At 38.0% G+C, this 144,179-nt stretch overlaps 3 protein-coding genes across 7 annotated transcripts in view; 1 reads left to right on the top strand and 2 right to left on the bottom strand.

The window, feature by feature from the left end:
- The window catches only part of FGL2 (fibrinogen like 2), a gene marked incomplete at both ends in the record, with an annotated part of 3,493 nt that extends 705 nt beyond the window's left edge, over positions 1 to 2,788 (bottom strand). The window contains 2 exons of the mRNA XM_084229446.1: positions 1 to 2; positions 2,173 to 2,788. The exon at positions 1 to 2 is cut by the window's left edge and continues 705 nt beyond it. Coding sequence (XP_084085572.1) covers positions 1 to 2; positions 2,173 to 2,788 — 618 coding nt within the window. The remainder of the gene's footprint in view (positions 3 to 2,172) is intronic.
- The window catches only part of CCDC146 (coiled-coil domain containing 146), a gene marked incomplete at both ends in the record, with an annotated part of 76,380 nt that extends 17,996 nt beyond the window's left edge, over positions 1 to 58,384 (top strand). The window contains 17 exons of the mRNA XM_084229440.1: positions 29,501 to 29,583; positions 31,830 to 32,039; positions 35,439 to 35,496; positions 37,677 to 37,853; positions 38,941 to 39,014; positions 40,160 to 40,387; positions 41,051 to 41,237; positions 45,963 to 46,058; positions 46,626 to 46,796; positions 49,355 to 49,443; positions 49,539 to 49,703; positions 51,251 to 51,475; positions 52,918 to 53,146; positions 54,721 to 54,849; positions 55,635 to 55,772; positions 56,975 to 57,223; positions 58,181 to 58,384. Coding sequence (XP_084085566.1) covers positions 29,501 to 29,583; positions 31,830 to 32,039; positions 35,439 to 35,496; positions 37,677 to 37,853; positions 38,941 to 39,014; positions 40,160 to 40,387; positions 41,051 to 41,237; positions 45,963 to 46,058; positions 46,626 to 46,796; positions 49,355 to 49,443; positions 49,539 to 49,703; positions 51,251 to 51,475; positions 52,918 to 53,146; positions 54,721 to 54,849; positions 55,635 to 55,772; positions 56,975 to 57,223; positions 58,181 to 58,384 — 2,712 coding nt within the window. The remainder of the gene's footprint in view (positions 1 to 29,500; positions 29,584 to 31,829; positions 32,040 to 35,438; positions 35,497 to 37,676; positions 37,854 to 38,940; positions 39,015 to 40,159; positions 40,388 to 41,050; positions 41,238 to 45,962; positions 46,059 to 46,625; positions 46,797 to 49,354; positions 49,444 to 49,538; positions 49,704 to 51,250; positions 51,476 to 52,917; positions 53,147 to 54,720; positions 54,850 to 55,634; positions 55,773 to 56,974; positions 57,224 to 58,180) is intronic.
- Positions 58,385 to 61,090: 2,706 nt separating this feature from the next.
- GSAP (gamma-secretase activating protein) lies at positions 61,091 to 135,759 on the bottom strand (the record flags this gene model as incomplete). Of its 5 annotated transcripts, none has more annotated exons than XM_084229441.1 (31): positions 61,091 to 61,182; positions 61,550 to 61,652; positions 61,807 to 61,908; positions 63,458 to 63,519; positions 64,471 to 64,590; positions 68,907 to 69,001; positions 69,445 to 69,515; positions 72,097 to 72,192; positions 74,232 to 74,293; positions 76,635 to 76,666; positions 77,328 to 77,386; positions 78,212 to 78,340; positions 86,160 to 86,213; positions 90,149 to 90,231; positions 90,776 to 90,845; positions 92,570 to 92,787; positions 92,877 to 92,969; positions 96,160 to 96,237; positions 98,866 to 98,943; positions 103,410 to 103,495; positions 105,599 to 105,642; positions 106,662 to 106,721; positions 107,263 to 107,367; positions 110,293 to 110,342; positions 111,516 to 111,585; positions 116,831 to 116,919; positions 121,515 to 121,568; positions 121,877 to 121,946; positions 125,434 to 125,490; positions 126,377 to 126,444; positions 135,636 to 135,759. In XM_084229441.1, 31 exons carry the CDS (start codon positions 135,757 to 135,759, stop codon positions 61,091 to 61,093), a joined length of 2,574 nt encoding a protein of 857 aa, XP_084085567.1. The 5 variants fall into 5 exon arrangements, with proteins under 5 accessions (XP_084085567.1, XP_084085568.1, XP_084085569.1 ...); XM_084229442.1 differs by having other exon boundaries at positions 126,377 to 126,453; positions 135,660 to 135,759; XM_084229443.1 differs by lacking the exon at positions 86,160 to 86,213.
- Positions 135,760 to 144,179: the final 8,420 nt, after the last annotated feature.

Below are 144,179 nucleotides of genomic sequence, written 5' to 3'. Positions count from 1 at the left end.
AACTGAAGTGGGGAAAAAAGAAAGGCATTGGATTTTGTTAATAAAATATACACATCTGATGAATTCTATTATACATACAAAAGCAGTTTGATAATTCAATCAATGGTGATCATGAAATGTTACTTGGACCTGCTTAGCAATGCTTGTTATGGTCTCAAAAGTAGAGTATAGTGTTATAAAGCAGACAAGACTCTCCAACATACTCTTGGTTGATAATACTATTGACAACAAACAAGAAGAAGAAATAAACAAAAGCAATAGTTGTAATAATATTTGGTGGGGCTACTAAGCATTCTGCCAAAGATTTAATGTTTTCACCCTAAATCTGCACATGAACCTTATGATGTGGATATTATTGCCAATCTACAGGTGAGAATATTAAGCTCAAAGAGGATGAGGGGCTTGCCCACATTCACAAAAGCAGTAAGTGCCAAAGCCAGGGCATAAACTCAAGTCTGGCTAGCTGCAAAACCTGTTTTTATAACCGCTGTATTCCTTGATCCTAAAAGTCAGATGATCCCAACTCTCTAAGAACTGCATTTCTCGCATAAAAAAGCACAGGCTATTATTTCCTTTCACCTAAAGGGGCTGGTAGCTTCCACTATCAGCAGTTTTATAGAATATGTTCCAAGTGATGCACTAAAATTCTAACATCCAACATTGTTCTTACTTCACATTCATTTCACTAACTTGACAAATAAAGAAGCTCAAGTAAAAGAGAAAGGTTTTTCCATAATTTAACAATATTCTTTTTCTGAATGTATTATTTAAGAAAACATTTAGTCAAAGTTTCACGTGTAGGTTTTCTAAAAAGGAACTACAGGTTCCTTTTAGTTTATGTTCAGGATAAATATAATAATCAATGAACATGGCTCTGTAGGAATGCAGATATTTACTACAAGATAATTTTTATTAAAATTAGTCCCAGATAGGTAAATTTATCATAAGCTACTCTGCACCCCTCAAATCTATTTATGTATATTTAGAACTCAAAATATTCAGCTATTTCCCCAAAACTTTTAGTAGAAAAGTAGACAATACAATCTTGTACATGTTATTACAAGTTGCCATAGAGTGTCAAATCTCATGTATGCTCAGAGACGTCAGCCAAGACATGACCCTCTAGAGGCCTTGCAGTATGAAGGGTGCAGTACAGTGTGCCCCAAGTATTAGGGACAGTGGTCCCTCAGCCTCCACTTACTCTCACTGGTAGATGCCCTGGGGGTAGAGCATATATGAAGAAGTGCTTGTTCTGAATGAGTGTGATCCCTGCCTTAGGCACCATGTCCCTTCAGCCTCACTGATGTAAGCAGAGGTAATGCAGAGATGGCCTTCCAAGGTGCAACAAGACAGCAGTGACCCAGGAACTCAGGTAGAAAGCCAGGACTAAAGGGAGCCAGCACCATGGGTAACAGTATATTTATTAAAGTTTATTTCATGTTCATTCAATTCATTTGTATGGTGGGTATGGGTTATATTTCCATATGCATGAATTTCTAGCATAAGGTCAAAGAGAGCAAGAAATAAGGTCTTTCTTCTCTTAGTATCACACTAAAGCTCTTAAAATGTTTTTGTGCTATGAGGACTTACAGAGAAAAACCCTCACACACACTTGAAGCCATTTATAGCTGCTTCCATTCTATCTACAAAAATCGCCCATTTTCACTAGATATTTGGGATTATGAACTGCATGCAGATTACATGGTAAAATCTTTCCAAGCTCTCTTGTTGCTACATGAGAAGGGGCAGTCAGCCAAACATGAGAAATGAATTTCCAGTGAACACAGCACAACTGCAAACACTGCCTTATCTCCATTGTTCCAACACTTCAGTGAACAGATAGGTGAGTTAAGTGCACTAGGAACATTAAAAAAATTCTGTCTCTGCTTCTGTTTGTGTGTAATTCTACCATCAGCAAATAACATCTCTGAAATTTGAAAGTGCCATCTCAGGGACACAAAACTAATTATGATTTCTGTAATTAGAAACTAAATGATTTCTGTGGCCATATTTGCAAAGATAATAGATTTCCTGCACCACCTTGATAAATAAAAAGGCTCACGTATTTCAGCTGTCATCTATTTAACTTCTTTGCTCAGGTAAATATTTATAGATACTGTCTAGCTGTAGAACATTCATGAACAAATGATAAGAAAACAGTATTATCCATACCTGGACGTGATAGTATTTTTTCTTGATTGGGGCACTTAGTTGAACATTTGCCATCCAAATTATTGACAACAAATGTTAGATTGGCCACTTTGTTATCAACATAATTTTCTATATTGTTCATATTTACAAGATTCAGCTTCTCCAGGCGACCCTGAAGCCCGTCGATCTCCGCCTTTGCACTCTTGAGGTCAGAGGACAACTTGTTAACCTCACTCTCTAATTCTCTGACTCTGTTGTCTCCAGCCTCTCCCAGGGCTTCTGTGTTGGGTAAGAGCAGCCCGTGTCTGCCGGGCTCACGGTTGTCGTCCGCCTGCAGTTTGCAGTCTTGGCAAGATTTCTTCAGGCTATTTACGATTTCTTTGAGGTACTGGACTTCTTTGAACACCTCCTCGAGCCTGCTGAACTGCTTCGGGAGCTGAATAGTCAGCGGGGGCAGGTTCACCTGATAGGCGCATTCACCTTCCTGCTCGCATTTCCCTCTGCTTTCTAGTCTCACCGGGCACACATCGTTGGCTGTTTGATCTTTAATCTCCTCCGTTTCATTGTTTGCCGCAACCAAGAAGCCATAAGCAGCAAAGACAGCTGAGCCCAGCCAGCACCAGCTCGCGAGCTTCATGTTGGCGGTGGCTCTCACGCCGGCGGGGAAGTGTGCAGGGCTGGAGCGTTTAATACCGGCGGCTGCCGGCCTGCCTGAGTCAGACGGTCTGTGTTCTCAGAAGGGCGGGAGCGCTTGCATCACCCGTTTCGGAAACGCAGAGGAAGAGGAGATTGTCCTCTTCAAGTTTGGCAAAAACTGTTATTTACTCTCAAACATGCATGCTTTGGAATTACTGCCGCTGGTTAGATGCACGTGTTTACCAAGTTTCCCTTTCATTTGTTTTAGAGGGCACCAGAAAAATCTTGGATTTCAAAATCATTGCCCTTGAAGTAAATCTTTTAATTACCCTTAACTCCCTACAGAGGTTTTTGGATTTTCAAGATAAAGTTTAATGTGCTCGTTATCCAGACTGTTGGCAGAACAGAGATCTTACAAAAATGGAAAGGGGCCTTTTCCTTCTTCAAATAGGGCACTGAGGATCCTGTGTTTTCCTCAAAATGTTAGATTTTGAGGTGACATCTTAAACACTTGAAAAATTAAAAATAGTGAAGATTTCAAAATAACTCCTGGTGTGCAATTTTATCTCATTTATTCGAAAAAGGGAAGAAAACTGGTCGAGAAAAGGGGGCCACTTTCTGTTCCTGTGACCATAGCAGAGTCCCCCAGAAATGTCTCCATGACTGAAACGCAGTTAAAGGACATCCTTGTCTTTCACCAAAACCAGCAGCCTCCTCCTTTGGCCTTTACCATTTTGTGATTGTTGTGTCATCCGCCACAGCTGCCCAAATGTGCCTCTGAACTGTTCCAGTCTCTGTTCTGGGTCCTCTCCAGCCTCCAGCATCCTCACCTCCTTCCCACTGTCACCCCGAGGGCTCCGCCTGTAGCAGGTCCCTCCACCTGGTATCTATGCACGTGCTAGAGCACTGCTTTTGCCCCAAAACAGTCAACATTCATGACTTTTCAAACTTTTCTTGGTTTCAAACTTTTTTTCATGGTTTCCAAACTTTTCTCCTGAGAGGCTTAGAACAGGAAAGCTTCAAATGGAGAAACCCTTCACTATGTTTTTTATGTTGGAATCTCATATAAGGTTTCTTATTAAAAAGGAATTGTATTGCTTTAAAAATAATTTCAAGATGACTGATAGAAATCCAAATTCTTAATTATAATGCTTGAAGTGCTCTGAATTTTGCCTCATTTATTTCTTTAACCTCTGACTTTTCTATGTACCCCCTTCATTCCACCCAAACCACCCTATTCCTGTTCTCTAAATGTGCCAGACTCACCTTACATTTCCACCATAATATTCACTGCTGAATATTACTCATGTGATCCGCTTCTGCCCCTGAATCAAATATGTAGGTTATTAACTTTGCTGAGCCTTGGCTTATAGGACTTTAAAGGAGGAACTTGGCAATTCTTCCCTCACACAGGAATGATACCTATAAAACTTTGAGTGAAGTGCTTAAGGGGGAAAATGTAGGTTTATTTATTTTTTAACATTACACAAATTGTGTATTGCTACACAACAGATCATATTAGTATCCCAGAGACAAGAAACAACTATGAGGGTTTACTTTAAAAAATCTACCTGAGAGGTTTATGGTATAAAACCAGTTCCCCCTGTCTTGTAACTTTTAAAATAACATAAGAAAACTGGGGGGGGGGGAGGAGCGGAGGAGAGAGATAGTCTCTAAAGAAATTCTTTCTAAAGTGACGGAACTTCACAGTTAAAAATGACTGAATCATAAAGATGTGTGTGTGTGTGTGTGTGTGTGTGTGTGTACTAACTTGGCACACTTAACATGTATACATATGTGGGAAAAATATATCTGTAAAGAAAAGGAGTAAGGATACAAAAATATATCTTAGAATCATTATCTGAAGCTTCTTGTTTTCTATACACATATTTTATGAAAAGGAAATTTTAGATTTTCTTTCCTTTTTAGAGATTAATACATAAATTTTTAATAATAATTTTAAGTAAAAAAGTGAAAGTATTGCATAAAAACATTAAAGCTGGAAAAACAAACGAAAATAGGGCAAAGTATCCCCTCATTCAATCCCTTCCTACAGGCAAGTAAAAACGCAGTGTTTAAATGTATCATACTTTCCAAGCAAATTTGTCAAACATGTTCTGCACACTTTATGCCTCATTTTCTTCTATCTTATTCCAACCTTTTTAAAGATTAGTTTTGTTTACCCCTCATTCCATTAAATGTGTTCAAACTGATTGAAAATAAAAATTTTTTAATTTTTGACTAAAAATATCTATTTAATCTCCCCATTTCTTATTTCCTTGCTTTCAAACTGATACTATCCTATTGTAAATAGAGAAATAAATGAATGATTAGATAATTTTAAAAAGAAAATGATAATCTATAAAATATTTTATAAAGTAGAAATATAGAGGAATGTTTTTTAATTTGTGATACATTATTAAATGCCCTTGACTGACTAGAGTCTAAATCCTTATATTTAGCCAGTCAAGTACTTACTAAGGATCTTCTATATACTCTGCACTATGCTAGAGCTTATAGATGACATGACCTCTTTCATTCTTTCTGAAATTCGCTCATTTATTTGTTCCTTTTGTTTATTCATTTATCATACATCAACTGAGCATGCTCTGCATGCAAGACACTCTTCCAGACACTTAGACTGCACTGAGGAACAAGTCAAACAAAAATCCTTTTTCCTTCGTAGGAAGGAGTTTTGAGGACCTTGTGTTTTCTTCATTTTGAACTTCCAAGTGAAATCATAAGCACTTTTAGAAGTTTCTAAATCTAACAAAAGTGCATCTCTCTAACTCTTACAGTGGCCTTTTGTTTCATCTGCTTGAATCAGGGATTTGCTTTCCAAGTACTGCTGTTAATTGTTGGGCCCTACACACTCTACTTAGCCAAGGACCAATGGCTTAGTTGTACCTAAAAAGCCTCAATGTGCTGTGAGAACTACTTCTGTTCCTTTAGGATCCATAAAAATATCCCCCAAATAAGGCAGAGAACTTCTTTATTAGCCAGTCTTCATTTACACTGATAGGTGATCCTCTAGATTCTCAATTTAAAATGTTGGTCTTGTGTCTTACAACAAGGCAGACCCTAAGTCTCTACCATGTGAAAGAGCCTCAACCCATCTAATGAGCTTTTAACCCATGGGCCATAGACTGTTGTGTCACAATCATGCAGGACACTTTCACAAATACTATTGTACTACGTCTTCCCATCTCTATAATTACTACCTACACTTGAGGATGAGCAAAGAAAGGCATCAATGCGATAAATGACTGCCTATGGCAATACACTTTTTAAGAGACTGTTGGAATTTGAACCTGAATATAATTCCAAAGGTCATGCCTTTTCTCCTGTTCCACACTGCCACTTAGGAGAAAGGTGATACTGGAAATACATTGGTACTGTGTTGTGTAGAGCCTGATACTTAAATCACTGCTTAAATTAGTGGGGAACTACTGAAGTCTTTTAAGCAAGAGAATAATATAATCAGTTAGGTACTTCAGAGAAATTAATCTATAAGTGAATGCTAGATACATTGAAAGGGAAAGGTTAGAGACAGGGAAGAGAAGTGTAGAGGCTATCTTAATAGCCAACACATGTGTTCCCAATATATGTGTTCTGGAACATGAGTGACTAGATGTTGATGAATGTTACATGAAAACAGAGTTCTGCAACAAGTGGCTCAGAAAAATCAGTCATATGCTAATGTGTATTATGACTGACCAAAAGGAAAATAAGGTATGCTGTATTTTTTTCAAACTTGAGTTGATAGTGGAAGCCTTTTCTTCCCCCAGGGCCATTTAGTGGGAATGAATCTTATGCTAGAAATCAGCAGAAAACAGTATTCTGGGTAAGTGGTATCAGTGTTGCGGCAAGCAATCGTTCAATGGTGAACCAGTGTGATAGTCAAGGAGGGTCACACACACAGTTGACAAGGAGTGCTAGAAACCTTTAGATCTGATAAGTGATGAGAAATGGGAGAGGGCTAAGGGAGAACATGAAACATAACTCTAAATGAAGTAATGTTGTGGCAATGAGAGTAGACAGGGAGCAGTAGGTTGGGGAGACGGTTGAAATATTACTCTGTTTTGAATACGTTGACAAGCCATCAAGTAGAAATAGCTAACGAACAAGTGGACATCTAAGTATGGAATAGCAGAGAAAGAACATGGACGCCAATTTGTAAACACAGGAACTAAAAGAATTCTTAAGATATAAGACAAGAACCAGAAGGGCACAGTCATGAAGAGTTTCAAGTTTAGAGTTTCAAGGAGGTGACCATTAAATAATCAAAAACTTGAAGAGCTGACTTCTTGTTTTCAACTCTTAAGGAATTTCCGTCCTCTGACTTTGGCGTCTGCCTTCTTTTGCCTGCTAGGAAGTTTTTCTGGATTTTCTCACGCCCAGCCTGGCCTGGTGTCGGCTAGCCTAGTGTAAGCTACTGATTCCTCGGGGCCAACTCAGAATATATCCAAGTACTCTACCACTGCCCTCAACCCAAAGCTGCAACATTATTCCCATTTATAATTTTGTTCTTCAAATCTAAGCAAATTATTTAATACAAGTACATGATGGGATTTTAAAGTAGCAAGATTTGTTTCTATAAGCCACATATGGAAATTAGTTTCATCAATCTATATTTAGAAAATTTTTAGACTTTTTTTTTCTTATACAAATTATATCCAAGAGAGGATCTGCATTTATTATATTGGGATCAAATTTCAAAAGTAAATTTTCATTTTCCCTAATAAAATTTTTAAAGGAAATTCCTTATGTTTCTACTTGTACCAAAGGAAGTAAGTTTAATGAAAAGCATTACTTACAGTACCAAAATCCTTTCACTTATATACTTATTAATGTAACAAATTTATAGTCTCCAACTTAATAAATTCAAGAGCTTTTGATAGTTAAGGAGTGTGTGCTTTTGCCATTAAAAAAGTTTAAAGCACTTTTCAAAATACTCGAAAGATCTATTATGTGAATTCTTGATCGAAAGAAGTAGAGGGCAGAAACAGTCAAAGGTCTATCTTTATGAGACTGCAGAACATATACTATCTGGTGTGCTAATGCTAATACCTAAGTCTTATAAGATTAGAATTTTATGAATCTGGAATATTCCATTACACTTTGGAATATTCATTAGTTAATATCTACCAATAAAATCTCTTCTTGCTATGTAACTCACACCAAGCCAGGGATCATGGAGGATTCAAGAGATTCATGCAGCCTGCCTTCAAAATTGCTATCATCTCTCTAACTTCCCAGAGACTTAAGAAACTTTGTATAATAAATGTTGAGGAAACAAAACATTTTTATTTCTTGTATTAGATATTAATCTTAAGTTTGCCTTTATATTTCTAGACATTAAACAAAATCATAGTAAAGAAATCATGAAAATCAAATTGTAGCTTCTGCATCTTCTCTTTGTTTCTCATTAATTATGGCTGTCATGTTCTATAAAGTCACCACAAATATTAAATTAGCGAATACTGAACCATTACTCCTAGGGGAAATAGAGGGTTAGGTCTCTGCAAGTCTCTGGTTAAAATATTTTTGTGAATCAACCAATATAAATTCTTATTTTGAATGTCTCTGTTTAAGTGTGTCTTGTTGATTCACTGACATGGAAATCATGACCAACAGAACTATAATTCACACTTGAAGGAAGTTTATCTAACATGTGTTTTCTCCATAAAGCATATCACAACTTTCTTGTACTTAAGAACACTAGACAGAACCTCACCACTAAGATCAGAGGTCAACTTAAGCAGTAAAATCACCAAGAAAAAGCACAGAAAATGTGAAAAACATGGAAGTTGACTGCAAAAATGCCATTTGTTTACAGAATGAGAGCTGAAATAAGACAAACCATGTTGCCTTCTTTGAACTCACCTGGGAATATGCATGTTGAACAACTGAAAATTTTTGCCACTGTGTGTGTCTTTTCAAGTAGTCCCAAAAATCCACAAGTACTGTTCTTATGGGATGCAAATAAATTTTAATGCATAGGTGAATTTGAAAAGATGGAATCCATGAATAATGAGGATTAACCATATATTGTTAGACAATGTAAGACACTGCATTCTTGGAAATGTCTATACATTCATTCTTTTTTTTTTTAAGATTTATTTATGCATACAAGAGCTGGGGTACAGGCCAGAGGTGTGGGGGGGATGAGAGGATTCACCAGAGACACATAGGGAACACAACAGGCAGACTGACTGAAATACACTGCTGAGGGGAGCAGTGGGCGAGAACAGGAGAGGTCTGCTGTGCCATGAGGGTTGTTCCCTGGCTAGCCAGGGATTGAACTCATGCTGCAGAGGCTGCGGTTTGCTTCATAGTGTGGTGCTTAACCTCTTGCGTCACCAGGGAGGCCCCTATACATTCTTTTTTTTTTTTTAAATAATAAATTTTATTTTTGCATTCCCCATACAATTGCAACCCCCCCATTCTGACCCCAATCCCTCCCCTCCTGCCCCCCCCCCCCAAAAAAAGTGTCTCTGGTTCATAGTTTTTTGTTGATTTTGATTTTCACTTTCTTATGGTTATTCATTTTCCTGGTCCCTTATTTAAGTTTTCTAGATTCCTGCTATGAGTGAGACATTCATTCTTAGTAAGCTGAGATGGTTAATTTTTCCTTGTTCATAACTTGCACTACTTGGGGTATTTTTTTGGTCTGCATTTATTTGACATTTAATAATATGTAAATATGAACTTATATATATATTACATGTATATGCATTACATTACACAGTATCATATACTATCACACAATATCATGTGTCACATCATCTGTAAATAAAAATTAAATCTAAAATTTCTCTTAGGGATTAATTTTAATATTTAAATTCATAAGACTAATATACATATTAACAATTAAAGTTTATGGAATAGTGAAAATATTAAATTAATTCCATGCTAATTGAATAATTTCATGCTGAATGCATGACTTTTAGATGCTTGTCCTTGCTCTAAAACTTGTTTTTAAAACATTCAGATTTATATTATGAAATATAGATGTCAGAATGTGAATTTGCTGGTAACTAAAGAAGATTTGTGAAATTTTCTTTAAATATTATAGTAAATGTAGTAGCTTTAACATTGAAGTGTACAGGTAACGTGCCATCCAAGTTCTTCTAGGGAAATCTCTTTAAACAGAATTTAAAGAATATAATCTGAGCACAGCAGTATCTTATCTTTCTTTTTGTTTCTAGATTGTTATTATCTATGATTTGAATCATTTCCTATTATTTGCAGTGAAAACTTTCCAGGGAGACGAAACCACTTCATCCTTATCAGCAGACATAAAATTGTTTGGCCCTTATTTTGCTTATTTATTGCAGTTTTCCTCTACTTAAGTATTTAGTACATTGTTCTGATTACGTTTACAGATACAGATGATATGGAATGTGTTTTGACGATACAAACTTAAGTTGCAAAAATTGCTGTTATACAAAAAGATGACAGAGTAGACACCCAAGTTGTATAAGTCACATATAAATATAGGTTCAAAATAATCTACATTCATTGCCACAATCATAGCATGACAACATAGAGTAAAAAGAGACCAAAGATAGTAGTCATGGCACTTAGTGAGAACTTAGCACTTGCCTGCTAACTAGGCCTTAGTTTTCTATAATAAAGGTCAGATTAGAGATGTCTACAGCCCTGTTTAGGTGTAATATTTTATGACTATTTGTTATTAATTAGAAACCATATGATAGGAAAGCAAATCAATATAAACAAGTGTTCTTAATATAAACAAGTGTAATCGCAAATATAAACAAGAGTATAGCAATATAAACAAGCGTAACAGCAAAGCAAATCAATATAAACAACTATTCTCTACGTCATTGGTTTCAGTGGGAAATTATAAAGATCTGTTTTGTTTTAGCTATTCATTCATTCATTCATTCAATGTTATTTACTTTACATTTATGTCACCATGCTCTTTACTGACCCTGGGGATAACAGGGTGGAAAAAACAGACACATTCCTCACATTGTGCAGCTTGAACTTGCAGAGCAAAGTGTTTCAGCCAGAACCACCCTGGGGCAGATAGTGTGTTTTTGACCTTAACAGTGGGGTTCAGTAAGCATACCATGGCCTTTGCTGAACCCCTCATTCCCTCCTGCTATGTAATAGCATTGGCCTCTCCTTTTGCTAACCCTGAAAAAGGCAAATTTTAGAGTCATTTTTTTCCAAATTAGGTCAAAAAGGTTGTACAGCCTCTGTAAATAACAACTGTTACATTGGATATATGTTGTTTGGGCAGAAAAAAAAAGAGCTTCCGTTTCTCTTCTTATTCAGCCTATTTCTTTGCTTTCTAACCTACCTCCCTAACTTCTGCCCCTTGAAAATTTCCCATTTACAAGCAGAAATAGAAGTGTTTAGAATGAAAGAGATTTTTATTTATTTATTTATTTATTTTTAGAGGCATGTTTATTTATTTATTTATTATTTATTTGTTTGTTTTTGTTTATACATGCACTGGGTACAGTCAGAAGCGCGGGAGGGTGAGAGAATTCACCAGAGCCAGAGCGGGGAGCAGAGCAGGCAGAAGGACCGAAGTACACTGCTGAGGGGAGCAGCGGGCGGCAGGAGAGGTCTGCGCGCCATGTGGGACCCTCCTCCGGTGGCCGGGGAGCAGCCGGGGATCGAACCAGCGCCACAGAGGCCGCGGGCAGCCTCGCAACCCAGCGCTCAACCGCTGCGCCACCGGGGAGGCCCTGAAAGAGATTTTTAAAAGAAAACCTATTCCATATAAATGGTATGTTTAAGCTTCCCTATACCTAGGGAAGTGTGCTTAGTGAGTGTACGATTTATTAATTCAATAAATTATAGATTCTGCAGAATGCACAGAATAAAGATATAACTGTGGCATTGATAATATGAGAACATTTATATATGTAAATATTTTAAAACTTTTAATTTTTGTATTTGATGTTTTCCATATTTTCTTTTTTCCTCCCTTTTTAATCTTTGTTTCTGAAGTGAGACATGGTAGAAGTAAGGAAGAAAAATGTGCTGTTTAGCATTTAAAAAACACATGGATTGGAGGATTTGACTTTCCTCCTTTCTAAGACAAGTGCCTGCAAAAGAGTCTGGGATAGCCGGGGAATCTAGGCCAAGCCTAAGTTGCTCTTTCTCACTGCGCCACAAATAGCTAGCATCTGATACTTATTATGTGGCTCATCTTCTCTAATTTTTTCCCCCCTCTGATTCCCACCCAAAGTAGACAGAAATATAGTGGAATGGAATGAAGTGGAGCCCACAGAGATGAAGGTGGTGGGGTAAGGATGATAAAGAAACACAGAAAACAGACTCTAGGGAAAAGGAGGGAGAGAAATTAAATGGAGGGAGCTGCACAACAATCTTTTCATAAATGAAGATACTAAGTCCATATGGAAAGTTAATGTTATGGAATTCTCCCCCCAGAATGCGGGGAAATGTTTAGAGGGCACGGTTGGAATCAAGGCATTAGAGAATCAAAGATAAGTGCCTTCGGCACCATTTTGGCAATGGTCAGTCAAGTTAATTGCCATTATACTCAATTTCCAAATGTTTGAAGAACTTTTGCTGTGGAATTATTCACTTTGGTAAGAATTGAATTCACTGTAATTTCTAGAGTTTAAAAATTTTTTTCCAGCACCAGTAATAGAAAAATAGCGAAATAGCATAATCAAGTGCAAGTTGGATATACTAGATATATATTCCAGGAACTAATATAAAATAGAGCAATAGCTTTTAGAGTTTACCAAAATAACTTTAAAATTAAACAACTATTTCTAGTTGTTGTTTTTATTTTTTCATGACGCTATGAAACTTCAGGAAATGGTGTTACATGTTATCAAGATTAGCCCCCTCATTTTACCAATGAGGAAACAGGTCTAGGAAAAACCTAAATGACCTAGGGCCTCCCTGGTGGCCCTCCCTGGTGGCACAAGCTATCCGCAGCCACTGCAGCATGAGTTCGATCCCTGGCCAGGGAGCTAACCACATGGCGCAGCAGACCTCTCCCGTCTCCCCTGCTGCTCCCCTCAGCAGTGTATTTCATCATTCTGCCTGTTCTGTTCCCCACTGTGTCTCTGGTGAATCCTCTCACCCCCCCACACCTCTGGCCTGTACCCCAGTTCTGGTATACATAAATAAATAAATGAATCTTTAAAAAAAAAGAAATCTAAATGACCTATCCAAGGGCTGCTCAGGTCTCCCAATTTTCAGAACATCTATTCTAGATCAAACTCTATAGTATCCTTAATTTGTAGCTAGACTATAGAAAACTGCTACAAAAATACAGTTTACCTGTTTTAAAACTCGTTTATGCTTTTGGGATTTTAGTAATACATTTTTCTTCATGTCTTTTAAAGTACTGAGGCGTTCACACATGTGCTATTCACATGCCTTGCTGTACATTAAAATGATTCAGATAATTTTTCATCACATTCTAATCTGTATAATTTTTTTGCTCATTTGTCTTTCTGTGGTTGTATTTATATGTTTGGCTCAGAGTATAAACTCCTAGAATATTTTTTATAAACATCTTGTGCCCCACCCTGCCCAAAGCTACAATTAGAAGTCATGCAATAAAATTTTTAAAATCTTTTTTCTCAGGAAAAAGAATTTCTTGCTATAAATTAATTACTCATTGTGCAGAAAATACTTAAATGCATATGGCAACTGTAATCCTACTACTTTTTTGTTGTAGTAAAATATCCATAACATAAAATCACCATTTGAACCATTTTCAAGTGTACACTTCTGTGGCATTAAGTATATTCATGTTGTTGTGCAACCATCACCATTCTCTATCTCCAGAACTTTTTCTGATTAGTAATGTTGAGCATCTTTTATTTTTAATCTTTTGAGGTATAGTACATATGCATTAAAGTGTCCAAATGTAAAATGTACAGTTCAAGCCAAATACTAACCACCATCTAGATCAAAGAAGAAAATACTACCAGCTCTCAGAAATCCCCTTCATGTCACATCCCTCACTCTGTAGTTGCTACTATTCTGACTTTATGATAATCTTTTTCTTGTTGCATCTATCCCTAAATAATACTTTTGTTGCCTACTTCTAAAAATTTGATGTAGACAGAAATATAGAAAATATGTTCTACATGGAGGTGCTAATTGCTGCTAGATTGATCTTTGTGTCTCTACCTCTTTAGTGGACAGAACTAGGAAATATATATCATATGCTATAAATCATATCTTAAATATAAATGTCAAATACTATTTCCAAAATGATGTAAGGCAGGAAGTACCTGCCTTATATATATATATATATATATATATTATATATATAAAATACATAATATATCTTAAAGACAACTCTTTTGTCCACGCCAAAATCCTGGTTTTCAATAGCACTAAGATAATTACTCATTTATTTTATACATCAATACACATAAGAGTTTTTTTTAAATCCTTTAAACTTTTAAATTTATCAAAAGAATCTTTTTGGATTTGGGAAGAATTTTCCTTCAAAATTTCACTATTGAACATATATTGAAAGGAAAATACAAGGAAAATAAGTTGGTTGAAATATTCCCAAAATACATTCACATTCAGAATTTGGTGTTTTGGATATTTTACTCAGAATCATCATTGTTTAAACCTTTCCACACATCATCCTTTGTGTTTATGATACATTTTTTTGAAGTAACATTGGTTTACAAAACTTGTGTAATTCAGCGGCATAGGATCACACCTCCTCAGATGCACACACATTACAGTTTTACTGTAACACTACCTACAATAATGTGATCGCAAAAAAAAAAAAAAATGATTATGGGCCTCGCTGGTGGCACAAGGGGTTAAGATGCAACCTATGACGCTGTCTGCAGCCTCTCTAGCATGAGTCCAATCCCCAGCCAGGGAGATACCCACAAGGCACAGCAGACCTCTCCTGTCTTGCCTGCTGCTCCCCTCAGCAGTGTATTTCAGTCAATCTGCCTGTTCTGTTCCCCACTCTGTCTCTGGTGGGTTCTCTCACCCTCCACATCTCTAGCCTGTACCCCAGTTCTTGTATGCATAAATAAATAAATCTTTAAAAAATGGTTATGGGGTCTTTTGTGCTTAAAAAATATGTTAAGATTTATAGTCAAATTGAAATGGTTTCTCACATTCAGTTCATTAAGTAATACACCAACTTGATACATAATTATGCTCAATTGTTGGCAATTACTCAACTTACTCAATTTTTGGCAATTACTTTTAAATTTAATTTTATAATTAAAGTATCATACTGTCCTAGAGCATCCCTACCAAACAGTCTATTTAAAGATCTCTAACTTCTACCCCGAGTCTCTCTATCCTGTTCCCTCTCTTCCTACAGTATAACTCTATTTTAAGACCTAGCTTTCCTTTGTATATGTCTTTATCTATTCATATTATAGCTTCTGGAGTTTAGGAAGATTTGAGCTTTTGTTTTAATGGTTATATTTATGTCCTTACTATTATATAATACCGTTCCTTCTTTTTTAATAATTAATTTTGACTATTGTTTTTTGTTTCATACTATAAGTGATATTGAAATTAGCTAATATATTTCTCCCCCACCCTTCCTAACACCATCAATTTGATATCTATTCATGTTACCACCCTCCCCCCCATATATGGTCTTTTATGTCTGACAGCCTGTACTACGTTAAGTTCTATAAATGAGTTTCACCCTAACCCCAGGTTATTAGCAAGACTACATTCATTTCTGAATTCCTCTAAGTCACTTAAAAATAATGACAGAATAGAACTGTGGTCAAATCCCTGCAAGGCCTCTTACCAACTGTGTGCCCCTGCCTAAGTTTCTTAACTAATTTGAACTCTGTTTTCTTTTCAAAATGTTTGGATTGTAATATTTATTGTGAGAACTTACATAAAGCACTTAATATAATCCATAGTAATCTCTCAATAAATAAATGTTAATTATTTAATAAGATATAAGAGAATGATTAATTTGTACTTTTCATGTATTCATTTAGTATTTATTGAAGAAATTTATTTCATGAATTACTTGTCTTATTTATTTAATAAGCTTGTACTCATGATCACTATTTAGTAAGCATTTACATGTAATCTTTCTTTTACTTAAGTATTTGTGAGAGGAGATAATGAACTACACCTTGGTTACAAAGTGATGGAAAAAGTGACATAGTCTTTACTTACATGAACTTCCAGATATGCATCTTACCAGAAGGCAAAATTCATGCAATTTCTAAATAAGTTATTTTTGTCCCAATAATTCCCTTGAGTCTCCCTAGAGTGCTGGTACTTCACTTGCTGGAAATAATTTTCTAATTTGACAAAATTACTGGATGTTGACTTCCTATTTGACATAAATCTTTACAAAAATAAAACAAACCTGCTGGGCCAAGTTGTTCAAAATTTAACTGCACTTCCCTTACAAATTACAATTTGCTACTTTGTCCAAGCTTATGAAATACAAAGCCAAAGGGATCATTAGCTGCAAGGATAATGTATGCTTGTAGAGAAAAAGTCCTTTATATTAACTGAATGTTTCTTGTTTTGCAGTCACAACAAAATTTAGCTGACTTTTTCCCCCACAGTATTTTCATAATCTTTTTAGCATATTCTGTGCCATAGTGTATGGTTTTTTCATTAAGAATACATATCAATATCCAGATAACAAAAAAATTTAAATAATTTTTAAATATTTCAATTAATAAAAAAGTATCAAACTCATATTTCCATGAGTTTTCATGAAATTATCAGAAGTTAAAAATAAAAGAGTAGAAGGGGGCCTCCCCTGGGGCGCTCCCCAGGTGAGTGCAGTGCTGTGAAGCTGTCCACAGCCTCTGCAGCGCTGGTTCGATCCTGGCTGGCAGGCGAGAGTTCCACATGGAACGGCAGACCTCTCCTGTCGCGCCCACTGCTCCCTTTAGGAGTGTGTTTCGTCCGTCTGCCTGTTCTGTTCCCTGCTCTGTCTCTGGTGGATCCTTTCACCCTCCTGCACATCTGGCCTGTACCCCGGTTCTTGTATAAATAAATAAATAAATAAATAAATCTTTAAAAAATAATAAAATAAAAGACTAGGGATATGTAACCACTTCTATACATTTCTATATCAGGAAAAGAAGTGAAGACACTACCTAAATCTCAGTCATTTTAAAGCCTATTAAATACTAAACCTGATGAGATGCAGTTGAACACCCATTGATGCTCAGGTAGGTACAATAGATAATCAAGAGATCTGTACATACACAACCTCAAGGAATACAACATTCCAAAAGTTTATGCAAGAGTTTTATAAATGGAACCATTATCTTGTCATTGAACATTTTTGCCTTTATATATATTAAACATAAAATAAGTCAAAGCATGATCCCAATCTCAAATACCAACAAGTTCCATAAAAGTAATACAAATGAGTGTAAGAGCTAGGTGTTAGTAGAGTGTGCATACATTGAATGGGTGGGGCCCACTGTACTCCTTTTAAAAGGGGGCAGCCTCTTTTAGTACCTTGGAAAGTCAGTCTGTGCTGAATGCCAGTTGATTATAGTAATGTTGGAATACAAATCCATTATCATCAAATTTGATAAATTTTCAAGAGAGATTAAAAATTCAGTTTATGCCAAAATCTATTTTAAAATGTTGCCACTAGTTTGGTCAATTTTTTAAAAATCACACATATAAAAGATATCTGTAGAGTATATTTATACTATTGACTCCTATTTTATAATCTCTGGCATGGAATATACTGTTATGACTTGGATTAAGGTCTATTTTACATAGTCTAAGATATTTAGGTAGTATCTTACCTTCTTTTCCTGATATAAAAATCTGTGGACATGGTTACATAAACTGTTACAACCTATCAGGGTAAATGGGAATTTAGTATTTCCATGAAATGAGGCTACTTATGTTTTCCAGAAAGCACATGAAAATATTTTGTAATAGTCAACTCAGTGAACTAGAAACAGCTGTGTTTGGTGTAATGTTTGTTAGGCTCTATTTTTTAAACTTTTTTCATTTCTTTTTACTTTGTTAGGATTTAATAGTTGGTATCAAATACAAAAATATTAAAATAATATTTGGTAATATTACATGCTTTTTCTAAAACTAGGGCAAGCTAAAGAAATATGTCTCCAAATATCATAAAAAACAGATTTCTTGGAAAATTGTCCACCCTCTTCTGAGGGAATTCCAGAATTGCAATGGGTAATAGCTATCCATCAATTACATTCAATTACAGTGTTTCAAAAAATTTAAAAGGTGACTAAATTATAATAGTACATAAACTAAAGGATTCTGAGTCCCTAACTTTAGATATAAAAGTAATTTTTATAATACCCATTTAGTTATTTTTCTTAATTCTATTAACTTGCTCTTTAAAATGTTTTTATTAGGATTCAAATATTCAAGTATTAGACTTCCTGCTTTATTCACAGATTTAAATGTCTTTGTTTATGTCCTCCCACCTTTACACCCACAGACACACACACACACGTGCACACACACACACACCCCTCCTGGACACTGGTGTTCCTTCTACACTGCCATTTTATAGTCTTTTGGTGATGTCCTTAATGATTATTCAGACCCAATTTGCATGTGTTCGTGGACAAGGAAACTATACAGTGAGATTTCCTTCTGTGATTTTTCCTTCTATCAACACTTCTTGCAAAACCCCTCTCTACATGATAATGAAGATTTCCTTTATGTATCATGAAGATACATAATAATGAAAATGATGAAGATTCCTACATGTGTGAGCACCAGTTGTATACCCTGTACCACGCAAGGTTATTGGGATGCTAGAATGATCTCTGCCTTCAGAGAGCTTCCCCTCTGGAAGACAGGAATGTGAGCATGACTTCAACACGATGACTTTATTCATTAAGTATTTTTGAGGACCTTCATGCCAGGCAATGTTCTATATGCTCAGGATATATCAAGTGAACAGATGATTCGAAGTTATTCTGTCCTAACTGCAACATTTTGAGCATCTAGTAAGACTTGCTACAGGATTATGAGGATTGGCCTCAATCTTCATGATTAATCCATTTAGTGAACAAAATTGAATGGCTCCTACAACACTAGCAATAAACAATCCAAATGAAATTATGAAAACAACTCTATTTACAACAGAATCAAAAAGAATAAAATACTTAAGAATAAATTTAGCCAAAATTAAATGACTTCTCAAAACATGCTGCTAGGATTTAAAACTTCCCTACTAGTGAATTACCAGCAAGAGTGAAACTCAAACATCCCCATATTCTGCTCCTCAGTTTCCATTTTATGTATCAGTGGGGAAGTTCAAACTACAACTTTGGAGTTTTGTTCTATTTTAAGGAGCACTTCTGTGATTTGGAGGCAAAGTCCTCATTGTCCATGATGATTTGCCTGCTGGAAGGGGAAGTGGAGAGCACTGCTGCAGCACAACACTGCTGGTACTAGTGGTTTCCCAGAGGCCTCTATGCTAAATAAAACGTATCCTCAGAGGTCCCTGAGGATAAGCACCAGAAGTCCCAAGTGTCTTTGTTGTGGGAAGTGGCTGTGTCCTTTCCTTGAAATCTGATGGCCTAGAGTTGGGGTATGGGTTGAGAAGTGGGTGCTGTCAACATACAATAGGAGGCCCAAAAGGTGAGCATCTCAGCAGCATAGAAAGCAGCCAGGCCCTAGGATCTGGCCTATTGCTCTCGGGGCTCATCCGCTTTTACAATGATAGCCCCCTAAGGAAGGGGCCAGTGCAGGGTTTTCAGTCTGTGATCTGCAGTGCGATGAACAGTTGACTAGCTGTGGACATCTTCACACACTTGTAATCCCTGTATGAGAGACTCTGGTCTTGAAGGGCCCTTGCCCCTTCTCACTGCCTAAATCTACTCAAGGCATTTAAAAGGTGCACTAGAGGTGAGGTCTCTGCATATGAAGGACTGAAAGCTGATTGGTCAGTCAGGTGGCAATAGAATTCTTTCTGGACTCTGGTCACATCTATGCTATTTCCTGTTTCATGATTCTTTAGTCATTCACTGATTCTAACCTGGCCCCACTTCCTGACTATGTTTTGACACTTATGTGAAATCTCGTCACGTCTTTGACCCTTCTAGGTTGTTTGTTCTTAACTGCTGGTCAGAGTCAACTGTCAACAGAATTCTTTCTGGACCTGGTCACATCTATCCTGGTTCCTGTTTTGTGGCTCTTTCGTCATTCACTGGTTCTAACCTGGCTCTATTTCCTAACTATGTTTTGATACTAATGTGAAAGCCCCTCACATCTTTGACACTTTCAGGTTGTTTGCTCTTAACCATTGGTTCATCCTTTGAAATTCTTAAAGAGGCATCTGAATTTATTCTGGTTCATTTCCTGACCTCTCCCCCCAGGATCAAAGCCCCTCCAATCTGCTACCATTTCTCCCTAGAATCTTTGGAAGCCAGAGGGAAATAATTTTAAACAAGAGTTAAACAATTGTTAAAGTTCTAAGCACTTGCCGTTTCATTGGGACAAATGTGAATGTTTTAAAGGAGTGTTACTCATTATTAGTATGTATGTGCTTAGGCATGATTTGTATTTGACTATACACGTTATTGTACAATTATTACAACTTCGAAGACTTACATATAGCTAAACATCTGCATTAATCATCCAAAATGTCCTTTGCATTTGATCCCTTAATTCTTGGGAGGCTGTTTGCCACTTGTGGCCTCCCCCACACATTCCTGTGGTGGGCCACCAAGGGAGGGGAAAGACAGCTGTGGGAGAGCAGTCCAGGTCTCTGTGCTCATCCTGTGAGCACTGACAATCACCCAGAGGGAGAAGAGAAACTGGGGGGTGAGGCAGCCAGTTTTGGATGGCATATTCCCTGCTCTTTCCAGTCTAAGTTTATGCTGAGTTACCTTGCTCTATTTTTTTCTTTTATATTTACCTTCTGTAACAGGCAAGTTAGAATGGAAGTTGATGAATGACGAAGTAGTCTTCCAACATTTACAACATAGGTTTTTTAAAATTAGCATAAGGAGTAAATTCAGAGCCCTAGAGAATGTGAAATATTTAAAAAGAAAAAAATACTGACTTTTTAAGGGAGAATCAAAGGAGAAAATGGAAGCGTTAGGGCAAACTATGAGAACACATATCACAGGAACCAGAGAAGGAGAGAGTTCTAGGAATGATGAACTGTAGTAAGCCAGTAGTGACAAATGGCATAAACTTTCAAGTAAAGTAAGGATGGAGAAATGTCATTTGAATTTAATAGTAAGAGGTCCACTTACAGCCAAGATGGAGTAATAGAAAACAGCTTTACACTCCTACCTTAAACACCTAAAAAGCAGATCAAATTCGGTGAAACACTGGTTTTTAGACTGCACAAAAGACAGCCCAACATAGTGATCCCTAGGAATAGGGGAATAAATGAGGCCTATGGTTGCCCCAGATTACTGTATTAAGAGCATTTCCAAGTGATAGCATAGGGAGAAGAACCCAAAAAGAGCTAGGTGGTCTTGCTGATTTGAGGAGACAGAATTTGTGGTTTGTGGAGGTAAGGGTGCTTAAAGTACATAAGAGATAAGAAGGAAAAGTACATGGAGAAATTGCTAAAAATCTGCAAAATAATACTGATCAGTGCATACATGTGAGAATACTACTGAAGCTGGGGAAAGAACACCTAGAAAAGATTGGGTGGAACAGTAAATGGCACTCATACAGGTCGAAGACTAGATTGTGTTGCCATCATCCAGAATAGAAAGATATCCTACCACATGGCCATGGAGTAGCAGGGTATTAACTCAGTGGTGGGACCAAATAGCCCCATACAAAATATTATTCTGTTCTTTTTTAACAAAGTTAAAAGCAAGCCTGGAAAGGATCAAGCTGTTTCCAAGTAATTTCACTGTGAAAAAAACACAAAAATATTTAAAGGGGTACCCGAAAAAATTCATCTCTCAACAGTGTAAAATCACAGTGTCTGGCATCCAATCAAAAATCAGTAAGTATTCAAAGAAGTAGGAAAATATGACTTAATATGAGGAGAAAAAGCAATCAATGGAGTAAACATGGAATAAAATTAGACAAGGACATTAGAACAGCTATTATAAATATATTTTTGTTTTTATAATTATAAAAGAGACATAAAATATATGTATTTAAAAATATTAACATATTTCATATGTTGGAGAAAGGTGGAGGAATACATGAACATAATAGTAGAAGTTATAAAAATACCCAAATCAAACTTCTAATGATGAATATATAATATCGTCAATGAGAAAGTCACTGCATTAATGAAACAAAGAAAGAGGGCTGGAAGAAAAAAATGAACAGAACATCAGTGATCTGTGGACAGCAAGTGGCCAAACATATGGATAATTAGAATCACAGAAGGAGAAGATAGAAAATAATATTTGAAAAAATAACACCTAAATTTTTTCAAATTTGATGAAAACCATAAATCCACAGATCCCAAACTTTGAACAAACCTCAAGCTAGAGAAAACCACACCAAGACATAAACTACTGAAAAACGTATTAAAGAGAGAAATACTCAGATTAGAGTCTCAAGGACGTCATTGGTCAGCTTATCAATTTGGTAATGGCCAGGCAGTCAGCTGGTCATGGACTAGAGCATGACTAGAAGGTAACAGAGTAGAGACAAAGAGCTGAGACTACTCTTGAGAAAAACTGAACTGAAGAGAAAAGCAGAGGAAAAAAGGGTAATTAGGTGGGAACATAGCATCCAATTTCGGCTTGTTTTTTAAATGAGAAAAACTTGAGCAAGTTTTTAGATTGAAGATAATGTCAATAATATTAATAAAATAATTGGCATTAAGCTCTTATATGTTCACTTGATATTATAATAAATATTTTACATATATTCATTTAGTCTTCACTTTAGTCTTATGAATCAGAGATTATTTTTGTCTCTTTTCAACTGAAAAACTGAGCCATAGATTATTGAAATATTATTTCAAGTTACATAGTTAAAAAGTAGTAGAGTTAGAATTCAAGCCAAAATCTGTTTGTGATTTACTCACTGAGACAGCAAAAAGAATGGCGTAGAGACTTTATTTTTTTTAAAGATTTATTTATTTATGCATAAAAGTTGGGGTACAAGCCAGAGGTGCGGGGGGCTGAGAGGATTCACCAGAGACAGAGTGGGGAACAGAACAGGCAGACTGACTGAAGTGCACTGCTGAGGGGAGCAGTGGGCGAGATAGGAGAGGTCTGCTGTGCCATGTGGGTTTCTCCCTGGCCGGCTGGGGATCGAACTCATGCCACAGAGTTTGCCTCATAGGGCAGTGCTTAACCCCTTGTGCCACCAGGGAGGCCCTGAAGCAGAGACTTTAGAGGAGAGAAGGTATAGAAGGTGATTTCTTGCCTAGAAAGAGGAAGGAGCCTACAGATTTAAGAGCAAAGGTGAATGCATGGTCTTAACTCAGAGGAAAGGAAGATATTTTCAAGGTTTGGGGAAAGAAGTTAAGGGTTGGGGTGGCTGTAGATAAATGACACATTGATGGGGGTAGGATGAGTTTAGGTGGTCTAATTTTGGTTAGGTGTATGGAAACACAAAAGGAATGATGGATCAGTGTTGAGAACTCAATTGCATTTGGAACCTACTTCAAATGGCTATGTTTACTTCTCACAGTGAAAAAGAGAGGGTGAGAGGAAGATAAGGATGGTAAGGAATTATGCTTTCAAGTTTAAGCTACCTCCCAAAGTATGCCAACTATTTCTCAGGATGAAACTAAACCAGGGGATGATATCAAAGAGGCAATAAAAAGAGTAAGTCAATAATCACCACCACCTTGGTTGCCCCGCAGACACCCACACAAACATTTAATTGTTTCCTCATGCTGACTCCCTTCCACATAAGTTCACTTGGTAAAAACTCTTACTGAACTACTGCTTTCCTTGGAATGTCCTAGAATTTCAATTTTTGAAATGTTTTCCATTTTATTACATGTCATCTATGAATCATGAGCTCTTGTTAAACTTTTAGCTCCAGAGTAAATGTTTCTTTCCAGCCTCAGTTACCAATAAGGCAATTCAGCAACACAATTATCTATTGTGAAATTGTTACAGGGAACTCCCCATATAAAACGGGTAGCCTGGCTGCGGGTCCACTAAACCTGTATGGAATTAGCTCAGGACATCCTTTCCCCCTAACAAAATCATATTTATGAACTGCTGACATTATATCTAACCTTTTATAGTGTATACTTTTTAACAATTTAAGCCTGTGCCTTATGCTCTGCTTCTTAAATTCTGCATTTTAAAACCATGACCAACTTTGTTTCTTTACCTATTTGTATCATGCAGAGTGAAAATGCAATGATTTTCCCCTTATTTATGTTCGTGAGTGAAGCATTTCATCTACTAGAATTGAGTCTGAAGTTGCTAACCAGAGATAGGCCTGTTTTAAAGACAGCTTACAGAAAAGCCACCTTTTAATGGATATTCATAATATCCAAAATATGATTTTTATTTTTAAGTAGGCTAAATAAACTTCATTGTTTACAGTTTGATCTTTTTCTTTATAAAAGATTTGCTTTTAGCAAAGTAGACCAAATAAAAGATAACTATCAATTCTTGTTCTGAACATCCATGATTCAATGTTTTCCAATTTATGCAGAAACTACAAAGACGTATCTGACACTTTGACCAATCTGCTTTCTTCACATATTCTTAGGCACCAAAGGTGGTGTGGCTAGTGGAGTGATGAAAACAGTAAGTAGAAAAGGAAACCTCTTCAGCCTTCCTGCTTTTTCTGTGGTCATAAAAACCTGCCATCATGTATCCTTGGCCCATCTGCCATCAGGCTTCAATCCACTGCTTTTCAGATTATGCTCGATTTAGGGAGAATACAGCTGAGTTTTCATCACATCGGAGCTAGAATCTGCCTGTTTCTGCCACTAGGATCTCATCACACTACTCTGAATTGCTATTGTTTCCAGCAGTCATTTTCAAGCATGTTTTAAGTCTTTTATGCATATGCATTGGAAAAATAGTCTCCAAGACACATGCACTGGAGAAAATTAGAAAATACAGATAAGCAAAAAATAAAATATAAAACCCATAGTCATAGATTCTGTCTGTTTGATCAGTTTTTCTACTCTCTCTTTTTATTCTTCATATGGTTTCCTTTCATTCTTTGATTGCATTTATAATACCTGCTTTGAAGTCTTTATTAAGCTGAACATCTGTACCAAAATAGCAGTTTCTGCCTTGTCCCCCCCCCCTATTTTGTGAGTTTCATAATTTTGTGTTCACAATTGGACATATAACAGAGCAGCTCTGGATTCTGATGCTCTGGATTCTGATTCCCCGGGATTCTCATGCTCCCTGGGCTTCTTATTGTTGCTGTTTTGTTGTTGTTGTTATTGTTTCTCGTATGTTTATGTGTTTAGTGACTTAATTGGACTGATTCTGTGAAGTGTATTTCTCCCTTAGTGTATAGACTCTGATATCTCTGCTTAGATATCCTTTCCTTGTTTTTTATTTTTAAGCTTGGCTTCCTGCTGTTTGCCCCTGCACCAACATAGGTTAGAATCAGATACTGCTTAATCAGTGAATGTGCTTATTTGGTTTGGTTTGGTTTTTTATTGAGCTAACAGTGGTTTACATCATTGTGATTTAGAGATATAGGATCTCCCTCTTCAGGTGTTGTTACCACACCACACCCACCAGCAAAGCACCCACAGTCCATGGCCATAGTCTACTGCACTCACGCCTCTCCTTTGCCCTCCAGGCTGGTAGTGTCAGCTTTCAAGGGATTGTTGTTAGTTTGGCTTTATCTGATACTTTGTTTGGTTTCTCTGTGTTGCTTATGTAAGTGAGTCCATCTGATATTTGTTTTTCTCCTGACTTAATTTTGCTTAGCATAATCCCCTCCAGCTCTATACATGCTCCTGCAAATGACAAGCGTTTCTATCTTCTTTTGCTAGCTGAGTAGTATTCTATAATGTATACATTATCACATCTTCCTGACCACTTATCTGTATTTGGCACTTAGGTTGTTTCCATAGCTTGGCTATTGTAAACCTTGCTGCAATTGTTAGGCGGAAAGGATGTCCTGAGCTAATTCCATGCAGGCTGTGGGGACTCCACCCCTACTCCAGACCAAAGCCATCAAGGCACAAATCCCATCATCATCAAAGGGAGGGTTTCTGGGAACTGAGTGCGAGTTAAACTGACAGGTTTGGTATACAACCAGACAAGTGGGCCTTGGGGCTCTCTCTTGGCTTCATGGCTCTTGGCTCTCCGCCAGCTCTCAGCGTGCCATTGGGATTCCAGGTGGGCGGGATGGTTAGGACTCATTTAAAACTTTATCTGCCTCTTTTTCTCCCTGAATTGTACATTTCCTCATTTCCCCTTCCCTTTAAATAAACCTTTTATTAACCTTTCGTGTGTGCCTGCAATTGAGCATTAATAAGTCCCTTTTTAAGCATGTGGATAAGGACCCACAGTCAGGCAACCCATTTTATTTCGGGGTTTCCCTGTAACACAATGAACATAGAAGTGCAGGTTTCCCTTCAAAATAGTGTTTTGTTTCCTTTGGGTAGATAACCTAGTGGAATTGGAATGGAATTGCTGGGTCACATGGTAGATCCCTTTTTAATATTTTGGGAAACCTTCAAAATGAGCCAATAACATTTTTATCCTTTTTTATTGAGTCAGTATGTGGCTTAGGAACCACTTTCAAAATTCAGGGAGTTGGCCTTTAACTCATGGATAGGTAGTTTAGAAGATCCCCTCTTGCTCACTCCTGAGTGGTTACAGCCTAGTGCTTTTCCATAGCCTTCAGGGCCACAGTCAGAGTGAATTTACAGGGCCCTCTGATGGTTTCTACATTTAGCTCCTAGCTCTGATTTCTCTGTCAAACTTTTGGAGGTCTGCCTCTACCGCTATCACTAAGCATTTAGTCTCCTCTTATTGGCCACCCTTGCAATAGCTATTGTTTTTGACAATGCTCTGGGGCAGGGACATTCTATACTGTTTCAAATAAAGTGAGCACCCTCAGGCAGAGTTGCAGCTCTCCACAGCTTACTTGCCCCACCCTGACCTGCAGGAACTGGAGAGGCAGGACTCATATTCAAGGTTGCCTTGTCAGATTCTCCCTATATAGCAGGCTCTTGGGCAATGCGGATGGCACTGATGAACTGCTGCAACTGCCTGTCCAGCAAAGAGCTTCTACCACGCAGAGCTGGGGGTGAGGGCACGGAGGGTGAGTGCAGCACTTTCTGGAGCTACCCCACCCACCTGAGTACATCTTCAGTAAGAAGGTGGTAGAGATGGGCGCGTAGTGGGCTGCCTAGGTGCACAGAGCAATTCTTCACAACATGAAGTTAGGGATGTGGATGTAGCTAGTGGTTCAGATGTCATAGCTTCCCATGAGTTTCAGCAGAACTTTTTGAGTAAGTATTTCTCAATGGCTTGCATGCCTTTAGGTCCATTTCCAGAGAATTTAAATGATTGTCTTATATAATTTTAACCAGTGTAATTAATATTTCTTTGAGGGAGAGAATTCATGAGCTCTTCACACCACCATTCTAATAGTTCCACCTCCTGGAAGTGGTGTGTAATTTGTAATTATACTTTTTTGCTTTAATGTAAAACAAAGAAAATAATTTCAAAATACCAAATTTAGTTATTTACCAACAACTGAGTGTAGCTCAGTGATTTCTTTGTTTTAATCTTCTCAAATTGTGAGTCCACCTTAGGGTAGAGCCTTTTTCACCTTCACTTTTGTTTGCATAATTCAGTGCCCTAGGTGGAAGGTAATGGTCTTTTCAGCATAAAAACAAGTTAAATACTATTATGTATTTTTGTACCTATGAGTCCATAGTTACCTTATCCAATGGCTTACCTCCAATAACTACATTGTTGGCTAGTTACAAGACTGGCCCCCACAAGGTTTTTATATTATACAAATACATGTGCACACACCCATCTTTCATTGTAGGTTTTCTCTTTTAAGAGTGCCTATTATGAAAGGCTTTTTTTTTAAGCCTGTTATACATTAAAGCACAATGCCTGTGGTCTACACCCTTTTGTGGAACCAATTAAAATGTTTGAGACCTGAAATAATTACCTATTAGCTCAAAAATGCAAAAGAAAACAGTAGAACCAAAATAATTGTGTTTAGTTAAATATCTAAAATGTAACATTTGGTCAGCCTAGTAACAACTCAAAACTTAGAAAATTGCATATAAATTATATTTAAAGTAGCATATAAACACATTTAACATATTTGATGTAAGACTTCAAAGGTCTTAAAAATCCTATGCACCATATTTTACCCATACATTAAAAAAATGAGCATTTTGGGGTTGGAACCATCGTGTGTGGACCTTGTAAAAGATCTCAAAAACTTTCATAAAGAAGTGATTTCTTGGTGCACTGAACAATATTTTTCTACCTTGATTTGGGTAGATAGACTATGAAACCCTACTGTGTAGACTCAGGCCTGTGCATCTCTCAGTCACTCAACAAAGATTTACCAAATATCTACATGTGCCTGAGATTTTACTGGCTGAGAATACAGTGAAGAACAAGATAAACCTTTCTTCATGGTGCTTACATACTGGTTGAGGAAAAGCATTTCCCTAAAATAATATAAACTTATTACTGCAGATTTTAATATGTTATGAAGTATAGAGTTCTTTGGGGATACATGGTGTGTGAGGGTATCTCTTAAATATAGAAGTCAGAGAAGGTGTTCTTATGAAATGAAGTTATAAAGAAAGCTAGAATGAAGTGATGAGAAGAGGGACAAATTAGAGATTTTACAGTAGTCCAGCTGACAGATGACGTGACTTGGACTAGGATGATCAGGGAGGGAAGAGGAAAGTGGACAAATTCAAGAAGTACTGTGGAAGAACAGGGCATTGAAAAACACAAATCCTCTCTTGAGTTTTATTTTTGATACTGTGTCATTAACAGTTCAGTCAGCCAAACCTTACACAGATGCTCATTGTATTATGGTAAAACATCAGTGTTTGATGTTGTCTTATGAAGTCTATTAGCTACTTACAACCTAAGTCAATAAATCAAAAATTCTTTTGGTAGCAATGAAAAAGCAACAAATAATAGCTTCCTTGCTTCTTTAATGGTAGAGGCAGAAGCATCAAGGTACATAGATTTTTAAAGTTGGTTCACTTGGTCTTAAATCTTCACTCTGCCTTAACTAGTTCTGTAACTGAATAAGTTACTTAACTTGTCTAAACTTTAATTTAAAATGGAAATAATCCCTCTGCAAAACAGTTTTGAGAATAAAATCACTGATGCACAACACTTGCTTATAATAGATGCCAAATAATTATTAGTTCTCTCAACTTATAAATAGGTTTCCTAGTAATCCACACTGATTCATGTTGTTTGCTAAACTGAGAAATATGGTTTTTAGAATTGGAAAAATTTAACCCAATTCCCTGAATTTCTTTTTTTTTTTTTTTTTATGGCAGGTTTGAGGGAGGGAGGGAAGAGGGAGGAGGGAGGGAGGGGCCTAATTCCCTGAATTTACAGATGAAGAAATCACAGTCTAGAGAAGTAAAAAGACTTGCCCCAAAACACAAAGCTTACCAGGGGTGAAATAGAATTAGAACTAATTTCTCCAGACATCTAGCATCTGTCTGATATATCACATTGCCTCACACATTTCATCTCCAATGTTTAACTGATGTTTCATAAGATATCTGTCTCTCCATTTTATCTACAGGAAGGTGATGGCTAATAGTGACCTTGTGTTCTCTTTTTGCTAGTTGCATTCTATGGGAAAACTTCCTGGAACCAGAATGGCAGAGTTAAAAGCTAAGTACACCTTGCTGCATGATACCGTGATAAGGTATGCTCTTTTCTAATGTGGAGACATCTTTTATCATATGTGTATTTTTCATTGTGATATAAAATGCATTCTCCCAAAAGCAGACCTTGAGGTAAGGGTTTGACTTCAAGTAGTCTGAGAAGTGATACTAGAAATGATCGTGAGACAGTGGGGAAGTGAGACTGGAAAGGGAGGAATCTAGATGAGAATATGTAATTCTGTGGGTTAACTGTTCAGGCTTCTGGGACTCAGTTTTGCTCAGGACCCTCTGAGTGACTGTGCAGAACACATGTTGAACTTTCTAACTAAAGGGTGAGAAAACTAGGATATCTGTCCACTCATTTTGATCCCTTTTTGATTAAGGATTGCTGATGGGGAGATAAGCTTGAAGTACTTCTAGCTGACCTTTTGAGAGGCCAAACATTCTTCTATTGAAAGCAAGAGCTCTCTGGCAGTGGCACACAGGTGCTGTTGATATGTATGGAAACTGTCAGCAGAGCAGCAGGTAGCCCCCAGCATGGGCCTAGGGGATCTTGGAGGGACACTGATACCCTCTGCTTAAGGGTGCTCCTATAAAACTCTCGCCTCCAGCTCTCTTTGCCGCTCAGAAGTAAGGTTCTGTAACAACCCTAGTCGGTGACTACTGAGACTTCTGTCTTTACTGCTCATCTCTTTCTCCTAGCTCAGGCTACTCACCTTAGCCAAGATCCAGTCAGCAGCAGGTCAGAAAAATAGGCTTCCACAAAATAATCCAACAAGGTGTCCTGCTGTCAGCCATTGGGAAGCAAGAGGGAAGGGGAATGAGGAAGGGGTGTTTTGGGTTCTGGTGCTACTCCATACCACCCTCAAGCCTCTTTCTTCCTCTTCCCCAACTTCTGCTTCATCTCCTTGCATAATAGCTTCATCACAGGCCAAGGAAAAGCAGCAATGCATAGAAACTCCATTTAACGACTGCTAAATCACCATGTAAGTTCTCATTAGAATGCAAACCACTTTGTCTTTCATCTTTCTGTGATATAGCAAGTACTGTGGGCCAAGTAATTCCTTACAATTCTGGAGTTGAATACTCATACTATAACAAAATCAGATATCTTTAGATTTACAAAATATATTAGCATACAATAAAACAGGATTGAAAAAAATAACTTCAGCTTTCTCTAATGGAAATTATATACGTTATCAATGCAGTGTTAGCTATTTGACATCTAACATAGTACTAGGAATAGATCATGTCCAATAAATGGTTCCCTGGATGTTACTGAGAAAATGCCGTATTAAAGCTTGGAAAAATGGGTGAAACTGGTAACTTCAGTTGAAACAGGCTTGAAATCAAGTCATTGGCATTTCTGCAAATGAACTGAAGATTTCTCTTGGTGAGGACACTTGGGGAGCATGCACTGAAAGAGCCCCTAGGTTTAGAATAGGAAGGGGCAAGGATCGCTTCTGAATAGGGAGAGGCGGCTACCACGCGGTAGTTGGGTTTCTGAGAAAGATGACTCAATATTCTGGTAAGGCTAGAGCTGATCTAACTTGCAGCATAACTGAATGAGTTCTAGAAGGGTCCATTTTCCATGTCCATTCAAATCTGCCTCTTGTCAGATGCTTAACCCTTTTGCTAGATAGGACTAAACCCAAACCCATAGACTACAGTTGGGGTTGTAGAAATCCCCTTCTACGGTGGAGTTCAAGTCCTGCTATAGCCAGGGATTGAAGTTATGATCAAATATTTATAAATTAATTTATGCCCATAATTTTTATAGTAACATTTTTCTTCCTAGTTTCCTAGTAAAGTGTCATTAGAAAACTTTCTATCTTTTCTTAGCTCAAGGAGGAAGATTTTCCTATAATCGGGTTGGGAGAATTCATGAATCTGAGAGAGCCTGGGGTAGTTAAAGGGTGGATCCATCCACTCCTCCTATTTCCCCCACCTTTGCAAGTCAAATCTTCCTTCAAAGTCAAGAGCAAACATTACATTCTCATCCAATTTAATCCTTTCTCTGCTGTCTTATACCTTATGATTTAAACACTAGTGATAGCACTTGCCACCTTGTATTCCAGCTGTTTATTACATCTGTCCCCCACTGCTGGATTGTTCACCTCTAGTACAAATGTAATACTTGTCACAAAAATATCACAGAACTGAACTGAACCTGGGAATGGAAGGGACAGGGAGCAGTGAAGGCATGATCCCTCCCCTGCAGGAGCCGCTAGGAGTATGGGAGGTATAATCTTCTCATTATGCTAATCTCTGTTTTCATGGAACCCAGCACACAAGAGTCAGAGATCCAGCTACTGCAGAATGCCAAACGCTACACTGAACAAATACAACAGCAGCAGTTCCACCTACAGCAAGCTGATAACTTTCCAGAGGCTTTCACCACTGAGGTCTCCAAAATGAGAGAACAACTTCTCAAGTATCAAAATGAATATAATGCAGCGAAGGAAAGAGAGTCCCACAATCAGTACAGGTTAAATAGGTAAGTACACAATTCTGTCAAGCACACGGAAGACAGCACAAGCAATGGTGTTTCCACATGAAATTAGAAAAATTAGACCAAATTGGGAAGTAATTTTAGGTAGAGATAAGTATGAGATAGCAATGTTAAAATGATTACAAAGCCTTGTTCTTTCCTTGATTGCATGGAAGAGGCAGTCTCCGAACAGGAAGGTTACCCAACTCAGAGATAAAAGGTCGGGAGACAGGGAGACTGGCTCAGGAAAAGGAGATCCCTGCTGTGTTTCCCCATGTTTCAGCACTGGTAGCTGCAGCCAAAGAACACACCCCACAGCACAGGGACTTGGCACCACCTCTCTCCCTCTCTGGCCCAGAGGGCGGCCCCTTATCCTCCCTGAGGCACAGGCCAGGTGTCTGCGTGGTGAGGACCCTGTGCTTTTCACACCAGCTGGTGAGCTGAGGGCCCCTCTGGCTCACTCTCTTCTTCTAATGCAGGAGCAGGGACCACACCACGTGGTCATCCTTATTCTCCTATTACTAAGCTATTACCTAGGAGCGAGCAAGAAAGAAATTTATATCCTTTTAGAAGACACATTTACTTATCCAAATCTAGAAGATGTCATATGTATTACTAGAAAGACAAATGTTATTTCCACAGCTCTTCTAATATTCCTCCTGTGGAGTATCAAGTCAGTGGAAGAGTTTGTTTGGCAAATCACATTATTTGTTATTTTAAAAATGATTCTAATATCTGTTTTGTGATGTGGTGTGCCGTGTGCTATTGGAGAGACACCTCTACCCCCTCTCCTAGAATTTGTTACCATTTAAGGTAGCAGAAATTACTCTGGCTGCTTGTAAGAGGAGGCAGATTTCTAACAGGGCTTACACCATTCAGTCTTTCCCAGAGAGCAGCAAATGACTAAAGTGACCATCAGAGGAACTTGCAAGCTCTGGATTTTGAATCCCCTCTTTGGGGCCTATTTTTTTCTACTGGGGGTTGAAGAAGGCCAGTTTAGAGTTCTTTTTTATCTTTCCATCTAAACTTGTTTCAGGCTCACCAGTGAGTTATATAAAAAGAAAGCTATTTCTGTGCTCTGTTAGCATTTTCAGTTGAGAAAATAATGAAATTAAAACAATTGGTGGTTGTTCATTAGTATTGGAAACATGAATGCTTGACATTTCCATGAAAGGGTAAGTAGAACATAAGTCAGTTGATATTTAAATTGTTTAAAATTTCCAAGTATTTCTGCCAAGGAGAAAAGAAAAAGCAGAACTCTTGCCTTTTAGGTATAGACAGGCAAATTGTTCATTGAGTCGCTTGGGGGCGGGGAGAGGACTGTGCATGGTGACCTGCAGTGAACAAGAACATTCAGACTGCACACTTGGGAAATGTTTAGTGTGTATTATATATGGGTTTGTAACACATAATAAATACTTTAGCTTGAGCAGACTCCCTTGCATTTTCAAATACCATCAGCTCAGGAATTAACACATTTATTTTCATAAAAGTAATAGGGGTACCAAAAGTAGATATTTCCATCACCACATAAAAATAAATTAAGGCACTGGGAAAAAAAATTCTCCAAATATACAGATAATATTTTCCAGATCAGCTCAACAAACTCGTTTTATTCAGGGTCTAAATAATGGAAACCCAAATAACCCTAACATCATAAGGAACTTCAGAATAACTGGCAACTGCTAACAGTACATTGTTCAAATACTTTAGAAAATGGATTTTACTCTGTAGTTTTGTTATAGCCCCAATACAAAACAGGTTGCCTGACAGTGGGTCCTCACCTGTGTGCTTGAAAGGACTTATCAATACTTATCAATACTCTACTGTGGGCACACATGAAAGGTTAATAAAAGGTTTATTTACAAGGGAAGGGGAAATGAGGAAATGTACAACTCAGGCAGAAAAGTGAGAGACAAAGTTTTAAATGTGTCCTACCCAATCTGCCTATCTGGAATCCCAAAATGGCCCTCTGAGAGCTGGCCGCGAGCCAGGAGCCGTGAAGCCAGGAGGCGAGCGAGAGAGCGAGCCCCCCAAGGCCCACGTGTCTGGTTTTTATACCAACCCTGGCTGCTTAACTCCACCCTCAGGTCCCAGCCACCTTCCCTTTGGTGGTGACGGGATTTGTCTTTCCCAATGTCTTGATGGCTTTGGTCTGGAGTGGGGGTGGAGTCCCTAAAGCCTGCATGGGATTAGCACAGAACATCCTTTCCCCTAACAATCTGGCTGATTTTTCTCATGTTTTCACATAATACAAACTCTTTAACAAATGCTGATGGTATGTAAAATTATGTGGTCCGTTAATAATTAAATCTAGGTTACAATAGTTTCAATTTGGGGGTGAATAGTCATTGATGACCTCAATAAATATGCAGTTCAGGAACAAACATGGAGCCTACTAAAATAAGTTAAACAACTATAGTTAAATAAGTACTGTTGAGAACTTATTTTGAAGCAAAGGAAAATAAAATGATCAACTGTGATATGATGGGGACTGTAGTATGAACAACAGATTTCTCTATAAGTAGTAAAATACATATCTTAAAAGGAAAAAATTCAGTGATTGAATTAAAAAAAGAAAAATACATGATTGATATATGTTAAAGAAATGTACATTGTCAATAATGTCATAAATATTATTTTCTGTATTTTTAGGGCAAAAATCATTTTATATTTATTTAAAAAAAGTACTGTCTTATGAGAAAGCTTCATGTCACCATTTTGAAACTCCAGGATCCTCCTGTTGACTTTACAACCGAAAGATGGCGGCACACTACCACCCCCTGGTGGCAATATTGTTGAGGTGTAGATGCAGTAGATTGAAAGCTATAAGTATTTCAATTTATATGCAATGTCTGAAAGACATAAGTATTCAAATATATGAAAAATTCAGCTTCAGCTAGTGAGCCAGACAGCTAACCTACATTAAACTCCATGTGGCACATACTTACTACAGTAAACTTAGTTCACATTGTGCAAATAAAATTTCATGAAAATAAAAGCACACGCCTCTTTAGTTCCATGTAACCAGACCTACTGGCTGGTGGAATCTGCTTTTTTATGGAGCCGGGGAACAGGCAGGCACTAGTTCATTGCAAATAATAGAAAGAGAAAAAGGCCAGAGCCTGGCTGGAAGGAATCCGAGGTTATTGGGGAGGGCATCCCCCAAAGCTGTTATGACATAATGAGATAACTGATTTAATTGCGTGTGTATACATTATTGTATGAGAGAAATGCGGGGGGATAGCACATAAATAGGCCTTGAGGAGTCAGGAAATCTTTCCTAAAGAATGGACACCAGACGTGGTAACAAGCATAGGAAGAACATTATGAGAAAATAAAGTTACTACTCCTGAAATAGCTTACTTTTTTGTACTTTGCCAAGCTTCACTTTTTCTTTTTCAGCTTAATGGAAGAAAAAAGCCTCATAGCGAAGGAATTCGAGAAGATACCTAAGCCAGGAGTAAGTCTTAGATATCTGGGAGCCTGTCAAATACAGCTGGCTTCAAACATTCCTTAAGTAATATAAACATTGACCACAATATGCTGAAGCACTTAAAGATGCAAAAGTCTTAAACTGTAGAAGTTGCTAAAAACGATATCTGCATAGGGCCTCCTCTGGTGGCGCAGTGGTTGAGCGCTGGGCTGCGGGGCTGCCCACAGCCTCTGCAGCTCCGGTTCATTCCCCAGCCGCTGGCGAGGGTCCCACAAAAAAAAAAAAAAAAGAAGGATATCTGCATAACCTCACTTAAACATAACTGGTACCTGTTATAGACTTCACCCATTTGGCATCTAATTTAGGCTATTTTGATTGGATAATATCTTCATTGTTTCTAGAAGAAAAAAGGACTATGTGGTTGCCACTTAAACATAATATTTTTATGTTATAGCTATTACCCTTGTAACTTACTGAACATCTCAGGTTTATTACAAGAAATTTTTATAAAGAACATCTATAGCATCTATTCCTACATAACAATTTGCCCCCAAACATAGAGACTTTAAAACAATCATTTATTTTTCACAATATTGAATTCTGGTCTGAAATAGCTCAGTTGGGGCTGGATGTCTTGGCTGGCTTCATTCATATGTCAACCAGTTGATGGGATATTTGGTCTAAGACCACTTGTCACTGATAGTCACATAATAGTGGAAGGGTTTCCAATCTTAAGTAAAAAGCAACATCGGGGCCTCTCTGGTGTCACAGGGGTTAAAGACAGAGCTATCAAGTATTGCCAGCCACTGCAGCATGAGTTTGATCCCCAGCAGACCAGGGAGCAACTCACATGGGGCAGCAGACCTCTCCAGTCTCACCCACTGCTTCCCTCAGCAGTGTATTTCAGTAGATCTGCCTGTTCTGCTCCCCACTCTGTCTTTGGTGAATCCTCTCACCCCCACACCTCTGGCTTACACTCCAGTTCTTGTATGCATATATAAAATAAATCTTAAAAAAAAAGAAGAAGAAAAGAAGCAGCATCAAAAAAAGGCAAACCCCAATACACAAGCACTCTTCAAGTATCTACTAAAATTATTTTTTGGAAAAATGTCATTGGTCAAAGTTACATGGCCAATTCTAGAATCAAAGAGTGGAAAAATGAGCCCTCCTTCTTATTGGGAAGAGTGGCAAAATCAGTTGTGTCTGCTTTTTGAATTTATCACAGAGAGTAAGTAGTGGGATCATCACACTGCATGGCTTCACTCTCTGAATGGCTTTCTTTCAAAAGTATGTTGTGGGTTGCTTATCCCAAGGCACAACAATCTGTTTAGCATAGAGTAAAATATTATTTATTAAATAAAATATGTATATATACATAGTACAATAAAAAAGTATAAATACATGTATCCATACATACACATGACATACATGTATGTGTACACATATACATACAATGATCATGTGTAATACATACGATTATGTAACTATACCTAACACAGTATTTATGGGAAAAAAGCATTATGAATTTTAGTTCCAGATCATAAGATAACAAAGATACTCTTCCAGTAGCAGTGGAAGGAAGGAAATATGCAGAAAGCCCAGACCAGACTAAAGGATCCATCCACTCAGTCATTAGTTAAGTGTAGACCTTCTAAGTATAACAAGACTTATTTCCCCCCAAATATCCAGTCATTAGAGACAAAGATCTGTTATGAATCTGGGTTGGAGGGCATTTGGAGAGAATATGCATGACTTGAAGTGATTTATGAGAAAGTGGGGGATTAAGAAGTGCAAAGTGGGTATTTCAAATATGAATTCCCTAGTACTTCATTCTCACGTGTGTGTCTGGCAGCTTTTTGCATCTAATTTTGGCAAATAACAAAATTACTTAGAAAATGGGTTGATAATTTTCACTAGTGCTTCTTAATGTGAATTAAGTTAACCCACCCAGAAAAAGGAAAAGAGTGAGTTTGAATTTCATGTAAAATGTTTAACACATGCAGTAAAATTGTCATGGTTTTATTGAAGATATCAACAAACGTGAACTTCAGCCTTTTAAAAAATCATTCATGAAATTCAAAACAAACATAATCAAAATGACAAGTGAAATTATTTTTAACTCAATGTTAAGGTGGGCAGATGTTTTAAGTAGACAGATTTTTTGTAGACATTGTTATATAATCTGATAATTTTCATGATTTTTAAAGGAAATGGAGAAGAAGATGAGAATATTGAAAGAAAGCATTGAAGAATTACGTAAGGAAACAATGCAAAAGAAATTAGAAATAAAAAATTTACGGGAAGACTTGGTATCTAAGCAAAAGCAGTCACTAAAGGAACAGAAGGAACTAGATGAATTGTTGGACTATCAGATCAGCCTTAAGGTGTGCTACTTACATGTCATAAATTTTCAGACCTTGTGTACATGACTGTAAAGATACATAGTATCAAGATTGTGTAATGGTTTTGACTAAGAGGGGTATCATCACTAAGACTGAAATGGTCTGCGTTGTAAGTGATCTACTCAAACTAAATCTGGACTCTGAGAATTCACAATTTCAAATCTCTGGTAGTATCTTTAGTTTGGAGTTCTGACCAGGGGAAAGGCCTCTCTAGATCTCAGCAAACATTTTTGATATCAGAAATGAGTGCCACAATCACATACTTGAATTCAGAACAACCAAGTGTTCTAATCTCTTGCGTACATTTTTATTACCTTATACTTGTCTGTTTGCTTCCACTCTACTTCCCTCTCACCGTGAAAGTGAGGAAGGGGCACTTATATTTATGTTTTAGGAGATAATAAAAATTCATGTATAATGTCTCAAAACATTTGAAATAACCTAAAATGATTTTAAAAACTATATCAGAGATTCATTGGCTTCATGAACAACTATGATATACTCTGATGTCTTTTTCCTTAAAGAGTTTTGGAGCATTTGGCCAAGATATGTCCAGTTGCTACCTTAATCATAGACACTAGGCAGAGGTGGATTTACAAGGAACTCAATGAAGTTAAAACTTCAGACCCCTCACTTGCATAAACCTCCTTAGAAATTTAGTAATGTAATTTTTTTCTTTAAGAGAGTCCCCCAAATTATACAAATTTCAGCTTCACAAAACTTGGATCTGCCCTAGTACTAAGCAAGATCCCAGGGAGAAATGCACCACACACAAGGATCAACTTCCATGCATATTTATTACCCCAGACCCCAAAGCCCAGATCCTTAGGCAGAAAAGGGTTCTTCCAAAACAACTGCCATGTACAAGATTCTCGAGGCAAAATTGAAGCTTCCATGGGAGTATTTAATGGAATAATTAAAGCACCCTGCACAGTAGTGGACAGATAGCAAGGATTCTGTATTTGATAGTTCTTTTCTCTCTTCTGTTTAATTTGTTCGCCTTAACTGCTGTTGCTCTAAGAAGATAGTTTAACATGGTTAATTTAACACGGCTTCATTTCCTTACTAGGATGAAGTGGTCCACCATCAAGCCATTCCTGTACAAATTGGAAAAGAGATAGAAAAAACAACACGCAAAAAAGTGTATGATTTAATGTTTTTATTTTTAATCCTTTCCAGCTCACCCTTCCTCAAGTTATGTGTGCACACCAAAACAAAAATATTAACTACTGAATTTATCAATTTTTTTTTACTGTTTTTATGTCAAAATGACTGCATTTGGCTCTGGTAGGTCATATACATCAAGTTCAGTAAGAGAAAGTGCATCATTTTACTGTCACCCACAAGACTTAAACATCTTAATTTGGTGACAGTATTGTCTTTCCAATTTATAAGTCATATCTTTATAGAGAATACCAATTAACTTTAACAGAACTGTAAAAGGGATAAATTATTTGAACTGTGTAGAATTTCATGGCCTGGTAGTATGTCAGCCAGCCAGATGCCCAAAGTCCAAATGGTAGCACCTCATCAACTTGTCACCCTTTCACATGGTGACACCCTCAATGTTCGGACTAGATTTGGAGGCAGATGTCACTGAGGAAATTCTCAAAGTTTAGAGGAACCAAAAAAGATAAAGGTAAGTGAAAATACAAACGTTCTGGAGAAATAATGGAATTTTTGAGGCCTGAGTTCGATCCCCGACCAGGGAGCTAGCCCACATGAGGCCCGGCAGACCTCTGCTGGCTCACCCGCTACTCCCCTTAGCAGTTATATTTCCTGTTCTGCTCCCTACTCTGTCTCTAGTGAATCCTCTCACCCCTCCACCATGCACCTCTGGCCTACACCCCAGTTCTTCTATACATAAATAAATAAATCTTTTAAAAAATCATGGAATTTTTTGTTGGTTGGCCTGAAAAGAAAATAAGCAGGGGCTAATAATAACTCTAACAACCAAGCTTACTAGCACCAAAGCTGAGAAATTCAGGTCAGCTCAGGAAGGCTGGTTAGGATGAGGGTTGAAGCCCAGAAGGCAGTTGTGGTGGGACCCTAGGAGAAAGTGGGGAGACTGCATAAGTCCCTGCCCTGAGGGGCACTCAGTGGAGATACTACCTAAATCCCACTCACTTGGGGTCTCCAACCCACTTCTAAGATGACTAAATTTCTGACTAACTCTGTTTTTTTAATCAGGAAATAAAGATAGGTGAAGAAACTAGGCTCAAAAAAGTAAGGCATGAGTGTACATGAGTGTGTGTGTGCATATACATGTCTGTATGTCTCCCCCACAGAGAAATGGAAAAGAAAAAAATTATCTTGCAACGTGAAGTCAAAGAGCTAAATGACTCCCTCAAGAAAGTTGAAACAAAAATTAATGCTCTCATGGAAGAGAAAGAGGATGTCATAAAGGAAGTTGAAGGTAAACGAACCTTACTTGAAATTAAAGAACGAGAATATAACCATTTGGTCAAACTATTGGAATTAACCAGAGAGAATGAAGCAAGTTCACTAACTGAAAGGTTAGTTATATTCATGCATGTTCTATCATCTAAATTTTTCTTTGATTTACATTTGAGAATTCAAAGCATAATCTTAAACAGGTTTATGTTGATTCAATAAATATTTTATAGGATTTTAAATAGATGTTTACTATTCATAACGGTGTATTGTTAAATATAGTATTTCAAATTATTTTTTCCATCCTTTACTCATCGTGATGATCAATTTCCTGTGGCTAAATTTTAGGACACAATTTGTTGTATTCCTTATATAAGTTTCTGAAATGTGCCTGTAGAAAATTTTATCACTGGAGTATGTGATAGTTGAGAGACCTTTCCTACAAGTGAATGGTACTTCTGAAGTAATCATGCCTTTTTCCTAGTGGGAGCCATTTTTGTGATGTGATTCCCCTGAGAGAGTATTAATCACTATTTTTAAGTAAAATTTCAGGGCAGCTGGGAGCCTCTGTTTTTGGCAGATGTCAGATCTGCCAATCTGCTATTCTATTGGGGCTTTTCTAAGACTGACTCTAAATGATACCAATTTGCTAACAAAGTTGCTTTTGGCATGATTTACAATTTGATTGTAACATGAGCCTAGTTTTGTGTGTTCAGCATGCTGTGTTGAAAAACATGAGCAGCTGATCACAAGCCACTATCATTTTCTCTCTTTACCTGGAACAGAGGACTCTTGGATCTCAATTTACGAAACTGTCTCATCGATAAGCAGAACTACCATGATGAACTTTCTCGTAAGCAAAGAGAGAAAGAGCGAGATTATCGAAATTTAAAAAAGATGGAGTTACTCTTGAAAGTGTCCTGGGATGCACTCACCCAAACTCAAGCCATGCATGAAAGGCTTCTGTTAGAGGTGGGTGCTGTACACCTTCCTTGATTTTTAACCTGTGTTGTCTTTTTTGAAGTAAAAATATTTTTAGGAAGTTGTTTTGCTATCAATAGAGAAAAAGGAAAAAAAAAACAGGGGAGAGTAATTTTAAATTTAAAATATATCAAGCCCACTATAGATACTTTGCTTTCCAATCTCTTTGCTAGCTCCAAGAGAAGAAGAGAAATATCCTGTTTGGATCAGGCATCTACCTCCCCGGGCAGCAATTAGTCATCTAGTTCTAAAAGAATTAAAGGGTTCATTATAAGTTGTGACCAAGTGGACCAGAATGATGTCATTAGACATAACAGGCAGGGACTTGATCAAATCATGTAACTATAGATGGTCAGTCAGCCTGCACCTCCAACTAGCCATGATGTCAGCATCCAGCCAGGCTACCTGGCTACTTCCGTGCAGTATCCGAGGTGTGCACCGCCAGAGGATGCTCAAGTGAGGGGTTTTGGACCTGTTGCCACTGGCTCTCTCCTTCAGGTAGCACTCCTGGGCTAAATCACCCAAGCACTGCTGGGAAGCAGTGAGGAGAGCTGCATCCTTGTCCTGGTGCCTCGGCCAGTGCTTCCTTTAATGAAAAAGAGATCAATCTCTGAGATGAAGCAACTGGATAGATAGAATCCAAACCCATTCTCCTCCATGACTTTGGAGATTCATGACCTCAGATTTTTAAACAGGAGTTTCCAATTGTGGTAGCCACTTCTGATCCTAACCTATGCCTGCTTCTCCTGTACTTCTGGATCTATGGAAAGTTTAAACTTGTATCTTTGGAAGTTGAGCAGGGTCATGTGACTAGTTTGGCCAATGGATTGGGGCCAGAAGTGATACATGTCACTTCTAGCCTGGAGCATCTAATTGCCAGTGTAAGAATCTCTAGCTCTTTCCCCACCTCCTCTGGCACATGTGGAAGTACATGATGATAGGGAAAGCTATAAAAATGGACGCATCCAAGCATGCTGAGATCATAGCAAGTGGTCTTGGAGAATTGCCTTGACGGGACACAGGCTTTGTGAGATATTTATATAGTATCAGTTACATTAGCTTTGGGGGTTAGAATTTGAATGGTGTGTCCTTTTCTATCCATTTACTTTTACTCTTTCTGTGTCCTTATTTAGGTGTGTCTTTTGTATACAGCATATTCCTTTTATATCTACTCTGAAAATTTCCACCTTTTAATTCCTATATTTAGTCAAAAAATATTTAATATAAACGTGGCACACTTGGGCACACATGTACCACATCATCATTGCTTTCTTTTTGTTGGATCTGTTTCATGCCCTGTTTTCTCTTTTTCCTTCTTTTGGATTAGCCAAAAAGACGAATTGCTCTATTTCTATTTTCTATCATTCTAATTTCTCTACTTTGGATATGCATTAGGTTTTGCATCTTATTTTCCTTTTTTGGATGAATAGCCTAAAAATTATAGCATTTGTCCTTGACTTATTAGAGTTCAGTATAGATTAATACTTCTATTACCTCTCAGGCAGAGCTAAAAATCTTTTGAGACTTTAACGCTATTTACCTTTGCATTATTATGCCTTAAACACATTTTTTAATCCAAATTCTTGAAGTTATTCTTGTTGGAAGCACTGGTTGGAAGCTACAACCTACTCCATCTTAGCCCAAAACCTAGCTCATTAACGTGTTAGTTGAAACTTTGTAGAAAAACATGCCCTGTGTTCACTCCATCTCAATCATGGTGATATTTACAGTAAATACCAAGTATAATACTTGTTCCAAGTGTTGGTGGAAAACTAGATATGATGAGTAGGTGCCAGCAAAATTTGCATATATTACTAAAACTATCACTGTTAAAAAAATCACTGTTATTGAACAAATAACTAAGATTTCTTTAGACAATAACTGAACAATAATAGTGTTTTGGTGATTCCAGTAGCAAATAAAGTTAGTCTGTTAAATATGTTTATTTATAAGTTGATTCAACTAAGCATTCCCCTTAAAAGAAGAGGGATAACTATCTATATGGAAGCAATAATTTGTCTCATGGAGAATTATCTTTTAGTAATATTAAAGAGGTATACATTGATGGAAGTCATAAGATCAGTTCCAAACCATGACATACACACTAAACAAACATAAGTTTGTCTCTACCAGAAAATCTAAATTAAATCAAATAAAAGAAACACATAAGCAGTGTAAAATGTAATTCTGCTACTTATACTTCTAATCAAAATATAAAATATTGCAATGAATGCTCATCCTCATCATAACAGCCAGGAAAAAGATGGATAAACTGAAAAGCAGATGTCCTTAAAACACACATATGAGTTTTAGGAAACAAATTCCACAAAGGCCTAAGCATTGTCTAAGTGAAGAGAGATGGGTAGCCTATTACTTCTTAGGCATTTACCAAGTCTAATGTGGGCAGGCAGAAGATGGGCCTGCCACTGGAAGGGAGACTTTGCTGGGGTTGGGCAAAACCATAACTTTTAATGACCACATGAACTAGCATGAAAAATTGGAATGTGGAGGATTTCTTAATTGAATACATAGTATTTCCACACATTAGTATCAGACATTACCATATACCTTGGCATTTAATCAGGACTCCAGTTGACTTCCATTTGGCACTGAAAAGAAATAAAACCCTGTATCTACCTACACTTTAATACAATTCTTTCAATGGCTTTGGGAGTTTTGTTCTCTCATTCACTATTATGTGTTAAGTGTTGGAATATTATGATTCTGTAAGGTTATTCTCTCTAAACATAAAAGCATGCCCAAGAATGTGACAGCAGCCACAAAATCCTCTCCGTATGGTTCATGCCCAGCAGAGTGCCAGGCAGGTTATTGCTCCCAAGGGAGCAGAACACCATACACCACTTACCGTCCCAGCAGGGAATGCCCACTTCATCTTGACATCAGAGTCACCAAAGAACACACAACATAGTCAACTCTGGTGGAAACTACACTTTGCTCACAAAGAGGAAGGACAAAGCAACATCAGCTTCAACAGTGAGCATCATTCCACTGTTGTGCCACAGTAGAAGGAACCCTGACCCTTCCCTTGTTAAACCTGAGGTACTGCACGCTTGGGGACATCCTGAGGTCCATCGACATACAGATTTAAACAGATTAAAGGAATCCTCACTGTGCATGAAACAAGGAAAGTACTTAAAATGAAGGCTGTGTCAGGCTAGTCACTCCCAGGTTGGGTAAACATTTCAGACTTGCATGTAATCCAAAAAGGAAAGAGATAAAGGTAAGCAGGACGGGTTCTGACTATTCTTCAGAATTCATTTCCCCCAGAGACAGTTGTTTGATTTTTCTCTGGCCTTTGACTGTACAGAGACTTGCCCAGAAATTCGAGCCACAAACCTCATGAAAGTTTGAAATATTTGGATTTGGTATTTGGAAAAATAACAAAGCCTTAAAGAAACTGAGGTTCACTGACATCAAATAATTGGGGTGTTTACAGCAACAGAATGATGTCTAATTTCATAACTTTTATGAAAGCTACTGATGTTGGCTCATACATTAAAAATGTCTAGATGGCCAGACACCAAACTATTAACAGTAATTCCTGGGGAGTAGCATTCCAAATAGAGGTATGGAGCAGATGGTATTTAATGTCTTACTTTACACACCTTCATACTGTTTGGTTACAATAAACACTTTTTTTTAAAATATCAAACGCTACTACTCTATTTGAAACAAAAGAAAGATCTAAAATAAGCTTACAAAATCTGGGATTTCGCAATATGCAATTTAAGCTCAAAAGTACTGGTAAATTGCTTTACTTCAATATTAAAACTTTGAAACATGATTGTTTTTTTTTTTCCCCTCCCTCAATAGTAGAATTTTCAGCCTAACTCTAGCCCATCTTCCAAATTGTTCTAGGATGATTTCCTTTCAAAGGAAATCCTTTGGCAATATTTAACAATCTATAGAGGCAAAGAGCTAAGTCAATGAACTGAGCAAAGATTTTAAACAGATTATAATTTCAGTCAAAATAATGATGGAATTTCAGGTATCAACAAACAAAGCTAAAAGATTTTTCTTTGGTGCAAGAATTTTCTAGCTACTCAGCAAATTATTACATAAGATTAGCCAACTACTCCCACTGTTATTAATAAATAGCTCCTGTTTTTTCCCTTAATCTATAGAACCACATAATTAATTCACGTTTTGTGAGTCTAATAAATATCAACTGAATATACATGTTTTCAAAGTGCTGAGTCATAAGTTCAAGAGGCAGTGAAGTGCAATGTTAAGCTTATGGGCTCTCAATCCAACCACCTGGGTTTGCACCTAAACCATTAAGGCAAGTTGTTTAATTCTTTTTGCACTTCGTTCTCTTCCTTTGTACAATTGGAGATAACATTAGCAACCTCGTGGGATTTTTGAAGAATAAATAAGAGCATACACATAAACACTTAGAACTTAACCTAACACAGAGCTGATGCTCTCAAAATGTTAGCTGTAATTATTAGCAAGATTTATTCCTAGTTCCAAATGAGTGAGAAACATAATACTTGCAGCTGGTTATTTATAGATTTTTTTGGTAGGTCTCCATTATTTTAGGTTGCCAGAACTTTATAAATAATGTTCAGCCTAATAAGCTGTTCCTATAAGACTGAGAATTATGATCTGCCCACCATTTTCAAAAGGTGGACTACATGGCATTAAAGATTTCTTTTTTATATAAATGCCCGTTTTAATTTTTTTTATTTCCAGATTGATGCTTTCCCTAAAGAAGATTCTATTTTATCTGAAAGAAGGAGAGAACTCCACAAGGAAGTTGAAGTAGCTAAAAGGAATTTGTCCCAACAGGTTAAATTTAAGCTTCTAAGAATGATTATCACAAAGTTGTCTTTTAAATGTGCTCTGTGAAACTGCATCAATAAGAGAGTCATCAAAGGAAGTATTATCCTACTTAATGTGGATGTTTCTTCATCTCAAAGTCTACTCCAACTCCACATTAAATTTTGGGGAAATGGATGTGTTTGAACCAACAAAAATTATACACACTTAGATTTTAAAATAAAAATGTCTATTGATTATATTAAAAATTAATAAATGTTTTATTTCATCTCTGTCTAATTTCCAAGTTCAAAATGTATGTATTCAGGTCATTGTCAGACTATTTTAAACAATTATATCTCTTTAAAAAGTTATTTAAAAATACAGTCTGAGTAAGAAAATGTTCTCATTTAAATATGTTATCACGTTTGCACATTCTTTTATGAGATAAAGGAAATACTTGAAGCTAAGGCAATAGCTTTAATTTGTTTTATGTGTTAATAAAGTGAGTCCCACACAGGAAATAAGAGCAATTTAAGATACTGGACTTAGTGTACTCATTCAAACAAATTATGCTATGTTGTATTTTTTCAAAAGAAAAGCCTATCAGAAACTGAGTCTAAGTTAGTAGAACAGCAAATTGCAGAAGAAAACAAGCTTTTAAAGGAGCAAGAAAATATGCGAGATCTGGTATTCAACCTTGTCCGTATGACTCAAATCAAAATTGATGAGAAAGAGCAAAAATCCAAGGATTTCCTGAGAGCTCAGGTAACTGCATTTTTGTAGCCATTCATTAATTACTACAAAAGTTCAAGACAGACTCATTTCAACACAATCTTCGTAGGAAAGCTATCACATTCCAATGACCATAGATTCAATTGTGCACTGAAAAACAGTTCCAGAATTCAATAGTTAACAATCTAAAGGGGGAAAGAGCTAGATCAGTGTCAGTAAGCAAAGGTTTTGAACAGAAGACAGTTTCAGTAAGAATAAGGTAGTTACATCTAATGGACAAGAGTTGCCAGCTACATGGCTGCAGTTGTCATCTGTGACTCTCCACCATCTCACATTTATCTAGGAACAACTCAAGAGCGGTAGCATTGAACAACTCTCCTCCTATTAATCCAGCATCATTTAAACTAACACCAAAATACCCTGAACTACAGTTTCACCCCATTATTTTCCAGGGCTCTCAAGCAAGTATGAGAGCTAACCCAATGCAACTTCCCAAGCAAATGCAATCAAACCAATGGCCAAAACCAAACCTTTTGCCAAATTCTAACATTAAAATTAGTTATTCCACATAAGGATTATATCCAGAAGTTTCCTGATAAAAAAATGATCATGAGATGACATATTACCAAAATAAATTACCTGAACTTACCATGTAGCCCAGATGTTGACTATTTCTAAATAGAACATCTGTGCTAATACTGAGCAAGTAATTTTATTTTTAAAATTGTATTTTTAGTGAGGTAATGGTTTACAACACTGTACATGATTTAAGGGTACAGGTTCAGATTGTTACCACACCACACCTACCACCAATGTACCCCAAATCCTCTACAATAGTCCATTGGACCCCCTCCCACTTTTGCTCCCCATTCCCCACCTTCCCCTTCTGGTAGCCTAAGCAAGTGTTTTACACAACGTAGCATTTATTCTCATTTTCTTTCCGTAAAGAACTCACTCATGCCAAAGTGCTAATGAGCAATGAAATTAAATACAGATTTGGCAGAGAAGGTTATAACATACAACCCACAGAAACTCTTCCAATTCCACTTTAACATTTTTGTTTTTCCCCCTTAGAACATTTGGGACATTTGCAGATGTTTAACATAGTTGGTACATAGGAATATGGGGAGAAGGGATGTCAAATAGTGAGATCAGAGAGCAAGAGAGGTCAGATGGTGAAATCACTCAATCCATGGTAAGCAGTTTGGACCTTGTCATGAAGCTGAGACCAGCCCAGTTCATGGGATTGTCAAAGCAAAGGAAAGAGTGTTCAGGGAGGAATGGAGGAGAGAAGGCAGCCTGAGAGAATGGGGTGCTGAGGGGAGGGGCAGGCATGAAACAAAGAGAGCAGAGGTGTGGATACTTGTTACGAGGAACATTGGTCTGTTTTATGAACTAGACACTTTTTAAATTAACCTCAAAAATTGATATACACGTCATCTATGTGTGATTAATCCACATAAACCAAACCTCACTATTAAGTGAGCTAATATATATAATTATATAATATATACTAATATATAAAAAAACTAATATATATATATAAAGGAAAAGTAGTGTTTTCCATAGGTATTTTAAGGTTGGAATAATCTCTGAAACATTATCTATAATAGGTTATAATTTCTAGAGACAGCAGTCAATCTTATGTTATTTTCACACTTCATCTACATGCCTAAAAAGGCGGAGAGAAGAAAAGTCAGTGTTGCTATCACCCCCACGATGGAGGAGAGGACACCACATTTTTATATGTTTATATATTTTTAGTCTACATTTTATAGACAGTTACTTGATAATAGTCATTTCTTCCTGACTACTATTCTCACTGAGAACAGCATAAAATTGCTAGAAGTCAATCTTGGCTCTGAAGCTTAGTTTCTTTTGAGTTACTCCTGCAAATGGGTTTTTCTCTCAAGAGAAGCGACAGAAACTTTTGTTTTCTACAACAAATACTTCATCTTTAAATATGTTTCTGACCTTAGGAGATATAAACCAATGTTTCATATTTGAAGACTGTAACTAGTGTATTTAGCACGGAGTATAATTTTAATTTTAGGACTTTAGAAGTGGAACAGCTGGCTTTGTAAATATTCATGTACAATCGATGCAGACCTACTTGGGGCGGAGCTCAGCAGGGTGCATCAGTGTATAGGATGCATCCAGCGTACAGAAGCATGAAACACGCTCTAAAATCATGGCTTGAGTCTCTCACTAAACATGAAGTGGTTCAGTTCATAACATGTATCAAAATTTACCACAAATCCCCCTACCCGCGAACTAGGTACTCACCCAGCCAGCTATGCCATCCATAGTCACTCTTCAGCTCCCTCAGAAAGGTCCCCTTTTCTTCAGCTTTTCCTCAAACTCAGCACGTGCAGGCTAAAATTTTCTTCCTTTAGTCCTAGCTAAGGTGATTTAGTTCAGCTGACCAGGCAATTTTCAATCTTCCCCATCCTCGCCCCGCTAATTAGTACAATCCAGCTGGTCAAGAGAGAATGTTCTTTAATGAGTGGCAATGAATTGGGGTGAGGCTGGCAGTATTCAAGTTGTCAGCGGGCTTTAAAAAAATGTCACACACAATTTTTACATTTCAGCAAAAATACACCAGTATTGTTAAGGAAATCAAAGCAAAGGATCTTGAAATCAGGATACACAAGAAGAAAAAACGTGAAATTCATCGAAGGTAAAAGAATTACATGGTGACTTATCTAGGTGGTGGGAGGTGGTGGGGAGAGGAATTTTATTTCACAAGTTTCAAAAACACTTATATTTTCACAGACTCAGAGAGTTTGCTAAACTATATGACACTATTCGAAATGAAAGAAACAAATTTGTAAACTTACTTCACAAAGCTTACCAGAAAGTAAATGAAATAAAAGAAAGGCATAAAATGTCATTAAATGAGTTGGAAATTTTAAGAAATAGTGCAGTTACTCAAGAAAGGTAAGTGTTATAATAACTATTGTCTTTGTTTCAAAGGCTTGTCTTTGATTTGCTGAACTCAAAAATATCCTGGGGATAATAAAATGTAAAATAATAGCCTTTTACAAAGCTGTAAAAAACCCTTGTTCAAGCACCTTGCTTTATAGATGAGAATCCAAGCATGTGCATGTGATTCCTGATGCTTCTATTGTTTGGGGACAATATATTTTTTTAAGTCAGTGAAAAGCTATATTTAACTATGCTTCCTATGTTTATTTTCATTTATTCAATTAGAAAGCAAGCACAAATTGCATACTTCGCATTTAAGTTAGAAGGGCTGCAAATGTTTTCAACCAGCATCACCTGGTTGTAGATTTGAAGCTTTCAAGGTGCAGTGGGATGTTATAGAGCAGAGTGGCTAAGAGACTGACTTTCTGCCCTCAAATCTCAGCCTTACTACTTACTAGTTATGTGACCTTACCTCGCTGGCCTCATTTCCCTTACACATAAAAATAGTCCTTACTTTATAGGAGTTTTGTTTTTAGATTAGTTTATCCATATAAAAACACTCAGAAGTGTCTAGAAAACGACTGTGTATTTTATTATTTAACACATACCCAAGTCTGTTGGACTCTACCATGTCCCTGATCTACTGAGTTCATACAACCTGAACATTTTCTGGTCGCAATTATTGGCCAGTTTCCCTTTATAAAGATATTCCAGATGGCTTCTTGTGTGTTAGGGGAGTTGGGAGGATAGAGATGGATCAGAGAAAGGGATGGTTATGAAAAGGAAAATAGAATTTCCAATCAGGTTCTCATTCTACATGAAAGTAAATAGCATTTACTGAGCTGAGGCCATGCACTCATTCAGCTCTTAGAGTGATGCTACACTGAGGCAGGCACCGCCTTAAGTCCGGTGGATATTTTCAGATAAAACTACCTCTGGGGCCTCCCGGGTGGTGCAGTGGGTTGAGCGCCGTGCTGTGAAGCTGTCCGCAGCCTTTCACAGTGCTGGTTCAATTCCCAGCCGGCTGGGGAGAAACCCACATGGCGCGGCAGACCTCTCCTGTCTCGCCCTTTTATCCCCTCAGCAGTGCCTTCGGTCCATCTGCCTGTTCTGCTCCCTGCTCTGTCTCTGGTGAATCCCCTCACCCTCCCGCAACTCTGGCCTGTACCCCAGCTCTTGTATAAATAAAAATAAATCTTTAAAAAAAAAAAAAAAAACTACCTCTGTCCTCAAGAGAGCAGTCTCCTGAGGATGACACAGCAGTAAATGAATTACTACAGTCGCTTGCTTTGATGACAGCCGGGCAACAGAAGCTTAGGGCACAAAAGAAAGAGGTCCTGATTTGGATGGAGGAAGGATTTGAGACTTGGGAAGATTACAGAAATTCCTGAAGGGAGTCTTATGATTAAGTATCCTTATTACTACTTCTACTACCATTTCAAGAGACATACTAAGCAAGACCCACTTCGATACTGCTTATCAGTACTGCTTTTCAGAAATCGTCATGGTTTTTAAAGAACTAAAGTATACTTGTACCCATCTTCCCACTATTTTTAAAGAAAGCTCCAAAATTCCATGCTGAAACATGCCAACAACGTCACAGTCAGAGAGAGCATGCAGAATGACGTGTGCAAAATCGTAGCAAAGCTTCAGGATATGAAGGAGAAGAAGGAGACCCAGCTAAACAACATTGACAGACTTGCCAGCATGATCACAATGATTGAAGAGGAGATGGTGCAGCTCCGCAAAAAATATGAAAAAGCCGTTCAGCGTCGAAATGAAAGGTAAAAACTAGGAAATTGACCTGAGTAAAGTACCCAGTGATTCTTGAGAAATGTTGCTCTTTTTTATCTAGACGGTAAGTAGAGAGGGACACTTGAGAGTCAGGTTTCACAGCCTTCGGAGGGGCCTGGGCAGGAGCAGGGAAAGAGAGGGTTTGGAGTTGCTTCCTTGAAGATCAAAGTCCTGGCCAGTCCACCATTCAAAGATGCCTCTCCTACCACCCAATTCTCAGAGTACAATCATGTAAGTAGGTCTTGGTATCTTTATGTCCATTCCTGTGACAGGTCTGGCCTTAGTGTGTTATTTATTAAGCCAGGCTCCAGTTCATTTTCTCAGGCAAGGTCATTAGGAATAGTTTTCTCTCTTTCAGGCTACAAGCCCATCATTAATTAATTGTTACTTGAACAGGCTTCCTGAGTGCCTTGTGTCTGTGAAATCTGGAAGGTGAGGCCTTAGAGTCCTATATGCGAAAGATTTGCTTTCATCAAGTCTTGAGTGTGGGCTGTTCTGTGTAAGATGGAGTACCGAACCCTAAGAGTACAAAGAGGTGCTAAAGCCTTGCTCTTGGCTTCTGCTGTCAAGAGAACTGGAACCTGAGAGAGGCTGCAAATGACACAAAATATAGAACTACAATTAGCCAAATACGACCATGTGCACACATGTTTTGAGGCAGGAGAGAGAAAAATAGAAGCAATTAAAGATGAACCCTGGGGTAAGGGATAAGCACAGTGTGTGGGAAGTCCTTCAAGGTGGTGCAGACACCACATTTTCAAAGGAGTGGCAGGTGCTTTATCTGGGAGGAAAAAAAGCCTCTTATTTAGCTTCCAGCACAAATCAAAGCATTTAGACCCTGGTCAGATCTGTGAGCCTGGAGTTAGAAAATTCTTTTTTTCTTCCCTCTACTCTCCTCACAAGGATAAGTCTATCCCCCAGCATGCTAATAAAAGACAGAATTTTGCCCGCTTATGGGAATGTGTCCAAAATATTCAACTTTAAAATAACCTAATGGTCTTGGCAGGTTATACAGAAAAGAATGGCTGCAGAGACGGTCTTTGGCCCCCTGCCTGTTTACTTCTGACCAGACCTTGGTTGGCCAATCTGGCTTGAGAAAAGGGTCTGCAGGAAATCAGACTGTAGGATCACTTTGTGCCTGTGTGGGGAATAACTTTCTTTCTCACCCCTGGAAAACCTGCGTGACTGGCAGTGATCAGCCAAGTCATGGTCAGCTCCAAGCTGAGATATAAACAACCCACCCCTCTGATCTCCAGAAAAATTCAAAGTGTGGCATTTAAGTAGAAAGCCAATGGTAAATCTCTGTTGTCCTCCAAAATTAAGCAAGGTTGGTATGTATTTTGTGCCCAAATCCAGAGGAAACCACAATAAAATAACTAATAAGACAGTGGCCTTAGCACCTTCTCAGCCCTGCCTCTCAATCTGACTGCAGTGGTGTTCAGCTGATAGAGCGGGAAGAAGAAGTGTGCATTTTTTATGAAAAAATAAATATCCAAGAGAAGATGAAGCTAAACGGAGAAATTGAAATACATGTCCTGGAAGAAAAGATTCGATTCCTGAAACTGAAGATTGCTGAGAAGCAAAGAGAGATTCACGTGACCCAGAAACTGCTGCCAACCAAGAGGGCCCTGGATGCCGAGCTCGCGGTGCTCCAGATTCAGGTGGGAGAGGTGCCCCTAAGACACCACCTGGGATCATTTGCTTCTCTCCACCCTCCCCACCCCCCCCCCCCCCGCCCCTTTATTAGTCTGTAGGTCCTGTAAGTTCTCACATGTAATCCGAGCCATGCTGCTTCTGGTTCCTCTCTGAGTCCATGAGGTGAGGCCGTCCATGGTGGGACCTGTTTCAGGCACTGAAGCTTCTGATTGTGCCCCCCTCTGCGCCCACCTGAAGCATTTTCTGCCCTTCTTGGAACTTAGACCCTTTCAGGACTCAGTTCCACCTCAGCATCCTTGGTTCAAAACCTCATGTAGCCAGTCTCTCACTGCCTCTTGCATAATTATGTTTTGATGCTTGCTTGAAAGATACCAGAGACCATCTCACCCTTGTTTTTGGTACTTGTCCTCGGAGGCTGAGATGGCTATTATTAATTGACAGTCACGTATAATTAGACTCCTTATTAGCCTCTCTAGTTTCCCGTAATTTAGTAACTTGGCTTCTCACATGACCTTTGTAAAAATGGAATAAAATAAAAGCAAACATGAAATAGCAAAAACATGTATACTTTAACTCCATATTAAAAGCAGCGAAGGAATGTAGAGACAGGGGAAGGAAAAGGGAAAGATTAAATTATTATGTCACCATTTAAAATTATGTTTGTTGGGAAGAGAGCATAAATTAAACATTGTAAGTTTTGCCAAGATCACTCTTGGACACGTGAAGTTTTCAAATGCATTACCTCATTTGATGAATCCACCCCTTGAGACTGGGCATCTTCCCACTTGACAACTTATTTTCCCATTTGGTGGTTTCCCATAGGAAACTAAGGTTTATAAAGAAATGATTCTCCTGAAATTATACAGGTAATTCAGTAGAAAAACTGAAAATGACGCTTCGTTTTCACCAAATTCCACATCTCTATCAAACAAAACCTAAGTGTAGCTGCCACTGTATTGTGAGTTGTCATTTTTCTTCATTCACTTCCAAAGTCTCATTGATTCAGTAAACATTGCTGATATATAAAACATTGTTTTGGGTGTTTAGCAAAAAGATATAAATAACTCAGGCTATTCTTCACAGATGGTATATTGTATTGACACATAATAACTCTCCTTTGGGAAGCTCTTAAACCCATTGCCAACAAAGGGTTTTAAGCTGGAGTCTAGTTTGCTGTATGCCTCGTATGCTGCTACCTTGGCCTCTGTAACACCCTGCAGTGAATAGGTCACATCTGTTTAGTTTGAGCTCTGCAGTCACACAGTATCCCTTGAGCATAATACAAATGGGAAGTAATCAAAGAGCTGGTGGTAAGATTAGTTTCTTCTTTGATGACTCAGAAGGCACTGCCTTGCCTGCAGGGTCAGTCACAGGCATCATCCTCATAGTCCCACAAAGGAGCAGTAACATTGCTTAACTATAAATCCCAGTGGAGGGGGGGGTGTTGAGTTCTCTTCCACCTTTGCCCGGGTTAGTCTTTACAGGACGACTGGGCTATGTGAAGACCCTGGGCTATGTGATTTTAGGATTTACTGTGTCAAGAGAGTTTTAGGGTAAATGTTTCTTCCTTGTTTAATAGTTTTCACAGTGTACAGACAGAATAAAAGAGCTGGAGAAAGAATTTATAAATCCTGAGGGGAAGAACAGAACCCGTTTCCTTCCAGGGAAGGATCTGACCGAAGAAGAAATGATCAAAAAATTAGATAAGGTAAATACTGTTTTGTAGTAGCACCTTTTAGCCCCTTGTGGATGGGAGCCACAGTTATTTGTGGTCCTCTTTCATGTTGCACTGATATACAGGTTACTATCATAGTCCTCTCATTGCCATCGAGTCACAAAATCTTTTATTTATTTATTTATGCACACAAGAACTGGGGTACAGGTCAGAGGCGTGGGGGTGAGAAGATTCACCAGAGACAAAGTGGGGAACAGAACAGGCAGATTGACTGAAGTACACTGCTGAGGGGTGCAGTGGGCGAGACTGGAGAGGTCTTCTGTGCCATGTGGGTTGCTCCCTGGCCGGGGATGGAACTCTTGCTGCAGTGGCTGCCGATAGCTTCATAGTGCTGCGTCTTAACCCTCTGAACCAGCAGGGAGGCCCCAGTCACAAAATCTTAGCTTGACTGTAGACACTTGCCAAAGGAAGCACCCAAAATCCAATGGTTTCAAGGTGCTCAACTTTCCGTTAGTCCCAATGAGTGATTTTGACATCTTGAATTATTTGTCTTCTGATGGGAGATATCCGAGGAGCGACAACACAGAAGCTAGATGGAGCTAGAGGGCCCTTACCCACCAAGGGGAGGAAGAACTAACTCTCAGCTACCCAGAAGGGTTGCGGCAGGGGAAGTCTTGACTAGTTCAGTTCTAAACAATTTGGCAATTGCAAAAGCAATGTCTTCACTAAAGGAGGGAAAGCACAATAACACTTTGACTAGGAAAGACTATTTTGACTTGACTTTTTTTTTTTCCTATTAAAATTGTTTTCAACAATAGCTGGAACTTCAGCTCGCCAAAGAGGAGGAGAAGTTAATGGAGAAGGATTTCATCTATGAACAGGTTTCCCGGCTCACAGAACGGCTCTGCAGCAAAAGTGAGGCTGGCAAACAGGACACACTACTCTTGGCCAAGAAGGTCTGTCCAAAACTCTGCCGTCTCTCTTCTACCTCTACTCCTTTAGCAACTTTCATTTTCCACAGACTGATTTATCCATTCAGAGAAACACTAGAGATTAGGCTTTATGATGAGAGAGACAGATATACTAAACTGTAAAGATGATCCTTCAAGAACTGTTCAAAATAAATTTTCAATCTTGTTCCTTGATTGAATTCAGTTTATGGTGGGAAAACCTGAGCCTTTTGATGACAATATACAAGTTTCACTTAACAGGATACCTATTCAAATATGCTAATTATTGATTTTATACATCACACGCAAAGTTCAGTCCTGTCTAGTTCTTTGTGAATGGTGGGCCTCACTTACTCAGCAGCTCCACAAAAACTATGCAGTTTTCTCTCCTCTTTTCCCCACCTTCTCTGTCTCTACTTGGCATTTCTCTTATTTTCATTTAAAATTATAATCTCCTTATAGTAATTGGAGCTAGAAAGTAGAAAGATATTCAGATCCCATATTTGTGATTTACCAATACTGGCAAATGATCTTGAAAAGATACATGAATGATCTTTATACCTAGTTTCCTGATCTGTGAAAATTGTGATGTCAGCTGAAATTGTTGCCAACATCACATAATTGAGCATAAGTGACCTGCCCACTTGTGGGTACTCAACAACAATGCATGTCTCCTCACCTCTCATCTTTCCTATATAGTTTATGGCTTCTCTTGCAAGTTTCCCAACTGAAAGAAAATGGGAAATCCCAGCAAAGACTTACAGTTTCCTAGTTATTGCCAATTTTTTAAAATAGTTTTGTTCTACCAGACTTCTTTCTAGTGGATAAGTTACAAATCAGTAACATGGCAAAATCTGCCAGAACTTAGACATTAAGAACACCCTTTCTCTCTCTCCTTGTCACCTCTTACAATAAAGACACTAAATTCTTCCTCTCAGTGCTCTCCACCCAGAAATCCAGTAATCAGATGAATAGATCTCTTTCTTTTCTCTCCTTTTCCTTATTTATACAACCAGGATAATGAGGTCAATCTTGGAGGTTCTCACCAATTCTTGTTTTCTGTGAATTCCCACTGAGACTCTTCTCCCTTTAGACAAGAGAGTCCCTCTACCACCACTCCCCCATCATAGACAGCCAGCAGCCTGCGTTTTCTTCAAGTCTTCATGGAAAAATATACATATGCTAACTCTTGGGCTCTTTGATTGTAGATGAATGGCTACCAGAAAAAGATTAAAGATGCTACTAAAAAAATGATGGCTCTTGTTGCTGAGCTGTCCATGAAACAAGCTTTGGCCATTGAACTCCAAAAGGAAGTTAGAGAGAAAGAAGACTTTATCCTTTCTTGCAATTCCAGAATAGAAAAGGGTCTCCCACTCCATAAAGATATTGAGAGAGAATGGCTGAAGGTACTTCGAGATGAAGAAATGTATGCCTTGGCTATTGCTGAAAAGTCTCGGGTAAGCTTTCTCTGTTGAATTGGTGAAGTGCGTCAATGACACCAGACTCTCTCATGTTCATTTGCCCTGGCCATCGTGGTTTATTGTTAGGGCCTCCAGCATATTATGGCAGCCACAGTCTTCTGCACACTCTGCATCTGGGGCGTACCTTAGGACTCAATGCCAACATTTTCTCCTCCCACCACTAACCTAACTAGGTCTATCAGTGACTCCATCTGCAAATTGGTTGCCCAGGTTTTTCCTGATCCCCAAGACCTTTCAACAATCGTAGACTGGAAACTACACAGCAAGGACCTAAAACTCATTCTCAGACTGTTAAGTAGCATCCCCAAAAGGCTCACTATTCACTCCTAACCCAAGAAAAGGATGCATACCCAACACACTAGGAACACCTGAAAACAGGGTCTGATTTGTAATTCCCACACTATCTGGGATTGTATTTTTCAGGGCATTCAGATTTTACCTATGGTGCCACACCTATTATTTACCAGTCTCCATTATTTAGGGTTCTTTTTACTGCTATAAGAGGTTATTTTCCTGAAGCACAGGTAGACTCTTGAACTTGTGGATTAAAGCAAACTGCCACTTTTCTCCTGGTTCCACTTTATTCCTTATTTCTAATTTTGTGACATTTGCCCACCAATGGCTTACTAAATGAAATAATTTGTCCTGCCTTTGGCTTGATGAGAGATACTGAGATTGGATATGGTAACCTTAGAGCAACACACATCATTCCAATGAGACAAAGTCTGTGTGTGCGTGTGTGTCTGTTGGAGGGGAGTTTAGGGAGTCTAGAGGAGTGTGATGACTCCATCCTCTTACCCTCCTGTCCCTTTGGGGAATATCAGACAGCAGAGCGTAAGGCTGCTCAGACCCAGCTGTGGCTGTTGGGCCCTGAAGATACAATGACTTCATCAGTTTTCAGAACACTGAAAATGAATAATCCTTTTTTTGCAGGAGTTCTTGGATACAGATAATCGCCAGCTGCCCAATGGTGTTTATACCACTGCAGAGCTACGCCCAAATGCCTACATCCCAGAGGCAGAAGCCACTCTTCCTTTGCCAAAACCATATGGCGCTTTGGCTCCCTTTAAGCCCAGTGAACCTGGGGCCAATATGAGGCACATAAGGAAACCTGTTATAAAGCCAATTGAAATCTAAAAATGTAACCAATCTAAGCTTCTCAAGGAGAGCACTTCAACCAGGCCTCGTCATACCCACAACTGGACAATGCCACTGTAACACTTCTAAATTGCAAATATGGTGTCCACAGTTAATCAGCCAGAGTCCAACATGGCTTCCTCTCACACTCACCAACCACTATGTTTTACATTAAGTTGAGTAGGTGGGACATAGAATTGTCCTACAATTATGTCAAAACATATATTTACACCGATCATTTATTTTTCACTCTCTATATTGCTATCTTTCAGAAATATGTAGTAGTCAAGTTACTATAAAAATGCAATAAAAAGAACTTTTCAATAAAAAACAGAAATTGCAAGAGTGGTCTTTGTTTAACAAAGAAAATATTGTTTAATATATTCACTTTAAAGGGAAAGGCAATGGTTGTGTAAAAAGGAAAATATTCCAAGTGCCAAAGACGTGTAAGTGCTTAATAAATGTGAAGTTAAATCATGTTAAAAACAGTTGGGAAGGCTGTTTTTATTTTTTCCCGTAATGTTATGGTGATTTGTTTACAAGAATCCTTTTGCCACAAAAATAATTATGCCCTATTTATCTTTCCTATAAATCTAGATTTTCATACAGGTTTGCATATTGTTATATGCATATAAACTCATTATTTTAAGTTCTGATTCCAGATTCTTCAAAATTTCCATGAAAATATAACATTGCATATAAAGAGTTGAAAATGAGACCAGTTCTACTTACTTCATTACTCAAATTTTATTGCATTTCATGCAAGTATATTTTCCTAATTTTGCTTACAAGTAGATTAAAAATCTGTGATTTTTACATTCTCCTATGCTCAAGCTATCTTTATTTCATATTGGTATCAGTTTTTTATGAATTTTATTTCACAAATCTGGAAGTGGGAAATATCACAGTCCTTAATTTTGCTAAACCAAACAAAATTTGTTTCAAGTCCCCATCCTGCCAGATTGGAGGGAAATTTAATCTCATTCCATCAGAGTCCTGAATCTACAAGTAATATTATGAACTGTGCAGTTAATAAAAAGAAACACTACAAAGTCAGTTTCTGTGTTGTATGTTGCTAACCACATTAGAGATTTAAATATATATATAAACATAGGTTTAACAACATAATGGAAAAATAATTTTAAGAAATCACAAAGGGATGGATGCCTTATACACCTACTCCTGGTTCAGAGAAGGTGGGAGGGGTGTATGTGTGGGGTGTCACTGTGAGTCAGAATCACAATTAGATAGGACTTTTTATCTGGCCCTGAAGCATGAATACAATTTCAGTAAGGGGAGAAGTGATTCCAACTGGGGGAAAGAGCCTGAGCAAGACAAAAGTTTTGTTCAAGGACCAGTGAACTGGGCTGGCTGGAACACAGTATTCATATTGGGAAATTGTACAAGGTCAGGACTTGGGAGACTTTGACTGTCAAAGAGTTTGGATTTGATTCTATAAAGAATGGTGAGTTACTGAAGCATTATGGGCAGAGAGGAGTGGCAGGATCAAACTAGTGTTTATCTCAACTATGTGTCAGATGAATTAGACCTTAGAAAGCAACTGAACCAACCCAGGTGTGCAATAAAGGCAGGGAATGAAAAAGAATGTCTTTCTCAAGAAAAAACCAAATCGGTACTATCTTGCAGACATGACTCTTAAGATTTTGAACCTTGCCAACCATGAAGTATGTGACCAAAAAGGAAAATTCTCTAGGAGAGGCCAATCTTTCGACCACAGTAATGGTTTTCGAAAAGAAGTTGAATTTTTGTACTGGCTTGTGATATGTATAATCATTAAAAGTTCTCAAGTTCACTGAGTGAAACAACATGAAGAAAGAAAAACAAAGGGTTATGGGCTGACCTCCAGAACAACTGTATTTATGGATGGGAATGAAGTCACTATAAAAAAGAAAGGAAAAGTGGGAAAACTATTAACATGTCATGGGAGGGGGGATCTTCAGGAAACATGTTCATGGTCTCATGATTCGGGCTGGAATAAAAATGCTGTATTCAAAGAACAAAAGAAGTCAAAATGTTCAGAGTGTGTGTGTGTGTGTGTGTTTTAATGACAAGATACCATATCAAGCTTTTATAAATATTTTAAAAATTTTTAAAAATTAAATACAACTTCATCTGAACCTTCACAAAGACAAACCCTGTTCTAAATACTTTAGATACAAATTACTGTCTATTGCCAATTATTCTGTACTAGAAATAGCAGATTTGACTTAGTCCAAGTTTGGTTGTATTTTGTTTGTTTTTTAAGTATCCTCTTTCTAAATAGCTTTTATCCAACATTTAATTTTCTTGTTATATGTCATTTTCAATGACTCATGGAGTTTTTTCTTTTCTAAGTACTGTTTCTCTCATTTTTAAAGTCTACTTTATTTCAGAGTGCAACAGAAACTAGCTTTTGGTCAAAGAAGCCCTTAGAATGGATAGGCCATGGGGAAGAGTATCATTTGCCATTGTATGTCTCCTTGGAGTATTTCTCTACACTTGACTGCTCATCTGCTGTTCAAAACTGGAACAAATTAAAGGAGTTTAGTGCTGTCTGAACAAGTACCAAGGTAAAATTCAGAGGGCTCAACAATGTATTCTGATTTTGGCTACCAATTTTAAAAATTACTAGAGAATTCTCAATAGAAGTAGAACTAATGAGCAAGAATAAAATAATTGGAAGCTGACCGAATTGCATTTTCTCTTTTATAAGCCTAAAAGCATTGCAGTATGTTTCAGAGCTGCTTCCTCTACAAATTTTGCATCAACATTGTCATGTCCTTCAAAAGTACAAAGAACTGGAAAAAAGAAAGAGGAAAATGGATTTACTATAAAGTCATGGAACATTTATAACACTCAGTGAAATCATAATTACTTTAGATTTTAGTAAAACACATTATTCTGAGAATGTTATTAAAATTTATTAAATCTCTACACCAAGAAAGGCTATCACATCAACCAAACAGGTATTTAACCTTTCAAAACCACAAAGGTAATTAATTATTCCTTTGGCAATTTACTCTAGGTAGCAAATTGCATATTGCTAATGAAAACCATACAAATGAAGAGCATTTGGGGGGAAAATGACACAAAAAAAATGAATAGAGGCTGATTGATGTGTGAAAGGAGAAGTAGGAAAACTCTAAGAGCAAAGGAGTCAATTACCTTGGTTGGAGGATTCTATATCTGTCAGTATTTCAATGAAGTAATTTAGAGGCAGAAATTCTACACTGAATGATGATGGCCTGTCAATCAGAGAAGTCCGAAGCTAAAAGAGAAATCACTTCTGGTATTAGTTGATTCTTCAAAACAAGCGCAAATTTTAAGTGGTAAGAACTACACTTGCGATCTATATGGATATGTTGAAATGAGCAACATGGATTCAAGAAACATTTGGGGGCTGTGCTTTCACACAAACTCACCTGTTTCTTATAGTTATAAAGCAGTTGCTTCACATGGTTTCGTGAAATAATGTTAGAACTCATAGGATGATCCCAAAGTCGACAGATCTTCTGACCAATAAGCTATCATGCAAATTCAAAAATAACAGAGAAGAATTTTTAGGGTTGTAATTTATTCTTTCTGGTATTATGATGGTGGATACACATCTCATTAAACATTTGTCTAAACTCATAGAATGAATATCACCAAGTGTGAACCCTAATGCTCTGGGCTTTGAGTGATTATGATGCATCAATGTAATGGCATCAATTGTAACAAATGGACCACTCTGATGAGGGATGCTGACAGTGGGGTAGTTTGTATGTAAGGGGGAGAGGAGAAGATATGGGAATCTCTATCTTCCACTCCATTTTGTTGTGAACCTAAAACTACTCTAAAACGATGAAGTCAATAATAAAAATAAAAGAATGGAAAAAAGAGAGAAAATGTAAATCATGCTACATTAAGCCCATGTGACTTGTATTTATTCACAACTTGAACGGTGTCATTCTGAAGTAGTTAGTTAGTCTAAAAGATAGGCCCTTTGTAGTTAAGAAAGATAATTTTCTGTGAGGTATGCTTCTGAATTTTGAATAAATACTTCCTTAAATGCAATCCTGTAGAAAGCAGTTTACACATCAATGTCACCAAATTCCTTTTCTGAAATGGAGTTTATCCACTACTCTTCAAAATTGTGCATTTGCATACCAACCCTAGTGATGTTTTGATAAGAAACTAAAGATTGAAGGCATGTTTACCTCAACTTCTCTGCCAGTGTCTTGCCCAGAAATTTTTGAATCTCTAAGAGTATGAGGCAAAAAACCCTCAAATTTGGAGACCAAACAAAACATTCAGACATTCCCCAGAGGGATCTAGACATAGAAAATATGCTTTGTTTTCTATTCTTGCCTTTGCTTTTAGTAAGCCTTTGAGGGGAAGAGTGTGTTATGAAGCAAGACGATTAGATCCAGAAGGCAACAGACATCCCTTCGAGGGAGGATTGTGCCAGAGACACCAGTACTCAAGGTCTGTAAACAAGCTGAAGGAGGCTCTCAGGGTAGGAAGTTCAGAGTCACAGGCTCTGAAGACCTTGCCACAGAACTGCCTATCTTCATACTATTTCTAATGCAAATGGCTAATATCCACCACAAAAACAGGGAGTGCCTGCCTGTACAACTCTGTCCCTCATGTTTCTCATTCTTCCTTTAACCCAGGGATGTTTTCCTGCTGTGGGGGAAATGACAGTGGGAGGAAATACAGTTCCAGGACCTTCTGACCTCACCTGTACTTAACTTTCTTATCAGCTAAATAACAAAAGCACATGTTTCCCCTCTCCCAGCCCTCAGATTCACAGATGTAAATATTAGTGTGGTTTCCTAAGAGGAGAAACTGGCTAAATGTTCTTGGTGAGAGTGCCAAGGCCAATACTAAGCCAGAGCAGCAAGTACGATCCAGGCCTGGTGGGGAGCAGACGCTCAGGGGTGGGAATGGATGGGATTTCTTGGAAAGGGCTGAAAAGTGAAGCAGTTTAATTGACTTAGCCCAAAGCACATAAGTGCTCTTTTTACAGGAGAAATTGTAGGAGGTCCATGCCAAGGCTTAGGGAGAAAACAAAATATAATTCAGGATTACCGGAGGAAGTCGCACAATGATGCTGAATTTTAGTTTTTCATTTTTCTCTGTATTGTCCAGATCTATAAGAAAGTAAGAAATTGGCAAAACCTCAAAAATATCAGAAATCTCCACATTAATACTGAGCAAGCTAACAGTACTTCCGTGGTTCATCCTGCTAACACACGTCCTAACCCTGTATTTCAAGCGAAGTTTAACAATGCTTTGAAATTTTTAATTTGTGTGTCTCTGAACAAAACGAGATTTTTTTTTAAATAATAAATTTTATTTTTATACTCCCCCTACAATTGCAAACCCCCATTCTGACCCCAATCCCTCCCCTCCCACCCCCCACCCCCCAAAAAGTGTCTCTGGTTCATAGTTTTTTGTTGATTTTGATTTTCACTTTCTTATATTCATTTTCCTGGTCCCTTATTTAAGTTTTCTAGATTCCTGCTATGAGTGAGACCATCCGGTATTTTTCTATTTCTTTTTGGCTTATTTCGCTGAGCATGATCCCGGTTTTTAATGAAGCTGTTTCTAGATATAATGGGATATGGCCTGGAAATAGGCTGCCAGCCACAAAGCAAATTTTACTGAGTAACTTAAAGGAGAAGGCCCCTTGAAGAACGGCAAATACTTTAATAACTATTAGCAAAAGTCATCAATAAAAGACTACAATTGAATAAGTGATGATGATTATACTATAAATGAATCTTCTGTACTCAAGTGCCTCATGTAAAAAAAAGGGGGGGTGGATTTTTATAGCTACGTGTGGATTCAGAAGTCCTTTGGGGCCTTCTGAAGGGCTAAGGCACTAAAATCGGTGCAATAGGGTGATTACAGGAAATAAAGCACATTCAGTAGGACCAGCTGCATATTTTGTGAAGCCTGGTGCAAAATGAAAATGAGGAGCATTTGGTTCAAATATTAAGAATTTCAAGATTTAATACAGTGTTAAAAATCTCAGGGCCCTTCTCAGTGCAGCCAGGCCCTGTGTGACCATACACACCCAGGAAGCCTGAGCCTCTTACCTTTCATGAGCCTTGCGACAGCTGTTTCCGTGAGAAGCAACACTCCATTATCAATGTAATGCAGCAGGTTATGCAAAGGGAGACAGTGGACACCAAGAATGGTATGCAGAGTGTGAAAACCTAGGATGAGAAACGCAGAGGGTAACAGGGTCAGCCAGCATCTCTAGCCTTCCAGAGAGAATGAACTCAGTAATGTTAAAAAAGCACTCAGCGCGGTGCTTGACACCATGAGTCAAATAAATGCTACTTGATGACAAGGCCCAAACTTCCTTCTCTGTGTTATCACCACTAAATACTGTGTTGGATATGTAGTAAGTTCCCAACAAGTACATGTTCCCTTCACCTTGTGTCCTCTCCTAGGCAAAAAGAAGGCAAGGTCTGCTCAATGCAAAATGTTTTTACATTTGAATGGGTTTGCAATTCTACGGTAAGATGGGAAAAGAGAAAAAATAGCACAAGAGCTTCAAACTCCATATGCCTAGGCTAAAAAATTGATGGAGGGGTAAAAATTGGGTCAGAAGGGAATAGTGGCTATGCCTGATGTCTCAGTATGCCCCCGAGAAAGGCTTTTGGGATCCAATTGCACCAAATTATAGAAAAAAAAAAAGAATTAAAACAATAGGGTCAGAGAGCAAATTCTCAGGAATTCAATAGAGAGGAAGGCACTCTCTCAAACTGAAAATGTTGTGGGGAGGGCTACCCAAACCTTCACAGATCTAGAGTACTAAGTATTCTGATAAACAATAAAAACACCCATGGAAGAAGAAGACATCCAGCCAGGGGAGAATCAGAAAGCTCACCCTTGGGAAAGATGGTATGTGAGGGGAGGTAATGAAGGGTATACACAATTCCTGGGAGTGGAAATGAGGTGAGACCATACAGTGAGTGGAGATAATAGAAAAAGTGGGCCTGATGGAGCAGCCTTGGCTAGACTCCTGCTCGGCCACTTACTAGAAGTAGGTAATGAAGCCTTTCTGAGCTCCCATTTCTTTAGCTCTAAAGTGGAGACCCAGTCTCTCCTGCTGGGCTGTTCAGAGAACTAGAGCGAGGTGTGCAAAGGGCCTCACACATGGCGTAACAGTGACTAATGTCAAACATGTATTGAGGCCTTCAGTCTACACTCTGACTCACTTGGTACTCCGTGTAACACCACTGAATGAGAAATTTAGGAGATGGGCACAGGCAGTGAGTCAGGATCATGATGCCTCAAGCCACCTATCAGACTGAATGAAAAAAAGGTGGTTGGAGTCAGGGTGCCCCAAACCCAGGGAAAAATTGAAAGTTCAGAACACCAACACAATAAGACAATGCCAAGGAGAGCAGGTCAGGTAACCCGGGAGGCTCAGTAACTTAGGAGATCCCATGGGCCTCAACCAATTAGCATGAGACACAATGCCGAGGCACTATTTGGCCAAACCTCCAGTCCTCGCCCATTATACCCGTATAAATGCCTACTTTGGCCCCCTCGGCAGCTACCCACTCAGGACCCCTCCCTGCTCAGGCAGCTTTCCTGTCCTTTATCTTCCAATCAAATTCTTGCTTTTCTGCCCAACTCTGGTCTCCACATTGAATTATTTACTCAAAAACATAAGCTCCGAAAGCCACTTGGGCTCTGGCTCCTGGGCCCCTCCAAGCCAGATTCACCATGAGGTGGGAAATACCAGGTGTCCCTTTTTATAAATGGCAAAAAATTTAAATATACAGGAGGTAAGAAACATGCCCAGGATCCTATAACTAGTAAGTGGCAGAGCTGAAATTTGAACGAGGCTGTAAGATTTTAGCCTAGGCTTCTAACTATAACATTATCAGGCTTTGATAACAAGTAGTTATGTTAATGGAACAATATGAACAGAGGCCCAAAGAAGAAAGAGTAGGCCACATGTTCAGATAAGATTAAATGGTCCACTGGGTTAGAGTATATGAGCTGCCAAAGCGAGCACTGGTCCAGTTGAGTGTGTGTAAGAGGAATGATGGGAAGCAAGGTGTGAAGACCTACTGGGAGTTTACTGCATGAACCTGAGCAAGAGGTAATGAGGGTGATGACAGCAAAGAGGAAGGGATTGGAGCTACACGGTAACATAACTGTCTTGGAACCTGATTAGATGTGGATGGGAAATGACAAAGAACCACAGCCAATCTTAGAAGTTTATGACAAAGAAATGATAGCCAAAGAGCAGGAGATCTTGGACTCAGAAATCACAGTTTTCTCTCAGCTCACGAACCCTGAGCAATATGGAACTTGAGTCCCAAGTTCTGGCAACACCAAAGGTCAGACAAAGTACAGACTCTGCCCACAAGCAGATGTTAATACACTAGCTTCCCTAAATCAAAAAAAAAAAAATTCATTTTATTAGCTAATCAACATGAGATCTTTTAAATGTATTTGAATAATATTCCCAAGTTTAAAAAGGTATAAATTTGTTTCTGAAAATTTTATAAAAGATTATGGATTCCTTTCCCAGTCCTATGTTCATGTCCTAAAGTTCCCTGTGACTCTTTACCCTCTATTCCAAGGGCATAGTCCCAAAGTCAGCTGCTGGTTCTTGGCGTCCTTTCTGCACACAGCCCTAAGTAAAAGAAAATTGGCTAAAAGTGGACATCAGTTCCAAAATAGAGAACTTTTCCAGCCAACTCCTGTCTTATCCTCTAGCTAAGGCTCTGGCTTCCTCTTACCAGCAAGGGCAACAAAGGTCCCTTTTTTAACTGCAAACACTCCAGCTCTAAACCATCACTTCCTTTTTGTGGTGCTCATTCCATTTTTTTAAAATCATTTAGGTAGGTTTCTAATACCTGGAAATCAAGCTAATCTCACTAGTCCAGTAAGCCTGGAAAGCATAGCATCTTTCTACCTTTTCCCTTCTTTAATCATCTCCGTTAAGGAATGTGATGATCTGTAGAATGTGCATTTTTCTATTCTATCAGGTATAATACTGTCCCCAGTAATTCAGCTTCATTTATCTATGTAAGGAGCTTGAACATCCATGGTAAACAAATCTGTAAGTGCAATTCCTCTACCAAATATTTCATATTAATGACAAAAACTAAAAACTTAAGCTATAAAGTCATGTATACTTTTCATGAAATCCCTTTATTTCTATAAGCACCTCACAATTCATATTCCACTGGAATAACTTAAAACCATCCATTTTCCCAGGTCTCTGCAAAGTTAAAAGAAATTCCTTTCGTATAGCTGTATGAGTAGAAAGAGCATGAAGGGCTCCATACTCTATCAGACTGATCACAAACGCAGCGAAGCTGAGAAATAGTATGGAGATTTTCTGGGTCCATAAATAACTAATGTTTCAATATCAACAAATTCTACAGGAAGATAAAATTCAAGAGGCAGCAAAGAATAGTAGTTAAAGCACAGATTTTGGGGCCAGATTTGAATACCACATCTATTTCTTAGAAGTTGTATGACTTTGAAAAAAATGTTATTTAATCTTTCTATGCCTCAATTTCATCATCTATAAAGTATGAGTAACATGAAGCAAAACTGTATCATTTCTATTAGACAACAACTGGTTGTGTTTTGACAATTTAAGGTGGTTCAATTAAGCTCCTACCACTCAGTACTGTTATAAAAATAGAAATGTGCTAATTTTTGCAAAGTATTTATAACAGCACCTAGCATAAAATGTTTACCAGATACATAGTGATTGTAAATAAATGCATAAAAGAATGAATTCATGATGAATGGATAGATAGATGTACATAAAACCGGCTGATATATATCATGCTATGATAGCTATCATAAAGTTTAACACTCATCAGAACATATATGTAATGAACATAAGACACATAGTTTATAGCATACAGGAACTTAGTGGTTTCTTATAATGAATATTGACTTATATGCACTCTTCCCAATTAGATTGTTAAGTTTTGCAACTGCTCTAATTTCTAGTATGGTACCTGGCATGTAGTAATTGCTCAACAAATGTTTGATTAAATGAACAAATGATCGATTAAATGAATGATTGCATACACATGTTCCAAGGGTATTTTGAGACCTGATTTGGTCCTATTTCAAATCCTCAGAGAAACTTTTAGCATCCAAACATGTAAGAATCAGCTCAATTCTTGACATTCAGCCAGACCCACTTCCTTCTGAGTGTTAACCTTCAGATATTGCAATCAAATAAACTAGGTCTGGAAGCCTCAGAGAAATATCTCTCTGGATCAGCTTTACTGGTTTAATCCTAGGAACTGCATGGGGATCAGCCCAACCTCCTCAGAATTAGTGAAGAACTATAGTAGAGTTTCATAATTGGGCGAGATTCAGTCAGCAGACACCAACCTCAGGGCACCTGTCACAGAGACACCAGACACAAAATTTCTCACACTCAGGAGTTTTCATCCACAAAATCATGCAAAGTCCACAGGAAAAAGAGAAAAAAATTAACCCAACGAAAGACAAAAGAGCCAAGACTTACCAGGAGGCAGAGGTAAAAACAAACTGTTAGTAGCTTCCAAAATCCTGGTCATGATATGAAAGACTTCAAATTCAGCCACACTTGCCTGCCTGTTGCTAGGCAAAATAACAAAATAGCATGTCATCTCCAAAATCTCATGTGTACTAAGCAGTGGTTCTGGAACCACATGCAGAAGGCAATCATTATAATCATGAAAGAGTAGACCTGCAGAAAGTTTCCTAGAAATGATGGTGACCATCAGCCTAATACCTAGATGGCAGACTCATGGGTGATAAATTGTATTCACTTAAATCCCCCTTCTTGCCAGTGTTGAGCACATGCTCTCCCTCCTCGCCAACCAATATGCCAGGGGAAGAAGATGGGTGAAGCAACAGTGCATAGCTTTAAATTCAGGGTACAGAACTCAGATAGTTTCACTGTTTGTGAGAATTATTTTCAACTGGTAAGTTTCAAAAAATGCTTTGCTAAAACAGGTAGCAATCAGAGTTGTTGTGGTTCTTTGCACATCATGACAAGAGAGTGAGAAATACTTGCGTACAAATGGAGAACCCAGGGATGAAGATTATGTTTCCTCCAACTGGCTTCCAGTATTTGACAAATGAGATCCAGCTAGAGGACAAAGACAGCCCGTTAACCTCTGTTAATAATCTTTCCCTCAGGCCCTCCTGGAGCTATCTCTCCACCAGCCTGGCAGGCATGTTAGGGCAGATGATATTTACTTTCTGAGGTCAATTCTGAGACACTGGAATCCAAAATGGAAAAACTGAACACATGCTCCAGAGTCTAACAGAGCAATCTCTGTCTGCGTGGGCAGTGCCCCAGCTGTGCTTCCCCAGCTTGGCTAACTGGCCCCCATCATCACAATCACATACTCTCATCTGTCAGGGAAAGCCAACTGCAATTGGGTTTGCTCTAGGCTTGTTGCTGCAAGGGTCAACAGCTGACAGAGGAAAGGGGTCATCCTACAAGGGAGGACAAAGCACAGGCTGTGGAATAATACTGGTGGGCTATGAAGTAAGACTGGTTTCAAGTTCAAATTTGACATTTTATACTCATTTGTCAGCAACCAGGCAGTCAACCACAGAGCGGCTATCAGCCATGAATCCAAGCAGTGCACATGTAGGCTAAAGATGGGAGGCAAGTCAGAAAGGGTCATCACACAGGCACTGACAAATATTATTTATTCTCAATGATACAGATTCTCAGTTCCTCTTTGGCTGAAATTAGGTAAGGTAACACTAGCAGTATAGTCAGGTTCTGCAGCAACTTCATGGGCTTGTTTTAGAAAGTCTGTCCAGCCACACTCCTGAGAGAGGACTGGGAGACCTAGCAGGTTACTGCTGGACAGGGGCGACAGGAAATGAGTGGGAGTGCCAGGGGCACTGGGTTTTCTGAGACTACATCTGTTCCATTTCTTATCAAATTGGTTCTAGAGGTTAATATAAACTACTATTAAACAGGAAGAATGACGATTGAACAAAAATACTTAACACTTTGGGAAGTGAAATTTAAAGTCAACAGAAAGGTGGTAAGTAGATGAATTAAATAATTGTGTGTTGTTAGTTACAGGGCTAAGAAAACATGTTAATATCAACATGGAGATTATCATTTACACATTCACAAAGTGAGCCCCTCAGTGTGAATCCACTGCAAAACAGACTTATTTAATAAAGTTTCAATGCCCTGATTATAAATATCAGTATATGGGAATACTAACTTTCCCTATTAGGTTAAGAACTATGAAATTCAAGACTTAATATCAAAATTCAAAGATATTAATACTAAAAACAGATACTAATGACTGCAACAAAGGCAGAAAACTTTAAAATTAAACACTAAATTAAATCAGGGCCATATCTAATAGTGTTCACTAATCTTCAATGCAAAAATACATGTTTATACACTAGATTGTTTGCAAACTGGTCATACCCAAACTTAGAGAAATTACAGTGTGTTCTTTTTCTTTCTAGCTATTTACTTTAAAATATTTATCCAGCATATTATTGCTGAGCTCTAGTAAGATCAGGCCTCAATTCCTTATATTTCTTGAAAGACTTACTACAATAGCATCAAAATTTAATCCAGCCACATCACTTTTATTTACACATGGACTGATGTTAGTAATCTGGGTCACACCATTCCAATAAGTGGCTACAAGTTAGACAAGCAGCCAATCTCATTAGTAGACCCTAATATGGTAGTATTTATACAACTGAATTGGAATCTGGCCTAATTGGGCTATTAACACTAATTAAGAATTGAAATTCAAGTTATCTCACGTCTACATCAACTTCCATGTACAGAAATCATTACCTACTATTTAATAAAGAACTGGAAGATTCCAGGATGAGATATGAACAGTTGGCAGCCAGGCTAAATTCATGGCTGTTCTCTGCTTTCATGTGCATATCATCACTATTTGAGGAAAGCACAATAAACCACTTTGAAAAGCAAGTTCGCTTTGTTTTTTGGTTCTTCTTTTCCCCTTTTCCCTAAAATAATCTGCCAAATGCACTGGTTTAAAACTAGGAGGCCCAGGGCCTCCCCGGTGGTGCAGCAGGTTGAGCGCAGCGCTGTGAAGCTGTCCGCATTCTCTGCAGTGCAGGTTCAATTCCCGGCCAGTCAGGGAGATACACACATGGTGCGGCAGACCTCTCCTGTCTCGCCCGCTGCTCCCTTCAGCAGTGTTTTTGGTCCATCTGCCTGTTCTGCTCCCTGCTCTGTCTCTGGTGAATTCTCTCACCCTCCTGCACCTCTGGCCTGTACCCCAGTTCTTGTATAAATAAGACAAATCTTAAAAGAAAAAAAAATGAGGCCTCCAAAAATCTAATTTAAAAAAGCATACTGAGGACCTCCCCTGGTGGAGCAGCAGTTGAGCACTGGGCTTTGAAGCTGCCTGCAGCCTCTGCAGTGCAGGTTCCATCCCAGGCCACCGGCGAGGGTCCCATACAGCGCAACAGACCTCTCCTGCCACGCCCGCTGCTCCCCTCCCTCAGCAGTGTATTTCATCGGTCTGCTTGTTCTGTTCCCCGCTCTGGCTCTGGTGAATTCTCTCACCCTCCCGCACTTCTGACTGTACCCAGTGCTTGTATAAATAAATAATCTTAAAAAAAAAAAAAAGCATACTGAACCACATAGTAGAAACTATATACTGGGGCAAAAGGGTAGAAGACAAGAAAGTAAAACCAACCAGTTTTGAAACGTATTCCAGAACCATCTGTTCTATTTTCTTCTTTTCTACACCTTGTAGGTGTCTCAAAAGATGATCTTTTAGCTCAGTCACCATCTGGGAAAAAAAGGATATGGGATAAGTCAAAACCTACCTATGACTACTTGTGAGGGAAGTCACATCCCTTATCATATAAAAAGTATTGGGTGTGGGGCCTCCCCGGTGGTGCAGTGGGTTGAGTGCCGCGCTGTGAAGCTGTCCGCAGTCTCTGCAGTGCGGGTTCGATCCCAGCTGGTAGGCGAGAAACCCACATGGTGCAGTAGACCTCTCTTGTTCTGCCCACTGCTCCCCTCAGCAGTGTATTTCTGTCATCTGCCTGTTCTGCTCCCTGCTCTGTCTCTGGTGAATCCTCTTACCCTCCTGTGCCTCTGGCCTGTACCCCAGCTCTTGTATAAAAATAAATAAGTCTTTAAAAAAAAAAAGTATTGTGTGTGAAGATGCTACAGAAATACAGAGCCCACAAAGTTGTTCTGATGGTCATGAATCTGGAGTTTTCTTCAAGAGGAACTACGTATATTTCATCCAAAGCCCACTGAGAAGCTCTCAGCCCTGATAAATTTTCTAAAGAAGCTAGTGGAGGTCACTAAGAAGTCAAAGGCTTTGGGATCTACCAAAGGATTAAAGTCTGCTCGTGGCCCTGGGGAATAAGCAGAAGCAAGTCTAAACGAGGGATCACTTCCAGCCCCTGACGGACAAAGTTCAGGAAATGTTCATCCCAGGGCTTCCTAACAGGCTTGTTTCAACCCTGCTCTCTTCTAATCCTCCTTTGGTGTCCCCAGTGAGAGGGGCATGCCCAGCCTTCCTGGCCTTTGCTTTTCTCTCCTCCTGCCTCCTCCTTCTCCTCCCCACCCTTCCACCTTTTCCTAGATGCCCTGATCAGTTAGTTAGAGGCTCCCTGGCCAGGGAGAGCTTTGTCCCTACAACCAGTAGTGGGGATGGCACAACTGATGTCACATTTGCATAATCTTCTATTTGCTTTACAGATTGAACCAAACAACACCATGAGGCAAACTTAGTTGTGGCCTTCTGGGGCAAGCACATTATTTTAGTTCAATCTTCTGCATGAGCTAATTGATTTTTCTTGGGAAAAACAACTTTTTACTGCTTAAAATACAATTTTTTGTGTGTTTTTCAATTTTTCTACACTAGCCATAAAGATGAAAATTTAAGCCACCCATAATCCTATCACCTACATTAACATTTTGTGTATTTTATTTTTTAAACTTTTCTAGAAAGAGTCCCACTTAGTTAAGCTGTATTTTCAGACAGACGACAGGAAAGTATTTTAATTAAGTCAGTGATATTTATATTCATAAGTAAAACTGTTCATTGCCAGATTTTGGCTTTAAGGTTATGTTGGCTTTTTACAGTGATTGAGAAGCACTCCATCTTTTTTCAAAAATACTTTTTACATAACAGGGGATTGATCTTGTCCTTAAAAGTTTAAAAGAACTAAACAATTAAATAATTTGGGCCTCTTTGGGAAATAATCTTTGATTATTTAAAACTTTAATTTTCAAGTGTATTAATATGTATTTATACAAGTTTTTCTCTTATTTTTCAATTTGTCATATCTGAGGACAGATTATCCCATTCTAAGCCTGAACAGTATTAAAATCATTTTATTAGACTTTCCAGATGTCTCTTCAATTTTTAAAACATTTTGGATTTATTTAAGTTCTTCTCTTCAATCAATTTATTTTTATTTCTATTTCTTTGGTCTTCTTAGTAGTAGGAGCTGAGAGAAGGATCACTTTATTCTGTTGTGTTTTAAATCCCAAATATAAATGCCCAATACAAATTCTTTATTTTAAACTCTCAATGCTACACATTTCCTTAGGGTGTTTTTTGTGATTATATATTGATTGGGGTTATAGATTAACATGTCTCTCTCATATTTAACTATAAGTTCCAAGAAGCAAGAAGGCAAAAATCATTTGTGTGTTGCTTATCACAGAGCCTATGGCAGCTGGCAACAACTATGTGTTGAAGGAATGAATGAAAACTAAGATCAGAATGAGAAGCACCATCTAGCTCTTGTCCCTTTTTTTGGAGCCTAGTGTTTGCTGGTACCTGCACAGACCACAAGCACTTACCAGTCCTATAAGTAGCCGCTGGTGCCTGTCCTCCTCCTGGAAGAGGGGTATTAATCTTGGCTCTGAAATTAAATAGACAAACAAGGTGGTTTCCAGGAAATGGGCAGAGGAAAGAGGAACTAGCCCAGGTTTCCCTTTTCTGAGCCACTTGGAAACTATAACACTTCCCTGATGGGATGAAAATTTTTCACTCGATAAGCATGACATAGTCCTGCGAGGTGATATGCAGACAGCTCTGTAAGCGAAGATAGAAACCAGGAGGGAAAGAAAACAAGGACCACATTTCTCAACACGAACAGGCTCTGACTGATTTTTCTTCAGCAAGCCTCATCACTGTCTAAGAGCTTCTGCTTCACTGGAAACACAAGCACGTGGGCCCTCTCTTAACCTTGAGAGGCTCCAAGCCCAGGAAAAAGACATGATGGGAGACTTCTTTCTTTCTGATATCCTTAGTTCAGTGACTTTGGGAGTTACTGAACTGAGAGGAATGATCAATCGGGGTGACAAATAACACTAACTGGCACAAGTTATTGAACTGAAAAGTAACTGGACCAAGGTGGAAAAGTGGTATATAAGGCTAAATCAATGGTTACATCTTTCTGTGCATCAAGAATTTGCAGTGAACAAGCAAGACTGGATGGGCAAACACTGCCTCATGGGAAGATCTGCCCTAACACTCCTAACAGCATCTTTATGCCCCACACTTTCTCTCCTGGGACACCTGAGGCAGGGGGCTCGCCATGAGAGCAGGACTGTCCTGGTCATCAAACTGACAACTCCGTGTGAGAGGGCAGATGCCTGTTGACCCCACAGGATAAATCCTACTTGGATCCTACACAACCTTGATAGTTAAGATGAAACCATTCAAAATTTGAGCCCATCAGCCCTGAATTTCAAGAAATATTCTGGTTTCTAGCAGTGACAGCATCTTACCCAGAAATTAGCACCAGCAAGCATGTGGGAGGAAGGGGCAATTTCCCGAAAGTGCTTTAAGAATAACTAGTAACTAGATGCAAATAGGCCTCAAATACAAGAGCAGGAGGAAGTCTATCAGGGAACAGAAGGGACGGACACAACAGAAAGCTCGACCTTTCATACTGCAAAACCCCTATCTACATGAGAAGGAGCCTGAATCCCACATATCCATGTCTTTTTCTGCTAGGTAGGTCTCCAGTCAACTGCTTCGGCCTAGTACTAGTGGCAGAACCCATGGCTTCAGGCATGGATGGCCTGATAACACAGGAAGAGGCTGGTACCTCAGGGCTGCTCAGTGAGCATGGGCTCTGTCCAACTGGGCTGGACAAGTTCACTGTCACAGTTCATGTGAGATGTGCGCACAGCTGTGGAATGCACAATAACACACCACATAAAGTTATGGTTACCCAACATATAGCTCAACATCGAGGCTCATGAAACAGAAATGGGGCATAAGAACAGCTTTTTTCATGAAGGCTGATCTTTATGAGGCATGAAAGAGTTCTGCTGACAAAACCATAAAAAATCTTGTACCTGAATATGCTTAGCATTCTCTTCCCCCAGTTTACCTGGTTAAGTTCCCCTGGTTTGTCAAGACTTAATGTTGTCCCCTCTGGAAAGTTCTTCCAACCCCCCTCTCTCTCAACCATCCCCACTCCTTACCAAGGCCCTCCCTTCTCTCCACTGTACCAAGCTTCCTGGCTTAGAAAATTACATGTTAGCATTTTTTCCCCCACACACTAATGATCAAGAAGTCACCTCAGGTTTCCCACATGAGCCAAGCATTGTACCAGGTGCTATATATACCACCCCATTTACTCATTAACCCAGTTCTGAGGAGAAGAATACACAATACTGCACAAAATGGATAAATAGCTTGACCAGGAGTGCAATTATGTGACCAAACTGGATATTAAGTCCACTTTTGTCCGCCTCAAACCTGTACTCTTGCTTATAACTACACTGCCTACCTAGAGGCTTCTCATCTTTGCACCCTTCTGACCTAGTCCAGTGAGTCCCCAAGTGTTAACACAATGAAAGGGGCATAGAAGTATGATCAGACTGTGAACGGGATCCCTTATCTTAGCATGTAAGCCAAGGGAATAGCTGAAGTGTCTCCTTCGAGAAGAGTCAGAGGGCATATTACTTAGAGGAAGTAAATACAGAAAAGGATGAAAAACAAAGGGCCAGCATCCAGGGACTCCTCCAGCAAAAGCACGTCTAGCAGCTGCCTCCAAAGGTCCCGCCAAGACATGGGAGGAGTGAAGGAGCACTCAAACTAGAAGATGTGGGCGGGCACTGCCTTCTTTACACAACTGGAAGTGATTTTCTTGCTAATCCACCAAGAAATGAAGAGTAAGAGTAGTGTTCCACACAAAACATTGACTGAAATCCAGAAGGCATAATTTATTACAAATCTTTTCTTACCCAAGTTCCTTGTTTCTAGGTCCGAAATCACCCTACAAAGAAATTGGCCAATGTTATTCACACAGGAAGCATTGTAAAAAAGAAAAAATAAAGCAAGCTATACCACTACATAAAGATATCATTTCAAAAGACATAAAACAACTGCAGAAGCGGTTTTCAGACTGCTAAAAACCTCAAAAACTTTAATCAACTTGGCAAAAGCCACATTAGGCAATTATAAAATCTCAAAATGTTTCAGAGCAAAGGCCAGCAATAATTTAGAACAATAGCAGCTCTCAGTTATTGCAAATGATGGGAACAGAATATAAAATAGGGGTTGGAATGGGGCCTGTACTTGGAGCAGCCTGAGTGATTTATCTATCTGGGAAACAGACTTTCAAAATAAGAGTAAGTTCACTAGCCCACTAGAACTTTGTGAAAATCAACTACTGTCCATACCCGCCCTGACCAAAATGCTCAATCAATAAGAGCTTTCATTATCACTTGTTACTTGTCCCTTGTAAATCATCCATCCCTAGCATGTAAGTCTAACAGGTTGACAAACAGACTTTTACTACTAGAAAATAGCAGCAATACACTTCAGAATAGGACCCAGGTAGTGGCATTCATGAAGCACCATTTTACAGAGGAAGGCAGCCAACCAAGTCAAAGACTACTGTCTGACACATACAGTTAATTCCTAGTTGTACTTACTTTATTGCATTATCAAGAATATTCCTCACATATGCCAGGGGCCTTTTTTCTCCTGTTTTCTAGGAGTGAGAAAATACAGAGGTGTGGAAAGGTGAAGGCTTTCTGGGTGACATTTTTCACATCAAGGGCATAATGAATATAATTTGTTTCAGAAAAAAGAAATATACTTTCCAAATAATCAGAAAACCTGGACTCTTACAAAAATGTTTAAGTTTTATTCTAAAACTATTGTAGCCTTATAGGAAGTTTCTAGTCAACTACATATTATTTATAACACCAAAACTACCTACAACAATGCCACAGAGAGATTTCATGTGTCCTTCACCCAGTCTCCCCAGTGTTCACATTTTATAAAAATAACTGTAGTGCAATATCAAAATCAAAAAATGAATATCAAAATGTGTCATTCTATCACAGGTGCAGAGTGATGTATTACAATTTGTTCCCACAATCAAGATATAGAACTGTTCCATCAGCCAAAGATCTCCCTTTTGCTAATCCTTTACAATCACTCACATCCACTATTCTTACAATTATTCCTAATCCCTAACAATTTGGAAACACCTAGATTTTTTTGTAAATTAATTTTTATTGTCCACGTAATGCAAGTACATATCAGAGACATGCATACTACCAATCCTACTTCTACCATGAATGTGCTATGTTTCTCGTAACCTCTTTGCACTTGAGTTTCCTCCTCAAGAGAACAGAAATCAGAGACACACCTTTGCTTGCCTAATGGGAGATCAGGAGTGACACTGTGAAGTGCCTGGCACTGGGGAGAGTGCTGCAAGTGGAAGCCGGCCTTATGACTTACAGGCATCACCTGGATTGCATACACTCTGCTTCTGCTTCTTGGTTTCTTTTCATGAACAAACACATACCTCTTCTGAAATCAGGCTGTGCCACTCTCTCTTGACCATGCTGTTGTTATAGTGTAAGTGTGGCTTGGAATATTTAACATATTCCAGGTTGGAATTCAGTTTTTCCCAGTATCCCTTGAAGTTATGCACCTATAGAAGACAAAAATGTTGGAGAGCCTGAGAAGCTGGCCCAAACAATCCACCCAGAGGCATGCAAGCTTTGCCACAAGGCTGAGGTCTCCTTAGAGAGTTCTTGGGTGGCAGTATTTCTGAGTCAATACTTTCCATGTCAAACGGAAATAGATTCTCTCTCTAAAACAGAGACTTAAAGAGTCTTGCCTGCCCCACTTTACGTTCTCCCCAGCCCCCTACCCCTTTGACAAGAGAGAGCCGCTGCTCACTCGCAAGGCCTGTATGATTCCCTAGGTTAAGGCTAAGTGGGAAGCCTATCTTAAATACACCAAGTCACTTCCTCCCCAGAGACCAATTTTTCTGACTTAGGTTGTGCCAACAATACCATGTTCAGTCGGAAATTGTTGATTAAAATTTGGAGTAGTGGAAAAGGTTTATTTTCTCACTAAGCTTATATACTTCCAAATGGGCTTTTCCAAAGCTAGGAATCAGAAAGGTAAAGTAGACTAGTTTCACTTTCAGTTGTCTAATACTCCAAAAAAGAATGAGTTGGCATCCTAGTTAGGTCATTGACATATTAATTGTCCCACCCCAAAGACAGAATTGCCCATTGTGTTTGTTTTATTTTTTTTCATTATTTTCACTTGAAAATAAAATGCAGTATTAATATATCTTTAATGCTGAGGGATATAGTAACACAAATTGTTTAAAGTATTATTTTTTTGTTGGGGTAACACTGATTTACAACACTGTATGACTTAAGGAAACAGATTCACACCAGTTCAGCTGTATTTTACCACACTACACACATGAACACCACAAATTGTTTTTCAAATCAGTGGAGAGCGGCTTATGATATACACTTTCCTGCCCAAATATATGCATTTGTAAAAGATATGACTGGAATAGGAGGACAACGTATGGCCAGAAAACAAAGTAAGCTAAAACCTACTGTGGTATGGATGGAGCTGGAAGGAATTATGCTAAGTGAAGTAAGTCAGAAGGAAAAAGAAAAATATTAGATGGTTTCACTTATGGGTATAATACAGAGAAATTGAACAAAGGGTCAGGAAAAAGACAAAACTTGCACACAGACCATAGATCTGCGTGCAGCAGGGGAGGGAGGTGAGGGGTCAAAACAGGGGAGGGAAGAGCACAAGGACTATGGTGATGGTTCATAGGTAACATGACAGTGGGGGAATTAAGGGGACTAGACCTGAGGAGAGAAACCAAATACTGCACAAAAATGAACAAGGATGTAAGAAAATTTTTTTAAAAGATACAAAAAAGAAAATAGGCGATTAAAAAAAAAAACCCTGCTATGACACATTAAAAGATATATTAATACTGAATTTAATACAGCAAGAAAAAAGATAATGAAAATATGCCTCAATCACGAAAAATACCCTTACATTAAATAAGAGCATCCATAATCTGTCTGCATGGACAGTCACAATTACTTCAAAATGGATTCTGGAGTTTCAGCGAAATGAGTTACATAATAATATTAACTTGACATTTTATAAGTCTGAATGAGAGTCTAGCTAACATACCATTCCCACAACAGGAAAATCTATTTCCAAGAAAATATCCTTTCTAGGGGAAATTAGAACTCTGCAATCTCTGCACTTGACCTATCCTGTTTATTTTCTTTCCCTTTCATTTTATTTATGATGAGCATACCTTTATCTGACCTTTGGCCTTCCTCGTATTTAATTTCTTTTTTAATGACATAAACAAATCCTGCTGACATTTGACTATATTAGGTTCCTGACAGGCAGTCTACTACAGCTTTCTTGCTATTTAAGGCTGGGTTCAGACACAGTAATTGGTGCTGTAGTGACATCTAGTGGTCAGTTAAGCTATTAGCTCTGCCTGCTGTCCCATCATTCTGTCCACAGGATCCTGCCCAGGACAAGATAACAGAAGGAAGCAATGCTGGTACCTAGCCTCCTCCACTCTGACCAAACACTTCCTCCTGTCAAAAGACCCCCCTCACATACTTCTAAAGCTGTGTTTTAGGAGTGGTTCTTCAGAAAAGATCTTCCCCAAATTGCCTTCCTTCTCCACAATTCTCTATTTACAAGTTCCTTTCCTGATTGCCTTTTGTACCTGAGAACAAACAGATAAGACATGTCCATGGGAAGAACCCACAGACTGTATGTAAAATGGAGCATGTGTTTGAGCTCTTTTCTGGGGAAAAGCTCTACAGCTTGCACCAGATTTTTCAAAGTAATGCTTCTAATTTTTCGAAAGTATAAGCTTTTACACATTGTAATTGTGTTGATAATTCAAAACTCAAACCAACCTCTTATTTAAGTAATGATGGCTCTCTATTTGCCTATATTGAGTAGAGGTCAAGGGGGAAAAGTGTCTTTTCTGCTTCATAAAGCAATTAATTATAGGCAAGTTCTACCCGGTTTTAAAACAGTATTTTTAAAATACTTTTTAAAGTCAAGAAACGTAATTAAAATAGTGTCTGAATGGAAAACAGCCTAAGTGTCAACTACTCTTTTCCCAAGTGCTCAGGAATATTTAGGCCCTTGATAAACAAAAAAACTTGTAGGGACACCCTCACATTCCAGTGACTGTAAGTGAGAAGAGACATTAAGTCTTCCTGGCCTTCTCTAGGGCAGGTGATCTCTAAAGAAATGATGAAATAGAAGGCTCCCTTACTTTATGAAATGTAAACTAAAGATGTCTGGTTTAAAAAAAATATTTTGGTGAAAAACTCCATTTTTCTATTTGTGGCATGCTCATTATACCCCCCTTCTTCCTCTCTCTCTCTCTCTCTCTCTCTGTTAATCTTTGTCTGCTTCCTTTGGTTAGAGAGTTTTCATCGTTGCTCTTCTCACCATAAAATCAGTGGTAATGTTTACCATTTATGAAAGTTGAAACTTTCCTATGAAAGACATATGTTACAACAAAGGGGTAAAATCATTCTTAGGATGGTCACTTTTGATGACATTGCTTTTTTAAGAACCTAGTTTCAATAAACCTGTTTAATTGCTTAAAATTCTTTTGAAAACAGGGTCTTCCCTTGTGGCACAGTGGTTGAGTGCTGGGCTGCGAAGCTGCCTGCAGCCTCTGCAGCGGCGGTTCGATCCCTGGCCGCTGGTGAGGGTCCCACATGGCGCAGCAGACCTCTCCTGTCTTGCCCGCTGCTCCCCTCAGCAGTGTACTTCGTCAGTCTGTCTGTTCTGTTCCCTGCTCTGTCTCTGGTGATTTCTCTCACCCTCCCATGCTTCTGACTGTACCTAGTGATTGTATAAATAAATCTTTTGAAAAAATTCTTTTGAAAACACTTTATAAAGGTGATAAACTTCTAACTTAATAGGTTTATGTCAGTTAAATTATAGTTCATATAGTAAACGTGTGAAAAACTCTATTGTACACTGTTTATTTGCAGAGAGAACAAGAAAAAAGTATTCAGTTGGTTTCATTTTGCCCTCGCCTCTCCTGACTCCTCCTCAGTGCAGTCATCTACCAAGAAGAATGGCAGCAAATATGGTCAGAGCAGACAAGGGTCTCTTGGGTCTCATGGAGTCTGGCAGTCAGCACACATTTGAAGGTAACTTATAATTCTGTCCCTGGGTGTTCTAAGCCAAGTAAGCATGACAAGGACACTGGAGAGGAAGGAGGACAGGGTGGTAGGTGCCATGGCAACCTGCTCCATCACAATATAATTAAGCTGGGACTTTGGGGGGCAGGGGGGTGGAATAAAAGAAGTAGGTCAAGGCAAAGGCAGCAGCTTATAGTGAGTGATGTTGTACAGAAGAGATGGAGGAACAAATGAGATATTAGGGCTAGGTGTGCTGTGAACTAAAGGGTATTTATCAGTCTCCCATGCTGGGTTATTGGGGTGGGTAACAGGAGAACTGGCTAAACCAAAGTTAGTACCTTCTCCTGAGCCTCATGATAGTCCTGGCAGCACCCCTCTGCCTTCCCTGATGCATTCTGTGTGTATGGAGAGGATAGTGAAGAGATTTACAGTTCATATGTGTCCCAGATAATGCTTATTATTAGCATGTGGATAGCTGTGGAGTCACCAAACTGCTGCCATGCATGTTTGGCAAGGGTTAATGGGAAACAACTGTCAACTGTGTAAAATGTTAAAGATATTTAGGACAGAGGGGAAACAGGCAGAATGAATAGCAAAGGAGAAAAAAATGGATGACCAAAAAACCCCACATCATTTTACACACACACACACACCAAAAACCAAAACAAAAACCAGAGTGCACAAAAAAAACTACTTTGATCCAAAACAAAGCCAAAATGTACTCTTAGAATAAATCAATGGGTAAAATGTTTAAAAGAGCATCCCATTACTTTTATACTTAATTTTTTAATGAAAGTATACAATGTTGATAAGATTATAATAAAACTGATAAAAGTCCTTTGTAATAGGGTAAATTATCACAAAGTTTCCTGAATATAATATGGCAATAAGAAGCAGAAGTATACCTGTGAGAATGGCTATTATCCAAAAAATAAGAAACAACAAGTGTGGGAGATTATGTACAGAGAATAGAATCCTTATACATTGTTGGTGGGAACGTAAATTGGTGCCACCATTACAGAAGTCAGCATGGAGATTCCTCAAAAGATAAAAACAAATTCCATACGATCCAGTTATCCTACTTCTGGGTATTCACCTGGAGAATTCCAGAATACTAATCGAAGAGATATATGCATCCTTAGGCTCAATGCAACATTATTTACAAAAGGCAAGAGTTGAAAAGGAACTGCCAATAAACAGATGACTGGATCAAGATGTGGCACATACACACAATGGAATACTACTCAGCTGAAGGAAAAAAAAAAAATATGAAATTTCTATCATTTGCAACAACATGGATGAACCTTCAGGGTAAGTCAGATGGAAAAAGCCCCACTACACTTCACTCAGATGTGGTACATAAACAAAATAAATAAATGTACTAAATAAAACAAACTTTTAGACTACAAGACCAAATTAACCAAAACCAGAAAGAAAGTGGGCAAGGGTGTCAGAAAACCTGGTAAAAGGGGACAAGTATATGTGATGGACATAACTGAACTCTTAGTAGTAAATTTAATGATGTATATATGATGTAGTATATGTGATGCTGATTTATAACAATGCATACCTGAAACTTATATGTTATAATGCAACGTTTCTTCATTGAAAAAAATTTAATAGAAGACTATAAATATTATTATAGCCTTTTACCAGAGAAGACAATAAATACTGTTATTGCCTTTCACCAGAGAAACATCCTTAAAGGAGACACTGACAAGCAAAATTTCTAGGCACAAGATCCCCGTGAAGCTCTACAAAGGCAGGAAGACAAAGGGAAAAAGATTTGATTAATATTTTTAAAGTCACTTATTAGAGACTCTATCTTTTCATTTTACTGTTTTGTTTAAACCTGGGTTTATAATCTTTGAGGAATAAACTGTTTTTTGAAAACCATATGGATAAAAGCATTCATTGCAACATTATTTTTAGCAGCAAAACAATTTTTTTAATTGGGACTGGACTCAAATTACTGTCCAAAAACAGAAGAATGCTTCAGTAAATTAGACACAGCACACTGTCACATTACCACAGTCTACCTGTAGATTCACAAGAGTTATTAAGGAGAAAAGTAAAGGCCAGTAGAAGTCTATGGCATCATCAGAAGTCATAATTATGAAGCTTACATTAGAAACTTGCAAAATGTTTACATTATAACATGTAATTTTTATGAAATATCTCTTGCTTGTCATTACTACTAGGTAAAATAGACATACCTGTGACAAAGAACAAGACAAAATGGGGGAAATAGGCAATTGGCGTGTTAGCAACTGCAGAATTGTGGGTGACAATTCTGTTAGAACTTTTCTTCTCCAGTTTATCACTTGTCCAGTAAACACACTGCGGGTCTGGTAGGAGTAGTGGTAGGAGCAAAAACAGTAAAATGAAAAGAGTCTCTAATAAGTAACTTTAAAAATATTCATCAAACCTTTTTCCCTTTGTCTTCCTACCTTTGTAGAGCTTCACAGGGATCTTGTGCCTAGAAATTTTGCTTGTCAGTGTCTCCTTAAAGGATGTTTCTCTGGACCACAACCCAGAACCACTAAATCCGCCTGTGCTGGCCCATCTTACCACAGTGCATCAGCCTGACCTTAAATGCCCATGGCGTTCCCCCCAGCTGCCCAGGCCTGCCTTGCCCTACTGGGATCCAAAAGAATCAATATAAACAAAAGGCAGCAGCAAACTGAGCAGCCAGCTGCCAAAAGCTGAGATTTCCCAGTACACACCAAGCTATAATTAACAGGAGGCAATGCCAAAACAAGAAAGGCGTTTCAAGGAACAGTGCTGAAATAATCTCTAGTTTGAACTACATACATATTCTTTTCTACTCATCCCACCCCACCCCATTTTCCCCATTGTATTCAGAAACGCTTCTAAAACCACCAGACTGCAGAAAGACACTAATAGCTACCGCTTAGTGGACAGGAAGGAGGAGGTGGTGTACAAAAAGTTGACTGAGATCACAGAGCCAATGCAGGCCATTCTTGAGACACAGAAAAGCTGTTCTTAGAACCAGAAGGAAATTAGATAATCCCAGCCTAGGTTACTGAATGGTTTTGAGAGGGGGGAGGTAGAAGGAGGGTGGGTCAGGGAGGGAGGAAAGGAGAGAGCGAGAGTGGGAGAGAGGGAAAGAGAGATGGAGAGTGTTTTGAGGCAGTAGCAGCACAAATGCAATAAAAAATAGCTGCCAGGCCCTCTAAAGATAATTTACAGGAACTCCAGTCCAGACTGGCTGGAGGCACAGTGGCAAGTTCTAGGTGTATATGGTTTTCATAGAGCCCTGTAGCTCTCCATCTTCAGAAAACTTCCCTCTTCAAAGACAGTCTTAAGAATTGCCCTACTAGCTTTTCTGTGGAGTTTTTGGGGTTCTCTATATATAATATCATATCGTCTGCAAATTCCACTCCTAGGTATTTACCCAAAGGACACAGAAACATCAATTCCAAAGAACACCTGCACCCCTATGTTTATAGCAGCACTGTTTACAATAGCTAAGCTTTGGAAACAACCCAAATGCCCAAAAATAGATGACTGGATCAAGAAGATGTGGTACATATACACCATGGAATATTACTCAGCATTCAAAAAAGATAAACACATGCAATTTGCAGCAACATGGATGGCGCTGGAAGGGATCATGCTCAGCGAAATAAGCCAAAAAGAAAAAGAGAAATACCGGATGGTCTCACTCATAGCAGGAATCTAGAAAACTTAAATAAGGGACCAGGAAAATGAATAACTATAAGATAGTGAAAATCAAAATCAACAAAAAACTATGAACCAGAGACACTTTTAGGGGGGCGGGAGGGGAGGGATTGGGGTCAGAATGGGGGGGCTGCAATTGTATGGGGAATATAACAATAAAATTTATTTAAAAAATTAAAAAAAAAAAAAAAAAAAAAAAAAAAATAAACAATCTTTTAGATTTCTCTGTAAACTATAATTACATTTCAAAATGGAAAATCACATTTTTATTTTGAAATATAATTGCCTTTGCTAAGATGTGAATAAATGATCAAAATACAGCTGTTCTAAAAAAAAAAAAAAAAAAAAAAAGAATTGCCCTACTATCATCCCTAGTGGCTACTCAGCCACTTAGGTAGGATTTTCTAGAGAAGTAATCCTACCCCTTTCCCCCTTCCTCCCCTGACAGATTACAATCTCTTTTGGAACCCCTACAACACCGAGGGTACCAAGATTTCACTTCAGTGGAGTATGGAGATGGACAAGGAATCCACGTGTGTCTGTGGTTTTGTCTCACTGTAAGGGATTTACCTTCATAAGAGGCAATGCAATCTCTTCTGTCACAAAGGTTATTCCAGGAATTTCCTAAGGGAGGGAAAACATACCCACAACTGGTAAATGTAACAACTATGATACCCTCAAGTCTTCAGGAAGTGTTTTCTGCACAGACAGAAGCTGAGAGCTGCTTCCAGTTTGCTAACTTCTACTTTAAATAAACCTTGGGGTATATAAATAACACTGGACACAGCCTATCTCTTCCCTTGGGCAGGGAAATATTCTTTAAAGTTGTGATTATAATAGTTGACAGGATCTTCAAAGGAAAGGAGAAGACTAGTAAGAAGAAACAGAGGCCAAATACATATTATTTGCTCATTTCCATTCAAGAACAAATGAGGCAAATACCATTTGCACCGTCAAGTGTAATAATGAGAATATGGTCCATTTTTTAAAATTCCTACGGGCCTCCCCGGTGGCGCAGCGGTTGAGCGCTGGGTTGCGAAGCTGCCGGCGACCTCTGCGGCGCCGGTTCGATCCCCGGCTGCTCCCCGGCCACCGGAGGAGGGTCCCACATGGCGCGCAGACCTCTCCTGCCGCCCGCTGCTCCCCTCAGCAGTGTACTTAGGTCCTTCTGCCTGCTCTGCTCCCCACTCTGGCTCTGGTGAATTCTCACACCCTCCCGCGCTTCTGACTGTACCCAGTGCATGTATAAACAATGAAACAAACAAACAAACAAATAAATAAATAAAACATGCCTCTATAAAAAAAAAAATTAAAAAAATAAATAATAAATAAATAATAAAATTCCTACATTCTCCTTCTCTTTTCTTTAAATGTATTATAGTTGGCTCCTGCCTCACTAGAGAGACCAAGGCTAATGTGATTCTTTCATGACTTTAGTGGAAGATTTCTCTGCACCTCAACCTTCACCATAATTTCAGGGATAAACGATCCTCATAAGGAGTTTATACAGTACCACGACCATGGCAAATGTGAAAGATGTGCAAGTATTATCAGGAAGTCCAAACTATAATTTTGCTAACCAGTGCACATTAAAACAGAAATTTAAATAAAAGGGTCAATGTCCTAAATTGCCCTTTACTCACTGTCATGTGAAAAGTGTGTTTATATGTTAATTATGTGTTTTAGCCTCTTAAATAGTCAATTTATCTTTATTTCCTAAAAATAAGATGATAGACAATAAAATAATCAAGAAAGTGTTACGTAAAAATAAAACTTGGTATTTGCTTAGAATTTATCTTTAGCGAAGGTCAGAATTATCTTTTCATTTTCCATAGGAAAAGTACATTACAGTGATAGGGAAATAATTTCCAAAGCATTCAAGTACCCAATTCTCCCCTGTGGCAGTAGGAAGTCTATGATAAGCATCTGCTGTGCACTTCACCTGTCACTACTCAGCAACATAGGAAACTTCAGGAAAGTATTAAAATTTCACTACAGTTTTAGTTCATAAATAGCATCTTAAAACAGGAATAATAAGGCTGTTACAAACCACAATTTGGTGTCACCACATTTTCTTGTATCTTAAAAATAACCATATTTTTTTGTATTCTAAAAAATCCAGTTCAATTATTTACAGAAATAACCCAGCTCCATACAGAAATGTGAAATTAATGTTCTCTGTTGTGGTAAATGTTTGGTAAGGGTGTGGCATTAAGAACATTTGCAGATTAGAAAAAAGAAAAGTAAATGATTTATATCATTGCTAAAAATAAGCCGAGACTTCACACAATTTCAGGATGAGAGAGACCTTTAAGGTAATCGACTCCAACCGCAAGAAGCTTCAAGCAATGCGGTAAACCCTAAAATAAGCTCAGTACGTGGTGGTCGTAATTTGGGTTTTTTTATACTGTGTTTCTCATAGGGTTTCCTGGCATCACTGCACATGTCCACAACAGGCCCCACAAAGGGATGAAAAATGCAAAAGTGAAAAATTGCCTGTTGGGATCTATTCTCAGCAGGCATCCCATTAGCACATGTTCCATCTTTAAACAAAACCCTGGAAACTAGAGGGCCTGTCCTAGCCTCCAGTCACTGAACGTGGGGCATAGCAAAAACAAACAGGCTGGGGTGCTGAGGGGAGGAAGCTGAGATGTACATTTCCTGGCTCTGGGTGGCTTAACCTGCAAACTTCCTGCCATGTTACCACAGAGTCTGCATGATAGTCACAAGAGTTTTTAAAAAAAAAAAAAAAGGCACAGGACTGGAGAAGGAACAGGTCCAGGTCTTTCTTTTTCTCTTATAATACTATAGTGAGGCATGAACATTTAATAGCTAACAGTAAAAGACAAGAAGGCTCTTTGGGAAAACACTACTGCTGCGCATATCAAAATTTTAGGAATTAAACATACCTGAAACTTCTTTTTCTAAAGACTGCATTTAAGTTGTCTAAATACAAAATGGGAATTGTCACAGTTTATCCTAGTATATATTTTACTATGTCCAAGTTCCTGAATTAAACTTGTTTTCCTAAATACCTTTTTGATACAAATCTGTGTCTCAAGATTAAATGTGTAGTTCTAACATCTAAATGTGAAAGGAAAAGAGGCAGAAACTTCTTGGGAGACAGCCTGTACATAGCATTCACTTTCTCATCTAATAAAGTTCAGTTTATAGCACCATGTTCAAGAGAAAACGAACACTTCCAATTAAAAAGAAGGTAGACAGGGGTCTCCCTGGTGGCGCAGGTGGTTAAGCATAGTGCTATGTATCTGTCTGCAGCCTTTGAAGTGCCCGTTTGATCCCCGCCGGCCTCAGAGCAACCCACATGGCCAGCAGACCTCTCCTGTCTCACCTGCTACTGCCCTCAGCAGTGTATTTTATCAGTCTGCCTGTTCTGTTCCCGGATCTGTTTCTGGTGAATCCTCTCACCCTCCTGCGCATCTGGCCTGTACCCTGGTTTTTTGTACAAATAAATCTTTAAAAAAATAAGATAAAAAAGAGGTAGTCCACACCAATGAGAAAAGATTGAATGGAGTGAGTATGCTTAAGAGTACTGACTTTTACTGCTCTTGATGCTCTGAGTTATTACTACTTTTCTTGTATGGCTGGGAAAAGGATGATAAGGTGCTAATCTGACCTGTCACTAAAAAAAAAAAAAAAAAAAAAAAATTAAAATACCACTTGAAGATGACAAAAGAGTCTGCTTGGTAGCAGCAAGAGAAACAAATATCCTGTAGCATCATATTGTTATATCACTACCTTTGGCCCATAGCCAAGGACTCATTATTATTTTTCTGTCAGAAAATTCCAAGTCAGCTCCTTATCAGTCAAATCATAAAAGAAATCACAACCTTGATGGTCATGATGGGGATATCCCACAACAACCCAATACTATAAATCAATTTTTTTTAAAGATTTATTTATTTATTTATACAAGCACTGGGTACAGTCAGAAGCACGGGAGGGTGAGAGAATTCACCAGAGCCAGAGCGGAGAGCAGAGCAGGCAGAAGGACCGAAGTACACTGCTAAGGGGAGCAGCGGGCGGCAGGAGAGGTCTGCGCGCCATGTGGGACCGGGGATCGAACCTGCGCTGTAGAGGCTGCGGGCAGCTTCGCAACCCACCACTCAACCGCTGCGCCACCAGGGAGGCCCCTATAAATCAATTTTTAATCAAATTTTATTGATTTGCCATTAGTGTACATAATTTTATCATTTGGGAAGTACAACTTCACCCCTCATCACATGCATGTTCTTCACTTGCTGTCCACCACAGTTCCTGGGCAATACACCATTATGTTACCTCCTTACCCCCTGCACCTCCTCCTTTCTGGTAACCACCATATTTTTCAAAGTCTAAGAGTTATTTTTGTTATGTATTGTCAGTTTTTCTTTGGTTTTCTATAGTTTCTAAATGAGTGAAATCATCCAATAATTGCTTTTCACTTTCAGACTTACTTCACTTAGCATAATCACCAAAATGAACTAGTTCATCTTTTTTGATAGCTGGATAGTGTGAATCAATTTTAATTGTATGAGGAATACAAAATGTTAACTTACTGTATTCCAAGTAAGGACTGAGGAATATGGCAAAAGTGTATCCATGTTACTCGTCTCTGCATATATGTGCCAGTATGAAGAAGCTGAGTTTATTTTTGAAAGAAAAAAAAACATAAAATTAAGACAGTCTTAAGAATAAAGCAGGAGATTTAGTATATCACAAATCTACTAAAGCAAATCAACAAAAGTTTTTATTTCCTTATCCTTCAAATCCTCAGAAGGCTAACTATTATGGCTCTAGCTACAGATTAAGATGTCAGATTCTACTTTTTACAATGAGAATAATTTCAAAAAATTTTATTTGGTACTTACTATTCAAATGACATTACCTACTACTTCATACAGAACCAATCAACACAAACCTGAGCTAAGAAAGTTACATATTACTGAAAAAAATCACTAGTACGGTTAAATCATGGTTATTTTTTACATCTCATCAGTCTCTGAACAGCCACAATTTCTCAGAAAACCACAAAAGAATGAAATTTAATTAGCTGCCTACCTCAACAGAGTTTTTTAAAGTTCCTAACCATCATTTTGACATATTGAGGCATTATCAATTTACTACCTTCCCTCAAGTAAAAAGGTCAAGGATTCAACTTAACATGAGCCATCAGCAACACCTACCAATTATAAATTCCTGAATGAGGTCAAATGAATGGCAGGCAGAGACGTTCTCAGAAATCCATTGAATAATCTTTAAAAAGTAAAAAGACAACTCTGTTGTCATTTAAATCTGCACCCTGCCCCACCACAAAAGAAGTACAAAATATATATAAATTTTTTTCATTCTATAGCTACTTTGGACTATCTAAGAACACACATTATTTGAAGAGAATACATTACCTTCCAGATAGGTAATGCAAGGCTGTGAGGTCATTTTTACTCATCTTTTTAATAATTACCCTTGGCTAGGTTTCAAGTAAACCCTCTTCCAAGCAAAGTTTGTTTATTTTTATGAGAGTAAGTCATAATATAGCAAAGTACCAGTGTGAAGAGCCACGGAATATAGGAGAACACAAAACCAAACCTCTTAGCATAAAGGCAGCAGACCTGGGTTTCAATTCCAGCTCATTCACTACTGCGAACATTGTTACATCATTTAACCTTCATGAGCATTGCTGTTATGTCCTCCCAAAGGAGAGAAAACTCCTGTCATATCAACTTCTCTCAAGTGCTCTCCATAAACATCCTTACCTGCTGGATGAATGAAGCTCCTCATTACCTACATTAGAATTAATGGATATTGTAAGGCTTGCCCAGCCAAAGTGAACTTTCACATTTCTGCTACTACTAAGAAGTTGCTTTTATTTCCAAAACTATTCATGCTAATTGTACTTATTTTCATAACTAGGTAATTTAATAAAATATTACTATAGACAAGTGAAACATGGACACAAAAAGTGTTGGTAGGTTGAATTTGCGTTGAATTTGGGTCAATTGTAGGTTGAAAGCTTTGGAAAGACTCAAAAGCATGTCACATTAGTGGTTTTATGCAGGAAAAATGCTCTGAACTTCAATTAGCTGATATGGGGCGCATAGTTCAGGGTAGAGCATTTGACTGCAATTAGCTGATATACAAAGTAAGAACCTTAATCTCTACCAAAGGTGGGTGAATAAATGTAAATTTATATGATTTAAGTTAAAAAACTGCTTAAGATGTTCTTGTTCAATTAAGCAAAGAGCCACTGTTCCCAATCAAGTCTAGTAGATGGATTCCTCTGACTTCACAGGGAAGCTATAAAAATTAAATGACAAGAAATGTGTGAAAGAAAATGTGCTTTGTAAACTATAATATGCAATATAAATATGAACTACCTTTATTGAAAATGTAATTAATACATTTCACCATATTTTAAACCTATTGATGATATATCAAAAATAGACCAGGAAAAAAAGTAGATATTTGAGAAACTCACTCAATAGAGCATTTCCTTGGAATGTTACTGTATAAACATTTATTCACAATATAGGAAATAAAATATTCAAAAAACACATATATACCCCCTCTCTGTCTGAGATCTGGTTGGGATCCATAAAAAATCAGCATAAGAAAAGAATGTGTTTGGGGGCCTCCCTGGTGGTGCAGAGGTTAAGTCTCAGTGCTATTAAACTATCACCAGCTACCTGGGCATGAGTTCGATCCCTGCCAGGGAACTAACCCACATGTTCTGCTCCCTACTCTGTCCCTGGTGGATCCTCTCACTCCCTCCCCACCTCTGGCCTAGACCCCAGTTCTTGCATGCATAAATAAATAAAATAAATCTTTAAAAAAAAAGAATATGTTCTAGTTAGGACAGATTCATAAACCTCAATTAATTGCTAAACAAATAAAAATAACTTCTGTTCATTTTCAACCACCAAATAAATAAAGGTGGTGTTGTCTAGTTGCCAATTTTAAAACATTAGCTATATTCCCACCTTGGCTTCCAGGAACCGTGAATCTTGGCCACATGACAGCATAGAGTGCAACATGGCCATCTTCTCACAATCTAGCTGAGTGTTCCATAGGAACTGCAATAAATATGACTGGTTGAGGAGTGCTCTATAGAGCTTTCCAGAACACCAATCCAGTACCAGGGAGCTTGACAATGACTGTAAAGGACTATGAGGTAGCATATCAATCACTTCATTGCTTCCTGGCAAAAAAAAAAAAAAAAAAAAGAGTAGATCAACAAATAAAAAGAACTCCCGCTCACTCATCCAAACATAAATACTACAACCATACCTGTCAGAAATAGACTGTGGCAGATCAGGTCTGGATGTTGAATATTAAGTAGATGAAAGAAATGACCGGGAAAGTAAACGGCCACATAGTAGTCTGTAGAAGGAAAAGATTTAAGTTATCTCCACATGGTAAGAGCTGTACAAGTACAGATCAAGTCCAGAGCTTCACAGGACCCCTTCGTTTCTTTGAACCTCTAAAATACAAAAGTTTCAACTAATGTAATAAGCTGCAAGATGTTAATACATTTCATCTTACTAGCCAGATCAAATTAATTTCAATCTATGGCTAGTTTTCTTTTTCACATATTTAGCCATGGTTATCTTGACTTACAGCTGTAGTTTTGTTTCTAAGTGAACTGTCACTTTATATGAATTTAAATATCTCTTGAGAGCAAATGAAAATAAAAAAAAATCAAAAAAGCAATATGAATTATTACTTAACCTAATAGGCTGGCAATAGCTTATTATGGGAATTTCTTTCATAGTTTCTGCCAGTTTGGGGAAGCTCTAAAATGTAATTTCCTTTCTTTTGCCTGCTCGCCATTATCATCATAGTCATCATCAATGTCACTATCATCATCACTTTTTTAGATTAAACTGATATTCATCAAAACAATCTCTGATACTTTGTGAAGTGTTAAGTTAATTTCTTGCCTAGCTAACTGCCTAGAATTCACAACTTCATGATCCCTGAACTAAAAGTATTTGTATATAGTTGAGACAAGGTGTAAAAATAGGTTTCTGGAGAATGGCAGGGTGAAGTAGCTCTTGCCATTAATTTTTTTTAGTATCTCAGAAAAACAGAGAAATCCATGCAATAGATGAAACATTTAAAGTTACGAGTGAGTCAGTGAGACTCTGCTTTTCCTAAGAAGCAAAGAAATAATGCTAATCATTTACATAGGTGTTCTGGAGAAAGGAAAACGGATATAAAATTCTAATCAGTTGACTTGAAAGTGTCCTTTCAAACACCATGGCTTAAGTGATGTTAAAGTGCTTATTACAAGAGCTTGCAATAATAGTATAACCACAATTAAATAAAAAAAAACATGAATAACAAAATAGTTGAACTCAATGGAAAACACTGGGATAGAAAATAATGTAGGCAAACTCCTAGTCCTACCACTTAGCCAGCTAATTAGGGTGGTACTATCCTGTGGAGAGGGAACATTTGAAGATAAACAAGGGTTTTCTGCATCACCAGCATTGGTGTGGTGGGTAGATTCCTATTACCCTCTGGTAAGTGGACTCCTGAGATGTCTAATCCTTTTATGTGATGGACACACACAGATTATCACCTCACCAAAAATGTCAGCACTACCTGTGTTGGACTGAATGATGGTTCCCAAAAATGTTCATGTTCTAATCCTGTGAATATGCCACCTTAACTGACAAAAGAGACCTCCATGATGTATTAAGGATCTTGAAATGGGAAAGTATCCTGGATTTATCCAAGAGGACCCAGTGTAATCATAAATGTCTTTGTAAGAAGGAAAGCTAACAACAAAAGAGAAGACCATATAAGAACAAAAGAAATTAGAGTGGTATGGCTACAAGCCAAGTAATGCTGGGCTCTAGGTGCTGGAGGAGGCAAAGAATGAATTCTTCCTTGGAATCCCCAGAAGGAACGAGTCCTACCCACATGTTGCATTTTAGCCCCTCAAGACTCATTTCAGACTTCTGGCCTCCTGAAATGTAAGAGAATGTTTGTGTTGTTGTGAAGTTGTGATTTGTTAAAGCAGCAATAGGAAATTAACATAAGAGACCCTGATAAGAAACACTTAAAGGAAGCTTGGCACACATTTCAACCTTTCTGAGCCTCAGTTTGATTATCTGTAAAATAGAGATAATGTCACCAAGCAGAATTATAAAGATCAAAATAATAAGTAACACAGAATATCCATTTTTTAAATGGTAGCTTTTATTTATAAACATATCTTCCTTACATAAAGGTGTTTGGGTTTCATGAAAAACTTTAAGAAAAAAGCCACCCTTTAATATTTCAATTAATATAAGCCTGTTTTAATAGGGTGACATTTCAGGGAAACTGCACACAAACAACAGCAAAAAATTACATCACTCAAAAAAAAAGTTATAAAAATTAACTCTAAAATAGTTTAAACCTTGAGTACAATTTGGTGTATTTAACATAAGTTGTGTTTATGAAGGAAAGATGACTTATGAATGGGAGCCTATTTTTACAAAGCACTAGTACTTCTTTCTCCACACTCTGAAGATCATAGATAAAACTATGCTTGCCCTTTTCAAGAGTCATTCCCAAGGGTTTAAAAAAAGGATGGATTTGACCTCACAAAGAACAACTTTTTTTTAGTGGAAAGTTTCCCACATCACTGTTGAGATAGGATGCTGATAGTAGGCTGCTGATAAGAATCAAGTCCCAGACCCAAGAAACCTTATATTTATCTTTTACTATAGGAAACAGTAGAATCAGGCCTCTCCAAGGCAGTTTCCCATAAGTTCAGAGCCCAAGTTAAAATTTGCTATAGTTAGCATATCTCACCTGATCAATAATGTCATTCAAAATAAAATTTTTTATAAATTTTCTTATCATTTGGGTTTTCATTTCACTCAGTTTCCTCACATCACACCTTCCTAAACCTTTTTCATGACAGTAGATTTTCTTTTTAAAATATTGTACCATGTTCAGTGTGCAGGCAAACAACAGTTCTGTTTTTCAGTCTTGTGCTAACTTGTTTATGCCCCCACATGCCAAAGGGTGTGGAAAAATAGCTATTAGTAGAGAGATACAATAAGTCCCTTCTTTACTTTCTTCCTTACAGACTCCCTTAATATGCTCACCCTAATAGTTAAGTATCCTTTACCACACTTACTCAATGAAAAACTCACACAATCTGATCTATAAATTACATATGGGATTTGGAAGCTTTTAGAATCAAGGGACAAAATGCTGTATATTATTTCTTACAGGCTTTTAGGGAATACCTCATTCGCTGTCATTATTTTTACACTAACAGATGGCCTTTTCGGATTGCTACTAAAACTGTAAGAAAGATCACACCATAGATTCTCTAAAAAAGGAGGCGTGTCCCCCAAAAGAGCCTGAGGGGTTGGGATGAGGAGGTTGTTTCCAAATAAAACCTTCCCATTGGGCTTCAAAGAGGTCAGTGAATGTGATTACAATTTGAGTTCCAAAGAGCCATGAGAAAAAGGGGCGCACAGAGAGAAAATGAGATCGAGAAGGATGAGGCATGCCACGTAATAGACGGAAAGGTCAGAGAAGAGAGATGTCCTACCTTACTCACCAAGATTGAGAAAAATAATGCCCTTTGTCGCCTGTGAGTCAACACTTCCCAGAGCAGCAGTGAAGGTCTTGCTGTGCCCTGTACAGAGGGAACATGAACACAGAGAGAGGAGGTTAAGAAATAAAGAGCTAGTCTCCTGAAAAAGAAAGAAGGGAATGGAGGCATCACACTCCCAGACTTCAAACTATACTACAAAGCCATCATCATCAAAACTGCATGGTATTGGAACAAGAACAGACATACAGACCAATGGAATCGAATAGAAAATCCAGAAATAAACCCACAGATTTATGGTCAACTAATCTTTGACAAAGGAGCAAAGACTATGCATTGGAGCAAAGAAAGTTTGTTCAATAACTGGTGCTGGGAAAACTGGGTCGCTACATGCAAAAGAATGAAGCTTGACCACTACCTCACACCATACACAAAAATCAACTCAAAATGGATTAAAGAACTAGACATAAGACCTGAAACCATAAAATATATAGAAGGAAATATAGGCGAAACACTACGTGATTTGCACATCAAAGACATCTTTACAGACACATCACCCAAAGCAGTGATAGTGAAGGCAAAGATAAACAGCTGGGACTACATCAAATTAAAGAGCTTCTGCACAGCAAAAGAGACAATAACAAAAACAAAGAGAAACCCCACCAACTGGGAGAACATTTTTGCACACAACACTAATGATAAAGGACTGATCACAAAAATCTGCAAAGAGCTGATGAGACTCAACAACAACAAAGAAAATAATCCAGTCAAAAAATAGGCAGAAGAGCTAAAAAGAAACTTCTCTGAAGAAGAAATGCAAATGGCCAACAGGCATATGAAAAAATGTTCAACATCACTTGGAATCAGGGAAATGCAAATCAAAACTACCATGAGATACCATCTTACACCAGTGAGAATGGCACATATTAAAAAAACTAGCAACAACAAATGTTGGCGAGGGTGTGGAGAAAAAGGAACTCTTCTGCACTGTTGGTGGGAGTGCAAACTGGTCCAACCACTATGGAGAGCTGTGTGGAGATTTCTGGACCTACTAAACATAGAGCTTCCATCTGATCCAGCAATTCCACTCCTAGGTATTTACCCAAAGGACACAGAAACATCAATTCCAAAGAGCACCTGCACCCCTATGTTTATAGCAGCACTGTTTACAATAGCTAAGCTTTGGAAACAGCCCAAATGCCCAAAAATAGATGACTGGATCAAGAAGATGTGGTACATATATACCATGGAATATTACTCAGCATTCAAAAAAGATAAACACATGCAATTTGCTGCAACATGGATGGCACTGGAAGGGATCATGCTCAGTGAAATAAGCCAAAAAGAAAAAGAAAAATACCGGATGGTCTCACTCATAGCAGGAATCTAGAAAACTTAAATAAGGGACCAGGAAAATGAATAACTATAAGAAAGTGAAAATCAAAATCAACAAAAAACTATGAACCAGAGACACTTTTTGGGGGGTGGGGGGCGGGAGGGAAGGGATTGGGGTCAGAATGGGGGGTTGCAATTGTATGGGGAATATAAAAATAAAATTTATTATAAAAAATATATTTACATTTATAAACACCCCAATATACATAATCATGCAGTAAACATTAATGTTAAAAAAAAAAAGGACATTAGACTATCTACTAAATGCAGTGTATTGGGCTACACTCCTAATCAGAAAATTTCATTTATTGGTTTTAATAATTACTCACTAGAAAAATATGTAAAAACATCTACAAAATACTGAATTTACTGCTATTAAATAAAGCATGTACTTACATGTAGATCTGAAGGTACTTTTAGTTTCTTCATTATTAGTTAAGTTATTAAACTTTTCTACTTTGATCTCTATCTTCTACATTAATAGTAGCACTCCTTCAGAATAATAAACTCTGAAGTGGACTAGCATAAAGCTTTAAATATGGAAAACAATCCCATCTTTAAAAAATGTTAACTTCTGTGTCTCCCTGGTGGCACAGGGGTTACAGTCTCCACTCTATCAAGCTATGGCTATGAGTTTGATCTATAGCCAGGGAGTTAACCCAAATATGGCATAGCAGACCTCTCCTGTCTCACCCGCTGCTCCCCTCAGTAGTGTATTTCACTCAATCTGCCTGTTTTGCTCCCCACTCTATCTGGTGAATCCTCTCACCCCCTGCACCTCTGGCATATACCCCAGTTTTTGTATGCATAAATAAATAAAATCTTTTTTTTAAAAATGTTAACTTCCACTTAATGTGTACTGCATAAATAATAGCTTTAAGGAATAAGAGAGGCAGAACAAATATGCCTCAGCATCATTTAGACTAAAATGATTAAAGGACACACTGACTATAGAACTGGAAAAGGTTGGGCACTTCTTACTCTGCAGGTTGAATGTTGCGATATCAATTTCTTAGACCACAGATGTGTAACATGAAATAAATGTTTCTTAAAAAGCAATCAAACACAGTTTGGGCAAATATTTCCATTAGGTTGCTCTATAGGCCTTATAAATATATAGCATATAAAATAATTGGCTAACTTGATATTTATCATTAGCAAATTTCTCTAGGAAATGTACTATATAGGAATACAAGTATAGAATGTACTGATAAAATTTATTGGAGGTAGTAAGACTTCAAAATCTATCTAATTTGCTACTTGTTGGAAAAAGTGATTATACAAAAGCTAAAAAAATTAAGAATAAATGAAAAGTACCTTTATGAAAGTAAAACACTGAATATGTGATTTGTTCCCAAGAGTCAAGCTTCGGGCTATAACATACACATAAACTTCCTAGAAGAAAGAAGGTATTTAGTAGAGCTTAAAATAGTAGAAAAAAGTTTTCTAAGTCATTTCATCTCACTTCTATTCTTTTAGATGTCTGATTCACCTTACCTCATAAACTATTTCCAAATTGTAGAAGCAGTCTATTAACAAGTTTCTAAGAACTTTCAATTCCACACTACAAGCAAGGCTTTGTGGTAGGCCACTGAAGGTTAGGAAAGTGAACAGAGGCAAACTCCTAGACATAAAGTCATTGAACTCTAGAGATGTTTCCAGTATTTATCATTTGTGAATATTTCAGATGACATTTAAAACTGCAATATATTGTTAGAAGAACATTTATTGCAATATCCTAAACAAAACAACAAAGAATATAAGATAAAAAAAATAGTTAACATTTCTGTTAAATGTAAAATTACTGTTATGGTTACTGAGAACACAACGATAACTTTTCTTTAAAATTACAGCAGACCCTTTAAGAATAAAACACTATACTAAGGTATAAAAATAATAATTAAAAGAGTTATAAAAGCCCTATGTACCACTTCGACTACTTTCATAAAGTAAACTACTACCAGCAGAAACTGCTGGTTTATCCTAAGCTTTTAAGTATTATGATCACAAAGAGAAAGAAATTCTAAGCAGACATAGTTAAAGCTTCAGCCTCTTTAGTAATAAAGAAAAATTAAAACACAGAATCATATTTTTTCTTTCAAATTAACAAAGTTGTTAAAATGATAATCAAGTCTACAAGGGTAATACTACTCAGCTATAAAAAGGTAAATTCTTTTCATTTGGAACAACATGGATGGAACTGGAAAGGATAATGCGAAGCGAGATAAGTTAGAAGGACAAAGACAAATACTGGATGGTTTCACCAATATATGGAATATACAGAAAACAAAGGGTTAGACAAAACCAAAGCAATATCAAACTCTTGATATCTGACTATAAAATGGAGGCAATCAGAAGTAGTGGTGAAAATGTGGGAGTAGGGGAGCGAGGGGGGTCTTATGGAGCATGGTAGGGGATTATTGATCCTGGGTGCTGGGCATGAAAACATACATTTGTAGAGGTTTGCATCAATAACCCTTAAAAAAATACAGTGATGTCATCAATTCCAAAGAACACCTGCACCCCTATGTTTATAGCAGCACTGTTTACAATAGCTAAGCTTTGGAAACAACCCAAATGCCCAAAAATAGATGACTGGATCAAGAAGATGTGGTACATATATACCATGGAATATTACTCAGCATTCAAAAAAGATAAACACATGCAATTTGCAGCAACATGGATGGCGCTGGAAGGGATCATGCTCAGCGAAATAAGCCAAAAAGAAAAAGAAAAATACCAGATGGTCTCACTCATAGCAGGAATCTAGAAAACTTAAATAAGGGACCAGGAAAATGAATAACTATAAGAAAGTGAAAATCAAAATCAACAAAAAACTATGAACCAGAGACACTTTTAGGGGGGCGGGGGCGGGAGGGGAGGGATTGGGGTCAGAATGGGGGGGCTGCAATTGTATGGGGAATATAACAATAAAATTTATAAAAAAAAAATACAGTGATGTCAACTAATCTTACTCCCCAAAACATAATTTTTTAAAATCTATTTTTGAAAAGTCATTTGGGAAATACATGAACTGACAACTCATAAGTCAGAAACCTATAGGTTGCTTCTCTGTTTTATCTTAAATCTGGAAGCATCTCCATTTGAAACAAGCTATTTTTTTTCTATTTCAAAGATGACTGTGAAGAGGAAGGCTTATTTTCCACTTTCCCAGATATTGCTGATAAAGAAAAAAGCAGACTCTTTTACATCTCATGCCAGCTAAAGCTAACATTTTATTAAATAAGATATGTCATAAAGAGCCTATTTATTACTGCTACTGTTCATGAGCAATTTCTATGGGAATAAAATGAAAAGGAATAAAAGAGTCATCCAATTAAAGCCTAAAATGATGATTTATATCTAATAGATTTAAAGTGAACTACTAAGGAAGAACCGGCCAGCTCGCTCCACATGACCTGTATTTAAAATTTTTTTTTGACATAACACTGGTTTACAACATCCAGATAACCCTGGATCCCATTCCATTCTACCTTCTAAGCCAATTCACTCTCTGCTGTGCATTGCCATCTTTTCTCTTTCCATTAGATATCCTGTAAGCATGCCAACATGTTAGAGTCTCCAACATCATAAAAAACAAAACTCCCTAAATCCCACTTTCTATTCCAGCTACTCCCTCTCTTGTGTCTACATGTACTGCTGCAATTTTTCAACTTCCACCAGGCACATAACCCAACATCATGAAGATTTCACTTCAATTACCCAACACAAACTATTCAGAATAACCTCCAAATTGCTAGATCAATAGACTTCACCTCTCACTACCTACTAACAGTTAGCTGTTAGCGTCACCTCTTACTACCTACTAACAGATCTCCTTAGTGAAACTCCCTTTGCTTTGGCTGCTGTAATGCCACACTTGTTTTGATTTTCCTCCTCTCTCTCCAGACATACTTTCCCCCTTTGCTCTAGATGTTCCATCTAATTTTTATATGTTAATGTTTATAGATCTCATGACGAAATGTGTTTTCTGACCCTACAGCCTCCTGTGGCTTCAAAAGAAAGCTACAGACTGACAACTTCCATATTTATCCTACTCTAGTCCTGCCCGCTCTTCTCAATGCCAGAGCTCTTGGTTAACATGTCCAAAACTCTCACAACCTACCTCTCTAAGTTCTACCCAAACCATTCTACTTCAATAAATGGTATCACTGTCCACCCATTTGCTTATGCCAGGAACTTGAAAATGGTTCCTCTCAATCTTACTTTCAGTAAATCTTCTCAGTTCCATCTCCAAAATGTACATCAAATCTGTCTATTTCTTTCCCCTCTGTTGCCAATCCCTGTGCAAGTAGCTCATCTCAAATGTACAATTACAACCTCATCCTAACTGCTCATTTCCCCACTTTTTCTCTTGCCTTTTCTAATCCAATCACTTCTTCACAGTGCCTTTAAAAAACAAATATCTAATCATGTCATTACCTTTTTAATATACTTCAGTGAGGGAGCTTCAGTGGATTCCAAAACCACCAGGTGCAAAGTTATAGAGGATTAGGATAGTCCTAAGGTGCCAAAGTTTCACCTCACAGATTACTAATGCAAAGGTTTTAACATACTTTTACAAGAGAGATAGATAGGGTTACCAACTAACCAAGTTATCAATCTTTGCCTCACAATTAGTAGGACATCTTGACATGACATGCTCCCTAACAAGGTGTAAATGAAGTTCACAATATCACTGATGAAGTATTCTTACAAAAAATGTTTAACCTGTATCCAACAATGTCTTTTGGTCTGACTTCCAATTTATAGGAAATGTAAAGGACAGAGGAAATAGTTAAATACTTCCACAAAAAAACAATTACAATGCAGAAGATAATTTGGTATATGAAAATTCACATAATCACTTATTGTTGGGAGAGACCCCATGCAGTGAGCAGAAGGGCCTTGACCTGAGTCCCTAAGGCATGTGAAAACACATGCGTCTCTGAGAAAAACCTGAGTGACAGGACCTGGTGTTGAGTGCCCAGAAAGTGACCTGCGTAGAGTCAGGCCTCTACATCTCCACAGTCTGAGAGTAACAAAAATAATGAGTGGACTTCCCAGGCTCTAACTAGGGGGCGATAAGATTATGTGCATGAGAACTAACCACCTGATACCCTACTGTCTGAAGTAAATAGATAATATTAAGAAAGTAGACTAATCATTCCTATGTGTTATCATTATATGGTATGCTTTGATGTTACACCTGCTGCAGTTAAAATAATATATAATGAGCACTAAGACAATAAAGATTTACTGCATGCTGGACATGACAGTCCCCCATGTCTGATTTCCCTCACCGTCGCGTCCCAGGTCCAGGACTCACTAGAAGTCCACAACTTTTGAAGAATATGCTTTTATTATATTTTATTTTCAGGATCCATATGGCAAACCAACAACAAATTTTTTTTTAGTTTGTTCGTTATTATTCTTCATTTATTTTTTATATATATTTTTACACCATTGTTCATTTTCAAATAATGTTTGCTTTATCCTATCCCCACCCCAGGTGTAGTCCCCATAGAATTTCCTTCACCAGTGCACCCATGCACCGCCACCACAGTCCTCCCTCCCTCCCTTTGATTCCTCTCCCCCCTCCTCCCCTGCAGAATGTCTCTGGTTTATAATTGTCTGGTTTTGTTTTGTTGTGTTTTGCATTGTTATTACTTTTTTCCCCTGATATCTTATTTGGTTCCCCTATATTCCTCCTATAAGTGAAACCATCTCATATTTTCCTTTTTCCTTCTGACTTATTGCACTGAGCATAATTCCTTCTAGCTCCATCCAAGTCAACAACTAAATTGTATGCAGAACTCACATATAGCTGAATACATTGATAAACACAACCCTGGTTCTACCTGTATGGTTGGTAAAAACGCACAGGGTCAAGTGCTTGGATAATCTGTCTTGGTCTTGAAGATCATTACATCCAAAGTTGACAAGTCTAAGAACACAAAGGATAAGACATTATGAATGCGTTAATTTCCCTCATAAAGGATGTGAGTAGCCACTTTACTAAACCCACAGAAATAGAGTCATGACCTGAGAGATTTAAGTAGATAACACAGTTTGCCTTTTAATGTTTTTTGTTAATTAAAAAAAGTATGTGGCACATAAATAGCATGGTCCTAGTAACAAAGGAAAAAAATAATACTTTCAACTTACATTTTTATAATTTTACTGACTTTGAGTAACTCATTTGCTAGTTTCAAAATAAGCACAAGTGGAAGTTTATATAGATGAAATAAAGCTAGTGAAACAGATAACCACTTAGGATTATCATTATTCTAATGCTATTCTAATTCTTTCATTTCTGCTGTGCACTGATGGTCTGTCTATTTTTTTCATAAGTCAAGTTTTTATTACATTATGAAGTAGTCTGGGGGAAAAAAATGTAGCCTTACAATTTCACTCCTAGCTGTACCCATACCATTTGTTTTTTTTTTTTTTTTTTTTTTATTTTTTTTTTTTTTATAAATTTTATTGTTATATTCCCCATACAATTGCAGCCCCCCATTCTGACCCCAATCCCTCCCCTCCCGCCCCCGCCCCCCTAAAAGTGTCTCTGGTTCATAGTTTTTTGTTGATTTTGATTTTCACTTTCTTATAGTTATTCATTTTCCTGGTCCCTTATTTAAGTTTTCTAGATTCCTGCTATGAGTGAGACCATCCGGTATTTTTCTTTTTCTTTTTGGCTTATTTCGCTGAGCATGATCCCTTCCAGCGCAATCCATGTTGCAGCAAATTGCATGTGTTTATCTTTTTTGAATGCTGAGTAATATTCCATGGTATATATGTACCACATCTTCTTGATCCAGTCATCTATTTTTGGGCATTTGGGTTGTTTCCAAAGCTTAGCTATTGTAAACAGTGCTGCTATAAACATAGGGGTGCAGGTGTTCTTTGGAATTGATGTTTCTGTGTCCTTTGGGTAAATACCTAGGAGTGGAATTGCTGGGTCATATGGAAGCTCTATGTTTAGTAGGTCCAGAAATCTCCACACAGCTTTCCACAGTGGTTGGACCAGTTTGCACTCCCACCAACAGTGCAGAAGAGTTCCTTTTTCTCCACACCCTCGCCAACATTTGTTGTTGCTAGTTTTTTTAATATGTGCCATTCTCACTGGTGTGAGATGGTATCTCATGGTAGTTTTGATTTGCATTTCCCTGATGACAAGTGATGTTGAACATTTTTTCATATGCCTGTTGGCCATTTGCATTTCCTCTTCAGAGAAGTTTCTTTTAAGCTCTTCTGCCCATTTTTTGACTGGATTATTTTCTTTGTTGTTGTTGAGACTCATCAGCTCTTTGCAGATTTTTGTGATCAGTCCTTTATCATTAGTGTTGGGTGCAAAAATGTTCTCCCAGTTGGTGGGGTTTCTCTTTGTTTTTGTTATTGTCTCTTTTGCTGTGCAGAAGCTCTTTAATTTGATATAGTCCCAGCTGTTTATCTTTGCCTTCACTATCACTGCTTTGGGTGATGTTGTACCCATACCATTTGTATTGTAACTCTGCTTCTTCATCAAAAGACTGAGTTAGTTCTCCCATCCCTTGAATGCTGATTTGACCTTGTGACTTATTTTGGCCAATTAAAAAAAAAACTACACTTTTATGCAAAAAGGAATACAGAAAAAAAAAGTAAAACAATACATTTAGCTGAGCAATAAGTGGATTGGCCTGTGATCTGTTCTTTGATGGCAAAAAGAAAAGCGTTCTCATGTTTTGTTCTAAATGTAGCTCTCTCTGACTCATCAAATCCTTTTATTTAATCACAGGGAAAAGAGCACTTCAACAGATCAAAATAAATTAAGGCATCCTACAGAAATAAATGGCTAAGAAAATCAATATCATTGACTTTACATGTAAAAACCCATGTTTGTGCTTGATAAGTTGTTAATATTTCCTACAGAGAACAGAAATATAAAAGATGCACACATACACAAAGACAGAATACCAAATTGTCCTTCGATCTGCACACCACAGGTTAGGTATAATCATCCTGCCCACAATTATCCATAAAAATTAATAGCAATATATGAATAACTTACTGAAATCCTGAGTCACTTAATGAAATGTCCAAGGGTACTTCAAACTGCCAAAAAGAAAAAAAATCAGAAGAAACTGAACAAAAGTGTGACATTAGCTGATGATAGTTCTGAAAAACAGAGCAAGCCAGATGACTCTGCTTACCCATTGATGAAAAGCTCATTTATTATTATTATTAAAGCTCATTTTTTATTATTATTATTATTTATTATTCTTTTCAGACATTATCCCCCAAAATCACAGCACAAAAAGCCCATTAGGAATATTCCAGAGTTAACAGACAATCACAAGTTTGATGTATATTTATTTCTTAAATAGCTAATACTTGGCAAACTTTGCCCTAGAATTGAATATCATTAACAGGTTGTACAATAAGTCAACTGTATAATATGTCAAAGGAGTAGATTTTTACAAGACACAGATAACCAGGTAATAAGGGAAGGACTGTGTGTCTTTGGAAAGAGAGTGAGTCCAAAAATGCTGGGAGGAGTAAATGAAATTCTTGTAATGGTATACCAATCTAAATTAGAAATTAGTATTAGTTTAGTCAAGAATAACAACATATTAGCTACCACAGATAAAAATATTTGTGACTCCTCACTGCAAGGCTGGCACTCCACATAGCTTTTTCAGGAGGGATGCTGAGTTTGTACTAATTGAACTATGCCCTCTCGTTGACTTTTTATCTGACTCTCAGATCCTCCATCCTTAAGTTCTTTTGGATCAAATGACTCATAATCCTTAAAGCTATTTACTATAGACCACACCTATTACCTTCTACTAATCCTCATTGACAGTTTTTAATGTCAAGCATTCCATTAGTAGAAGTTTCCTGTGTGTGCTCTCCTATATTATATTATGTTAATAATATATAATAACCTAGATTATATTAAGTGTATTAGTTGTAGAGTTTTAGCCTTGACAGGGCAAGAACTATTTTACTTACTCATAAGAGTGACATTTCAACATCCAGAATGTTAAAATGCTGTTTATTATAACAACTCTCTTAAAAAGAGGGCAACACCTTATATAATATTCTGTAGCCCAATCATTCTCTGGACTTACCATTAAGTTAAAGCTCTCATCATTGTAAAACTGGATGCATTTTAAAATACTTCTTGATTTCTGAAAGCGAAAGTGAAATAAACAACAAATTACAAAATAAAACAATAAAAACACTTGTTTAAAGAGAGAGTAACTGAAGAAGACAGCCAAAAACCAAACAGTATTGAAAACCTTTTGATTATTATTTTTTATTTTTATTATTTTTTTAAAGATTTATTTATTTATTCAAGAACCAGGGGTACAGGTCCGATGCGCGGGAGGGTGAAAGGATTCACCAGAGACAGGGTGGGGAACAGAACAGGCAGACTGACGAAATACATTGCTGAGGGGAACAGCGGGAGACACAGGAGAGGTCTGCCGTGCCATGTGGGTTGCTCCATGGCCGTCGGGGATTGAACCCGCATTTCAGAGGTGGCGGACAGCTTCATAGCACTGCACTCAACCGCCTGGGCCACCAGGGAAGCCCAGCCTTTTGATTATTTTTAACAAACTTTCATTGGCTGCACCCATCAATGAAAATATAGTGATCAACAAATTGTAACTATAATGTTAAAATTACATTTTCCCCATAAAAAAGGAGAATCAGTGGATTAATATTTACCTTTAGTTCAATGTAGTATAATCTCTGCTCTGACATATCCCACTGAGCCCAAATAAAATCTTCAGCTACTCTCTCTCTTGGGAGAGGGCCAGAATTTTTAATCACCTAAAGAAGTGAAAAGATTTTAGACATAACTATTTTATTTTATTTTATTTTTAAAGATTTATTTATTTATTTATACAAGCACTGGGTACAGTCAGAAGCGCTGGAGGGTGAGAGAATTCACCAGAGCCAGAGCGGGGAACAGAACAGGCAGATGCACCAAAATACACTGCTGAGGGGAGCAGCGGGGGCGGCAGGAGAGGTCTGCGCTCCACGTGGGACCCTCGTGGTGCGGCTGGGGATGGTACAACTGGTACTGCAGAGACCGCAGGCAGCTTCGCAGCCCAGCACTCAACCGCTCCGCCACCAGGGGAGGCCCGACATAACTATTTTAAAGGAGAAGCTCCCTGGCTTCACTATGATTTTATATATTCTATCTTTATAATACAAGTAAATATTTTCAGTTTATTTTTAGCAGCCCTCATCCCCACCACATGCACATGGAAAATCTTCTCAAAAAAAAAGACTTGGCATCATTTCATTTTTACTCTTCCCAAAGACTCTATCAAAAACTATTTTATTCTAGTTTGTAACCCTAACAAACAGGCTGGGAATGCTGAGAGCAAAACCACATCTACCCCAAATTTACAGCTAGGTTAACAGAAGATTCAGAGCTTCCTGTTTTGGATATAACTGGCTCAGGTCTCTACAAACAAGAGACCCTCAGTACCAAAAGACAGAGGCTGTAATGCCAAGGAAAAGCCCAGGCTGGGGAAAAGGTGTTTCTGGACAAACATTCCAGCTCTTCTCTGAACTGCTCATGTGGCACTGGTTGTACTTCTTGCCTATACGTCTTCCAAGATGAGTATGATCATTCTGCCCACCTCTCAGCAATACTCACTACTCATCCTTCAATTTAGGCAGTGCCTCCTGTACAGAGTCTTCCCTCAACTGCCCAGGAGGGAAGGCAAAATTCCACAAGTATTTCTTGCTTGCCTGGGTCTATTATACTTAGGTCAAAGTGATGGCTTGAGAAAACACCCAAGAGTACCTTTCTATCTAAACCTTGGGCAGCCCCTCCTGTTTCCATTTTTCTAAAGCTTGTCAGGTTGGAGTAGATTGGGAAACTCTCACATATGAAAGTATGTGCTGACAGTATAGGACAAGAGTATGGGAACCCAGGTCTATACCTCAGCTTTGCCCCTCTCTAGACTACCTAGCCTCTCTGAGTACTGCTGTTGTTTTCCCTCTAATACTGGGGACAATAATATCACCTTTATCATACAGAGATTTTGTGCAACTCCTTCTGTCTTAAGAAAATAAGCCTTTAAGAAGGACAGCAGAAGGATCTCCAGGAAAGGCACACATGGATGAGGGAATGCTGAGGTTGTACTGTCTCACTGGCCGAGTCCTCTTTTTCTCTGTAGTGTCTTTCTTGGATCCTGACCTCTCTTCTAACCAGCCAGTGCGCTCTCTATACCCACCCCCAGTTCCTGGCTCCCACTTGTTTATTTAATTCCCTGCTCTAAATTCTCACTTGGGATTCTGCCTTGGACTTTCTTTTCTGGCCTGACCCTTTCATGACCACTGACCTTGTCCCTGCCCTCCCATCCTCTGAGCCACTGGCGGCCTAGTTCCAGCTACAGACTTCCTGCTCATTTTTCAGTCAGGCCTTTTTATTTAAGGTTTTCAATAATAGATACATGATTAATAAGTGGCATTTTCCATTTCAATTTTGTTCACATAACTTTAAAATTAAAATCTTCAGAGAAAAGCTATTTTGAGCCAAACTATTTAAATACTGAAGGAAATAATTTTAATATTAATAATATATGAATATGACATACAATTTGTCAAGAAAAAGACAACCTAGTAGAAAGGCAGATAAGGATATAACTAAGCAATTTTCAGAAAAACAAATTCAGATAGCTAATAAGCAAAGGGATAGTCAAATTCACTAATATTAAATTAAATACAAGAATAATAATGCCCTCAAGTTACACCAATCAAATTAGAAACTTCAAAAAGACAAATGCACCTATTACTGGCATGATAGAGGAAAAGAGTGTTCTTACTTATAAGACTCACTTGTTTAAGTTTTTTGGAAAGCAAGCTGGTAAAACCTGTTCAAATTCACTGAATAGATATATTCATCAACCCAAATATCCAATTCCTGATGATTTAGTCCAAAGAAATAGATGTACCAAATACATAAAGCTATAGATGTAAACATGTTGAGACATGTGTAATTCAAACAAACAAAATAAAAAAACTAGCAAGTAAGTCAATGTTTAGCTAAGGGAGAATGGTTGAAAAATCCCTTATGGTTTCTAATAGAGAATGGTTAAATTGTGCACATCCATATCCATACCATATGATGAAAGGTATGAATGGATAAATAAAGTTAGAAGTGAAAAGGAAAGGGAAAAGTAAAAGGCAAGCAAAAAGACAAGAGAAAATTAAACTATATTAAACCCCAACATACATATTATGATCCCATTTATTATGTATTTGGATATGTATGTATGTATGTATAAAATTAGAGGAAACGTTCAATTTCTCTTTAGTAACCTACCGAGTTAAAGAAAAAAATAAAAGCAGCAAATTAACATATATGTGTGCGCATACATATGAATATGTGTGTGTATGTTATGATTCTATTTGGATAAAAACAACTGCATCCCTGTATATGAGCACCTAACTTTGTGTTCATTTGCATGAATGGGATAAAAGGCGTAGAAGGTGTGGAAGATTCACACTAAACTCTCATTATTGTTACCGCAGGACAGTAAGACTGAGGACTGAGGTAGAAATCAAGGAGATAATTAACTCCTTTATACCTTTTATATTATTTCATATACTACAACAGCAAGATTATAATTTGAAAGATATTACATAAAGAAAATGTTATGTTTCTATAACATTAATTGATCTTTAATGTCTAGAATATCTCTCTGGGAAAAAGTATAAAGGAATTGAAATATTTACCACTCTGTTTCCATCTTCTTGAATGACCTGGATATGAAATTGTTCAATATCTTTGGAAAAAGAAACAAAAATAATGTTAATGAGTATTGTTGTCATTCTGTAACATTTTTTATAAAAGTAATGCTGATTAAACTGGCTGACAAAGAATATTGTCACAGGCAACAATCTTACAATAAAGGTTTAAACAAAACTCACCTTCCTCAACCCTCGCTTTACATTCTATTTCAAGTCCAGCTTATCTGCTTCTTAGTATCAACAATACATGGAGCATTTAGCATTTAGTGTGCCTCTCCTTTATAACCAATCTTAAACAGGGCTAGTAAGGGCCCATCTGACAGAATTTATCTTCAATTTCCAAATACCAAACACCACTTTGTATGAAAATATCAGACAGAAAATTCATTATACAAAATATTTGGAGGAGGTATTTTTAAGGAATCAATTCCACATTAACATAATTCTAAACACTTTAATTAATTTATAGATTATACCTCTTGGTAAGCAGTTCAGATTTGGCCACACTCACATACTACCAGTGCTAGTTACAAAAAAGTGAGATGGATAAGTGAGCAAGAATAAAGGAAGTGAATACAAACCACTCAGAGCTGTCCTTCCAATTATAAATTAGCAGTGCCATCTTATAACATTAAAGATAGCTTACTAGGTAAGATCCATCAGACAATTTTGTCCTATCTCTGTTCAGTCTCCCCACACACACTTGAAAACATCATTAAAGGATGCCCCAATCTTATCTGTCTCTGACTGAATTTGATAAGGTTAGAATATGCTCTTGCATTCTGCCAAGGAATTCTAGCTTCTCAAACCTTCCCCTCTCTCCATCTAAGCCTCACCTGTTATTTTGTAGTTGTATACTATGACAGACATCCATCATAAAAAAGGATGGACTAAAGAAGACGAAAATGACCTGCACAACTTATACTGCAAATATTCTACTATGTGACAAAATTGAAAATCCAAATATATTTTCAGGAGCCCATCACTCCTAGGATGAGGAAATAGTAGAGGCTGAGGGAACAAGCAGAAGGTTAAGGAAAAGCCATTCCATAGGAGTTCTAGGTCTCAAGTGGATGATAAAAGTCAGTGAGCCCTCAGAATTGGCAACTGGATAACTTGCATACAGTCATGTCCCACACTATACTAGATGTGTCATTCATGAAGTCTCTACATACCACTCAAAGATAGGAATCAAATCTTTGACTTACACTTCTCTTCTGAAATCAGTAAGAGGTGGTTCTCTGAAAGACGATGATTTTCCACATGTGGATAGAGGAACTGCAAAAAAGGAAACTAATCTAAATCATAAGCAACCAACCACACCTTGCTTACCCAATTATTTCAAAAGTTGTATTTGATCACTGTACTAGTACTTACCATAGGAAGAACTGGGAACCACATAATAGTTTGGCAAATCACATAACACACACATTATAGAAGGAAGCAAAGAGAAAAAAAGGAACACTTGCAAGAGGTCAGTTTTCCAAGGGATAATTGATTTCATGTATTTGATTTCATGATAATTGATTTCACAACTCACTTAAACAGTAAGGCTAAAGTATAAGCTATTTCTAGGGATGGTGCTTCCTATTTAGAATATGTGATTCAGAAGACCATTGTGTAAACAACATTGGTACAAAAAGTTCTACTTTATATGTACAAAAAAAGAGCAATCAATACATCTGATATGCAACCTAGTATTTAACTTGAAAGCTAAGTATATGTACTTTCCACTACAGCTGTCAAAGTCTCACATCTAAGAGCAAAGCACAGTAAAAGTAGGGACTTTCCAAGAACAGACAGTGAGTCATGGAGTAGCATGTGGTGGGGGATTTACAAGCCTTAAAGCACAGAGTGACTGCCACTGGGAAGAAAGTGCTTGATGCACCCCACTTCCTCTTCCCTATGCTCCCCCATATGTACACACAAGAAAGTACACACAAGAAAGCAGTACAGTCAGTACACACAAGAAAGCAGGCAGCAGAAATATAAGGCCTGATGCCATCATCTGTGATGATGAGGGAAAGCTGGTCATGATTTGACTCTAGTGACTAATTCTTTCATCATCAAAAGAGTAACTACAAATCAACATTTTCATTTTATAACCTGAAAGATCAACCAGTAAATTTTGGTTTTCTTTCCCTCCAAACATTAAAGCACAATAAAAGAATAAAAATTAACCTTTCATGTCCCTATTTCACAGTCAGCAGACCCACTAGAGACCAGGAAAATATGTTGACAAAATATATTACCCGGTCCTAACTTTTCATTACAATAAATGGAAAAAGAATTGGTCAATTTTTTAATTGCTTTCAGTCAACTTTCACATTTAGAATTGAAAAATAAAACATTAACTATGTACCATACTTCACTGCAATAACCTCAAAAATTATAAAATAGAAAGCCATACCGAATTCCGTACAAAAATAATAGAGAACTTACTGTCTCATAATTTGTGAAATTGTGCATATCAAACAGGACACCCTGAACTGGAGTCTGGGGGAGTGAAGATGAGAGACACTATATCGGTGGCAGAAGAGCAAATGCTCAGTGTCTCAAAATAAGAAGATAGTGCTACAGAAGATGCAAGGACCCCAGGGTCTGCAGAAGCCCCTCCTTGCTGCAGCAATGCTACCGCGCACACTGGCTTAAGAACGTGACCCGTATTTCCTTCTATATAGTCTATGGTTTCAGGTCTTATGTCTAGTTCTTTAATCCATTTTGAGTTGATTTTTGTGTATGGTGTGAGGTAGTGGTCAAGCTTCATTCTTTTGCATGTAGCGACCCAGTTTTCCCAGCACCATTTATTGAACAAACTTTCTTTGCTCCAATGCATAGTCTTTGCTCCTTTGTCAAAGATTAGTTGACCATAAATCTGTGGGTTTATTTCTGGATTTTCTATTCGATTCCATAAAATATATAGAAGGAAATATAGGCGAAATACTACATGATTTGCACATCAAAGACATCTTTACAGACACATCACCCAAAGCAGTGATAGTGAAGGCAAAGATAAACAGCTGGGACTACATCAAATTAAAGAGCTTCTGCACAGCAAAAGAGACAATAACAAAAACAAAGAGAAACCCCACCAACTGGGAGAACATTTTTGCACCCAACACTAATGATAAAGGACTGATCACAAAAATCTGCAAAGAGCTGATGAGACTCAACAACAACAAAGAAAATAATCCAGTCAAAAAATGGGCAGAAGAGCTAAAAAGAAACTTCTCTGAAGAGGAAATGCAAATGGCCAACAGGCATATGAAAAAATGTTCAACATCACTTGGAATCAGGGAAATGCAAATCAAAACTACCATGAGATACCATCTTACACCAGTGAGAATGGCACATATTAAAAAAACTAGCAACAACAAATGTTGGCGAGGGTGTGGAGAAAAAGGAACTCTCCTGCACTGTTGGTGGGAGTGCAAACTGGTCCAACCACTATGGAGAGCTGTGTGGAGATTTCTGGACCTACTAAACATAGAGCTTCCATCTGATCCAGCAATTCCACTCCTAGGTATTTACCCAAAGGACACAGAAACATTAATTCCAAAGAGCACCTGCACCCCTATGTTTATAGCAGCCTTGTTTACAATAGCTAAGCTTTGGAAACAACCCAAATGCCCAAAAACAGATGACTGGATCAAGAAGATGTGGTACATATACACCATGAAATATTACTCAGCATTCAAAAAAGATAAACACATGCAATTTGCAGCAACATGGATGGCACTGGAAGGGATCATGCTCAGCGAAATAAGCCAGAAAGAAAAAGAAAAATACCGGATGGTCTCACTCATAGCAGGAATCTAGAAAACTTAAATAAGGGACCAGGAAAATGAATAACTATAGGAAAGTGAAAATCAGAATCAACAAAAAACTATGAAACAGAGACACTTTTGGGGGAGTGGGGGGCGGGAGGGGAGGGATTGGAATCAGAATGGGGGGGGTTGCAATTGTATGGGGACTATAAAAATAAAATTTATTATTTAAAAATAAATAAATAAACTTCTAAAAAAAAAAAAAAAAAAGAACGTGACCTGGACTAGAATACAGAGGAAATTTAATTGCAAACTTCTAAACCTTTGCCAGCCTGATCTTTGCAATCAGTGAGAACATGATTTTTAAAGTTCCATTTGGGTTGTTTTTCTTTCTATTATGAGGCAGCCCTAGAGAAAGGTATGAACTCAGAAATAAATACAGGCTTCAGACACAGCTCTACAAAAGCATTCAAAGATTTTTTTCCCCTCTACGTTTTGGGTAGGAATCACTATGGATTACATTTAGGGAAATATTTATCTTTACAAATAGAGAGCTAAACTGTGAGAATTAATATTCATATTTGGGAGGTATGCAGTATAGGTGTATAGAGGAGTACATAATTACCTACTGGAACTATCTGGAAGATGCACGTCATGATGGTAGGGAACTCTCCAAGGGTAGCAAATTGGGGTCCAAACCCCAACCACTAGCTTGCTCCTGAAGTTCCTCTGTGAAGGGGATCAAGACCATATGTGTAGCCTTAGGGAAAGGTACTAATGGAGAGCACCAGCAGTGTTTTGGCAAGAAATGGAAGAGAGAGCAAGACCAAACTCAGAGGATACCGACCAGCATTTCTCTAAAAGGGAGAGGGAGGGAGAGAAGAAAGAAGGAGAAGGTGGGAATTTGTTATGGATGGAGGTTTGGAGGAGTTTCTCCCTCCAGAAGCACATGTGTGAAGAATAGGAAGCAAAGTTAAGAACTGAAATGGGTCTGCAAGAGAAGTACAGGTTTTTCTTTATTTGGGTGGAGATTTTTCCTTTGGCTTCTGGGCTCAGGCATGTATCACGTATTTTTTAATATATTTAAATCATGTTTATTGAGGTAAGTAATTTCAATATGTTTAAAAGACATAAAATTCACCATTTTAACTATTGAAAAGTACACAACTGAGTAGCTTAAAATATATTGTTATGCAATCAAATACTCTGAAAAACTTTTTTCCTTTCTATATTCTAATGACCTTTAGTTGCCCCAATCCTTCAATAATGTTTGCATGACCTGTATGGTCCTGGGTGGACATGCTAAGGAAGCCAAAAAAACAGGCCAGAAAAGGGAAGTGTGCTCTGACCCACAATCACCCCTGCACTGATGACAATGTAAGCATAGTGGCTTCCTGGAAGAGGGAGCACATAGCCTAGGAGCTCCAGGCCAGGTCCAATCTGGAAGCAAGCAGGAACCAACAGTGAAGCCAAGAATGTGGAGAAAAAGCACAACTTGAAGGACTAGCTAACAGAGTGGCACCTGGGTCAGAGGGTAGATAACCTCTTCTCCTGATATAAACTGTAAGAGGGAGATCCATTGGCTTGAGGAGGAGTAGGCAAGGAGTAGTTGGAGGGTGGGGGTAGGAGGAGGAGCAAGCAGATACTTCAGGCAGCCCAAAAGGAATATTTTGGCCCTGTAGCAAAATATGAAATTAGGCACAGGGAAATTACGTTGCAGTACTGCATGGACATATACAGCAGATTCTTGTTATCTGTGAGTAGTGTATTCTATAAATATACCACAAACACTCTGTACTGAATACTGAACCCATTGTTCCTAGGGAAAATACAAAAAAATACAAACATATCTTTGTCAATAGATTAACACACACCTTTGTTTGATATATTTCTATTAAAAATTTATTTAACATATACTATTGATTCATTAACATTGAACTCACAGCTAACAGCACTATAAACTCATGTTCGAATGAAGCTTATTTAACTAACACAAATATTTCCTGTGTAAAGCACATCACAGCTTTCTTGCACTTAGGAACAATAGACAGCACTTCAGCAATATGCTGGGGGATATTTTAAACAGTGAAAACACCAATAAAAAGCCAAAAATGCAAAAAGCCTGGCACCAAATAGACCTCAACAGGACCATTTGTTTACAGTAGGAGGGCTGAAACAAGAAGGTAGAGTGTCACATTGTTGGACCTCAGTGTGGATATGCAGATCAGGGGACAAATTTTTCACTGGTCTGCACATTTACAGACTGTGAAAATGTCATGAGTGTTGATTTTATGAGTTACAAATAAATTTTACCAAGTAGGAAAATTTGCAAATTTGATAAGTTGAAGTGATAATGACTGACTATATCTAGTCCACCTGTCACACATACACAATGCTTCTGCATCAATTCATAGCACTGTCAAGTTCATAGATGAAGTCATTTCATCTAAATCTGACAATCACAAGAATAACTTAAACAAACCATTTAAAAATTTATCTTTAAAGTGTTTTAATATTCAATATTTTATCATCTAAAAACATTACATTACTATTGAACAAAACATGATATCATAGAGACAGAGTTTTGATTTCCATATTTGTAAAGGAATCACTGATAATTCCAGTCATACCGATCTACTTGATTTCTCTGAGGATTAAATGTAATAATGTGCATGAAAGTACTTATAAATATCATTGCCTCTAGATTTCATTCATTTTTATTGATAAGGTAAGTGATAAAAGACATGTTCACTTACCTGTACCCAAATATAGCTATCCACCGCTTTTAGAACCTTCACATTATTAATAGGGTGGATTTCAACCAACAGAGTTAAGCAGTTCCATCCTACAAAGTAAAAGAGTCTTTTAGTAATGAGAACTAGAATACTCCATGTTATCTTCCTATAGAGGTCTGAACTTTGAAAATATAAATGTGTTCTCCAGTGTATTAACTCATCCACCAAGGAAAGTGACTTTAAATTTTACTGTGACATTTCTTAAAATCCAGAATAAATATAGAAAGCATCACAGTGGGGAAATCAAGATGCATGGGGCCTGAACAAGTTCCTGTCGATCTCTTAGCCTTTTTTAGCAGAGCTTCCCAGGCCTTCTAGGCTTGTAAATTTAGACAAACACAACTCAGTTCAGTGTCACTCCGACGGCAGCACAATGGCAAGCATTGTTTGTCTATGAAAAAAATAAAGATATCTGTGATGATTATGGTTCACAGAGCCTATTAGTAGAACAGGGCTTGGCTTTCTTCAGGAATGGTGGGGGAGCAGCACTGATAAAAACCCACTTATTTCCTCAGTGTCATAAAAGATAGCAACTAGGAAGAAGTCCCTGGACATGGGTTACAATGGGGTTATACCAGAAATCCAAATTTAGATCAAAGGTTTCCCTTTCCCAAGATTAAACCTCAAAAAAAGAGGAGTTGCTTTATATTTGAGTTCTTAGAAAGACATTAATAGTATTAAGAGCTTTCTCAGTGACTTTATGTTGAATAATAATGTACAATTTGGGGATGACATAGCAACCTGGAATTGAATCAATGCCAGTTTTCACTATTTAAGAAAGTAACCTAGGGTCTCCCTGGTGACCTAGGGGTTAAGTCTCAGTGCTATCTGGCCTGAGTTACATCCCTCACTAGGGAGCTAACCTCTTCTGTCTCGCTCACTGCTCCCCTCAGCAGTGTATTTCAGTAAATCCACCTGCTCTGCTCCCCACTCTGTCTTTGGTGAATCCTCTCACTCCCTCTACATCTGGCCTACCCCACAGTTCTTACATGAAAGTAAATAAATAAATAAAAATTTTAAAAAAGTAACCTGATGGCACTACTTTAAAAGGCAGAGAATGTATCACAATTTTGGGGATATGAACTCACAGTCGCAAGGACTAGACATTTCTATAAACATGCCTTTAAAAGATTATTGAAAAAGCATGACAATCAGGGAGCTGTTATGTGGGAACACATATATATTTGCAGAACAAATGAAAATCGAATGTTGTTTGGTCAATGGAAACTTATGTTTTAGGATAAAACCTTCAGTGACAAGATCACACACCAATTCAAAAGACTGTCTTCAATAAATAGGACAGAAGTAAAGGTGTTGAACTTTAAAAATTTGCTTAATCACTCAAAAATGGCTCTAGGAATAAAGACATTGGTGTCAAAGATATTTATGAAGGAAAGTAAAGTAGAAATGTTTTGTAAAATGTGAGAATGAGAAAAAGTCACTTTCCTTATTACTCTTATGTATTTCAAGTATATTGAAATTTGAATAATTAAATTAATACATTTAGTATAAGTTTACATTTAACTATTTTATCTCTTGCCCTAAAAGCTTATATATTCCAATTATTCACTTACCTTTAAAATGGGAGGATCTTCAAGGAAGAAACTATCTGCCTACACTAATTTTTTCCTTCTTCGGACATTTAACATGTTTAGGATAATAATTAATCATTTACAAACAGCATTTTTTCTCAATAACATGTGAGGGACAATACATACCATGTGCTTTCACATTGCAACAAGAGGCATTCTGGATTCAGATTAAAGAAACATTCACCCTAATTTAAACTCTATTACTAATCTAATATATACTTTTCTGTAAATCACCAAGCTTTCCTAGACCTCAGTGCCTTGCTATTAAAAACATAAAATAAAAAATTACAGAACCAGATTATTGCTTTAACCACTTTCAGCTATAAAAGCTTTGATTCCATGAAGTGCTTAAGGCTATATTCTAAGTAAAATATTGATTCTACCATGGCCATAGACAAGAAGACAAGAGAAGCACTGTTAATAGAAACTGTATTATAAAGCATGAAAAACCAGGGCCCCTGTCATGTTCATATGAAATCTAACAATTTATCTCATTTGCAATGGAAAAATCTGATTTGATGCAACAGAATAATAAACAATACCTTGCGGCAAACTACATTTTACAATCAAATTTTATAATCAAATCAAAATGAGAAAGGTCCTCTGTGGACAGATAAATATTTCCAAAATATGTGCTTAAAGGATAAAACATAATAGATTCTATAATGCTTTCTGGTTATATCACTTCTGAAATTTTAACTAAACAAACTGAAAGTCTTCGATCATGGGCACTTCCTTCCAAATGGGTATCTCCAGCCCAAATCCCTCACCTGAATTTCTGACTGACACCCAAATTCCTATCTCACATCATCCACTGGATAAGGTATCTCAAAGTTAACATGCCCCAAACCAAACTCTTTTTTCCTTCCCATTCTGCCAACACAGACACATACACACCCCTGCTCTGGCAAAAAAAATACCTTAGAGGGAGCCATCCTGACTCACCTCTTTTTCTCACACTTCTGTCCAATCTGGCAGCCAATCTTGATGAATCAGATCTCTGTTTAAACACCCCTCTAATAGTGTTTCCTATGATCATCCTCCAAATAAACTAATTGCACTCAAAGGCTTGCCTCAGGCTCTACTTATGGGGAAACCCAAACAAAGAACAGTTGTTATTTCAGGGGGCAGGACCACTTTAGCCAGGAGGGGCTGGCTGGCTTGGGGAAGTGGATAGAGTAGAACACAGAAGAATATGCCAGAACATATATAGAGGGCATTCTCAAATTAAAGATCACCCTGGGTCTTGAGCTGCATGGGATGTGCCTCAGAATTCTCCACATTTGGGGCCAAGAGGGGGTGTGTATTTTTCCTTCAACTCCTTGCCCCATTGGTCATAAGTTACCTGCTGGTTATCCTTTCCAATCATACCTCCAGATGGTACACATGAGGTAGTAAACAGATTTTCCCAAGAGCTCTGGGCAAAATGTAAGAAATAGACAGAGCATTTGAGGGACAACACTGTCTGATTACTCTTGGCTATATTGGTTCTCACCACTGTGACTGGTATAAAAGGGGAGCTAAGAAGACACAATGTATGTGATATCCAATACAATAACTACCAGTATTCATTCTAATGTTTTACAAGATGTAATAAGATAGTCTCACTGCAGGTACATCAAACTTTCAAGTCTGAAAGTTTGGCAATAGAATTCAAGTTAAATTTATAATACCACTGGTCTGAAAGTACATTTTATGATAAATGTTCTCATGATAATCAGACATAGATGGTAAGCATAATGCAGTTACTACTGGATTTACCGGCATAATGAAGAATTTCTAAGGCTAACAGGAACAAGGTGCAAAAAGAACTGGGAGATGCAGCAAGGGAACCTAAGGTTCTTATAGCCACTTAGACTTCCAAGAGGAACTCAAGCAACTAGGCCTTTTTCTTCTTGGATAAAAGGATTTATTAGCCCAGGAGATCAGGGTCTTATCCTGGTTTTCCCATATCTAGCGTCAGGACAGCCATGTGTTAAATGCTATTTTACTTAGGCTAGCTCAGTTCCATACCTCTGAAGTGAGCACTGCACCAAATATAAGAGGAACGGGGGATGCTGAGAGGCGCATATGGCACAGAAGAAGGAAGGGATCTGCTGGCTTCTCCATGTTCACATGGTGGGAGGCAGGTAAGGATGAGTAAAATGAATAATGTAGTTTCAGGGAAAGCCTCCTTGCCACCAACATCTCCCATAAATTCTGCTGAGGTCCCTGAGAAGATTCCATGCAGACTCAGCTCTGGTTTTCCTGACACTCCCAGCTGGCTCTGCAAGAGCACAGGACTGCCTCATAAGCCTCATGTGGAAAGTATGTACAAGGGGTTTTTCCATCGCATGCAACCACAGGAGAATACATCTGATTTGGGACTATGCTAACAAAAAAAGGCATTTCAGTGCCAAATAAAACAGATGGAAAGCATTGCAGGATTTGAAAAATGGTAGTCCAGGGGCTGGATCCAGCCACAGGTGGTTATCGCTGCCTAAAAAGAATTTTTCAAAATTTTACATACAAGTCCATACTTCTGTTGATAATTGAAAAGCTGGCCCCACTGGGCTTAAGGCACTAAATATCTGTTGAGTTCTAGATGGAAGAATGACATACCATGCTAAAGGGGAATAAAGGACTATCGCATAGATAATAAACTATGAAATGGGCTTTGGCAAATGAATAAAATTATTCTTATTTAGTATTCATGGATTATAATTCACAATGCATTAGGTATGGGTCAATATTTAACCAAATATTACTAAAAAATAGTACTTCTGAAGAATACCAATCTTTTCCCAAACTTTTACACCAGCTCCAACCATAGGGTTCTTATGTGTTCTCAATGCTTATTTAGTCTTCAAGTGCTAATGCTTTTTTAAAACTACTGCTATTCACTATCACAGTATTTCCTGAGCTTTCCTTTCTATTTGAAAAAAATAATTTATAAAAGAAACTTTTTCATACTTGACATCACCACTGCCTTTTCCTTCTGACATAAGGCTATGTCCAGAAATGTTGAATAAATCTTCATCTATCAATAGACCCCTAAATTATAATTTCATTACCTGGTTGAAGTTCATTCCATCTTCCTTCTTTAGTAGACTGAACTAAACTGGCAGCTAATGAAAAAAGAAAAAGAAAATAATAATCCATTAGCAAATGATCCATTCAGTATTTTGTTCAGTTTTACCATATTACACCTGAAATAAGTGACAGCTCAAAGGATCTTTCAAATTAAGGGAAAATACAAGGCATTCCTCTTTTGTTGAGAGACTCTACAAATTCTTTATTTCAAGTCTAATCCCCCAAGAGTATCCCTTCTCAGAAAACCATTGTTACAGAATAATTAAATATTGCATATATCCATACTTTGAAACTTTGGAAAGATAGTTTACTTGACAGGTAACAATAAAAGAGTTCCACTTACCAAGTAAAGTTCTCTCATTGTTGACAGAGCAACTAACAACTTGGTAGTCTTTCTCAAATGTATAGAGATACTATTAAAATAAAAGTATTTTTTAATTCAGAGTTCATATTAAATAACAATGTTATGAATATCAACTCATTACATTCACAAAATGCAAAACATTTTACTATAAGAATTATCAATGATTTTATCTATACTGAGAAATTTCAGGTTATTTTAAGAGAAGATTTAATATTGTAGACCATGTTTAACACTGAAACTTAATCACAATGCAACAGAGTGGTTAAGAGCACAGAATCAAACTAGAACCAAGTTCAAACTCTAATTCTGCCACTTGCTAACTATAAAACTTTAATCAAGTTATTCAACCTCTCTATTTCCCCAGTAAATTAGGCATCATAATAACTATTCATGAGATTATTAGAAGGATCAAGTAAGATAATACAGAGCACTTATTATAATGTCTGCCACACATAATAAGTACTCAAAAGTTACCTAGTGATTACTGAGGCAAGTAAAATTTTAATCAAATTATATAACTATGATATCATTAGCTTAGTCCTAGAGACTGCCACAAATATACCTCTAGTAATATTCTCATACTTAGAGGGTTGGCAAAATAATCTTCCTCTAATCCTTATTTTTTATTTTTTCTGTTGCTGTTTGAATTTTTTAAATGTCACAAGGTCCCAATTCCTTGAATAGTAAAGAAAATGAAAATCATCATGCAGAAGGAGGATGTGATGTGAAGATTGGGGAACTAGAAGTAAACACAATTATATTAGGCAAACTCTCTTAAAGGTATACTCAGAGGATAAAGGAAAGATAGCATCTTAGACCTCAGAAGAGGACAAGTCAAGAGAAATAATAACAGAAGTATTAATAAAATAATTAGTACCAGCAGACTAAAATATGACTGGGAATACACTAGAATTCTACGCTAGAACTCTAGTTGATGAAAAATTTTGGGGAGTCAGAAATCAACTGATTAGAGAAAGTTAATAAGAAGGCTCTGAATTCATGTGAGCAATTCTGTTTTCCTTTGACTCTTGCTTTAACTAAATAATTTTAATTTATAAATAGAAGAATCATGGAAGCACACATTTAATTCTTAGAGTTTTATTCTTTTAATTATAAAATACCATATAAGCAACATATAAGACAGTCTCAGTGTTTAAAACATGAAAACACTTCTAAATAAAAAGTCAAGGTCCTCCATTATGCTTATCCAATCCCAACTCTATCCCAAAAGGAGATATGCTTGCAATTTGCTCTGCAGCTTTCTAGATGAGTTTTAAATATATATTTATATACATATACTGCCTAATTTCCTTGCAAGCTTTTAAAATATAAATGGAAGGTATTGTTTCAGCAACTGCAAGCAATCATGTGACAATATGTTTTGGACAGTCTTCTGTGCCAGTATATTACTGGTAGACTTCTTAATACTTTAATGGTTGTAAGGATATCCAAAGAACTTGCTGGTGGGTATTTTACATGATCCAATGAACTTCTTTTACATATATCTTTGAAAACTTGTGTACGTATCTTTCTAGTATCAAAGCCTTTCATCTGAATTTCTGGTTCAAAAAGTATGCAAGTTCAGAATTCTTCTATTGTAAGCATCAAAATATCTGCCCTCAAATAGCTTCTGTTAAAGGGCAATTAGTAGCTCATGAAATTGAATAGTGTAGGGCATATGGCTTCAGCACTAGTTGAAGTTGAAAATAACCATCTGTTAGCTTTCTGAGTTCAATCCAGTCTCACTCTCCACACAGCAAGGATCTAAGTTCTATTCCCTAAGCCAGACAAGTTCCAACCTCACATTAGCAAACCCAGTATAAGAGTCCATGCCCCAAATTCCCCACAAAGTCCATTATTCACTTGTATTCAACCAGTTTAGGTCATATTCATTTTTTATGCACTAACAAGGAAGGCCTGCATGAAGAAGGAAGGGTAATGGGAATTTGCTTAGTTTTGCATAATGAATACTTTGCTTCTCTTTTGGTTATTACTATGTCTGGAATATAGCAATGAAGGAAACAGATATTTTCATATGAAGGAAAATTGTAAGAATTTGTCATCAGTATACCTAACCTATATAATGATAAATGATATAAAAGGCTAAAAAATAATTGAAAAAGAAGGGAAATGAACTTTTTTTTAAACAAAAGGAACCACAGAACATCAGGAAGGAAGAAAGAACAATGGAAAGGGCAAATGTGTGACAACATGCACAGAACTGAAGAGGGTTATATCAAGTGGAGTAAGTCAGAATGAGAAACACAAATATCAAATGATTTCACTCATAAGTAGAATAGTCAAACAAAGATTAGACAAAAACAAGCCAAGACAAACCAAAGAAATCTGACTGCAGAATTGAGGTTACCAGAAGGGGAGGGTTAGGAATGAGAGCAAGTGGAGAAAGGGTTCAATAGGCTACAATGGAAGATTACTGGTGCTTTAGTGGCAGCTATGGTGTGATAACATAGATTTATAGAAGTGTGAACTACACCCCTAAAACATATACATACACAGTTGTAAATCAGTATTACCTCAATATACATATTTTTTAATTGGAAAAGGCAAAACTAGGGGCAAATTCTTGATCTAAGTAAGACTCTCTCCATTCAACTAAGAGGATGTAGATAATAACAATGCTAATACCAACAATGTGCCTATGACAAGATACTGTAAAACAAGGCAAAGGGAATACTGTACTAAAAACTTGAGATTTTACTTTTTCTAGACTTGCATTGTGACAATGTTTTCTTGTCATTGTGAGACAAGAATGTCTCACATTGTGAGACACTGTGTCTCCATACCTGAGAGGGGAAACGCTCAATCCATATTGGATCATTGAATGAATGCAGGCAAAGAGGTGGAAGAACAGGAAAGAAGAGAAAAATAACCAAGCAATATATGGGAAGCCTGAAGAATAAGATGACCAGTGAGAAATATAGAGCATATAAAGGAGATTTAAGTCCAAGAAGGTCTAATATTCAATTCTAAATTGCTTTTACATGGACCTAAAATCTGTAATTCCCCCCTATTTGCCCCAAGAATGAGACAAAACCTTTGACATCAAACAATGCCTTATGTGAAAAGTCTGTGGTGGGAGGATAAAGAAAGGGGGGCTAGGCTTTATACATGGATCTTTGAGAAGATAAGTAAAGATAAAAGAGAAGCAAAACTCCAAGTCAGAGTCATTATGAGTTCCTAAACTTCTAAGAGCTCACAAATCTTAGGGAGGGCATTGGATTTCCTACAGAAAATGAGATAATTGGTTTGAGTCAGTTTTGTTTAAATCTCAAAAGATTAAGAGACTTCAGCTGGAGTTTTGGTTCAGGAGTCTTTGGACTTTTTTTTTTTTTCTTTAAGATAATGGTGCAAGAGATGGTTAAAGAGAGAAGAGGAGGAAAGCAAAGAAATATATACTAAATTTTTAGAAAATTAAATGGAATTTGTATATAGAAAAATGAGAAGGCAGAAAGAAGGAAAATTCTAAAAGCAACACAGTAACCAATGAGTAATCTATGATTTATGGTAACTATTACCTCATTTTGTCTGGTTTGGCAATCATATAATCCAAAGAAGACATTTCCCTTATTTTCCTAAAAAAAAATTAAATGTTACTATTTAGGAAGTTAGGGCTTTTAAAAATGAACCATCAATAATGCAACCATCATTAGCAATAAGTACTCTAAAGGTAGCTTGCTGTGCTACCTTTAAAAAAGGACTGAACCTGTTTTAGGTAGTCCTCTGGGTTCACAGAGTAAAATGGACCCAGAAAGTATAGCTCAGTGAGTTTTGGGGACTCCATCTAGTAAGGGCTAAACATTGTGAAGAGACAAATATTTCTTAACTTTCATTTATTTCTTTATGAGAATATGTATGATGGATATTGGGAGTTGCTAGTACAATCCATGATAGTCTTATAAGTAAAACTTTTTGAATCAAAATAGTCCTTTTATGTACCATACTGATACATTTTTAAGGAGAAAAAACCACAATGATATAACTGTGCAGAGCAAACTGGTCACTAAAAATAATCTTTCATATTTTCCAGTTATAGTAAAATTATCAGTAGAGATAATTTTCTTTTCTTAGAACATTTAACATTAAAAATATATTATTAAATAATAATGTAATGCCTTGAAAGTCTGAGCATATCTAATTCCAGAAAGATAATGTAGAGTAATCATATTCAATATTTTCTGAAAGACGAACATTTATTAATTCAGTTTTAATATTTCATATTTATTTGGCATTTTTCCACCAGAAAGTGGAATTATTCATTAATTCAAAAATTTTAAAGTGTCACACATTACATACAGTTTATTTTAAAAAGAGAAAATACTTTATATGACAGATTTCTTATTCATTATCTCTCAATAGGTTCTAGCATAGAATCTGTGCAAAGAGCACATGAGGTTAAAATAGTAAATTATATATTAAGTATATTTTACCACAATAAAAAAAGAGAGGATATAAACATACCTTATATGTATAAATAATATTTCCATTTCTTTCAACATTTACTATATGCAAGCTCTCATAGTTTTTTTCTAACACACCTAAAAACAATAATAAAAGTAAGTTAATACATTCCAGATGTTCAAAACATAGTTATCATATTTAACATTAGTGAAAAGTCAAATGCAAAAGTATACTGATGATACCATTAATATGTAAAAATAGAGGGTTAATCTACTGTATTAGAATTCAGAATAACAGTGAACTTTAGGGAAGAATAAAAGATAATGATTAGGTAGTATCTCAAGAGAGCCTTCTGAGGAGCTGGCACTATTGCCCATGTTGGGTATACAGAAACACTCACTTTGCAATAACTCACCATGCTGCATACTCTTGACCTGTACACTTTTGTGTGTCTACATTATGTTCAATAAACTTTAAATATCTATTAGTTTTTACTTTATTTTGAAGTATTTCCAAGTTATATGAGGTTAGAATTGTTATGGCTTCCTGGTAGATAGACCTATTGAGAACTAACCTGAGCTGCCAAACATTAGAGTATTCAATTAAAACAAATTAAAAAAAAAACACTCAATAAGATCAAATCAAGATGGTGGCAGAGGAGACTCCATGCTTTGCTTTCAGGACAATAATCTGTAAGTTAGCAAGACCAGCATTGTACCCAAAGGGTCCCTTGTGAGTTGGCACAAAATTGGAACATACTGGAATTCAGCACAGGACACTGAGGAGATTCATGTATCAATAAACAAGTGGTAAATGGAGAGAAACGTAAACAAAGGTCATATATGATAAACCCACGGCTAATATCATACCAAATGGCAAAAAACTAAAAGCTTTTCCTTTAAGATCAGGTACAAGAGGGCCTCCCTGGTGGCGCAGCAGTTGAGCGCTGGGTTGTGAAGCTGCCCGCAGCCTCTGAAGCGCCGGTTTGATCCCCAGCTGCTCCCCGGCCACTGGAGGAGGGTCCCACATGGCGTGCAGACCTCTCCTGCCTCCCGCTGCTCCCCTCAGCAGTGCACTTCGGTCCTTCTGCCTGCTCTGCTCCCCGCTCTGGTGAATCCTCTCACCCTCCCGTGCTTCTGACTGTACCCAGTGCTTGTATAAATAAATAAATAAATCTAAAAAAAAAAAAAAAGCTGCATTGTATATCCATATGCATAAGATTAAACTGGATTTGGGGCCTCCCCGGTGGCGCAGCGGTTGAGCGCTGGGTTGCGAAGCTGCCCGCGGCCTCTGCGGCGCCGGTTCGATCCCCGGCTGCTCCCCGGCCACCGGAGGAGGGTCCCACATGGCGCGCAGACCTCTCCTGCCGCCCGCTGCTCCCCTCAGCAGTGTACTTCGGTCCTTCTGCCTGCTCTGCTCCCCGCTCTGGCTCTGGTGAATTCTCTCACCCTCCCGCACTTCTGACTGTACCCAGTGCATGTATAAACAAAAAAAACAAACAAACCAGCAAACAAATAAATAAAGCATGCCTCTATAAAAAAAAAAAAAAAAAAAAAAGATTAAACTGGATTTGAAAAAAAAATTTTAAAAAAAGATCAGGTACAAGAAAAGGATGTCTTTACTTACTACTCCTCAAGATAATACTGGAAGTCTTAGCTAGAGCAATTAGACAAGAGGAAGATATAACAAGGGATTCAAACTGAGAAAGAAGAAGTAAAATCATCACTTCTTGCAGATGACATAATATACACAGAAAACCCTAAGGAATCCACCAAAAAAACCACTGGATATGGTAAATCAGTACAGTAAATAAAAGATTACAAAAATCAGTTGCATTCTTATATACAAACAATGGATTAGAAGAGAAAGAAATTAAGACCATCTCCTTTACTATTGCATTAAAAAGAATGAAATAGTTAGGACTAAATTTTTTATCTTTAATTATTTTATATATTTTTACATGATTTTTCATTTTTGTACAATGTATGCACTTTCATCTTGGTTATAGTCCCCGTAAAATTCCCGCCACTCATTCACCCGTGAACTATCACCATGGTCCCTTGTTCTCTTCCCACCCTTGTTTTGATCCTACTCCCTTCTTTCTCCCTCTCCCCACCATAGTGTGTCTCTGATTTATAGTTGCCTGTTGATTTTGATTTTTGCTTTACTATAATTTACCTAGGACCAAATTTAAAGGTGATAAAGGACCTATACAAAGAAAACTATATGGCATTGTTAAAAGAAATAGAAGACCAAGAAATGAAAAGATATTCCCTGCTCATGGGCAGGAATAATTAACATTGTTAAAAATAACCATCTTATGAACAACAAATATATATAAATAAATAAATAATTTAAAAAATCTTACCTAAAAAAATATACAGATTCAAAGCAATTCTTATAAAAGTTTCAACAGCATTCTTCAAAGAAACAGAACATTATTAAAATAGATATGGAAACACAAAAGACCCCACAGCAATCCTAACAAAAAAGGAAGAACAGAGGCATCACATTCCCAGACTTAAAACTATACTATGTAGTTATATTAATCAAAATAGTATGGTATTGTTATAATGGAATACAACCAAGAGCTCAGAAATAAATCCACATTTATATAAGCAGCTAATCTACAACAATGGAGTCCAGAGCATACATTGAAGAAATAAAAGTCTCTTCAACAAATGATGCTGGGAAAACTGGAAAGCCACATGCAAAACAATGAAACTAGACAACTATCTCTTTCCATATACAAAAATTAACTCAAAGTGGATTAAAGACTTGAATGTAGGACCTGAAACCATTAATCACATAAAAGAAAACAAAGGCATTCAATGATGTTGGGGATTCAACTCCAACAGCAAGGGAAACAAAAGAAAAAATAAACACATGGAACTACATAAAACTAAAAATTTTCAGCAGAGTGAAGGGGACTGTCATTATTTGAAAAGATACCCTATTGAATGGGAGAAAACATCTGCACATCATACATCTGACAAGGAGTTAATATTCAAGATCTATAAAGAAAAAAAAATCAAAAAATGGGCAGAAGAGCTAATGGACACTTCTCCAAAGAAAACATACAGATGTCCAAAAGGCAAATTAAAAAAATGCTCATTATCACTTGTCATCAGGAAAATGCAAATCAAAACCACAGTGAGATAACATCTCATAACTGAGAGCATGGCCCATGTCAAAAAGACCAACAAGTGTTGGCAAGGATGTGGAGAAAAAGAAACCGTCATACACTGTTGGTGAGAATGTAACAGGTCCAACCACTACAGAAAATAGAATGGAGGTTTCTCAAAATATTAAAAATAGAACTATATACAATCCAGCAACTTCATGTCTAGGTATTTACCCAAAGAATAAAAAAAAAAAAAAGAATGAAAAAAAAAAACCCCACTGATTTGAAGGGATATATGCACTACTAAGTTCATTGCAGAGTTATTTACAATAGTTATGGAAGCAACCTAAATGCCCAAAGATAGATAAGTAGATACACAACAGAATACAACACAGCTATAATTAAAAAAAGATGAACTCTTGTCATTTGTAACAATATGGATGGAATTCAACTTTTAGCAGTGCATTTAATGTAGTATCCAGGCATTGATTTATAAAGGTGCACACCTGAAATCTATTTAGCATTATAAATGAATTCAGTGTTAGATGAGTAATTTTGCAAAGGAGCATGAAGACCATTGGAGTTCTCCTTCATGCTTTGAGAAATAGTTATGTGAGTGTATTTCACTTTGTGAAAATTAAGTGTTCTGTATGGAAACCAGATTTTGATGGAGAGAGACTTTACAAAAAAAAATATTTAACTTAAAAGTTGCTCAACCATCTTCTAAAATTTTAGGATATTCCTCTCAATTCTACAAAGGATTTAAACAGTGGTAGAAATAGCATTGATAATTTCATCATTAACTGGAGAAAATCAAGTATTTCCCTAATTTCCTCGAAAGAAAAGTTACTTAAACTTGACTCACTTTTATCTTACATTATGTTTTTAGATATTAAAATATTATTATGTTGATTATGACATTCCCTGCTCCTCATGGGAAAAGCTGCCTGCATCTCCTGCAGGGTGAAGTAAAGGGAGCTGTCAGACACACTTCACACTGATTAAAAAATAAGAATAATTACTTGCTTCTTAGAGGAATAATATGAATCATTTCATTTACTGCCAAAGAGAATTTCACAATTTGCATAGTTCTATCTCATCCACATTATATTAAGTGTTATAAACCTATTGTATTGAAAACACAGTTGAGCTTCAATTAGGTTACGATACTGGGCCAATATCATACATCAAAAAAATGGCACAGGCTAATCTCAACCTAGAAAAAGGTAAACAGAATGAACCAAGTTTCTCGTATTAGGCTTACAATGGGAAAATGGATAAACACTGAACAATCCTTCTAAGGTAGATATTGTAGACATCCAAGAAAAATTTCAGTTTGTTTCTTTTTATCCTACACATGACTCAAAACTTTTGGAATGCAGTGTGTCAATATTTTCCAAAGTATTTTTTTTCTTTCAAGATTATAAGGATGCTGGGACAGATCCTCTCAAAAGTACACTTAAAAGGTTTCAGCTAAGATAAGAAATTATAAGAAATCTTACTAAAGACATGCAATTTCCTTGCAAAAGCACAGGTATTTTCAAATCACTAAAATATAAAGAGGAAAAAAAATCTTCAACAAGTAAAGATTACAAAAAATAATATGATTATTCCATTAAGCCGTAAAACCATTAAACCAAACTGGCCATGCATTAGAATTATCAGGGGAGCTTTTAAAACAACATAGATGCCCAAGCTGTTCCCAAAATAGTCTGATTTTATTGGACTGACTGAGAGACCCAGTCTCTGTGTGTTTGTCTTTTTTCAGTTCTCCAGGTAAGTCTAATGTTCATCCAGGATTGAGAAGCATCAAATGACAATTTATGTTCTATATTAAACAACATGCACTAAATAGCATAACAATGACCAATTTATAATGTCACCCTGGCTGAGAGAGTTGAAAGAAATAATAAAAATAATGCCTTTATGAGTGTGTTAAGTAAGAAAACTGCAGTTTAAATACTTCTGCAGTTAAGCACATAGTCCTCATCTCAAGAGCATTTGAACTAGACAAATTTGGCAATATTGGAAATCTCGAAACTGATTGTCTCACCACATACTATTAACCCATCAGCCTTTCCTCCCCAGATTAGTTGCTCATGTTTTAGACACACCCTTTTAAAAAAAAGTATTCAATAAGCTCTTTGCTTATTCATTCTGACTCTTCTCCCAGTACACCATCATTGGAAAGTCCAAAGGAGGAAGTTTAGCAATTTCAAAGGAGGAAATGTGGCTTAATTTTAGAGTTCAGCATGCTTAGCATTCAAGAAAGAAAAACATATAACATTTAACAGATACTTGCAGAAGTAAACCCACTAAAGAAAAGGGTATTAAAGGTGTTGGCAAGTTACAGCTCATATACAATTGAAGAAGGTTTGAAAACATTAATTGAAGAGGTACATACACCCTCATGTTTGTTATAACATAATTTCAACAGCTAAAAGTAGGAAGCAATCTAAATGCCCATCAACAGATGATTAGACAAAGATGAGGTGTGTGTGTACAATGAAATACTACTCAGCATTAAAAAAAGATGCAGTCCTAGGGCCTCCCCGGTGGCGCAGCGGTTGAGTGCTGAGTTGCGAAGCTGCCCGCAGCCTCTGCAGTGCCAGTTCAATCCCCGGCTGCTCCCTGGCCACCAGAGGAGGGTCCCACATGGTGTGCAGACCTCTCCTGCCACCCGCTGCTCCCCTTAGCAGTGTACTTCGGTCCTCCTGCCTGTTCTGCTCCCTGCTCTGGCTCTGGTGAATTCTCTCACCCTCCCACACTTCTGATTGTACCCAGTGCTTGTATAAATAAATAAATAAATAAATAAATAAATAAATAAATAAATCTTTAAAAAAAAAAGATGCAGTCCTGACATTTACAACAACATGGGTGAATCTAGAGGGTTGACTTAGCAACTTCACTGTTAGGCACACATACCGGAGAGAAGCTTGTGCAAGTGTGCACCAGGTTAGGAAAAGCATTGACTGTAATAGCAAACCCTAGAAACTTCCCAAATGTTATCCACCAGAAAGAGGCAAGTAAAATTGTGTTCCCTAGGAACCATCTTGAGAAAGTCTAGTATCCAGGAATTTTAGTAGGGAGGATAAAGTGGGATTAAAACTGGTAGGAAGAAGGATGAGGAAACAGGACTAGCAAGGGAGAAGTCAAGCCCAGTAGTCCTCCATCAGGGCAACTCTAGAACTGAAAAAGATTGTTAAGAGTTATCCCATGCCCACGGCAGACCTCTCCTGTCTCACCCACTGCTCCCCTCGGCAGTGTATTTCAGTCAGTTTGCCTGTTCTGTTCCCCGCTCTGTCTCTGGTGAATCCTCTCACCCTTCCGCACATCTGGCCTGTACCCTGGTTCTTGTATAAATAAATAAATCTTTAAAAAAAAAATGTTACTCCATGCCTTTGGCCAATGCTTCATTAGATGTGGGCCGCACCCTAAGGGCATGAAGTTCAATGAGTTAATTTTTGAAGGGGCTGACAGCTCAAAACTACATGACCATCTTCACAGCATCTGGGACAAGCCTTCCTTAAAAAGAAAATATAAAATGGTATCTCTATGTCCATTGTACTGCTATATATTCATACAATAGAATACTATACAGTAGTGAAATTTAATGACCTATATAATAAATCTCACACTGTTGAGAATAAAAAAAGGCAAAAAGAATTATGCTTTCATTTACTTAAAGTTCACAAACAAGCAAAATGAAATGAAATACATATGGGTTAAAACTATAAGCTCAAAAGAATGTTACAATATAAAAGTTTAAATGGTTCTTACCTGTGGGAGATGAAGCTTAGAGAAAGAAATGTAGAATCAGATATAGAGGCAAAAGTCCTTCAAAAGTCTTGATTTGGTCTTATTGATATTTTTAAGCTGGGTAGTGGGTACATGGTTTTGTTATTATTGCTATTCATAGTTTGAATGTGTTAAAGTGTTCTTTTGTGTAATTGTTTTAATTTTTAAAAAATATATATATTTTCTGTGGCAGGTAGGAAGAGACTATTTCCCCAAAGTTCAATGTAGAACCAAGAGCAGAAGCTGTAAACAAATCTGGTCTTCTTACACCATGACCTCCCATAGTTGACTAAAATGCCATCCTACAAACATTGAATTTCTATAATTGACTTAAGTCTAGCTCCTGGCTATTTTACCAGGAATATGTCATACTTCATGAGCATTGTTTAGCACCATTAAAAAAATCTTCAATTGTATTTGTTGATATAAAGATATTAAGGCTTCAAATTTAGATAGCAAGTGTATAGAGAAGAGATATTACAATAGAATAATTATTCATAATTTACATTTGAAAAGCTGAGACTTGGAAAGAAAAATAATTTGTACAAAAGTAGAGAAATAGCTATGCTAGAAATAAAATAGACTCCAGGTTCCCCTGCCAGTGACTCAGATTATAGCAGAAGAGGAATTAATTTGCATTTTCTTGAGCTACCACCCACAGGTGATTACCAGAAGTAGCAGTTTCTCTTCATGTAAGTGTAATGCCTTACCAAAGTGCTCTATAAGAGCAAGATACTAAAAATATTAGAAAAAGCTGGCATTTCTATTAAATTTACCTGCTAAGGATCCAAGAACAACTCTTGTTTAGTGGAATGTCAATACACAAGTTTGTCTTTCTTCACAGATGAGTGAAAGATACAGGAAGTGAAGCTCACACACAGTTTTTCAATCACAACACATATCACTGTAACATAAGACTGTGGCATTTCACACTTGACCTAACTTCTCATTTACAGACACCTGCCATTTAGCTATATACAGCAGATATTCAGAGAAAGGACTACTTTGTAATGGGTAGCAGACTTGGAGCTACCTATTGTGTTTTAAAAAGTTAAATCTTCAAAAACTCTTTAGGAGACATTTTAATTTTTTTAAAAAGTGAAGCTTCACTATCAAGATAATAATAGCAAACTTGAGAGTTGAGCCACACAAACATGACTTCTTATTTGGAACTAACAATCAACAAACTAGCACAGGGACCCCTACAAACAATTTCACTACAGCCACAAAATAGCTGCACATAGTGTGAAAACATAAGGAGGGGTTAGAGAACTCTGACCAGAGTTAGGGGGAAAGGCATGTAGAAATGGATAATGTGATAGCCCTTATCAAAATGCCCTCCAACAATTGAAGAAAACTAGAGTAAGAAAAGAGCAGCCAGCACATGAAGTGGACAGCGCCTGTGCACCAGGGAGGGACCAGGATATCATTGCTTGGAAACTGAATCTAGGCCCTGAAGACGCACCATTATTTACAGCAAACTTTTCTTAAAAGGAAAAACAAGCAAAAACTGGGAAATCACAAGAGTTCCCCTTCTTCAAAGATTTTCATTCCACCCTCAAAACCAAAATATGTAACTTTTCTGACAGATGGAAACAAAAGCCTTGCTTCTGGAATGCATTGCCATTTACCCTGAGCAGTTAGGCAGGAAAACTGAGCATCATTTTGTCTCAAATCCCCCCTTGCCAGCTGGCACAGGTGTTCTATTGCGGGGCGAGAAGAGTTTGTATGGTGCTTCTTTGGAAAACAGCCTGTAGTCAGTTCACTGCTCACAGCCTGAAAACTGTTAATACAGATGCAGAAACACACTTCACAAATGTGGGAACCAACTGCTCCTATTAAGTATTTATATAGCTTCCTTGGTGGCCACGGTTCATCTTTTCTTACTCCTAAGGCAGGAACTCCCCTAGTTTCTGTGGTGTTCCTGCCAGGGTGATGAACCGCCCTAGGCAAGCTGAAAAGCCCACGAAGCACAGAGGACAATGCTCTCCCACTCTGCTCAGCTTTGAGGGGAGTTTTGGCAGCTGCCCCTCAACTTCCTGCCCTGATGGGAGATGCTAACGGTACCACTGGTGGTCGAGGCCTTTCTGTTAGAGGTGAATGACTGTGAGCAACAACGAGTCATTGTTGCCGGCGGACTCTCGATAAGCAGCAGTGAAGCCCAGCTGCGCCCTTGCCTGGGCGCTGTCCCTCCAGCCTTCACCCAGTGGCCAGGGTGAGGGTGGCAAAGCCCAGACTCCAAAGAGGGAGGCTCACCCCTTGACACCAACTTTCACAGATTGGCAGGGTCCCCAGACCGCCCCGCCCCACCCCACCCCACCCCAACCTGGGGGCACCTCAGGTATGAATGATCCGAGACTCCCCGCCTGGCACACCCCTCCCCCAACACACGCACACGCAGCGCGCGCGCGCCTCCCGCACCTGCGCAGCCACCTCCGGGCTCCTGAGCGGCCCGCCGTGCCTGCAGCCAGGGGAGCACGTCCTTGCAGAGATCGAAGTCGACGTCGAGACGGAGAGCCATCGCCTGGATGCGGCCACTGGGCGGCTCTGAGGCCCGGCGCCGCCGGCATTCCCGGCCCCCAGCTCTACCTCGCCCTTCTCGCCTGCGCCCGCCCCCTCCTTCCTCTCCCCCGCCTCCCGGCGCAGGCCGCTTTCGGTTCTGCTGTGTCCTGGCCTGAGAAGCCGGGAGCACTGCCTCCTCCCGGCCCAGGCCCGCGAGGAGCACAGGAACCGCGAGGAGCGCAGGAACCGCGAGCTGGGCACTCTGGGCTGAAGGAAGGACAGAGCTAGTGGGAGGACTTGTATTTTTAAGGGCCTCAGAAGAGATGTGATTAGATCAATGATTTCCAGACTTTAAGGATTAAATATGGGGGGGGGGGATTAGGGGGAGCTCCCTGGTGGCGCAGATGTTAAAGACAGCACTATCAAACTATCGCCAGCCACTGCAGCACGATTTCGGTTTAGAGTCCCTGGCCAGGGAGCTACCCACTTGGTGCAACAGACCTCTCCTGTCTTGCCCAGTGCTCCCCCCAGCACTGTATTTCAGTCAATCTGCCTGTTCTGTTCCCCACTCTGTCTCTGGTGAATCCTCTCACTCTCCGCCCCCCCCTCCGACCCCACCCCCACCACTGGCCTATACCCCAGTTCTTGTATGGATATGGATAAATAAAAAAAATCTTTTAAAAAAGAGAGAATAAGTAAAATAGGGACTCCCTGGTGGCGCAAGGGGTTAAGCTATCAGCAGCTTCTTCAGCACGAGTTCCCGGCCAGGGAGCTATTCATTTGGCGCAGCAGACCTCTCCTTTCTCGCCAGTTGCTCCCCTCAGCAGTGTATTTCGTCTGTCTGCCTATTCTGCTCCCCACTCTGTCTCTGGTGAATCCTCTCACACACACATTCCCCCCCCTCCCCTCCATCTCTGGCCTGTGCTCCAGCTCTTGTATGCATAAATAAATAAAATCTTTAAAAAAGAAAGAAAGAAAGATGCTAGAGACACTGGAAAGGATTAATCAGTTTAAGTCGCTCAGCCTATTTTATTCAGGGTTCTTTACATGGGTTTCCACCTAGATGAATTGTGTTGGATTCACTCTGTAACTAGCTTTAAAATGTGTCCAGAAACAGGGTCTCCCCTGGTGGTGCAGCGGTTGAGCGCTGGGCTGCGAGGCTGCCCGCAGCCTCTGCAGTGCCGGTTCGTTCCCGGCTGCCGGCGAGGGTCCCACCAAAAAAAAAAAAAAAAAAATGACCAGAAACATGTCACCAAAATCGTGAAGGTGGTATATAAGTGACTGAAATTCAGTGTATGAAATTCAGTATATGAATTATACAGTATAGAGTATACTGAGCTGTGGAAATCATTCACTAAAGGAAAAGACTAGTGAATGGTGACTTACTGGCTTAAAATTTGTGACAGGTTAAGTGGGTAAGTGATTATCAGGCTTTTCTGCTCTCTGGTCATTAGGATTGATGATGGATCCCTGCAGTCCTGAATGCATGCCTAATAGCGGGCGCCTGGAGTGGGGTGTGGGCATATGTGGGGGGTACACCTGGGCTGAGACGGGCCACGTCATGGAAAACGGCTGCGTCATGGAAAACGGAACCAGCAGAAGAGAACAAGAGAGAAAGAGAAGCAGAAGATAGAGAACAAGAGAATACCAGATAGGCCAAAAAGAGTGAAGATTCACCCAGGGCTGGGAGGCCTGCTAGCCTCCCAGCCCCTGCCTCCGCCCCCACCCATGCCTGCCAGTGTACCTGGTAAAATCCCAATAAAAGCCTGAAAACCCACCCAGGACTCCAGGACTCTTCTTTATCCGTCGCATAGGTTCATAGAGATCCTGCCCTGTGCTCTTCCTGACCCTACAGGTTAGTACAAGAAAGCTTATTCTATAGAAGACAGAATTAGATACTGTCTTATCTTCTTTATTTAAAAAGTTGCTTCAACAGAAAAAGATATCCCATGTTCATGGACTGGAAGAAGAAACACTGTAGATATAGTCAATAGAATACTATTCCACTATTGAAAAAGATGAAATAGTGCCTTTTGGAATAACATGGATGGAACTTGAGGGTGATAACACGTGAAATAAGTCAGAAAATGAAAGACAATCACCAGATGATTTCACTCATTTGTGCATTATAAATAACCAAAGAAAATAGACTGTCTGTAGGGTCAGGAATGGACACTGTGCAGGTTTTCTAAGATCCCATGCAGACTGGGTAAAGGAGGAGTCAGAGTCCTCAGTGGTTTTTGCAGGTCTTTTATTGGGATTTACAAGGCATATGGCAGGCAGGGGTGCTGGGGGGCCGGGAGGCTGGCAGTCCTCCCAGCCCCCAGCAAATCTTCACTCTATCTGGGCTCTCTCTGGCGTTCTCTCTGCTTCTCTTCTTCTCTCTCGGCTTCTGCTCCGTCTTTCTCGGCTACTCTTTCGGCTTCTCCTGGCGTCCCCGTGATGCCACCCTTAAAAGTCCAGTCTTACTTAGCTCAGGTGAATCCCATCTACCTATGCCCAGACCCTACTCCAGGTGCCTGCCATGAGGCATGCACTCAGGACCGCAGGATCCATCATCTGTCCTGATGGTGGGAGGGCAGAAAAACCTGACATTTTTCCTTACCCTACACTGGCAAAACACAAAAATAATTCTAGATGTTGAAAAGTGTGGTGGTTATTGAGGGGGAAAAGTGTGGGAGGGGAAGATGGGGGTAATGAGATAGAGTGTTGTCTTGACATTGCAGCTTTGGTGGAGGGTGAGTGAAGCATGTGCACATGTAAAGGTGTGAAGTTGTACTCCCCAAATTAGATAGTTTTGTAAAAGAATGACAAATCAATAAAATTTGATTTTAAAAAGATATACAAAGGAAATATACCAAAAATAAACAAGATAATATAAAATACTTTCCTTTATGGGTGTTAATCTGTTTATAGCAATCATTTCACAATGTATATCAAATCATGTTGTATACTTCAAATACATGTGTTATAGTTAATAAATAAGCTGGAAGAAAAAAAAGAAAGAAAGCTGCCTCAAAGAATCATTAATCACAAGAACAAGCTTTTGGATGGAATATATTTCTACTTACTTCTAAGAAAAAACAGTTTATTTAACAGCGATGTTAAAATGAAAAGTTCTACTCCACTCACCTACCCAAGAAAGAACTTCTAGAAGTAACAAACTACACAATTTGATTTTGAAGAAGTTTTAAAATGGCCTACTTAACAAATTAATTTAAAAAAAATCTAACCTGCAAGGTATCTAAGGAAAGGACTGATGATAATAGGTTTGAAGTTTGGATTTAGCGGACAAATAAATATACTAAAAGAACATATTTATTAACAAACCCATGTGTTAAAATTAAACAGACATGAATCAACTAAAAAACAAATGACATTTTGGAGGTTAATCCTTTGAAAGTACAGCTGAGAATATTTTCGTGAAGATTAATAAAGGTTACCAGAAAAGTTAACTAAAACTTAAAATCTAAGTAAGTTTCCTCTGCACTTTGCAGGAAACAATCATTTTAAGTTTTGTAACTAAGATGCTAAAGCACTTACAATGAAGTGGCTTCTAATGGAGATATTAATTATGTTGATTCCCCACAGTAATTCCTTTTTAGTAGAAAAATAAAGATTAATGAAGAGCATGGAAGATAGAAATGTTTAAAGTGGAGATCACTGTAACTCCCTATAGGGTAAAGAAAAAATGTCAGGCTTTTCTGCCCTCCCGCCATCAGGATAGATGATGGATCCTTGTGGTCCTGAATGCGTGCCTGATGGCGGGCACCTGGAATAGGGTGTGGGCCTAGGTAGATGGGATTCACCTGGGTTTTTAAGGGTGGAGTCACGGGGATGCCAGTAGAAGCCGAGAAAGAAGCTGAGAGAGAAGCAAGAGAAGCAGAAGCTGAGAGAAGGCCGGAGAGCCCAGAGTGAAGACCTGCTGCGGGCTGGGAGGCCTGTCAGCCTCCCGGCCCCCCAGCGCCCCTGCCTGCCGTGTACCTGGTAATCCCAATAAAACCCTGCAAAACCACTGAGGACTCTGACTCCTCCTTTACCAGGTCTGCTGTATCAGAAAACCTGCACAGTGTCCTGTTCCTGCCCCTACACTCCCCCAAATCCATTTGCCCAAAGTCAGATGGTAACATTTCTTCTTGCCAGTGATTGATAAGGGAATGGGCATGCTCATTAATGAGGTCACCAAAATTCCAGAAAAACCCAAGTTAGCAGTGAATTATACAAGATTTTATTTTCTCACATTTGAGGTAGGCGAGCCAATACTTGCAGGAGAGGTGCCCAAAGTCAACAGGGATCCAGGCTTCTTTCTGCTTTCCATTATACCAGCCCTTTGCATGTATCTTTGTTCTCGTAGTCTAAGGTGACTACGAAAGCTTCAACTATCTTGTTTGCAATTACAGAAACCAAAATGGGAAAAGAGACACAAAAGAAGATGCTGCCTCTCTCTTAAAGACACTTCTTTGAAGTTCAACAAAAGAATTTTACGTAATTAACTAAAATATAGTCATATGGGCAAAGATACCTGTAAGAAAAGTAAGGAAATAGTCTTTTAGGTAACTAGCCATGTAACCAGATAAAAATCAGAATAAAATTACTAGAGAAAATGGGGAGAATGAATAGCAAAGAAAGAATTATAGGTCTATCATGACATGCAATGAAATTCTAGACATTGGGTTGTAAGGAAACCTCTGCTATGGAGGTCTCAAGGAAAGATTTCTTCATTCCAAAAAAATTAAGACATGGGAAAACCAGGGTTCTTTCAGTCTTTCTATGTCAAGATTTGGTTGTGATGCCCGAAACTTTGCCATTCTTGCTACAATTCTGACGATAAAAGTCAACAGACGGAGCTGAGAAGAGCCCAGAGACTAAAGAAAAGGAACCCTGAGATGTCATTGTTGGCACTGGCCCTACCTCTGACCTTTCTGATACCAGACATGACAAACACCCTTGTTTGTTTTTTAAAGATTTATTTTATTTATTTGTTTTACAAGCACTGGGTACAGTCAGAAGTGCGGGAGGGTGAGAGAATTCACCAGAGCCAGAGCAGGGAGCAGAGTAGGCAGAAGGACCCAAGTACACTGCTGAGGGGAGCAGCGGGCAGCAGGAGAGGTCTGCGTGCCATGTGGGACCCTCCTCTGGTGGCCAGGGAGCAGCAGGGGATTGAACTGGCGCTGCAGAGGCTGCGGGCAGCTTTGCAACCCAGCGCTCAACCGCTGTGCCACTGGGGAGGCCCAAACACCCCTATTTTTACGCTAAAACAAATCAGACTTTTTATTTCAACCAAGAATCTCCATTCAAGGAAATATCACTTAAAAATATTGGTAGCCTCATCCAAGAGTGCTACAGTTATAAAAAAAATTTTTGTTTAAACCCATATTAAGATGCATTGTTTTATATTTTTGTATTCTTATTAATATAAAATGAAATCAATTTAAGGGGGTTAGCTTGGGCAGGAGCAGCCCAGATATGCCAAAAATAGTTCCAGAACCCTGAGACCCTCTGGATAAGATCAGATTTCAAACACATACTACCAGCAGGCTTTTCAGTTATGTGAGTCAATAATTTCCTTTATTGTGTAAGCCAGTTTGGATTGGGTCTTTTTTTTTTTTAAATTATAATTTTAATGTATTGAACATCACCTGCCTTTGACCTAGATTCTGCTTGTTAGTTTTTTTTTTTTAAAGATTTATTTATTTATACAAGCACTGGGTACAGTCAGAAGCACGGGAGGGTGAGAGAATTCACCAGAGCCAGAGCGGGGAGCAGAGCAGGCAGAAGGACCGAAGGACACTGCTGAGGGGAGCAGCGGGCGGCAGGAGAGGTCTGCGCGCCATGCGGGACCCTCCTCCGGTGGCCGGGGAGCAGCCGGGGATCGAACCGGCGCCGCAGAGGCCGCGGGCAGCTTCGCAAGCCAGCGCTCAACCGCTGCGCCACCGGGGAGGCCCTGGATTGGGTCTTCAGGACTTGTCTATAAGCATCCTAAATCAGGGATTCTCAAACTTTAATGAGCATACAAATCACTTGAGGATCTTTTTAAACTAGATTCTGATTGAGCAGTTTGGGATCAATCTACATTTTAACAAGCTCCCAGGTGATGCTACTGCTAGTCCACAGATAAGAATTTGAATAGCAGTCTTGCTACTTAATGCAAGAATCTTTTCACCTGTGTATTGCTACCTTTATTTTTACCAGACAGAAGGCCTAGTGGGGATAGACTTGGATGAGCTGGCTGTGGAGAGAATCCAAAAGATCTAGGTCCAGAAAGAAGTGTAAAACGGGGGTGAGTACTGATTCCTTAATTTACAACCAAGCCATGCACTGTAAGTTCTAGTAAGACCACAGAGATTCAGAAACTGAAAGCAGGGAATTTTAGGGAAAAGAAAAGGATTAAGGGGCCTCCCTGGTGGTGTAAGGGGATAAGACACAGCACTATGAAGCTACCCACAGCCACTGCAGCACTAGTTTGACCCCAGCCAGGGAGTGACCCACATGGCGCAGCAGACCTCTCCTGACTTGCCAGCTGCTCTCCTCAGCAGTGTATTTCAGTCAGTCTGCCTGTTCTGTTCCCCACTCTGTCTCTAGTGAATCTTCTTACCCCCCACACCTCAGGCCTGTATCCCAGTTCTTGTATGCATAAATAAATAAATCTTTTTAAAAAAAAAAAAAGGATTAGCCAGGACTTCTGGAAAGCAGAGCCTGGGCAAAAGTAAAAGTTCTGAAATCTTATAGGAGAGATGCAAACAGAAGACAAGAAGAGAGCTGATATGAGGCAACACTGTACTAGTTACATATGATTTAAATAAGGGTTTTTTCTTTCTCTACTGATTTGTGACTAAATTACTGAGTTTCAAGCCTGTGTTGATTTGGTGCAGCATAGAGATCTAACGCGGGAGACAATGGGGTACAAGAGTCCTCCAAAATACACCTGTTCTGCGTATCACATCACAACCCAGTGATCCTACTAACTGGACATCCTAAATTTAAGAAACCTTTACTGTAGGGTAAATGAGTTAAAAATCAGGCTTTTTAATGCCCACCTGCCATTAGCATCTATGACCGGCACCTGTGGTCTTGCACGGGCACCTGTAATTACAGACACCTGGGCCCAGACAGCACTGGCTGGAGCGTCTGCAAGTGGGGACACTGGTGCCCAGGGGCGAGGGCTATAAGGGCAGCTCACTCTGAGGCTGTGTGACTACAAAGGAAGGACAGACGGACAGCAGGAGAAATACTAAGAGAAAGCTGGTCTATGCCTTGATTCAGCATTGAAGGCCCGTAAGAATCTATAAAGATTCCAAAATTATCTTTTCATCTGTGAAAACTGGTAATAAACCTACCCAGCCTAGAATGGCTGCAAGACATTTACCTATGTTCAAACTTCTCAGCAGTTTACTTAATGTCACTCCAATAATAGTCCTGGAGAACTATACAACAGGAGGTAGAAAAAGACATGGCTTTCCTAGAGAATTTTAAAAATATACAAGACATTCAAGGTGGATAATCCATATGTTCCTCAATCACCAATTCCAAGTTCTGTTATGATAAGGATGTTTCTGCAGCTATTTCTTAATATTTTAAAATTCTGTCCTAAAAATAAAAAGGAAGAACATTGACGACCTATACTTTTTTTAATCCGAGAAAAGAATCTTATTTAGATATGTTTTAAAATAAATAGAAGATACATTCCAATTTCTTACCTGTTATAAAAGGAATTTCAGACTATCTCAACTGCAGTTATCTCTGGAAAATATAATCATATAAAGTTTTTTTTAAAAAAAAAAACCTTAGGCAATGAACAGACTCTGTATTTTGTGTAATGTAAAACTTACCTTTTTAATGTAAAACTTACCTTTAATTTTTAAAGTTTTTTATTTCATTTTTTCCCAAGCTTTAAGACCATCTTCCTAATGATTTGTGACTTTTGTCTTGAGTAGTTGCAGAGATGACGCAGTGCTAAGCAACATCATATATCATTTTTGTTTTTAGAGAGCTGACACTGTTTAGCAGTGATTGATAAAACAACTGATTATATCTGCTTGCTTATCACTTATAATATTAGTGTGAGAGCACTCTCCCTGCAATTCATTGAAAAGACAGATTTTTTTTTTGTGATAAATTGTCTTTATTTTTTTTAAATAAATTTTATTTTTATTTTCCCCATACAATTGCAACCCCCTTATTTTGACCCCAATCCCTCCCCTCCCCGCCCTCACCCCCCATAGAGTGTCTCTGGTTCATAGTTTTTTGTTGATTTTGATTTTCACTTTCTTATAGTTATTCATTTTCCTGGTCCCTTAGTTTTCTAGATTCCTGCTATGAGTGAGACCATCCGGTATTTTTCTTTTTCTTTCTGGCTTATTTTGCTGAGCATGATCCCTTCCAGCACCATCCATGTTGCTGCAAATTGCATGTGTTTATCTTTTTTGAATGCTGAGTAAT

Source organism: Talpa europaea (genome assembly GCF_964194135.1).
Source record: "Talpa europaea genome assembly, chromosome: 3".
In the NCBI taxonomy this organism is placed as follows: domain Eukaryota; kingdom Metazoa; phylum Chordata; class Mammalia; order Eulipotyphla; family Talpidae; genus Talpa; species Talpa europaea.
Note: the sequence above shows the minus strand (reverse complement) of the source record. Positions and strands in the feature narration are given on the sequence as shown.